Source organism: Gorilla gorilla, chromosome 12 (assembly GCF_029281585.2).
Source record: "Gorilla gorilla gorilla isolate KB3781 chromosome 12, NHGRI_mGorGor1-v2.1_pri, whole genome shotgun sequence".
In the NCBI taxonomy this organism is placed as follows: Eukaryota; Metazoa; Chordata; class Mammalia; order Primates; family Hominidae; genus Gorilla; species Gorilla gorilla.
The window spans coordinates 66,461,677-66,579,775 of record NC_073236.2 but is presented as its reverse complement, the minus strand read 5'-3'; the positions used below and the strand labels follow the sequence as shown (position 1 = coordinate 66,579,775).

The 118,099-nt window shown below is 49.4% G+C and overlaps 6 protein-coding genes, 1 long non-coding RNA gene and 1 other non-coding gene across 16 annotated transcripts; 5 read left to right on the top strand and 3 right to left on the bottom strand.

Annotated features, from left to right (window-relative positions):
* Nucleotides 1-17,310: 17,310 nt before the first annotated feature.
* Nucleotides 17,311-26,897, top strand: NOTO (notochord homeobox). Its single transcript, XM_004029420.5, has 3 exons — nucleotides 17,311-17,785; nucleotides 22,778-22,992; nucleotides 25,135-26,897. Exons 1-3 carry the CDS (start codon nucleotides 17,404-17,406, stop codon nucleotides 25,291-25,293), a joined length of 756 nt encoding a protein of 251 aa, XP_004029469.3. The 5' UTR covers nucleotides 17,311-17,403; the 3' UTR covers nucleotides 25,294-26,897.
* A 2,013-nt stretch (nucleotides 26,898-28,910) lies between these two features.
* Nucleotides 28,911-41,920, top strand: SMYD5 (SMYD family member 5). Of its 3 annotated transcripts, none has more exons than XM_004029427.5 (13): nucleotides 28,911-29,065; nucleotides 33,566-33,674; nucleotides 34,756-34,895; nucleotides 35,343-35,464; nucleotides 35,848-35,917; nucleotides 36,507-36,611; nucleotides 37,451-37,513; nucleotides 37,732-37,802; nucleotides 38,121-38,227; nucleotides 38,642-38,698; nucleotides 39,560-39,654; nucleotides 40,327-40,397; nucleotides 40,493-41,920. In XM_004029427.5, exons 1-13 carry the CDS (start codon nucleotides 28,970-28,972, stop codon nucleotides 40,644-40,646), a joined length of 1,260 nt encoding a protein of 419 aa, XP_004029476.3. In that variant the 5' UTR covers nucleotides 28,911-28,969; the 3' UTR covers nucleotides 40,647-41,920. The 3 variants fall into 3 exon arrangements, with proteins under 3 accessions (XP_004029476.3, XP_055234062.1, XP_018876462.1); XM_055378087.2 differs by lacking the exon at nucleotides 28,911-29,065 and adding an exon at nucleotides 29,090-29,408; XM_019020917.4 differs by lacking the exon at nucleotides 28,911-29,065 and having other exon boundaries at nucleotides 34,657-34,895.
* Nucleotides 41,921-42,708: 788 nt separating this feature from the next.
* On the bottom strand, nucleotides 42,709-48,859 carry PRADC1 (protease associated domain containing 1). 2 transcript variants are annotated; one of them, XM_063695807.1, is made up of 5 exons: nucleotides 48,407-48,859; nucleotides 44,810-44,910; nucleotides 44,158-44,267; nucleotides 43,493-43,660; nucleotides 42,709-43,273 (listed from the first exon to the last, which is right to left on the bottom strand). In XM_063695807.1, exons 1-5 carry the CDS (start codon nucleotides 48,486-48,488, stop codon nucleotides 43,153-43,155), a joined length of 582 nt encoding a protein of 193 aa, XP_063551877.1. In that variant the 5' UTR covers nucleotides 48,489-48,859; the 3' UTR covers nucleotides 42,709-43,152. The 2 variants fall into 2 exon arrangements, with proteins under 2 accessions (XP_063551877.1, XP_004029478.4); XM_004029429.5 differs by lacking the exon at nucleotides 48,407-48,859 and adding an exon at nucleotides 47,783-47,984.
* Nucleotides 48,860-48,890: 31 nt separating this feature from the next.
* CCT7 (chaperonin containing TCP1 subunit 7) lies at nucleotides 48,891-67,665 on the top strand. 3 transcript variants are annotated; one of them, XM_004029421.4, is made up of 12 exons: nucleotides 48,891-49,048; nucleotides 54,312-54,465; nucleotides 55,106-55,212; nucleotides 57,666-57,791; nucleotides 58,661-58,713; nucleotides 59,211-59,382; nucleotides 62,427-62,591; nucleotides 63,659-63,847; nucleotides 64,493-64,590; nucleotides 64,980-65,112; nucleotides 65,895-66,101; nucleotides 67,300-67,665. In XM_004029421.4, exons 1-12 carry the CDS (start codon nucleotides 49,043-49,045, stop codon nucleotides 67,519-67,521), a joined length of 1,632 nt encoding a protein of 543 aa, XP_004029470.1. In that variant the 5' UTR covers nucleotides 48,891-49,042; the 3' UTR covers nucleotides 67,522-67,665. The 3 variants fall into 3 exon arrangements, with proteins under 3 accessions (XP_004029470.1, XP_055234061.1, XP_018876460.1); XM_055378086.2 differs by lacking the exon at nucleotides 48,891-49,048 and adding an exon at nucleotides 50,214-50,309; XM_019020915.3 differs by lacking the exons at nucleotides 48,891-49,048; nucleotides 54,312-54,465; nucleotides 55,106-55,212; nucleotides 58,661-58,713 and having other exon boundaries at nucleotides 57,730-57,791.
* Nucleotides 67,666-69,350: 1,685 nt separating this feature from the next.
* FBXO41 (F-box protein 41) lies at nucleotides 69,351-99,174 on the bottom strand. 3 transcript variants are annotated; one of them, XM_031007849.3, is made up of 15 exons: nucleotides 98,784-99,174; nucleotides 87,683-87,797; nucleotides 86,855-86,970; nucleotides 83,394-84,436; nucleotides 81,123-81,348; nucleotides 80,563-80,636; nucleotides 79,952-80,310; nucleotides 78,947-79,188; nucleotides 78,607-78,722; nucleotides 78,339-78,491; nucleotides 77,872-77,967; nucleotides 75,392-75,510; nucleotides 75,041-75,199; nucleotides 73,833-73,948; nucleotides 69,351-73,696 (listed from the first exon to the last, which is right to left on the bottom strand). In XM_031007849.3, exons 4-15 carry the CDS (start codon nucleotides 84,296-84,298, stop codon nucleotides 73,634-73,636), a joined length of 2,628 nt encoding a protein of 875 aa, XP_030863709.2. In that variant the 5' UTR covers nucleotides 84,299-84,436; nucleotides 86,855-86,970; nucleotides 87,683-87,797; nucleotides 98,784-99,174; the 3' UTR covers nucleotides 69,351-73,633. The 3 variants fall into 3 exon arrangements, with proteins under 3 accessions (XP_030863709.2, XP_030863708.2, XP_063551875.1); XM_031007848.3 differs by lacking the exons at nucleotides 86,855-86,970; nucleotides 87,683-87,797; XM_063695805.1 differs by lacking the exons at nucleotides 87,683-87,797; nucleotides 98,784-99,174 and having other exon boundaries at nucleotides 86,855-87,657.
* Nucleotides 83,575-105,740, top strand: LOC134756783 (uncharacterized). Its single transcript, XR_010129946.1, has 2 exons — nucleotides 83,575-83,721; nucleotides 100,544-105,740. It is a non-coding gene; the product is annotated as an uncharacterized lncRNA (long non-coding RNA).
* EGR4 (early growth response 4) lies at nucleotides 105,598-108,717 on the bottom strand. Of its 2 annotated transcripts, XM_004029430.4 has the most exons (3): nucleotides 108,652-108,717; nucleotides 107,850-108,543; nucleotides 105,598-107,449 (listed from the first exon to the last, which is right to left on the bottom strand). In XM_004029430.4, exons 2-3 carry the CDS (start codon nucleotides 108,292-108,294, stop codon nucleotides 106,125-106,127), a joined length of 1,770 nt encoding a protein of 589 aa, XP_004029479.1. In that variant the 5' UTR covers nucleotides 108,295-108,543; nucleotides 108,652-108,717; the 3' UTR covers nucleotides 105,598-106,124. The 2 variants fall into 2 exon arrangements, with proteins under 2 accessions (XP_004029479.1, XP_018876459.2); XM_019020914.4 differs by lacking the exon at nucleotides 108,652-108,717 and having other exon boundaries at nucleotides 105,598-107,446; nucleotides 107,850-108,421.
* A 4,605-nt stretch (nucleotides 108,718-113,322) lies between these two features.
* Nucleotides 113,323-113,427, top strand: LOC115933609 (U6 spliceosomal RNA). The gene has a single exon (XR_004069477.1). It is a non-coding gene; the product is annotated as a U6 spliceosomal RNA (small nuclear RNA).
* Nucleotides 113,428-118,099: the final 4,672 nt, after the last annotated feature.

Genomic DNA, 118,099 nt, shown 5'->3' with positions numbered 1-118,099 from the left:
GAGCCAAGAGGATGGTGCTGCTGAACTGGTTGTGAGAATGAGAGCAAGAGTACATCCATGGATGATTCTGAGTTTTCTGCCCTGAGCAGCTGGCAGGATAAAGATGCCATTTTCTGGGGTGGGAAAGGCTGCCGGAGGAGCAGGATGGGGACAGATGAGGAGGATGTCACTCTCACAGGGTGAATGCACACAAGCCTGATGTAATCCTATGTCTGCCTGACTCAAGACCTTCCTTCCTTGGCTTCTTCAAGTTGCCTGCTCCAAGGAAAAGGCAGAGCAAGAGTGGTAGTCCTATCCCTGCATTTCTCTGTCTTCAATGAGGTCAGCATATTTTGGGAAATTTACACATTCAAACACTGAATTATAGTTAGTTCTTTTTTTTTTTTTTTTTTTTTTTTTTGAGACAGAGACAGAGTTTTGCTCTGTTGCCCAGGCTGGAATGCAGGGGTGCAATCTCTGCTCACTGCAGCCTCTGCCTCCCAGGTTCAATTGATTCTCCTGCCTCAGCTTCCCAAGTAGCTGGGATTACAGGCATATGCCACCACACCTGGCTAATATTTGCATTTTTAGTAGAGATGGGGTTTCACCATGTTGGCCAGGCTGGTCTCGAACTCCTGACCTCAGGTGATCTGCCTGCCTTGGCCTCCCAAAGTGCTGGGATTATAGGCATGAGCCACCGTGCCCAGCCAAATTATAGTTAGTTCTTGACTCTATTGCACTTTGTGGACTGTCTTCGTCTTCACAGATCCGAAGATTTAGTGAACAAGTATTATCATTTACTAATAGACTGGAATTTGGCCTATAGTTTGAGATTCCCAAGCCATTGACCTGCCAGGGCCTCTTCTCGGGGTTCTCCCATTCTATAAAAGTCATACCACGCAATTTGTTTTAGTTATCTACTGTTCTGTAAAAACCACTCCAAAGCTTTGTGGTTGAAAACAACAACTATTTTATTCACAATTCTGGGGGTCAGGAATTTGGGCAGGGCTCAGCTGGGATGTTCTTCTGCTTCATGTGGTATCAGCTGGGATATCTTATAAGGCTACAATCAGGGCCAGCTTCACAGGCAAGCAACCTGTGTAGTTGTAGAGGGCCCCACACTCAGAGGGACCCTGCAGTTAGTTTAATGCTCTGCTGTTGCCATCTTAAATTTCTAAATAATTTTTGAACATTGGATCTTGCATTTCCATTGTGCATTGGGCTCTGCAAATTATGTAGCTGGTATTGGTTAGAATCAGATGGTGGCTGGGGCTGGAATATCCAGGATAGCTTCATTCACTAATCTAGGGTCTTGGTAGAGTTGGGTGGGAGGCTGGGACCTCTCTGTCTCTCTCTGCATGACTAGCTTAGGCTTCTTCACATGGCAGCTGGATCTCAAGAGTGAAAATCCCAAGCAGTGAGGGAAAGCTTCAGGTCATAAGGGCCAGCCTCAGAAGTTACACTGCATCACTCTCTCCACATTCTATTAACCAAAACAAGCCACAGGGCTGGCCCAGATTCAAGAAAAAGGGTTGGGGAAATGGCAAGGCCATTTTGTAACAGAGCATGTGGAAATGAAGATTTTATTGCAGCCATCTTTGGAAACACACCCTACCACACAATGTTTATGTCCTACCTGCCCTGCAGGCCTAAGTTCCCAAAAGGACTAGGGAAAGATGTGTCTGCTACTTTTTATTATTATTATTTTATTTTTTAGAGTCAGGTTCTCAATATGTTGCCCAGGCTGGAGTGCAGTTGCTATTCGCAGGTACGATTATAGCATACTGTGGCCTTGAACTCCTAGGCTCAAGAGATCTTCCCACCTCAGCCTCTCAAGTAGCTGGGACTATAGGCAGGTGCCACCATGCCTTGCCAAGCGCCTACTACTTTTGCTCCCCCCTCTTTGCCCCATTCTGCCACACTCCCCAACTGGAGTTAGTTGAATTGGTTTGTTTCAAGGCAGGGTCAGGGATCTGTTTTGTCCACTTAGACCTGAAGAAGGCCTAGAAGACCAGCCTTGGCCCAGGAGGCTATGAGGTCTGTTGATCACTTCATCAAATAGGGTGGAGGGAAAGGGTGGGCTAGGTGAACAGGTGCAGGAAACTTGGAGAGATAGCTCTGTCCCTTTCCCTCTGTGCAGTGAGGACAAATGGAATGAGGAGTCCAAAGCAGGACAGAGTCTTGCTACCTGACAAGTGGTCCCTGGACCAGGAGCACAAACATCCCCTGGGAGTGTTAGAATCCAGAACCTAAAGCCCTACCCCAGACCTCCCAGGTCAGCAGCTACAACTGAACTAGACCCTCTGGGGATCCGTGCTTACATTAAGGTTTGAGGAGCTGGCAGCCTCTAGAGCAGTGGTTCTCAGCCTTGGCTGCACAGTGGAATCACCTAGGAAGCTTTTCCAGCTTCCAACACCCAGCCACACCCCAGACCAACAAGTCAGAATCTCAGAGGTGGACGCCAGCATTAGGATAATTTGTTCCTCACTAAGGAGTTCCCTTGGTGAGTGGGAAAGCCAAACACAAACCCTTCCTGACTCAGGACTCCTCATGGGACTAGCCCCCACGTGGTTCCTCTCCAGAAAAGTGGAAGTCAGGTCTGAGCCCCTTGCCATCTTATGCAGCTTCCAGTGGGGTCCATCCCTTTACTCTCCTCTTCAGGAGCTTGTATTCACAGGTTCTAAAGATGGGGTGGAGAGGAAAAAAAGGAGCTTATAGATATTGACTTTCCCTGGATTATGGGGACTCTGAGTTCAGCCCATAATCCCCCTTCCCACACTAATGCCTATGTTTGAAGCCAGGACTCCAAGGGGCAGCTCTCCCTGCAAGTGTGAACAGCAAACAAATCCGTCTGGACACAAACTTCCTAACAGGAACCTCAGTTTGGTGCTGAACAAACAGCCAGCCACAGCCCCCATCCCACTCTTAGACCCCCAGTGGTGGCAGGGTCCAGCCTCTGTTCTTGGCCGGAATAATGAGGTTTCCCAGGACTTCCAGTGCCCTCCCCCACCTATTTTCTCCCAACCTGCCCTCCTCCTGGACTCAACCTCTCTAGCCTTAGTAGTGAGTGGCAAAGGCTCAGTGACAACTTTAGAAACCCACTTGTGGAAGAGCTCTAAAAAGCTCACCAGGGGAGGAGGGAAGGTCTGAGCTGAGCTTATGGCAAGATTGTCCTCTTCCCCTGCCCAACACTATCTACCTGCAAGACACAGACACACACACACACACACACACACACCCACCACCACCACCACCACCACCACGACCACCACCACCTGTTTTTCCTGAGCACAGAAACTTATTCCTAGGTGGTTCTTGCATCCTCTCCCCTCTCTGACTCCATCTATTTATGGCACTTGGAGAGGTCACACACATAACACAACCCAATTTTCTTTGTGTCTGTCCATTTCAACAACGCCCCTCAGATCAGGTTCAAATGGTGAAAATGCTGAAAAAGAAGCTAAGGTCTAAGATAGGTGGTGATTTTTAAAGAAGAACTCATACCTTTGTTCGCCTCTCCTACGGGTATTGGAAGTTCGGTCAGTTATAAGTAGTTAAAATTAATTGGCCCCCACTGGGTGCAGTGCTGTAATCCCAGCACTTTGGTAGGCTGAGGAGAGCAGATCATTTGAGGTCCCAGGTTCAAGACCAGCCTGGCCAACATGGCGAAACTCCACCTCTACTAAAAATACAAAAATTAGCTGGGCTTGGTGGCGGGCACCTGTAATCCCAGCTACTCAGGAGGCTGAGGCAGGAGAATCGCTTGAACCTGTGAGGTGGAGGTTACAGTGAGCCAGGATGGCGCCATTGTACTCCAGCCTGGGCGACAAAGCAAGACTGTTTCAAAAAAAAAAAAAAAGAAAGAAAAAAAAGGGCCCTTAAAAGGATTCTGTCTCTCTCTCTCGCTCACTCACTCTCCTTCTATAACTCCATCTCCTGCTTACCCACAAAAGAAAAAAAATCCTCCCTCCTCTCTAAGGGCTATGAGCACAGAAGAAAAATCAATTCCATTCCATTTCAACCATTAAATAAACACTCTCATAGTATGATTTGAGTCAACAGAACTATTAGGTTGGTGCAAAAGTAACTGTGGTTAGACTGGACGTGGTGGCTCATGTCTGTAATCCCAGGACTTTGGGAGGCCAAAGCAGGCGGGTCACCTGAGGTCAGGAGTTTGAGACCAGCCTGGAAAACATGGTGAAACCCTGTCTCTACTAGAAATACAAAAAAGCCAGGTGTGGTGGCACGCGTCTATAATCCCAGCTGCTCAGGAGGCTGAGGTAGGAAAATTGCTTGAACTCAAGAGGCGGAGGTTGCAGTGAGCTGAGACTGGGCCACTGCACTCAAGCCTGAGTGACAGAGACTCAGTCTCAAAAAAAAAAAAAAAAAAAAAAAGTAATTGTGGTTTTTACCATTAGTTTCAATAGAAAAAACTGCAATCACTTGTGCACCAACCTAATGGGTTTGAATTCTGGCAGGTCACTAGTTGTAAAACAAATCACATTACTGTCCAAGATCCAGTTTCCTCATCTGTAAAATAGGGATAACAGTATGATTGTGGGAATCAAAAAGAATTCACAGGTGTGCCCCTTGCAATGTGCTTGTGCTATAATAGGGGTTCACTGGAGGACCATCCCTCTTTCTTGTCCCTTTTTTCAGAAACTAGAATGATAGGGGAGAGAGAGAATTCAACTCAACCAATATGTGCTAAGCACCGTGGAAGGTGTGACTGGCGGATAAAAAGATGAATACGGCACTGAAGTGGGTCTTGGGTTGTCGCAGGGGTGTGCAGAGTGAGCTGGAAGTTCACAGTCCTGAACTGAGTTTTCTCTTGGGCAAGTCACTCCACACTTAGTGGGTGTTCAATGTCTTCCCTTTTCAGTACAAGAAAGGGCTGTCAGGGCAGGCACACAGTGGCTCATACCAAAAATCCCAACACTTTGGGAGGCTAGGTAAGAAGATTGCTTGAGGCCAGGAATTCGTGACCAGCCTGAGCAACATAGCAAAAGCCCATCTCTGCAAAAAAACAAAAAAACATAAAAAATGAGCCAGGGCTAGGGGCGGTGGCTCACACCTGTAATCCCAGCACTTTGGGAGGCTGAGGTGAGTGGATTACCTGAGGTTAGTAGTTTGAGGCCAGCTTGGCCAACATGGTGAAATCCTGTCTCTACTAAAAATGCAAAAATTAGCCAGGCCTGATGGTGGGTGCCTGTAGTCCCAGCTACTTGGGAGGCCAAGGCAGGAGAGTTGCTTGAACCTGGGAGGCAGAGGTTGCAGTGAGCCAAGATCGCGCCACTGCACTCCAGCCTGGGTGATGGAGTGAGACTCCGTCTCAAAAAAAAAAAAAAAAAAAAAAATTGCCGGGCATGGTGGCTCACGCCCGTAATCCCAGCACTTTGGGAGGCCAAGGCGGGCGGATCATGAGGTCTGGAGTTCGAGACCATGCTGGCCAACGTGGTGAAACCCTGTCTCTACTAAAAATACAGAGCCAGGTGTGGTGGCACGCGCCTGTAGTCCCAGCTACTCGGGAGGCTGAGGCAGGAGTATCGCTTGAACCTGGGAGGCAGAGGTTGCAGTGAGCCCAGATTGCACCACTGCACTCCAGCCTGGCAACAGAGCGAGACTCTGAGAAAGAAAGAGAGAAAGAGAGAAGGAGAGCAGGAGGGAAGGAAGAAAGGAAGGAAGGAAAAAAAAGAAAGAACGAAAGAAAGAAGGAAGGAAGGAAGGAAAGAAAGAAAGGGCTTTGACTAGTTTGCTGCTAACGTCCCAACCAGCTGTATAAAGTGCTCCAAGTGAATAGAAAACATACTTATCTCACTGCACAAGGGTTATTTGCCCTGGCTGTCAACCTTCCTCTCTGACTAATCCTTCTTCTTCTGTCCTTGCTGTCCCTAAACATAGCAGTCCCCAAGGGATCCATACAAGCCCCTTTCTCTTTTACTACAGCATTTTCTCTCTGTGTGATCTCACCCACTCTCATCCCTTGATAGACCTCCCTCTCTTCAGATGCCTCTGCAGAGGAAAGTGTCCTCCACAGAGCCCTCCTGGACCTATGAAGTTATTACTTTATCTATTTATTTATTTATTTATTTTTGAGACGGAGTCTCACCTGTCGCCCAGGCTGGAGTGCAATGGCACGATCTCGGCTCACTGCAACCTCCGCCTCCTGGGTTCAAGCAATTCTCCTGCCTCAGCCTCCTGAGTGGCTGGGATTACAGGCATGCGCCACCATGCCTGGCTAATTTTGTATTTTTAGTAGAGACAGGGTTTCACTATGTTGGTCAGGCTGGTCTTGAACTCCAGACCTCAGGTGATCTGCCTGGCTCGGCCTCCCAAAGTGTGGGGATTACAGGCATAAATCACTGCACCTGGCCTATGAAGTTATTACTAATCTCTCCATCCTTTGTACTCTCATAGAATCCATCCCTTTGGTTTGGCAGTTGCATTAGCTAGTTGTGGATGAGTCTCTCTGTCCCCTCCCTCCACCCTCACCGTAAGACTCTGAGCTCCCATTGGGCAGGAATTGTATATTTCATTGCACTTTGTACCCCTCATAAAACCCAACACAGAATAGGCCTCAAACAAGTAAATGTTTGTCGACTTCAGTCTAATTGAAGGGCATAGGATTTCAGAGAAAATCTTAAAGGCAGCATACATAAGAAAAAGTTAGGAAACACTAGGTAACTGCAAAGTGCAATGTGTTAGCTGTGCATTCCAGGGAGGGAGGAACAAACAACCAACCTTGTTTGCTCTTGGCCTGTCAGGTGCAGGGGAAGCAGGAGGGGCAGGGGAGGGGAGAGCAGGTGTGGGCTGGAGCTGAGACAGCCCAGGCAGGGGGTAGGGGGAGGTGGTATGGGGCTTCCCCAAGGCAGCTCTGGGGCCCTCTGACCCTGCAAGCTGGGCTTGACTTAGGGCACGTTGCATGGCAGCCCTCCATCCAGGTCCAACAAACTCCATCATCACCATTTAGCACCTTTCTTTTGCATGAAAAAGCTTCCCTTTGGAAAGACAAGAAAGAAGAAAAGAGAGAGAAAGAGAAAGGAAGGGATAGAGGGAGGGACAAAGAGAGGGGAGGGAAAAGAGACAGAGAGAAAGAAAGAGAGATGAAGACCCTGCAAAAGGAGAGTGAAAAAGGAGAAAAGGGACAAGGATTCACAGGGTGTTGGGAAAGGGCAGCAAAGGGGCTTCCTAACACATCTTCCCCAGTGGCTCTGAGATCTCAAACAGTGCTCAAAACGTTCTTCTTCCCTCAATCCAGAGAAGGAAACTCATTCTCTACTTAAGTGAGATAACCCAAGTGCAAAGCTTAAGTGATCTGTAAATATTACCCATTATTATTATTACCATTTTTCCCTCCTTCTTCTTGCTACCCAGCTCACTTGCATGTTAATGGGTTTAGACAAAAAAAAGGAAGGAAAATCCTTTAGTGGGGAAAGAGGGTTGGGAAGTGGGGAAGAATTTGGTTGGAGGACAGCTCGAGAGCTCCTGGACAAATTTATTTGTTCTTTTTAAATATTTTTATTTTAGTTTGGCCAACTGAGTCCCTGGCATGGACTAGGCCCTGAGGATACAGCAGGTCACAAGGGCCATGTGAATTTTTACAGTGTCTTAGAAATCAATATGGTAATATCAATTACAATTTAAAAATATAAACTCTTACAGGTTTCTGTCCATTAATACTATTCAGGGATCTTTTTGTATAGAAATAAAAGAGCCAGTACACAATATATATTTAAAATAATGTTTCTTACCAGTTCTGTTTGTAGGGCAGAAGCGGAAAACAACCTGAATGCCTTTCAACAGAAGAAAAGTTGAATAAATTGTGGCACACCCATACTGTGGAACATTAAGCAGACACTAAAAAGAATGAGTTAGGTCTAAACTGGGTAGCTTGGAGGGATTTCCACAATTAAGTGAGAAAAAGAAAACTGATTGTTCAAGGTTGAGCGCCAAAATTAATTTCATCAGAAAATCCTGGATTGCTTCTAGGCACTGGAGATCTAGGGAATGCTTAAGTTGCCTCCAGGCTTTTGCTACTATAAAAGGTGCTACAATGTACATCCTTATACAGGAATCTTTCAAAAGGAATCTTTTGACATTTTAGTAGCTATTGCAAATTATTCTCCTGGCTGGGCTCAGCGGCTCACTCCTGTGATCCCAGCACTTTGGGAGGCTGAGGCAGGCGAATCGCTGGAGCCCAGGAGTTCAAGACTACCCTGGGTAACATAGTGAGGCCCCATCTCTATTTAAAAAAAAAAAAAAAAAAAAAAAATCCCAGCACTTTGGGAGGCCAAGGCAGGCGAACCACTTGAGCTCAGGAGTTTGAGAACAGCCTGGGCAACGTGGCAAGACCCCATCTCTACTAAAACTATAAAAAAATAGCTGGGCACAGTGGCACGTGCCTGTGGTCCCAGCTACTCAGGAGGCAGAGGTAGGAGGATGGCTTGAGCCCAGGGGGTGGAGGTTGCAGTGAGCTGAGATCACCCCACTGCACTCCAGCCTGGGTGTCAGGGCAAGACCCTGTCTCCAACAAAAAAAAAAAAAGAAAGAAAGAAAAGAAAAGAAAAAGGTTTTATATTTTAAAAAATTCTCCCCAAAAATTGAACTAATTTACATGCTTCCCTGTAATATATGAGAGGGCCTATTTCCCTTCATTTTCACCAACACTGGATATTATTAATCTTTTTAATCTTGGGACTCAAATAGTCAAAAATATCATTTATTATATTTATATAAATTTAAGCATCTTAATGTGCTTATAATCTTTTAAACACATTGAGCACCTTTTAATGTGGTTATAATCTACTTGTATGTCTTCTGTGACTTATGTTGCTCATTTTTCTTTGGGGCTATCTGCCTTTTCTTTATTGACTTGTAAGAACTTTTTTTTTTTTGAGATAGAGTCTCACTCTTGTTCCCCGGGCTGGAGTGCAGTGGCGCAATCTCAGCTCACTGCAACCTCCACCTCCTGGGTTCAAGCAATTCTCCTATATCAGCCTTCCGAGTAACTGGGATTACAGGCACCCACCACAATGCCTGCCTAATTTTTATATTTTTAGTAGAGATGGAGTTTCGCCATGTTGGTCTGGCTGGTCTTGAACTGACCTCAAGTGATCTGCCCACCTCGGCCTCCCAAAGTGCTGGTACTATAGGCATGAGCCACTGTGCCCAGCTGTTAAGAATTTTTTTATGCTAGGGAAATTTGTCTATCAACTGGCTCTTCTTTTGTAGCATTTTCTCAAATTGTATTTTGTCTTTTAAAAAACACAGTAGGAAGGGGGCAAGGGGGCAAGGGGCAGGGGGCAGCCGGGCTAGGTGGCTCAAGCCTATAATCCCAGCCCTTTGAGGCTGAGGCAAGAGGATTGCCTGAGGCCAGGAGTTTGAGATCAGCCTGGGCAACATGGCAATGTCCCATCACTACAAAAAAACTTTTTTTAAATATTTATTTATTTATTTAGAAATGGAGTCTCACTATCACCCAGGCTGGAGTGCAGTGGTGCAATCTTGGCTCATTGCAACCTCCATCTCCTGAGTTCAAGCAATTCTCCTGCCTCAGCCTCCTGAGTAGCTGAGATTTTAGGCACCCACCACCACACCTAGCTAATTTTTGTATTTTTAGTAGAGACGGGGTTTCACCATGTTGGCCAGGCTAGTCTGGAACTCCTGACTTCAAGTGATCTGCCTACCTCGGCCTCCCAAAGTGCTGGGATTATAGACGTGAGCCACTGGGCCTGGCCAAAAATTTTTTTTTAAATACAGAGGGGTAGGAAAAAAATATGAAACATTTCAAGCCTATAGACAAGTATAGAGAATAATAAAAAGAATATCCATATACCCACCACTACTCAGTTTCATCAAACATTTTTACTATGGTTGTTTTGTGTTAAGAAATAAAACAATATAGAAAGTTGACAGCCCAAGTGACCCTCCCTAATCCTACTCCCTTCTCCCTCCCCGGAGCTCATCTTTATTTTGATTGTCATGTTTATCATGCCTAAGAATGCCTTTAGACTTTTACCAAGGTATTTATGTTTTATGTTATACATGGTTAAACTTTTTTTTTTTTTTGAGACAGAGTCTCACTCTGTTGCCCAGGCTGGAGTGCAGTGGCCCGATCTCAGCTCACTGCAACCTCCACCTCCTGGGTTCAAGCGATTCTTCTGCCTCAGCCTCCCAAATAGCTGGGACTATGCCACCATGCCCGGCTAATTTTTGTATTTTTAGTAGAGATGGGGTTTCACCATATTGGCCAGACTGGTCTTGAACTCCTGACCTCATGATCTGCCCACCTTGGCCTCCCAAAGTGCTGGGATAACCACACCTGGCCAGTTAAACCTTATTATAAATTTGTTGTGTCAACTTAGGTAAGCTGGAACTACATTTCCCGGAATTTCCTTCCCTGAATGGTTTTGGGCATGATGCTTAGGACACAGAAGTGAAGCAGCAGCCATGTTTAGCAGTGCAGAGCAGGTGCTATGGCAGCTCACACGCATTATGGCAGATCTACTGGCTCGTTTTGCAGATGGAGGCCACAGCTGGGCGTGTAGGTCCTTCAGCTCCCACCAGACCCTCTTCAGTTTTCCCAGCTCCTGAGCCAAGTATGTGCTTAGTTTCAGAATGAAGGACACCAGACTTCCTTGCAAGTCACCTGCATTAACAAAATGAGAGGCTTGGAGGTGGTGTGAGACTGAGGCAGGTTTTAGCTCATTCTTGCCCTTCTTCCTGGGTTCCAGTTTGTCCTAATTTTCCCACTTCACATCCATCTTTCCCTCCCCAATGTCTGCCTGTGGACTTTAGTCCCAGACCCAGACAAAGAAGTAACATCCTCACAGAGACCTATTACCAGTTCCCACAGTTGTGTAAGGTCAAATTCCCATAATAAAATCCTTTATTCTTTGGGGTTGAGTATGATGAAAAAAATAAAAATAAATCCTTTATTCTGTTAGGCACAGTGGTGTGCACCTGTAATCTCAGCTACACAGGAGGCTGAGGCAAGAGAATCATTGAGTCCAGGAGTTCAAGATGTGCCTGGGCAACAGAGCAAGATCCTCATCTCAAAAAAAAAAAATCCTTTATTCTTTGTCACTCCTAGGGGTCCTGCTTCTCTGATTGGATCATGACTAATAGAGAATCTGCTACTGGACATGGTTCCAAGAATAACAGAACCTTAGTGGGTGATGGGTTCAGTCTGGGTCATCTAGAATTGATTCTGTGACCTAAATAGATTTAAAGGCATAAATAACCCTTACCAGAGGTTGTCAGGGGTAAAAAGATCACTGGTTCTTCGTGGTATGCCATAGGAAAAAAAGTTATTTATTTATTTTTAATTTTAATTTTTATTTATTTATTTTTGAGACAGAGTCTGACACTCTTGTTTCCTAGGCTGGAGTGCAATGGCAAGATCTCGGCTCAGTGCAACCTTTGCCTCCTGGGTTCAAGCGATTCTCCTGCCTTAGCCTCTCAAGTAGCTGAGAATACCGGCACCCAGCCCCACGACCGGCTAATTTTTGTATTTTTAGTAGAGATGGGGTTTCACCATGTTGGCCAGGCTGGTCTCGAACTGACCTCAGGTGATCTGCCCGCCTCGGCCTCGCAAAGTGCTGCGATTACAGGTGTGAGCCACTGCACCCAGCCAAAAAAGTTATTTAAATGATCACTTGCAGACACCGTAATCAGGTGTCTATAGAAGTCAAATCTTTGATTGACCAAATATTTGCTTGAATATAACAATTATGATGACATTGGTGAGTTGTTTCTAAGTGCCCTGAAGAATTTAGGGAAAGAATATGAGGAGTCGGGATTTTGAATTCCCATCTCAAGGTCCATGGAAAGGACCTGAAAGTTTTGTGGCTGTCCTATGATGTAAATTATGTTCCCAACCTCTCAGGTCTCTTCTGCTAAAAATTGTGTCATTGATTGGGAAGAAGAGAGACTGTAAAAATTGCGATGAAGATATATATGGCCAGGTTCCAACAAATCTGAGCCCCTAAATTCTGCTGAATCTCTTTTCACAGTAGAAGTAACTTTCCACTCTTATCTGAAAAAGTGAATCTCAGCTAAGCGCAGTGGCTTATGCCTGTAATCCCAGCATTTTGGGAGGCTGAGGCAGGAGGATTGCTTAAGCCCACGAGCTCAAGACCTGCCTGTGCAACTCTGTCTCTACAAAAACTTTTAAAAATTAGCCGATGGTTTCTTTGGTTTCAAAAAGAACTAAAAATAACAAAACCAAAAAAAAAAAAAAAAAAGGAAAGAAAAAGAAAAATTAGCTGGCCATGAGGCAGGAGGATCCATTTAGCCCAGGAGTTCAAGGTTACAATGAGATATGATCACGTCACTTCACTCCAGCCTGGGTGACAGAGCGAGACCCTGTCTCAAAAAAGAGAAGTGAATCTCCCCTTGCCTGAAGGTCTTGTAATGGCCTTCTCTGAAGTGGTGGCCCTCTGGATTTACCTCCACTGCCTCTCATTGCTGGTAGACTCAAGTTCAAACAGGCTACAGAGAATGAAGTACAAAGCCTTTCCCATGAGACAGTGGTATGATACACACCAAAACAATTTCATGATGTTGCCAATTTACATATACAGAAACCTGGGGAAATGTATGGACATGGATCCCAAAGGTGTGAGATGAGGATAGAAGAAATATAAAGTCATATTAGGCTGAATCTATTTATAAGGGCCAACTAAGCAGAGATTCCTGATTCAATGTGCTAGCTTGAGTGAGTCTAACAGTTTGTTCAGTTGGTTGATATCAACTTCTAGATGAAGTTGGCACACTGTAGAAGAGGTATCAAATGGCTAAGGAAGGCTGGAATGCTAGGGTAGACTTGCCATGGAAGACCTATTTACCTGCCCCTGTAATATGTGCCCAGGTTAGTTCTAGAAGACACTTCCTTCATCAAGCCTATGAGAAATGCATTCAGGAGGAAAGCCCTGATATCCTTGAAGAACTCGATGGTGGTTATTCTCTGTAGGCCCGAAATGATGGAGGGAACTTATGCTATCAAGCTGGGCTCCCAAAATTCAATGGGGATGATGTGACAGGTAGGTGTGGTTACCATAATGGCTCATGAAAAATGTGAACATGGCGAGAGGGATGGAGGTTGGACAGGGGCTTAGTAACATGGATTTCCATTCCCTAAAACCAATCTAACTACAGCCATTGCTGAGTGCCCAACCTGCCAACAGCAGAGACCAACACTGAGCCCCCAATATGAAAACCAACCAGCCACCTAGTGCCAGGGTAATCACATAGGGGCATTACTTTGTTCTTACTGGAATATCCATTTACTGTGACATAGATTTGCTTTCTCTGCCCACAATGCTTCTGCCAAAATCAACATCTCTGAACTTATAGAATGCTTTGGCATTCCATATAGCATTGCTTCTGACAAAAGAATTATTTCACAGCAAGTGAAGAACAGCAATGGGCTCAGGCTCATGGTATTCACTGGTCTTACCATTACCCTGAAGCAGCTGGCTTGAAAGAACAGTAGGATGACCTTTTGAAGACTTAATTATGGCACTAGCTGGATAGTAACATGTTGCAGGGCATGGGTAATGTCCTTCAGATGCAAGATGTGCTCTAAACCGGCAACCAACATATGGTGCTGGGAGAAATCCCAAAGCAGGATTTGTGGGTCAGAGGGTAGAAATGAGAACAGATCTCCTCAATATAACACATAGTGTTTCTCTAGCAAAATTTTTGCTTCCTATCTCGGTAACTTTGTGCTCTGCTGATCTAGAGATACTAGAGTTCCCAAGAGTGAGCTATTTCCACAGGAGACACAGCAGTGGTTTCACTGAACTGGCAGTTAAGACTGTCGCTGGCTACTTGGGCTTCTCTCACCAGTGAATCAATAGGCACTGAAGAGTATTATCAGACTCTCTGGGTGACTGATCCTGACTGTCAAGGGGATAATGGGAACAACATGGTATTTCCATATCCTGTGATTAAAATCAATAGCAAAACTACAACTAAATAAAGGAAGGACTGATAATGGTCCAGACCAGGAACAAGTGGGCACTGAATTTTCACAAAGTATAAAGATCTGTGTAACCAGCAACCAGATGAAGAAATAGAACACTGGCCGGGCACGGTGGCTCACATGTGTAATCCCAGCACTTTGGGAGGCTGAGGCGGGTGGATCACCCGAGGTCAGGAGTTTGAGACCAGCCAGCCTGACCAACATGGTGAAACCCTGTCTCTATTAAAAATACAAAATTAGCTGGGCATGGTGGCACACGCCTGTAATCCCAGCTACTTGGGAGGCTGAGGCAGGAGAATCGTTTGAACTGGGAGGCAGAGGTTGCAATGAGCCGAGATCATGCTACTGCACTCCAGTCTGGGCAACAATAGTGAAATTCAATCTCAAAAAAAAAGAAAATAAATAGAACACTGCTACCACCACAGAAGTTCCCGTCATGCCCTTTGCCACTCAGTAACCACCCCCAAGCATTCTCCTGACTTCTAGTAGCATAGATAAGTTTGCCTTGTTTTTTTATTTTTTTATTTTTTTGAGACAGAGTCTCACTCTGTCACCCAGGCTGGAGTGCAGTGGCGCAACTTTATTCTACTGTTGGTAGACATTCTGGTAGTTTCTGATTTGGGGCTATTGCAAATAATGCTGCTGTGAACATTCTGAAACATGTCTCTTGTTAAACACATTTGTGTTGGGTATACACTATACTTAGGATAGGAACTGCTGGGTCAGAGGGTTAAGCTTAAGTAAATACTGCTCATCCATTTTTCGAAAGCATTTGTACCAATTTATATGCCCACACTCAGTGGATAAGAGTTCCAGATGCTTCATATTATCATCAACTCTTGGTATTTTCTTTTTCTTTTCTTTTCTTTTTCTTTTTCTTTTTTTTTTTTTTTTTTTTTTTGAGACAGAGTTTTGCTCTTGTTGCCCAGGCTGGAGTGCAATGGCTCACTACAACCTCTGCCTCCCAGGCTCAAGCGATTCTCCTGACTCAGCCTCCCAAGTAGCTGGGATTATAGGTGTGCACCACCACACCTGGCTAATTTTGTATTTTTAGTAGAGATGGGGTTTCACAATGTTGGTCAGGCTGGTCTCGAACTCCGGACCTCAAGTGATCCACCCGCCTCAGCCTCACACCTGCCTTGACCTCCTAAAGTGCTGGGATTTACAGGTGTGAGCCACTGTGCCCAGCCAACCCTTGGTATTTTCCATCTTCTGGTGCGTGTATAGTGGATCACGATGTGATTTGAATTTGCATTTCCCTGATGACTCACAGAGTTCAGTATGTTTCATACTTTTTTTTTTTTCTGAGACAGAGTCTCGCTCTTTCGCCCAGGCTGGAGTGCAGTGGTGCAGTCTTGGCTCACTGCAACCTCCGCCTCCCAGGTTCAAGCAATTCTCCTGCCTCAGCCTCCGAGTAGCTGAGATTACAGGCACCCACCACAACACCCAGCTAGTTTTTGTATTTTTAGTAGAGATGGGGTTTCACCATGTTGGCCAGGCTGGTCTCAAACTCCTGACCTCAAGTGATCTGCCCGCCTTGGCCTCCCAAAGTGCTGGGATTACAGGCATGGGCCACCGCGCCCAGCCACATACGGTTTTAAGCTATTCAGATATTTCCTTTTATAAAGTGCCTAGTTCATGTACTAACCCATCTCAGTGGTCTTTTTAAAGTCTGTTGTAGGGCTGGGTGCAGTGGCTTACGCCTGTAATCCCAGCACTTTGGGAGGCCAAGGCGGGTGGATCACCTGAGGTCAGGAGTTCAAGACCAGCCTGGACAACATGGTGAAACCCCATCTCTACTAAAAATACACAAAATTAGCTGGGCATGGTGGCGGGTGCCTGTAATCCCAGCTACTCAGGAGGCTGGGGCAGGAGAATTGCTTGAACCCAGGAGGCAGAGGTTGCAGTGAGCCGAGTGCCATTGCACTCCAGCCTGGGCAACAAGAGTGAAACTCCATCTCTAAATAAATAAATAAATAAATAAAAATAAAGTCTGTTATTCGTTTGGCTTTATTTTTGGTATACTTAACAAAAATTAGCTGGGTGTGGTGGCACATGCCTGTAATCCCAGCTACTGAAGCAGGAAAATCGCTGGAACCTGGGAGGCAAAGGTTGCAGTGAGCCAAGATTGTGCCACTGCACTCTAGCCTGGGCAACTCCATCTCAGAAAAAAAAAAAAAAAAAAGGACTACTAAAAGAATGAAAAGGCAGGCCACAGAGTGACAGAGGTTATCTGCTTCCATATATATTACAACGAAGGACTTGATTCCAAATTATCTATACATAAAACTCTTACAATAAGAAAAAGATGGTGACCCAATACAAAAATAAGCAAACCAGTTGAACAGGCACTTCACACAAAAGAGGATATCCAAGTGGCTGATAAGCATGTAAAAAGATGCTCACAATGAACGGTCTTCAGGGAAATAAATGCAAATTAAAACCACATACCTAGGGGATTTGAAACAAGGTAGTTCTGTTAACCTCTCTTGCTGTATTTACTAATATTTAAATTGGAGATATTAATGCTTATGCTCAGGAATTTACAGTCTGAAGAAGGAATAAATGACACAACAGAAAACTGATAATTATGTATGGAAACACAGAATTATATACTAAAAGTCCAAGGTTAGAGACATAGTGGCCATATCTTTTACCCCTAAATCAAATCAAATCAAATCAAATCAAATCAAATCAAATCCTGAGCTCAAGCGATCCTCCCGCCTCGGCCTCCCACACAAGTACTGGGATGCCAGGCATGAGCCACTGCACCTGGCCAAAAAAAAAATTAAAGAAATAACGAAATTGGTAATCACAGGGCATCTCAAGGCAGGGAAACTAAAGGGCTGAGGCCAGATGGAAAATGTACTTATCACTGTGCTTATAAATAAAATATTTACATTTAAAAACAAACAAACAAAAAGTCCGCGCGGTCCTAGGTGAATCTGGCCGAGGCTTCTGCGTCGAGGACGGCGCGGGTCAGCTGAGGCCAAGACCGCAGGCACTGCCCTACCGCTCTCCAGATCACAGCTCCGCCTCTGCAAGGCCCCGGGGAAACGGGCATCCCTTCTTCAGTGAGCAAAGGAGAAAGACGGAGCCCGGTGGCTGGGTGTTTCGCCCAGGATCACCAGCGAGCTCAGAGTCCTCCCCACGACCGCCCCAGGGTGGGCATTTTTAAAAGCGGAGGAAGGGAGGGAACACACTCTTTGGTGCTGTGCCCACCTTGCCTCGCACAGGGCGGGCGCTCACAGGCTTTGGGGGCCCCGCCCGGACCGCAGTGGGGAGAGGCCATCCCATGCCCCGCCCCGCCAAATTTAAGAGCCTTCGCCGAGCGCCAGGAGGTTCCCAGACAACCGGTCTTGCTCACTGCCTTTTGCAGAATCTTCTCACTCCTCCCGAGCTCCCTTCCTTGCGTCCGTCCGGGCAACGGCCGCGTCATGCCTAGCCCCAGGCCGCCAGGCAGCCCGCCGCCCGCTCCCTCGGGCTCTCGGGTCCGACCTCCGCGCTCTGGCCGCTCTCCGGCGCCCAGGTCCCCTACTGGCCCGAACACGCCCCGCGCTCCCGGACGCTTCGAGTCCCCTTTCTCGGTCGAGGCCATCCTGGCGAGGCCCGACCCCTGCGCGCCGGCGGCCTCCCAGCCGTCGGGCTCCGCCTGCGTCCACCCGGCCTTCTGGACCGCTGCTTCCCTGTGCGCCACCGGGGATCTGCCCTGGGCGTGCCCGACATCGTGGCTGCCCGCCTACCTGAGCGTAGGTTTTTACCCTGTGCCAGGGCCGCGCGTGGCTCCCGTCTGCGGCCTGCTGGGCTTCGGCGTCACAGGTACTGCGCTCCCGACGCCCGCACGCGGGGGACTGGGCGGGGGCTGGAGAGCCTAGGCCGCCACCGCCGGCGCCCCAGTGCAGGAGAGGGCACTGAGTGTGAGAATCACACACGGCTGGAGTGGGAAGGGGCTCTGCCACCGTTTACCTTGCAGTTGAAGCCGAGGACCGCGACAGCCTTGCTGAAAAAGACCCCGGCGCGAGGCTTCCCCCGCACGCTGCTGAGGTGGGAGAGGGTGGGTGTGAGGGCGGCGCAGCGCCTGAATGCGGTGGGCAGGAGGCCAGCGCTGGGGCTGCAAGGGGACCCAGCCCTGTTCCCGGTCTCCGCGTCCCTTGACTCCCTCGCACACCCCGGGGTAGCGCTTGGTGACAGAGACGCTTCCCAAAGCGGCTCTCGACCCGAACCAATGGCCCTGTTTTTTTTTACGAGGTGGGGGGAAGTGGACGCTCCGGGCGGTGCTGTTGAGCGAGGAGCTGTTAGGAGCTGGTCAAGGCTCACACCCCACTACCGCCTCCACTGCTCACGTCTGGGAACTTGAGCTCCACACTTCGCTCTGAGCCTGCATGCATGCAATGCTCTTAAGTAGTGCTTAAGGGCCAGGCACTTAAATCTCATGAGAAAGTAACTGTAAGGTTGGGCGCAGTGGCTCACGCCTGTAATTTCAGCACTTTGGGAGACCAAGGCGGGTGGATCACCTGAAGTCAGGAGTTCAAGGCCAGCCTGGCCAACATGGTGAAACCACATCTTTACTAAAAATACAAAAAATTAGGAGGGCGTGGTGGCGCGCGCTTGTAATCCCAGCTACTCAGGAGGCTAAAGCAGGAGAATCACTTGAACCCGGGAGGTAGAGGTTGCATTAAGCCGAGATTGCGCCACTGCACTCTAGCCTGGGCAACAGAGTGAGACTCCGTCTCAAACAAACAAACCAACAAAAAAAAGTAACTATAGAGGGAACTTTGCCCTCTAGCATTAAACATCCACCTACACGTGCTTTTGCCATTTTTGGTTGCCAGGTTCATGTTTCCCCATGTCCCCACGAAGAAAACAGGAGCAAAGTTAGTCCAAGCCTTATCAACCCATACAAGGATAGTTGTAACACAATCTTGCCGGGTTCCTACTTCGTAGCACCCACCCCAATCCTGTGTTTCCTCACCCCATTTCAGCAGTGCATTAATCCTTGGACTCGCAGCCCCATCTAAATTCAATACCACTGGATCTGGGAGCTGTGCCCATCACTCCCAGTCACCTTTCTCTGAGCTCTTCACACACCTGAGGTCTGAATTACTGTTTACTACTTCATGTTACAGTTGCCTCATTTTCAAGTTAGTTGTTTTGTTTTGTTTTGTTTTGAGACGGAGTCTCGCTCTGTCTCCCAGGCTGGAGTGCAGTGGCGCTATCTCTGCTCACTACAACCTCCTCCTTCCGGTCTCAAGTGATTCTCCTGCCTTAGCCTCTGGAGTGGCTGGAATTACAAGCCCCAGCACCATGCCCGGCTAATTTTTTTTTTTTTTTTTTTTTGAGGCTGAGTCTTGCTTCTTGCGCTGTCGCTTAGGCTGGAGTGCAGTGGTGCAATCTCGGCTCACTGCAAGCTCCGCCTCCCGGGTTCACGCCATTCTCCTGCCTCAGCCTCCTGAGTAGCTGGGACTGCAGGCACATGCCATCACACCTGGCTAATTTTTTGTATTTTTAGTAGAGACGGGGTTTCACCATGTTAGCCAGGATGGTCTTGATCTTCTGACCTCGTGACGTATTTCTTTTTCTGTGAACTACTGTTCTTGTATTTTGCCCATATGTATAGTTGGTTATTTAAAACAATCTATTTGTAGATGCTCTTTTCTATTGAGGAAATTAGCCCTGGCTGGGTGCAGTGGCTCACCCCTGTAACCCCAGAACTTTGGGAGGCCAAGGCGGGTGGACCGCTTCAGCTCAGGAGTTGAGACCAGCCTGGGCAACATGGCAAAACCCCGTCTCTACTAAAAACACAAAAATTAGCTGGGCATGGTGGTGCGCACCTTGGCGGGGGCTGAAGTGGGAGGATTGCTTGTGCCTGGGAGGCAGAGGTTGCAGTGAGCCGAGGTCAAGCCACTGAACTCCAGCCTGGGCAACAGAACAAGACACTGTCTCAAAAAATTAAAAAAGAAATTAGCCCTTTAACTGCAATGAACTACAAATGTTTTTCTGTTTATTGACCTTTGACTTTGATTATGGTGGTATTCTTTTGTTACATAGAAAAAATTTTAATTTTTATATGTTTGATGTATTTTTACAAATCCTTTTTTTTTTCTTTTTTGAGACAGGTTCTCTGTCACTCATGCTGGAGTGCAGTGGTGCGATCACGGCTCACTGCAGCCTCAATGTTCCAGGCTTAAGCACTCCTTAGCTTCCTGAGTAGCAGGGACCACAGGCATGCGCTACCATACTCAACTAATTTAAAACATTTTTTTTTGTAGAGATGGAATCTCACAATGCCTGTCTCAGCCTCCCGAGTAGCAGGGACCACAGGCATGCGCTACCATACTTGACTAATTTAAAACATTTATTTTGTAGAGATGGAATCTCACAATGTTACCCAGGCTGATCTTGAACTCCTGGGCTCAAGTGATCCTCCTGCCTCAGCCTCCCAAACTGCTGGGACTGCAGGCATGAGCCACTGTGGCCCCACATCTTATATGATACTTGGAAAGAACTTCCTCACTGTGAAGTCATAAAATAACTTCCCCATTTTTTTCTAAATTTTTGTGGGTTTACCTTTTTACATTTAAATATTTCCTCCATTTCGATTTTTTTTTTAGTGCAAGATATTGGGTATGGACCCAACTTAATTTTTCCCAGATCTGGAAATAATCCCGCTTCCCCATTGGATTATCACTTCTGTTTTAATTTTTATAATAACCATTGACTTTCTTCTTGCTCTGTGCCTGGCACAGTGCTAAGCACCCTGTAAGCATCATATGTTTTTGTTTTTGTTGTTGTGGTAGTTGTTGTTGTTGAGACAGGGTCTTACTCTATTGGCAAGGAGTGATCTCGGCTTGGCTCACTACAACCTCTGCCTCCCGAGCTCAAGTGATCCTCCTGCTTCAGCCTCCCAAGCAGCTGGGTCTACAGTTGTGCACCACCACACCTGACTAATTTTTGTATTTTTTGTAGAGATAGGGTTTTACCATGTTGCCCAGGGTGGTCTCGAACTCCTGGGCTCAAGCGATGGGCCCATCTCAGTCTCTCAAAGTGCTGGGATTATAGGCATAAGCCACTGCGCCTAGACAGCACCATGTTAAAATCCTGACATCTCTGGAAGTAGGGATTATTATCACCATTTTACATGTGAGGAAATCAAGGCTCACAGAAGTACATTGTCTTGCCCAAGGTCCTCTGGCTGGTAATTGGTGGCAGAGCTAGGATTCCAACTAGAGCTTTTTTTTTTTTTTTTTAAGACAGAGTCTCAGTCTATCGCCCAGGCTGGAATACAGTGGCACAACCTTGGCTCACTGCAACTTCCGCCTTCCAGGTTCAAGCGATTCTCCTGTCTCAGCCTCCTGAGTAGCTGGGATTACAGGTGCCCACCACCACATCTGGCTAATTTTTGTATTTTTAGTAGAGACGGGGTTTCGCCAAGTTGGCCAGGCTGGTCTTAAACTCCTGACCTCAGGCTATCCGCCTGCCTCAGCCTCCCAAAGTGCTGGGATTACAGGTATAAGCCACCATGCCCGGCCTCAACTAGAGCTCTTAAGGAACACACAGTACAGCCTACTTTCTTCTCCAAAGGTCAATTTCTGATTCTGAAACAAGGCTGACTAGATACACCAGGCTGTATGTCTGATGGGCTTTTCCTGATCTTTTGGTCTACCTTGGCAGGCACAGTGTAAGCCTAGTGGGCCCAGTGGTTGGAGTCCTAGGCAGCCGGGACCCCAGACACACTCCCTTTGTTGGGGCAGTCTGTCTGCCAGCCCTGAGGACTCCCCAAGGCTAGTGGGGGCTGAGTGGCCTTAGCATTATGCTTGCCATTCTTCTGCCTAGAATACTATACTCCCAGATAGCCCAATGGCTCACTCCCTCATCCCCATCAAGATTTGACTTAGGAACTGCTCTTGGTTGATGCATCTCCACTGGCCCACAGCTTGGTCTCATTTATTCCCGTGGCTTAAAATACCATCTATATAAGCTGATGACTCCCAATTTTTTTTTTTTTTAATTGAGACAGAGTCTTGCACTGTCACCCAGGCTGGAGTAGAGTGGGCTCTATCTTGGCTCACTGCAACCTCTGCTTCCCGGACACAAGCAGTTCTCCTGCCTCAGCCTCCTGAGTAGCTGGGATTACAGGCATGTGCCACCATGCCTGGCTAATTTTTGTATTTTTAGTAGAGATGGGGTTTCACCATGTTGGCCAGGCTGGTCTTGAACTCCTGATCTCAAGCGATCCGCCCCCTTCAGCCTCCCAAAGTGCTGGAATTACAGGCATGAGCCACCGTGCTCAGTGATGACTCCCAAATTTGTATCCTCAGCTCAACCCTCTCTTCTGACTTCTATCTCTTCTGACCTCATTTCTAAGATGTAAGCTCCATAACGACAGAGATTTTCTGTTTTGTCCTGAAACCATGCATGACACACAGTAGACATTCAAAAAGTATAATATTTGTTCAGTGAATTAAAAGGGTGAACCCCTGGGGGTCTCTTCTCTGCCCATTCCATGGCGTTGCCAGAAGCAGTCAAGGAAAGGAGAGGAAGGCAAAGAGAAGGGAGGTTTGGCAACTCCTATTAGGGGCCAGAAGTGAAGCCACTTGGCTAGAGAGTAGTGGTGGCAGACAGTCTCATTGCCTTGTCCCTTCTTTCCCATTTGTTTGTTTCCTGTTATTTCTGCACAGTCTCTTTCTACTGTCTTCTTGCACTGTTACCTGGCCAAGGGGAAGGCAAGGTAGCGGAGCTGTGTGTGCAGGGGGCTTCTGGCTAACCTCCCCTGCTGCTGGATAACCTCCCCTGCTGCTGGTTGCTCTTTAGGGTTGGAGCTGGCTCACTGCTCAGGACTCTGGGCCTTCCCAGACTGGGCCCCAACGGAGGACCTACAGGACACTGAGAGACAGCAAAAGAGAGTCCGAACTATTTTTAACTTGGAGCAGCTGGAAGAGTTGGAGAAAGTGTTTGCAAAACAGCACAATCTGGTGGGGAAGAAGAGAGCCCAGCTGGCAGCTCGGCTCAAACTTACAGAGAACCAGGTGGGAATAGGGACTCCTATTGGGCCTGGGCTGCACCTGGGGACAAACACTACCTCAGCAAGGCCCTAAAAGGAGGGTGGGAGGAAGATATGGGCCCTCTTCCCTGTGCCAGGCTGTTGAGGGGACAGGCCCTGACTTTTTGCACACTCTATATAATGAAAATAAAAGTCCCATTTGAAGTCACATAATGTGAACAACTTGGAATGTTAACTTAGATTATTAGTCTAAAAATTGATAATAAAGGATTTCCATGCTAAATAAGGACCTGCCAGTAAAATTAAGTAGATGTGGCCAGGTGCGGTGGCTCACGCCTCTAATCCCAGCACTTTGGGAGGCTGAGGTGGGCAGATCACAAGGTCAGGAGTTCAAGACCAGCCCAGCCAACATAGTGAAACCCTGTCTCTACTAAAAATACAAAAAAATCAGCTGGGTGCCTATAATCCAAGGTACTTAGGAGGCCGATGCAGGAGAATCACTTGAGCCTGGGAGGCAGAGGTTGCAGTGAGCGGAGACCACGCCACTGCACTCCAGCTTGGGCAACATTTGGAGAGCCCGTCTCAAAAAAAAAAAAAAGAAAAAAATTAAGTAGATATTAAAGAGTCAATATAATCAATATTTCTTTGACCTCTATATTCCTCTCTAGCTATTACATAATTTCTCTGCTCCTTTTACAGGCAAACTTCTCAACAACTTGCCATGTTCACTTTGTCCGTGTCCTCGCCTCCCACTCACTGCTTCACACATTCCAACATGACTTTTCCCTACCATTCCATCAAAACTTCTCAGCAAGGTCTCTAATAACCTCCATGTTGCCAGAGCCAACAATATGACACTTTCCTTTCTTCAGCTCAGTCCACCACTCAGCAGCTCTTAGTACTGGACAGTCAGCCACCCCATCCCTTATTGAAACATGTTCCTCATAGCCTCCAGACACCATGCTGTCTGGTTTTCCTCCCAGCTCTGTCTCCTTGGCAGGCTACTCTTCCCTTGGGGACCTCGAAATCTCTTCCCAGCTGGTCTCATCTATTCCCGTGGCTTAAAATACCATCTATAAGCCAATGACTCCCAAATTTGTATCCTCAGCACAACCATCTCATCTGACTTATATCTCTAACTACCTTCTTGGTGATTCCACTTAGATGTCTCATGGGCACGTATCTCAAACCCAAGTCTAAACCTCAATTCCTGACTTTTTTCCTGCCCAAATCTGTTCCTTTCCCATACATGACCCCACCGTCCACCTGGTTACTCAAAAACCCAATCATCCTAGATTCCTCCTTCTCCTCCGCTTCCAACCATCATTGAGCCTTGTCATCTCTACCTCCAAAATACAGCTGGAGTGGCTTCACTTCTCTCCGTCACCCCTAATGTACGCCCCAGCTCTTCCGGGGCCGCTGTAGTAGCCTCCCTCCTGTCTTCCTGCTTCTGCTGCCATCCATGCTTCACACAGCAGCTAGGTGCACAGTGCACTTCAGATGTAAATAGGATTATGTGGGCCCACGTAAAAGCCTCATGGGTGACATTCCTTATCTATGGCCTTCCAGGTCCTGGGTGATCTGGCACCCGCTGACCTCTCCCATTTCCCTCCCTTGACTTTCTCCTCTCACTCTCATCCGTGCTCTCCTCCTTCCTGGTCCTCAAACACTCCAAGCTTGGTTCCATTTCAGAGCCTTCCTACAGGTTGTTCCCTGCCCTGCAGACCTGCTCTTCTCTGTCCCCATCAGGTGGGCCTCTCTGTCTTTGAGCCTCAGCTTTAATGCTGGCTCCTCAGGGAGGCCTCCTCTGCCCAAATCCCTGTTTGTACCCCCTTTTGTGTTTACATAGCTCTTTGTTTGTTTACATGTTTCTTGCCAGTGTTTCTTCACTAGCTCGTGAGCTCCATGAGGGCAGGCAGCTTGCCTCTGTTGCTCACCACTGTATCAGCATCACCTAGGATGGTGCTTAGCACATACTGGAAACTCAGTAAATACTCGGATGAATGAATGGTGTCCGGAATTATAGAAAGGGGTGTTTTGGAGGAGGTACCTCCCTGAGAAGGAAGAGCAAATATTGGCCAGGCAGAGAGGGGTGTTCACTCCAGGAATTAGGAAGCAGTGGGACCTGATGGTCACATTCTGATCTCTGCCCACTCTCCAATTATAGGTGAGAGTCTGGTTCCAGAACCGCAGGGTCAAGTATCAGAAGCAGCAAAAGCTGAGGGCAGTGGTTACATCTGCCGAGGCTGCCTCCCTGGATGAGCCTTCCAGCAGCTCCAACGCCAGTATCCAGAGTGATGATGCCGATTCAGGAGTGGACGGCTGAGGACTGGGACAGAGGCCCTAGCCAGGCTGCCTGGACTAGTTCCTCCTGGGGGTACCCACTGGAGCTCCCTGCCTCACACCTCAACGAAAAACCTCCTCAAGCAGAAGAATCTGAGCTGTCAAGCAGGGACCCCCTTTTCTATACTGATTCCTGGAAACTGGAATAACGTAATGATTGGAGGCACAGACTCTGGCCTTCAGCTATGTCCTTGGCCAACCTATGGAACTTCCGAGCCTTTTTTCTTTATCTGTATAATGGGTGCATTCATAACTTAGATCACCCAGGGGTGAGAAGATGTCTGTAAAGCAATAATGTGCCATGCACAGTGCAAAGTGTGTGGTTACTGTTAAGGCTTGTAGGCCCCTGAGTAGAGAAGACCAACTGGAAAAAAAAAAAACACTTTTTTTCTTCTGCTGTCACCCCACAACAATCAACACAGAACACTTCTGTGACCAAATGTATAGGGGTGTACCCCACATTCCAACCTCCAGTTCAGCAAATTCTGACATGATCTACCTGCAGGTAGTGTCTGACCCCACAGATTGAGGGCTCATTCCGCATGGCAGCCCCTCCTTTCTTTCTTTCTTTTTTTTTTTTTTTTTTGAGACAGAGTGCAGTGGCGCGATCTTGGCTCACCGCCACCTCCACCTCCCAGGTTCAAGCGATTCTCCTGCCTCAGCCTCCCGAGCAGCTGGGACTATAGGCGCACGCCACCATGCCTGGCTAATTTTTATATTTTTAGTAGAGACGGGGTTTCATCATATGGTCAGGCTGGTCTTGAACTGCTGACCTTGTGATCCACCCACCTCGGCCTCCCAAAGTGCTGGGATTACATGTGTGAGCCACCACCCGTCCCAACCCTGCCCTTTTTGTTTTTTATGGAGTCTTAAGGTCTATCAGTCATCAGTCAACTCATTAGCATATGAAAAGACATCACTTCAGAGATTCTAGGGATTTTAGGAGTTCTATGCCAGGAAATCAAGATGAAGACCAAATATATATTTCATAATATCACAGCTCCCCTCACCTGGGGGAGTAATACCTGTATCAGCAATTAATATTTTCCTGGCCTGGTTGTGGAGAAGGAACCTCTTTGAATAAGCATCTGGGCATAGAAGACTCTTCACCATCAGAAGGAGTTGAGAGCAAAGAAGAGAAGGTAGACTGTTTAGCCCACTTCACAAAGTTTCCCAACGTTTTCTTGTTTTGTCTGAACTGTTACCATTCTCAGAAGCAGCTCAGGCCCAGCAGCAAAGACAAGGTCTCGCTCTGTCACCCAGACTGGAGTGCAGTGGTGCAATCATAGCTCACGGCAGCCTCAACCTCCTGGGCTCTAGTGATCTTTCCACCTTAGCCTCCTGAGCAGCTGGGACTACAGGCGCGTGACACCATGCCTGGCTAATTTTTAACATTTTTTGTAGAGACAACGTCCATTTGTTGCCCAGGCTGGTCTTGAACTCCAGGCTTCAAGTGGTTCTCCTGCCTTGGCCTCGCAAAGCCCCATCTTTTTATAGAATAATTTGTGTATGCCAAGGCTGGCATTTTGTCGTAAACTCTGCTGTGTTTTCACAGGACAGTTATAATTTCCCCCTTTCATGACTCTGACTCCTGGTTCCTTTTTCTTCTCAAGAATGTGCTCGATTTCTCTGAAAGAAGCCTGCTGCCAGGATTTTCAGAGCTGATTTCTGTAGCACAGACCATTCAGATTCTAGAATGGCTCTTGGGGACTGAGCTGAGGGATGGAAGGAAGCCTGCCCTGCCACCTGGTGGTGAGTGAGGGCACGGCCCCCAGCTGCTCTCGGGTAGGTTCGCCCCCAAGTACGTGGACTATTCGCTCCCTGACACCGGGCTGCAGGCTTGAGGGGACCCAGGGTCGCTTTCAAGAGCCTCTTCTCTGGCCCTGCCAACTATCTATCTCCCCCAAGTCCGTGAACTATTCGCTCCTTGACACCAGGTTGCAAGCTTGAGGAGAGGCAGGGTCAGTTTCAAGAACCTTTCTCTGTCCCTGCCAACTATCTATCTCCCCCAAGTCCGTGGACTATTCGCTCCTTGACACCAGATTGCAAGCTTGAGGAGAGGCAGGGTCAGTTTCAAGAACCTTTCTCTGTCCCTGCCAACTATCTATCTCCCCCAAGTCCGTGAACTATTCGCTCCTTGACACCAGGTTGCAAGCTTGAGGAGAGGCAGGGTCAGTTTCAAGAACCTTTCTCTGTCCCTGCCAACTATCTATCTCCCCCAAGTCCGTGGACTATTCGCTCCTTGACACCAGGTTGCAAGCTTGAGGAGAGGCAGGGTCAGTTTCAAGAAACTTTCTCTGTCCCTGCCAACTATCTATCTATCTATAATTATTTGATAGATAATTGTGGCTTGATCACGGCTCATTGCAGTCTCGACCTCCCCAGGTTCAGGTGATCCTCCCACGCACCACCACGCCCGGCAAATTTTTCTATTTTTTGGAGAGACAAGGTCTCACTACGTTGCCCAGTCTGTTCTTGAGCCCGGGAGCTGGAGGCTGCCGTGAGCCGAGATCGCCCCATGCCAGTATGGGCGACAAAGTGAGACCCTGTCTCAAACAAAACTCACAAAATCAGGGGACAAGGAAACAAAACAAGGCTTGATAGTCAGGCCTAGCTGTGGGGACAAATGCCATAGGTCTGTGGTTTGCAGCTTCTTGGGGTCCTGAATGAGAGAACAGGCCCCTCCCCCTTTTCACGACAGTGTGTGCATATGCACATTCACTTCTGTATCCAGTTTCAGAGGTTCTCAGACCTGAGGTCCACTATGGACTCCTCCGCTACCCCCGGGTTGCAAGGTCCCTTAAGCCATTGAAGAATCTGACAGAGGCACAAGTCCACCCTGACCTTTGGCAGGACTGTTCTGCTGCCAGAGGGATTACCGAGAAAGGAAATCTTGTCCTGGACTCTTCAAGTGGGGTGAGTGAGCTCCGGGGTATAAGCTAGTCCTTCCCTTCAGGCTGAGAGCTAGACAGGATGGGAGTAAGTTGGCCTTCTGCTGTCCTACTCTAGGGCTGGGTCCAAAGAGCGCTTTACTCAGTGAAGACAGGCCACTGTGTGGACAGAGACAACATACATGGAAACATGTATCGGAGGCCGGGCGAGGTGGCTCACGCCTGTAATCCCAACACTTTAGGAGGTCGAGGCGGGCGGATCACTTGAGGTCAGGAGTTCGAGACCAGCCTGGCCAACATGGTGAAACCGGCTAAAAATACAAAATTAGCTGGGCTTAGTGGCGCACGCCTGTACGCCCAGCTACTCGGGAGGCTGAGGCAGGAGAATGAATCACTTGAACCTGGGAGGCAGAGGTTGCACTGAGCCGAGATCGCGCCACTGCACACCAGCCTGGGCGACAGAGTGAGACTATCTCAAAAAAAAAACCACAACAAAACATGCGACGGACTCAAAGATACACACATCAAAACTGTACGGGCACACAGACTCTGATACAGAGGTACAGACACAAAAAGGCACCGATGTGAAAGCACAAAGGCAGGCCCAGTTACACTCCCGTCAACAAACCACGGAACCTAAATTCAGACTTGGTGGAGCGCAAAACCTCGCAGCCTCAGGGGCACTCTCGCCGGGGGCGGGACCAGAAGGGGGTGTGGCCTCTCAGGTCGAGGCGGGGTTAAGGGTCATAAGGCGGAGGCGCGCCCAAGATGGCGGCCTCCATGTGCGACGTGTTCTCCTTCTGCGTGGGCGTGGCGGACCGCGCGCGGGTCTCCGTGGAAGTCCGTTTCGTGAGCAGCGCCAAGGTGAGGTCAGGGCGGGTCCTGCCGGGAGCCTCTCCCCAGTCCGGCCATGGAGACAGCCCGGCAGGACTCCATGCCCGGAGCCCAGAGGCTTCTGTGCCGCTCGGACGCTACGGCCCTGCCCCTGCTCGCGGCCCGGGGGCTCCCAGTCTGTCCCCGCGCGCAGGCTCGTGGCGCGGTCACGCGATAGACCCGGGCCTCCGAAGTCTCCGTGCGCATTTCCTCCCAGCGGAATTCGGCCAGCCCGCGGGAGGCCCTTCTGTGGCTGCTCGGGGCGGGGCTAGGGGGCTTTGCTGCTGTGTCCCTGGAACGGTGGGCGGGGATGTGCCGGGCAGAGAGAACTGAGGTGTAAAAGAGTGAGTCCTCACGAACTTCATGTGTGAGATTTGGGTGAGGGGATGAGGAGAGAGGCCAAGACCCTTCACGAAGGTCCTTGGAGTGCTGAGGAATTTGGACCAGAGTCCAAAGGCCGTGGGGGCATTGGGAGAGTTTTTAGCAGGAAAGTGACGTGATTTTGTCGTTTTTATTGTGTTCCAAAAGTTCATTGTAGAAAAAAATAGAAAATGCATGTAAGGAAAGAAAATACAAAAATCACCCATACTTCTATACTTGTGCAAAGATGAGTACGTTAAAATTACATTTTTAGAAACTGCTTTTTGATGCAGCAGTGAATCTTTCAATATCAAGCCTATTTCTACATATTAAGTTTTAAGAGCTGAGTAGTAGCTTCTTCCGTGAGAGGGTCACAGTTCACTCAACCAACCCCTTATTGATGGACCCTTTATTGTTGTATGGTATTTTTCATCCCCAGAGTCAAAAGTCTTAGAGCTCATTTTCTGTGCAAACATCCTTTTGTTTTGTCCAGCAGTATTTTTTTCCTAGTTATCTTTGCCTATTGATATGTGCAAAATTATATTTGTTCTCATTTACGTTTCTTTGGTTACTAGTGAGGTTGAATAATTTATCCTGTGTAGTGGCTGTGTGTATGGTTGGTTCTTGCCCAAGACGTAAGACCTCTAGTTGTCTGTCATCTGCTCTCAGCGTCATCATATTGATCTAGTTTTCCAGCTCAACCTTCCGTGCCCCCTTTCTGCTCTAGAGGTATCTGGAGCAGTTTGCTCCTTCCCTGGTAAATCAGCTTCCCTACATCCTTGGTCTCCTTACCTGTTCCTATCTCCATCTCCATAGTCTCTAGTGCTCCTGGGTGGCCACAGTTTGAAGGCCTCTCAGTTCCATCATTCTTGGTTTGCAGTGATATTCTTCACCTTTTTCTTCATTAGCCCCCAGTCTCTCAGCCCCTTCCTTTCTTCATTTCTTCCCTCTCACTTCATCACTTCAGCCACTCTCCTTGCACAGTTTTCCTGTCCCAGGCTTCTATCAAGGCCCTAGCTGATTGCCCTCTCCTTGCCTACATCTGATCTGCTGCTGGAGAAAATAACATACCTGCCTGGACTTGGTAACAGCATGGATTATCCTGGGCTTTTTGCTTCTCTATTCAAATGAGATTGGTTTGTGATTTTTTTCTCTGTGTTATTTTCCTCAAGTTGCCACATGAGGGTTATACTTGTTTTTTTTTGGTAAAACAGAAATGCTTTCTGTCATTACATTGTTTAAATAGCATGAGCATTATTTATTCTTTAAAGGTTTGAGAGAATTGGGTCATGAAACTATATAGACCAGGGGCCTCAAGTGGGAGTAGTTTTTGACTACTGTTTATTGCTTCTGTGGATAGGAATGACTTTTCAAAAATTTATCAACTATTATGCCAGAGACATGACCAGTCAGAACAGAAACCTCACCAGGTCCAGTGGAAGCCAGCTGGATTACCATACTGGTGCACTAGCCGGATAGCAGCATGGCGTATTGTGGGCTTTCTTCTTTTCATCAAGATTTTAAAATCTACTACATAGTCTGCCCGGGCATGGTGGCTCATTCCTTTAATTCCAGCGCTTTCGGAGGCCGAGGTGGGCTGATCACTTGAGATCAGGAGTTCAAGACCAGTCTGGCCAACATGGTGAAACCCTGTCTCTACTAAAAATACAAAAATTAGGCCTGGCGTGGTGGCTCACACCTGTAATCCCAGCACTTTGGGAGGCTGAGAGGGGCGGATCACTTGAACTTGATGTCAGGAGTTCGAGACCAGCCTGACCAACATGGTGAAACCCCATCTGTACTAAAAATACAAAAATTAGTCAGGCATGGTGGTGCACACCTGTAATCCCAGCTACCTGAGGGCCAGGCACGAGAATTGCTTGAACCCGGGAGGCAGAGGTTGCAGTGAGCTGAGGTCGTGCTACTGCACTCCAGCCTGGGCGACAGAGGGAGACTCCATCTCAACAACAACAACAAAAATCTATTACATAGTCTTAGAGTTTTGCACCATTTTTTTTTTATAGAGATGGGGTCTTGCTGTGTTGCCCAGGCTGGTCTCAAACTCCTGGGCTCAAGCGATCCTTCATCCTTGCTTCCCAAAGTGCTAGATTTACAGGCGTGAGCCACCATACCCGGCCTGCACGATTTTTTCTTAAAAGTTTTTTTTCAAATTGGAAGTATGTATGGTTTGTCCCCTTTCCATTCAGGTTCAGTGCTCTCCAACCTTCTTTTTTTTTTGAGATGGAGTCTTACTCTGTTGCCCAGGCTATAGTGCAGTAGTACAATCTTGGCTCACTGCAACCTCCGCCTCCCAGGTTCCAGCGATTCTCCTGCCTCAGCCTTCTGAGTAGCTGGGACTACAGGTGAACACCACCATGTCCAGCTAATTTTTGTATTTTTAGTAGAGACAGGGTTTCACCATATTGGTCAGGCTGGTCTTGAACTCCTGACCTCGTGATCTGTCTGCCTTAGCCTCCCAAAGTGCTGGGATTACAAGCGTGAGCCACTGCGCCCGGCCCAACCTTAATATTATGAGTTAGAGCTCTGTTTTCCTTGAAATATGGTCATCAGTTTTGGGAATGACTTTATAAAGGAACAACTCTGATTCTTTTCTCTTTGTTTTGATTACGAAATATTTTCTGCATTTAGTCCTTCACAAAGAGAGGGAGATCTATATTTGTCCAATATTGAAATTTGAGATTGTCAGAAATAATGTGAGTCCCTGTTCATATTGTCGTGTCCCATAGAGGAAGGCCAAGTTTTCAATTTGCTGGATTGGGACGGGATACAAGGCATGGGGAGAAGGGCTTCCAGGAAACCAGGCAAGGGTATGCCCAGGGCTTTGCCTCCTGGTTTTGTTTCACCTGTCCCACTCTACTGTGAGATAGAGCTTCCAGAGTTGTTCACAGGGTTGAGATTTTTCGCTCTGAGTTTGAGAGGCAATCGTATCTGGCCTTCTAAGGAGGCAGGGAGCTACCTGGGAGGCAACACTGACAGGTCATTTTGCTTCGGTGTCAAGCATTTTTTTCCTCTCCTTTTGTTGTGGCAGCTCAGTGTTCACAGGGCTCCACACGTCTTCTTTGAGTAGTGGGAGTATGTGCCCAATAAGGCCAGTAACTGCCTGGGTTCTGAAGCCATCTGCTGAGTCCTTTTGCACATTTGAGAGATGGCAGTTCAGAGGTTTTTTTCTCATTCTTCATCCTTTACATGATGTATATAGTGTTTTAGACCAGTGCTTCTCAAACTAACATGCATATGAATCACCTGGGCATCTTGTTACGATGCAGATTCTGATTCAGCAGGCCTGGGGTGGGGCCCAAGAGTCTGCATTTCTGACAGAGTCCTAGGTGATGCCCGTGTTGCCAGTCCCTGTACCTCTCATTGAGTAGGAAGAAGCTAGAGCGCATAAGGTCCATTCATCTGTGCTATATCATTACACCCTGGAAACTACCTTGTAGGTATTATTATAATGCTCACTTTTCAAACGGGAAACAGATGTAAAGTGAAGCAGTTGGCTCAAAGGTTCACAGCAAGTTAATGTTAGGACTGGTACTAGTATTAGCTCCTTTCTTTCAGTGCAACCCCCAAGGACTTGTTGGATGCCAGGCACTGTGCTAGGTGCTGTGGGTATTCAGCTGACCAAGGAAGAGGGCACATTCTCCCCCAAACAAGGCTTCCCTGTCCCATGGTGTAGGATTTCTCTGCAACCCTGTGTAGCAACATCACTGCCAGGATCCTGGAGTGGCATGTGGCTGACTCAGAGATGAGTGCCCTGCCGTTATCAGCTCCTGGTACTGGAGGCCCCAGCCTGCTATAAGCCTTGGCCCTGCTCTGGCCATACTGAGAAAAATTCTCTGAGTAATCTGAGATGGCTGCCATGGTGGCTGCCTCCCTGTTCCAGGCCTTCTGCTCTGAATGGGCTGAAAGGGATGCAACTGAAAATAGGTCAGAGCTGTATTTCCAGAGGAGAAAGTTATGGAGGGTGCTGACCACTCTCCATGAACTCACAGAGGCAGAGGCCTCTCCTAAGAGTGAGGCATGTGGGAGTGAGGCTGGACAGCCTCCTGGAAGCTTTTGGAGCTATGTCTTCTGTTCCTTTTTTACGGCCATCCTATCCCTCTGCCCTCTCAGGGAAAGGGGCTGTTTGCCACACAGCTCATCCGGAAGGGGGAGACCATCTTCGTAGAACGGCCCCTGGTGGCTGCACAGTTTCTCTGGAATGCACTTTATCGCTACCGAGGTGAGTACATCTCTCCTACTCCTCATGGCCCAGTCGCCTTTGTGCATGGAAGTGAGCTGCATACATCCCTACTGGCTGACGTCTCTGGAACTCTGGGTATTGGGAGGAAATGCTGTCTTCCATTGAAGGACTGTGCCTGAGAACCACGCTTCTGTCCAGTCTCAGGTGTTTGAGGCTTATTCCTGTGGTGGGAGGCTCTTCAGATGTGCTTCCTGAGGGAGCACAGCAGGACTTAGGCGAGTTTGATTCCATGGTATGAGGGACATCATGCTGAAGGCCCAGTGCCAAAGTGGAGTCCTCCACCAAGAGGAGGCTACATGGCCCTTGTTCAAAGAAGGCTGAGTTAGGGGTGAGCACAAGTGCAATGCCCTTAGCTTTGCTGGCCACGTGCTTTTTTCACACTTTTCTTTTTTTGGGGTCTGGGGGAGGGGGACGGAGTTTCGCTCTTGTCGCCCAGGCTAAAGTGCAGTGGTGCAATCTCGGCTCTCTGCAACCTCTGCCTCCCAGGTTCAAGCAATCCTCCTGCCTCAGCCTCCCGAGTAGCTGGGATTACAGGCACGCACAACCATGTCCGGCTAATTTTTGCATTTTTAGTAGAAACGGGGTTTCAACATGTTGGCTAGGCTGGTCTTGAACTCCTAACCTCAGGTGCTCCACTTGCCTTGGCCTCCCAAAGTGCTGGGATTACAGGCGTGAGCCACCGTGCCCGACCCACACATTTCTTAAGCTAGAGACACACAATGAAAGGAGGGTCAGTTGGCCCCAGAGTATGGTAAAAGCCCAGTTTGGGGGTGGTAGGGGAGCCCCACAGAGTGAGTCTGATTAAGAAGCAAGGAGAGTTAGACAATAAGGGCCAGGAGGTCCTTGAGAGGGAGGAGGGGATCATCTGCCTTGGGATGCACATGAAATAAATTCATTCATCCATTCATGCATGCATGTAATTATTCATTTACTCACTTCCCAAACCTTTATGAAACACTAGAATGGTGCCTGGCACGTAGCAGCTGCTCTGTAGGGCTGTGAAAGGGATAGATGTGGCCTCTGCTCTCAAGACATTGTTGTGTCTGGCTCTCACCGTCAGCCTGTGACCACTGCCTTAGGGCACTAGAGAAGGCAGAGGAGAATGCCCAGAGGCTGACCGGGAAACCAGGCCAGGTTCTGCCTCACCCAGAGCTGTGCACTGTGCGCAAAGACCTCCACCAGAACTGTCCCCATTGCCAAGTGAGTATTCTTGGGGAGTGTACCTGGAAGGGGGTGGGTGAGGGAGGCCTTAGCTGGAGTCCTCAGTGGGGAGACAGGAGCAGCGACAGACCTGGTCATGGCCCTTGAAAACTACAATGTAGGATAAGATGTTGAAAAGGCTTGGTTATTGTTCCAGTTTCATCCTCCCTGGCACAGTTACATTGTCTGGAAAATGGGCTTGATGGGAGCTTGCTTTCTTCCTGGGGACCTGGCAGGGGCTCTCCCCTCTACCTGAAAAGTTGTCTTCCCTTTCTGTGGTTTTGCAAGCCTAGGTGTGCCTTTCACATGTCCCCAGAGCACCCTATGTTTTCTCTTCTCATGATACATCTGAGCTACAGCTCAGGGGCTATTTGTGGAAGGAATGCAGTTAGAGGAGGTGATCCTAGGGCCAGATCCTAGGGTACTGACCTCTATCCCACCTAACAGGTGATGTACTGCAGTGCAGAATGTCGGCTGGCAGCCACTGAGCAATACCACCAGGTCCTGTGCCCAGGCCCCTCCCAGGATGACCCCTTGCATCCTCTCAATAAGCTTCAGGAGGCATGGAGGTAGGTTTCTTTTCCTCTCTTCTTTCCTTTATCCTTTCCTCCCTGGTTGCCTGCCTGGGCTCATCAGGTGTTGCCGTCTTTCTTAAGTTACAATTCCCCGGATTTTTCTTCCTTTCTTAGGGTTAAACAGAAGTCACATAACCCTATCCCCTGCTTTTAATCTGGGCTGTCAGTCTTTCTGTCCTTAGCATTTAACGCTTTCCCAGAAAGAGCCCCATTAAGCCAATAGGGATGCAAAGTTTTGCCTAAGTCCTTGTCTATGACTTTCTTGGTAATTGATGGAATTGGTAGGAAGTTTTCTCTGTACCAGTCAGACTCGGCTTCCCTGAGCTCAGCTACTAGGGAGAGAATTTCTAGGCCAATCTTTTTTTCTCTTTCCCCAGGAGTATTCACTACCCACCTGAGACTGCAAGCATCATGTTGATGGCCAGGATGGTGGCCACAGTGAAGCAGGTGAGCCCACCCAACCCTCTCGGGGAAGCTGACTTTGGCCCCATTCAACCCTTGGTCTCAGTCTTTTCCTCACCTCAAAGCCCTAGCTTGGATGCAGAGTTCTTCCTGGCCCTCCCAAAGGAGAGCTCCTTGCTATGTAAAACCTTCAGAATGCGCTCTGAAGGCATAGGGAGTGGAGAGCTCGTTTTGCCTGTAGTCATTTTTTTTTTTTTTTGTAACTTAAAGACCAGTGTGATAGTATGCCTGTAGTTTCTGATATAGAAGATGACTTGTGCAGTAGCAATTCATGCATTTGATTTATAAGCACCGCTTTTTCAGGATTCTGTCTTACATGAAGCGAGAGAAGCCACTCTAACCACCCTTCTATTAATATTGTTCCTCAGCCTCTTTCTCCTGTTTTCCAAGTGTTGTTGAATTGGCTATCTCGGCTCCAACTGGGGAGATGGTTGTGGGTGGGCAGCATTGGGAGGAAGCCTCAGGCAGAGGAAGGGCCCCTGTAAGTTCCTGTGTAGTGGTATTTCCCAAGTGGGCGGGAGTGCCAGTGAGAAGGTGGGTGTCTGTGACCCTTAAGTATGTTTGTTCACTGCAGGCGAAGGACAAGGACCGTTGGATCAGACTCTTCTCCCAGTTTTGTAACAAAACAGCCAATGAAGAGGAGGAAATTGTCCATAAACTTCTGGGAGACAAATTCAAGGTTATTATTCTCCCGTGGCCTGTCTCCTTCCCTCCCCAAATATCCTAGGATGTCTCTGGCCAGCTGTGGGGAGCACCACATTTGATCACTTCTGAGCTACAGGAAGGAGTTAGAACTTGGGTCCAGAAATCAATTCAGAGGACTTACATTCCTGCCACTGTTTACTTCATGACCTCATGTGGACCTACAGTTGGGAAGTGGGGTGACAACAGAGGAAGGGCGTGTCAGATGCCCTGCCCTGAAAGTACTCCCTAACTGGTGTTAGAAGGCAGGACTCGTCATAGGATAGCAGTGGGCAAATCAGGTAGAATGGAGACTGGGGTTGTGGGGCCACAGAATCAGAGAGCAGTGTGAAACTGCCCATGTCCTGAGAACGCATTCCCGATCAAAGAGTATGGGTCCTCACTGAGGACAGCAGACTTCCCTGCAGGAGCTGCCTGAGGGTGGAGGCAGATGTGTACAAGGTTTGCATCTGGGGTGGGCCCTCTTGCATTGAACTTTTATAGGAAGGGAGTGGGAGAGCCCAGCTGGTCTGGAGGCCAGGTCAAGGGAGATTTGACGGTGGTGGTGTGGATAGACATTTCAGGCTGCCTCAGCCTTGCTGGTACAAGTGCTGGAAAATGTAGAGAAATTTGGGTTTGCCACCCCGGGTTGGAACAGGCCGGCAGACTGCCAAAGCTCTTTGGAGGTAGACTCTGTGGCCTTCCTTTGCCCCTACGGAAAGCTCAGTCTACAGAGCTGGCCCTTTTTCCTTCCCTCCCCTAGTCGCCTGGGCCCTGCCTGGGTGCTAATGGGAAATCCCCAGGGCTACAAGTCTCTCCCTGCTTCCCCTAAACCAGGGCCAACTGGAACTTCTGCGGAGACTCTTCACAGAGGCCCTCTATGAGGAAGCAGTCAGCCAGGTGAGTGAGGAGAGGGTGGGACCAGTGGCCTCCTTGTTACTCCAGCTCTCCAGGAGCAATCAGGTCATCATCTCCTACTGGGACAGCTGAGCCAAAGCCTACTTGGTCTTCTGGAGTTCGGATGAGCCTGACTCACAGAAGGCTTCCCAAACAGAGAGTCCAATTGGAAGAAAAGTCAGTGGCTGTAATGAGCACTCATCTCTTTTTTCCCCCCACAGTGGTTCACTCCAGATGGATTCCGGTCTCTCTTTGCTCTTGTTGGGACCAATGGCCAAGGAATCGGGACCAGGTTAGAATGTTCCAGAGCTATTGAAGTTACTCTCAGGGGTGGGAAACTGAGGAAGGTAGCCACAGTTCCTTTCAAGACTGGGATGGGGTAGGGTGGGACTCTGGACAGATCACTGAACTGGACACAGTGGTGGGAATCAGAATGAGGCATTGGAATCTGTTTTGGGGAGCCTCTGTTGGGGAAGATGGGCCCCCACCTGGAGAATGAAGTGGGGTGGGGATGGGAGACCCTTCTTCCTGGGCTTAACTTACCTGGAGGTGGAGAGCCCTGTGACCTGGGCTTCCGCCTCCCCAACCATGGGCTGCCTGGGACCCCCAGCTCCCTAAGCCAGTGGGTCCATGCCTGTGACACTCTGGAGTTGAAGCCTCAGGACCGTGAGCAGCTTGACACCTTCATTGACCAGCTATACAAGGACATCGAGGCAGGTTGGTGAGATAGGGCCTTGGCCTCACCCAGCCATGGCGACCCCCCCAGTCAGATGGTGGACACAAAGTCTTTCCCCAGGGTGCTCTGAATTAATGGTGGGGGAAGGTAATCCCTTTGTGCCTGTGGGGAGCTTCAGATCTGTCCACAGGGCACACAGGTGAGAAACAGCCCCAAGATGTATCCAGAGGCTTGATGCTGGGAGGAGGGGGGTGCTGGATAAATAGAATGTCTTGCAGACAGAAAAGCAAGGCTTCTGTCTCGGAGAGGCAAGTTTAGGTAAGATGGTAGGGACTGATGCCTTAGTGTGGTGGGGTTGCAGGACAGTAGAGACAGTGCCTGTCCGTGTAAGCCTCGTTTCCTTTTCCTGCCTTTAAAAATGGGTAGAATAATGTCTGTGTATTACTGTCTTACAGCAACTGGAGAGTTTCTTAACTGTGAAGGATCTGGCCTCTTTGTGCTTCAGAGCTGCTGTGAGTCATGGCGTTGAGGAGGGATGGTCCCAGGCGCTTCTGCCTTTGCCAGGTGGCCTTGCAGCCACAGTTTATCTTTCTCAGTTGGCCCTGTCTAGGCTGGTAGGGTTGAGTCTGGGAGCCCCATTAGGTCTGAGCTCCCACAGGAATTCCCCTGGGCCTTTTTGTTCTATCATTTTTTTATTTGTTCATCCAACTGTTTGTGCTATAATACCTGCTTATATATAAAACCTTACAATAGGCCAGGCCCTGTACTAAGGCAGGCATAGAGCTCTGATTCTTGCAAAGGGATGCATGGGCTTTGCACCGTCACTGCCTTGTGAGATTTGGGAGTACTGGGAGCCCAGGCTAGAGGGCGAGTCTCATCAGCACCTGATGAGGAGGGGCAGATTCAGCTCAGACAACTGCCTTTTCCAGACCTCAGCTTCCCACCCCCTGGCTTCCTCACTGCAAACTCCTCCTCCCAGGCTCCAGGGCCACTCTACCCTCCCAAACTGGATTCTCAGAGGGCCTGTGTCAGCTGTTACTAGATGTCCAATAGCAGGCAGAAGTGAGTTAAGTGGTCTGGGGTGGGCATTCCTTCAGAGCCCTGTCCCTCCCTTTGTGAGACAGTGGGAACACGACTGAGAATGAAGTTGGCCAGTCACAGTGAGTTGGAGTGGGAGTGCTGTGGAGTTCATTTGTGCTGTGCTGTATGGTCTTCAGGAAAGAACACTGGATGCAGAGTCCAGAAACTTGGGTTCCAAAACGTGCTCAGCCTTGGCAGGGATGAACGAGCAAGAAAGGACCCAGTGCTCTGCAGAATTGAGGCTATTATTTTTTTTAGTCAATAATCCTCATTACCTGCCTCTTATGATCCAGGCAACCACAGTTGTGTGCCCAATGCAGAGACCTCCTTTCCAGAAAACAACTTCCTTTTGCATGTCACTGCTCTGGAGGATATTAAGCCAGGAGAGGTGAGGGGGACCAGGAACCGTCGGGATGGGTGGGCAGTGGGCCTTGGAAGTTCTCTGCAGGGATCGGGAGCAGCAGTGGCTAGAGCACCTTGAAGTTCAGGCTGTTGGGTGGAATCCCCACATACCTTAGGGTCTGAGTCTTTCAGCTCATGGTTAGGTTCTAACCCTACCTCGCTTTTTCAAAATATGACTCCAGAAAGCCTCAGGACAGTGTTTGAGGGACACCTATGTGCTCAGATTCTTGTCCCCAGCTATCTTTTGGTCAAATGCAGATATGTAGTTTCTAAGAAAGCAGGAGATAGCTCTTTGTGGGTTTAGGGTCTTGTCTGTTAGTGCAGGCACAGTGCCTGGTTGAATCTTCTTGAGGGCAAGTAGCATCATACCAAGACCTCTGATCCCAGCTGCAGACCTTGGCCATTGACCGGCTTTCACCACGGCCCGAGGCCAACCACAGTCTCCTCTGTCTCAGGCACAGGCTGTTGGAGCCTTATAGTGGCCTGCCTACTGAAGGCACTGGGAACTGGATGAGGGCAGCCAGCCCCTTCACTGAAGGGCAACGCAAGCTTGGCTTCTAGAGATGGGGCAGTGGTTGGAGATAGGGTAGCTGTTGGGGAGGCCCTTATGCCATTTAAAAGAACACAGACCATCAGACTGCACTTCTCTGCCCTACAGGAAATTTGTATCAGCTACTTGGACTGCTGTCAGCGGGAGCGCAGCCGCCACAGCCGCCACAAGATCCTCAGGTGCCAGCTGGGGACATGGTTGTGCAGCTGGGCTCTGGGGTCCTCTATCCCATAGCTCCCTGACTTTTCCCCCTCACCATCCCCCACCGCTGCAGGGAGAACTATCTATTTGTCTGTTCCTGTCCCAAATGCCTGGCAGAGGCTGATGAACCCAATGTGACCTCAGAAGAGGAAGAGGAAGAGGAGGAGGAGGAGGAGGAAGGAGAGCCAGAAGATGCAGAGCTGGGGGATGAGATGACTGATGTGTGATGTTGCCCTGCCCAGAAAGGGCCCTGCCCTAGACCCTGCCAGAAAAGGGGGCTCTTCCCCCAGAGAAGTGGCTTGGAGGGAACTTCCCACTCCCATTGCCTGCTTTCCCCATTCCAGCCCTCTCTGCTAGAGGGTAGGAGAGAGCCTGGATCTCTGGTCCCAACCCCCACCAGGCCTCATGCCCTGGACACTGCTGCTGAGTTGGCTCAGACTCTGCACTGGCACTGAGCCTTTCACAACTGGCCTCCCCTTGAGGTTCCTCCACTCTAGGGTTTGAGGGGCTGGAATCAGGGCCAGGGCCTAACAGTGTTTCTTCCCCTTGGCCCCACGGCCCATACTCACCCCTTCACCTGAGGCTTCTCCCCTCTCAACTTGCTGTTGATTTCTTTTGAGGGGTAAAAGAAAGACCGAGTTCATTGAAGCAGAGACAGGAGGTGGTGAGGCGTCCTCACCTCCCCCCACCACAGCTGTGGCTGGTAAGGCAACTGCTTGGCCACTGGCCCAGCAAGCAGAGGCGGGCAGGAGGATCTGGGCCTCCTGAGCCCCTTCCCTGAGGCTGTCTCCTGGGAATGCTGGACCAGGGGGATTACTCCCCCCACCCACACCCCCATTTGGACATCTGGGGAAGTGGAGATTAACCCCTCCCCCAGACTCGTGCCTTGCCTCTCAGGACCTGGCACAGTGGCTGGCCTTATGGAGTATGGAAAAGGCCTCTGCCTTCCTCAGGAGGGACACATAGGGGGTCATCACCCTTTCTCACACCTGCTTCCCAATGAGCACTCAGCAGCATGGCTGAGACCTGGGGCTTGACAGCCTGTGCTCCTTAGATTAGGATGCTCTGGTATTCCTGGGGCCAGTTAAAATGGGTCAGTGAGGGGCTCTCCTGGCCTCAATCTCCATCTTTAGGGTCTCCACAGACTAACATTGAAGTCTTCCAGAAACCTCGAGGAGCTGGGCTAGATACTTCGAGAGTAGCCCTGTCTTGTCCCCTCCTACCCCCAGATTAGCACCACCCCTCTCACTCTTGGGTTGGATGCTATGGGAATTACAACCCATCACTCCCAGTGCCTCCCTTTCCTGGAGGAGCCTGCTGCATTCTCCTGCTGAGGGATCCCAGAGAGGGCAGGTGCCCACCCCACAGGCCCTTTCCTGGACCATGGAGCCAGGTGAAACCTGTCTGGCCCCTTACCCATTGGGTTCTTACTCCTTCACAACGGTCAGCACTCCTCTCCCAACCCCCCTGCCCACTGTTCTCAATAAAATGTGAGTGGTGAGAGGCCTCTGCAGGAATGCTTTGTGGCAAGTGGCTGGGCAGGCTGCCCCGGGCGTGCAGCAGGCACAGGTGGGTGCAAAGGAATACTGATTAGACCAGGTAATGGTAGGAGATGGGAGCTCCAGGCTCACCAGCTTGGGCTCACCTCTGCTCTTATTTACACTCTGCTATGCAAATGTTCTAATGCCCAAGAGCAAGGGTCCTCTGAGGTCCAGTTTGGGTGGTTTTTAAATTTTGAGACAGGGTCTCACCTTGTCACCCAGGCTGGCATGGAGCAATGCAATCATAGCTCACTACAGCCTTGAACTTCTGGGCCCAAGTGATCCTCCCACCTCCGCCTCCTGAGTAGCTGGGACTATAGGCTCATGCCACCACACCCAGCTAATTTTTAATTTTTCTGTAGAGATGGGATCTTGCTATGTTGTTGCCGAGGCTGGTCTTGAATTCTTGGCCTCAAGTGATCCTCCCACCTCGGCCTCCCAAAGTGCTGGGATTACAGGCATGGGCCACCATGCCTAGCCCTGAGGTCCAGTTTGGACCCCCAGTTCCAGGCTCTAAGATAAGTCTTCTCCTGAGGGGCTGAACTCTGGCTTCCCAGGGCTTTCTTGGCTCCTAGCAGGAAGCTGTGCTGGGATCTAAGACTAGCAGTCTGAGCACTGGTCCCAAATAACCTGGGCCAGTCACTGTCCTCTGTGGGTGTTTCCTTTCCTCAGAACGACAGTATGGGACGATATGAGTGAGTTTGAAGGTCCTGCCTACCCGTGTGCTCTTATTCTAGGACACAGTTGCAACCCTGATGAGAAGCTTTATTGCTAAAAAGTCAGTGAGGGTTTACTGAGTCCCCAAACACCAGCTCTTTAAACCACTCCAACAACTGCTGTGAAGGTCACTGTGCAGAGACCCTGGGTAGGGGAGGCTGGAGCCAGGTGAGTGTGACAGGTCACAGATGGCTCTCAGGCCACCTGCCTTCAGCTACTTTTGTTTCGGGTTCTAGCCAGAAGCCCTGGGGCCTGTCTCTTGCCTCTTCTTGTAGCATGAGACACCCTTGGGGGCCCTGGAGAAGGGAAGGCCAGTGGTGTGGCTTCCCTTTCAGCCTAGCAACGCCCAAACCCTTTTCCTTTACCTGGCTCCACTTGTCCCCAGATGCTATCCCCAAATTCCAAGTAGCAAAATTCCTGGGTTTCCCCTTCCCAGCTCAGAGTCACTTATGGCTGGAATGTGGGACAAACTCTTCTACCAGAAGGTCCAGGGTGGTTGCAGCAGCTCAAAGGTGGGGATACTGGTGACATTGACTGGGATGGAAATGATGGCCCATGGCAGCCCATGCTGTTCCAGAGAGCGGCGGATCATGTAGCTGGGAGGGCATGAAGAGAGGTGGTGATGGTCACTTTCTTGGTACCCCATCATGCCCCACTGTCCCCATCAATCTGGGAGTTCCAAAGCCCAAGATCTTTTTTTGCCCTCTAACTGAAGCACCCAAGTTGAGGCCTGCAAGAAGGGACTGGTGATTACCCCTGACCCAGTCATGGCGTCCAGCCTGGTGCTGATAAAGCCAGAGGCAAGGAGCCCTCACCCGTCTCGGCCGAGCAGGAAGAGGGCAGGGATGTCAGCTGTGCGCTGGGTACTGTCCTGGATCATCTCCACGTAGAAGCTGTCATTGTCAACCGCGTTGTCAGAGATGATCACCGCCCGCCCGCCGTGCTCCTGGACCACCCGAGTCTTGGAGAGGAAGGAGCAGCCCCTGGAAGAGGTGGTGATAAGACCAAAGGAAAGACAGGTCCTAGCTCCCCCTTCCCCAGACCATCACCCTGGGAGTATAGAAGGCAGACTGAAGAATCTGTTATAAAGGCTCATAAGTAAATAGCTAAAAGCATGGATAATTTAAATACATTTCTTTTTCCTTTTTCTTTTTTTTTTGGAGACAGGGTTTTGCTCTGTTGCCCAGGCTGGAGTGCAGTGATGTGATCTCGGCTCACTGCAGCCTTAACATGCGGTCAAGCAATCCTCTCACCTCAGCCTCGAGTAGCTGGGACCATAGGTGTGCACCACCATGCCCAGCTAATTTTTGTATTTTTTGTACAGACAGGGTTTCTCCATGTTGCCCAGGCTAGACATTTCTTAAAGACGCTTAAAAAGATGAAATTTTCAAAAACAGCTCTTTCAAAGCACTACTACCAATAATCTCAGAATCTGCCGTATGCCTGCCCACTCCTCGTGTCCTGCCTGCCCACTCCTTACCCCCTCTCCACCAGAGCAATCTGGTCCTGGATGAAGAAACCGTTGCTGAGTTCCCCGCAGGCCTCTGGAGGTTCAGCGGGGACAAGGTGAATCTGCTCATACCTTGTGTGCTGAAAAACATTTAACATTTGGACAGGTGAGAGTGTAATGAGACACACCTGCTTTAGGACTGGGCTGACAATCCCATCTTATTGGCACCTTATAAAGTGTGAAGGAAACATGGAGTGGTTTCTGTATCGCCAGACACTTAAACATTTTTACTTAATTCTCGCAAAGGCCTATCTGGTTGTCCTACACCACCCTACCCCTCTATGAGATAGGCAGGGGAGTTGGTTGTAGATCCAGAGAGAGGAAGTGATGTGCCTTAAGTCACATAGTTCACAGGTAGAGCTGGCAGAGGAAGCTGGTGCTCTTGGCTTTTCACTTCATGTCCCCTAAAAAGACAACTTGTCCCTCCATGGTGCCTAGGTTTATATTATACTCAGGGGAGTAGCTGGAAGAGCTTCCTTTCTGTGCTGCAGCTCATGGAAGGCAGAGCTGATTCTGCTCCCTTCCCTGTCCCAGCACTCAGGTGGGATGAGAGGGTCACTGCAGCTCAGTGAGGGGAAGGGAGAGGTTGAGGATCAGAGATCAGGGGCCTCCCTTAACTTACAAAGATACCACCAAAGTCCTTGGCAGGTGTGGCTGTGAAGATGTATCGAATGTCCCCAGGACTCAGCACTTGAAAGTACAAATAATCATGGATACGGAAGCCTGAAGGATAAAGAGTACAGGTAAGAAGGCTCCCAGGAACAAGCTGGTTCAGGTTCAGATCCCAGACCCTGTGTCTTCAGCTGGGCTGGCTATAGTCTGGGCTCAGGGTCCTGGCTTCAGCCAACGGGGTCCACTAGTGGCAGGGTTGGGGGCTAGATGGCCTCTGTCCTGGGGAGGATAGAGTTGATGCAGAGTCTTTAACCCCAGAGGTTTATATCAGCTGCTGCTGCTTACGCAGTAAGCCAGGAAAACTGAGAGCTCCAGGGTTAGTATTTTTGCTCTGAAGACCTGGGAGTTTCAGGGTAGAGATGTAGTGGCCTGCGTACAAAGCAATTCTCACTAAAATTTAAAAGTTGACTTTCTGGTCCCACTGCCATCCCCTTAAGTCTAGTCACTATCATCTCTTGTCCTGACAGCTCAGCTTCTTACCTGGCTTCCCTGCCTCCATTCTTGCTCCCCAAGCAACAACCAGAAATCGAAAACATCTTAGCCATTATGAGCACATCACCATACCTAGGGTTTCAATAACTGCCCTTTGCATTTAAAATTTAAACTCTTTTTAAACTGTGGCCTACAAGACCCTGTTTGCTGTGGCCCCTGGCCACTCTTCCAACCTCATCTCCATCCTGTGTTCAAGCTACACTGGCCTTTCAGTTTCTTCACTTCTCTGGGTCTTTCTGCAGGCTGTTCCCTGAGCCTGGAAGGCCCCCTACTCCCACCCCACCCTACTTCCACCCCTTTACCTGACTCTTTCCTAGTCATCCTTCAGGTCATACCTTAAATGTCACTTCCTCAGAGAAAGCTTCTGCCTCATGATTGCCCTCCCATACCCATTCAAATGTACTTTTTAATAAATGGGGACTTTCAACATAATTTGTAATTATACAGCTTTCATAACTTTTCTTTTTTTTTCTTTTTTTGAGACGGAGTCTCGCTCTGTCACCCAGGCTGGAGTGCAGTGTTGCGATCTAGGCTTGCTGCAAGCTCCACCTCCCGGGTTCGTGCCATTCTCCTGCCTCAGCCTCCCAAGTAGCTGGGACTACAGGCACCCGCCACCACGCCCGGAGAATTTTTTGTATTTTTAGTAGAGACGGGGTTTCACCGTGTTAGCCAGGATGGTCTCTATCTCCTGACCTCATGATCCACCCGCCTGGGCCTTCCAAAGTGCTGGGATTACAGGCGTGAGCCACCGCGCCCGGCCTCTTTTTCTTTTTTTGAGACAGGGTCTCACTTTATCACCCAGGCTGGAGTGCAGTGGTGCCATCTCGCCTCACAGCAACCTCCACCTCCCAGGCTCAAGCGATTCTCATGCCTCAGCCTCCCAAATAGCTGGGACTACAGGCGTGCGCCACCATGCCTGGCTAATTTTTTTTGTATTTTTTAGTAGAGAGGGTTTCGCCATGTTGACCAGGCTGATTTTTTTTTTTCATTTTTTAAATAGGAATGGGGTCTCGCCTTGTTGCCAGGGCTTGTGATCCTCCCACCTTGGCTTACCAAAGTCCTGGGATTACAGGCGTGAGCCACCGCACCTGCCCTGGATTCATAATTTTAAAATATCTGCCTCTTCCACTTTGTAACTTCATTCAATGAAGAATCCCCAGTGTCTTGCATAGTGGCTACAATATAGGGATAGCCCTATAAACTTTCCTGAATGGGTGAACAACTATATCTAGCTCCATAGCACCGAGGAAGAGAATTTCCAGACAACTAGATTTTTCTGGGGCATGGGATCTTCTCCTCAGCACCAAAGTTTAATGTTGTACCTGGACTTGAGTCCCTGGTTTCCTTAACCCAGAGAGACTGCGGAATGTTGAAAGATAAAAACTGCTGTCATGGGCAGGCGCGGTGGCTCACGCCTGTAATCCCAGCACTTTGGGAGGCCGAGGCGGGCAGATCACGAGGTCAGGAGATCGAGACCATCCTGGCTAACACGGTGAAACCCCCGTCTCTATTAAAAATACAAAAAAATTAGCCGGGCGTGGTGGTGGGCGCCTGTAGTCCCAGCTACTTGGGAGGCTGAGGCAGGAGAATGGCGTGAACCCGGGAGGCAGAGCTTGCAGTGAGCCGAGATTGGGCCACTGCACTCCAGCCTGGGCGACAGAGCGAGACTCTGTCTCAAAAAAAAAAAAGAAAAAAAGAAAACTGCTGTCACAAGTCTGTTAGTCTATCAACAAACTACCAAGTCACTGCTGTGTACCAAGGATGGCATTAAGGCTTTAGCTGTCTTTGTTTACTGCCCAAATCACAGCCATCAGTTAGAGCTCCCATGGCTTGGCACTGGGCTATACAGTCCTGGGAGTGGGGACTCCCTCTCGGATACAAATACACCCCCAGAAAGCCTTCCTGGACTAGCGTCAAACTCACTCCCTCCTCCCCAACCCTTGCTTGCCTTTGCGTGTGCTTATTTGTGTAAGTTGTGGGTATACGTATGTGCTCACTTATGTGCATAGATGTATACATTTATGTGCTTGTGTAGGTGTAAACGGTTTGTGCGTGTGTGCCCACGTGTAGGAATGTATGCTCCTGTGTACATGTGAATGCTCACATACATATCTCCAGCCTGTAGTATCCCTCCTTAGCTGTCCCTTCTGGTCGCACCCTAAGTCACCTGGGTCGGCGCTAGTGGGCGGGGAGGGGCGAGTGGGGAGATCTGCTTTGTCGTGGGAAGGTGAGGAGTCAGAGCTTCAGCCTCAGGCTGCGCCCACTTTATGTCCTTGGACCACCACCCACTTATTCCGGCCGCCCGCTCCCAGACCTGTCCTGCTCTGAACTCGCAGGGTCCCCAAGGTGACCCTTGGCCCCCAACCCGAGACGCGCGCAAGCTGGACGGCCAGCCCCGCCCTGCAACGCAGTCCCACCCGTTGCCGCTCACCGTGGGCCGCGACGCACGCGGGGAGCCAGAGCACGAGACAACACCAGCCCGCGGCGCCGGGGACCATCTCCAGGGCCCGGCCCGGCGCCGCGTTTCCTCCCGCCGCCCGGCCGCGCGTCGCTCGCCGGACTTCAGCCTGACAGCTGCTCCGGCCTCCCGCCCACATACCCGCTCTCGCCGCGGGCTGGACGACGGGAACGAGGCTCAAGGCTGATTGGCTCTGACGCCTGCTCATGTAGCCACACTTTCCGCCTCTACGCCTTAGCCTACTTCCTATTGGTCGAGAGAAGTGGAGCCGGGGGCTGATTGGCTTAAACTCTTAACAGCTACAACCGGCCCTCGCCTCAGCCCCGCCCCAGCATACTCTCCGGGTCCTCGCTGGCGGTGGGCGGGCCAGGGAGGACAAGCACTGGAGGTGTGCCCGTAGCCGGATTTGCTTCAGCTGTCGATAGGCGAGGCCGTTAACCCTTGCGGCCTCGGTCCTGTCCACTCCAAGGCCGCCTCGATTGACGACGATTAGCCTTCTCCCAGCTGCGCTTCCCTCCTCCCCACGCCTTCACGGGAAGGCACTCGTCTTGCGCCAGGGGGTCTTCCGCCCAGTGCCACCAACGCTTGCGTGCTCACCGTGGATAGGCGCTGGGGCCGCGGCCTGGCGCAGGCCATCCACGAGGAGCCTCTGGCCAGTGCAAAGCCAGAAAACGGGCATTGGGGCCAGCTTCCCACGCTCGCCCCGTTGACACTGACTGTGTAACTGTGACACTGGACACCTTGACCTCTGAGCCTCCTTTCTCTCATCAGTAAAATGTCCTTAATAGGACCAACGCAATAGGGTTGTGAGGATTAAATGAGATCGCTCACGTAAAGTGCTTTGGCACCAGCCTATCCCACACTTTGCGTCCCACACTTTTGCCTTTATTGCATTCCTTGGTCTGGCGTCCGGGGATGGAGGAGGGTGGAATTAGGTTAGTAGGTGATGCGGGCCGAGCAAAGACCCTCCGTGCTCTAAGAAGCACGACCGAAATGCGGCGACCCCTCTTTAATAAACGCCCCTCACTAGAGAGTCCCCGAAGCCCAGCCTCAGGTCCTTCTAGCCGCACCGAGTCGGTGGTAACGAACCATAGAGTAGCGGAAGTGGTCCGTTCTCTTCCTCTCCCGGCCCAAGCTTCTGGGTATTTCTATTGCGCGAGGCATTGTGGGTTGCTGGGCGGCCCTGTCTCGGAGAAGAGGTGAGAGTGGCGGGCCGCTGAATAAGCTTCCAAAATGATGGTGAGTGGCGTCTCGCGCATCCGTCGCCATCAGCTGCCATCTGGCCGGTGGCCGGCGCCGCTCGGCCTGGGCTTGCTCTGTAGGACCCTCTTTTGCTTGCCGCCTCTGTCCTCGCCCAGATCCCCAGCTTAGGGGCGACCCCAGCCAGCCGCGGCCTGGCTCGGCCCGAGCACTGCGCTGGAGCTGTTGGCGAGGGCTGCGTGGGGCTTTAGGGGAGTCTCTGGGCTGGCCGGTTGGGGACTACAAGTCCCAGGGTGCTTCGGGCCCGCCAGCCCACGTCGGGGACCTCTTTTTTAGCCCCGCATGACCGGGACTTGCGTGAAACGAGTGCAGGTCGGCCGTGGTTACGCGGTCGGCAGCTAGACTTGGAAGCTGGGGCTGCCCTGAGATTTGCGGGCTGTAAAGACGTGTGCTTCTTGGAACCGGCACAGGCACATTGGGGATCTCATATTGTGCCCGCCTAGGGACTCACTATGGTCACTCGCTGACCCTCACCGCAGCGTGCAGAGAAGCAGACGCCTTCCCTAGTACTTTTAATTCATTCACTCACTCGCTCAGTCATTAAATAAACGCGTCTTTAGTGCCTACTGAATGTACCAGGCCCTGGTGGTTGCTGGGGGTTGCAGCCTCTCAGCCAGGAGAACGGGAAAGGTAGATGGAGACACTGTATCGGAGGTGGGAAGACCCAGGCTCGGACTCTGGTGACATAAGAAAGGCTTTTCTAGTTGGCTACCTAACTCTGGGTCTCGTTTTCTTGAAATTTGGGGCGAGGGAGTTGCTGTGAGTCCTGGAGCCACCTAAAGTGCTCCTTGTAGCCCTACTTCCCACACTTCTTTTCTCTCTCTCTCGGAGCTTTAGATACTTTCCGTGGGTCCCAAGCCTCGATGGTATCTCCTGGGTTGTTATTGAGTAGGGCCAGCTTCCGAGGTGGTGTTTGACCCTGACTGAGATACTGCTTTCTGTGCACTTGGCAGTTCACTTATTCATTTTGGCCTGTCCGACTCAATCTTCTGCTCTTTTCCTGCTTCCTGCAGCTTTTCCCTGTCCTGTTATGGACGCAGACACCTTTTAGGTGTTCTACCAAATGCCCTGTGAATCCCGCTTGTACCCAAGGTAGAAGGAAATTCGCATTTAACAGTACTTCCTCTCCCCTTTATGTCTCTAGCATTGCTCATTCTTGAAGTCGTCTTCATCTTCTGTGCAGAGGCAGCATAGTACAGCAGTTGAGAGTAAGGCCTCTGGAGCTACACTGAATGCCTAGGTTTGTAACTTAGCTCTGCCACTTACTGGCTGTGTGACTTTGAGCATGTTATTTAATTTCTGGTTCTCAGTTTGTCAGTGTGCCTAGCAGATAGTAAGCACTCAGCAATGTTAGCTCTTACTCGGCGAGGTGGTTGTTTGCTTCCTTTCATCTCTGGAATCAGTCCATCCCGCTGCCAGGGCTTCCGTAAGAGCTTTGGTTCACATTCACACAGCTAGGGATCAGAACCGCCATTCTCTGCCGTGATAAAACTTCACCAATGGGCTCTAGATCATCACACTTGGGTTTTCCCTGAACTGACCCCTCCTCTGTCGGATTGACGTTTCCCTGCTGTATTGGCTCTTGATACCTCCTCCCCATTTTTGGAATGTGAAACTTCTATCTCCAAGAGTCTTCCTGTCTTCAAATTGGCCCCTGATATTCTAGAATACTTCTGTAATCGAAAGAGAGGTGAAAAGGTCCCCTGAAACCTCAGTCCTGTGATGTTGGTACAGCTTGCATAAAATGTATGTCCTTGCCTTTGTGGTGTTGAGCGCTATGTGCCTTGGCATAGACACACTTGTTTTGTAAGCCATTAAGCTTAATGATGCTTAGTGAAAGTTTTAAAGTAGGATGAAGAGGAAGATCAGTAAGCTGAAATTCCAAAACCTTCCATTATACCTGTGGCCAATTACTGGAGTCTGCTCTTGTTTCTTTTTCTTTTTTTTTTTTTCCCGAGATGGAGTCTTGCTCTGTCACCCAGGCTGGAGTGCAGTGGCACCATCTTGGCTCACTGCAACCTCCACTCCCAGGTTCAAGCAATTCTCCTGCCTCAGCCTCCCAAGTAGCTGGGATTACAGGCATACGCCACCACGCCTGGCTAATTTTTATATTTTTAGTAGAGACGGGATTTCACCGTGTTGGCCAGGCTGGTCTCGAACACCTGACCTTGTGATTCACCCACCTTGGACTCCCAAAGTGCTGGGATTACAGGCGTGAGCCACCACACCCGACCTTGTTTCTTATTTATTAGAGGAATAAAAAAAAGGAGCGAGGTTGAAAGTAACTAAGGGATGGAAACTGGACTTTCCATACAGTGCCTGCTGCTGGGGAACTGTTAGAAGAGGACCTATCTTGCTTGTCTTGGCTTGACTCAATCTAGCTCTGCCACCTTTTCCACCCCATAGATGCTCTCTACCCAGCCTGCTGTTTCTTCAGGGCCTACAAAGCGTAGGGAACCTGGGGAATCTGTGGATAGCTGCTTCCAAGCTCTTCTTGCATTGTGCTTAAGAACTCTCAGTAAATGTAGTGTTACTGTAGTGCCAGTGCTTTTCTCCCCAAAAGTCAAGAAGCCAGTGCTGTCAAGCACTTACAAGTAGCAGTTGGATTTTCAGCCCCAAAAGCTGCTGAATATTGCTTCATGTGTGGCCAAATCTTGGCACTCTTCAAATTAAGGTTATTCTGGTCCTTGTCTTTGGAAAGCTTGTACTTAAGCTGAATGGTGATAAAAAGTTGCGAGCAAGGGCAAGTGAAGAGAAAGTTATGGGATTCCCCTATTCAGATGCCCTTGTTTATTACTGTAGAGAAAACTTCTTGGAAGAATTGGAGCTCTGAGGAATTGGTGGCCTGGTGGTGAGAAAGTGGTTTTGGTAGAAGATGGCAGAGTGACTATTTTAGATGGGGGTACACTTTGCAGGTTGAGGTGAGAAAAAGTATACACAAGCATTGGGTAAGTTAACCTGTTAAGGAGGTGAAAGAACCTGTTGAAGGTGATAGGAAGTGATTGAGACTCATGTTAGTTTTTGATTTAAAGTGTAAGACTCCATCCGTGGCAGGGGTGGACCAGAGAAGACTTGGGGCTGCCATAAGGAATGATTTAGCAAGACTGGGAGATGGTGGGGCCTTTCAGGACACACATCTTTCCCTTACAGAAGGTGCCAGGGACTGGGCCAGCTGAAGGGCCAGAAAGAATGCTGGGAGTATAGAGAAGCCATTTCTTGCCACCGGACCTGGGACACTCCAGCAAAAGGAAGGAATTTTCCCTTCAGTTGACGCCTGACCCCAAATGTAGGGGTTTACATGACAAGCATTCTTTTTAAAATAAAAAATAAAATGAGTAATGTATGATTATTTGACAAGCATTTAAAAAAATTTAATGAGGGGCTGGCATGGTGCCTCATGCCTGTAATCCTAGCACTTTAGAAGGCTGAGGCGGGAGGGTTGTTAGAGGCCAGGAGTTGGAGACCAGCCTGGGCAACATTTTTTAAATACAAATTTAAAAAATTAGCCAGGTGTGGTACCTCATGCGTTGCGGTCCAGCTACTCAGGAGGCTTGAGCTTATAGTAAGCTATGATCTCACCACTGCACTCCAGCATGGGTGGTGGAGCAAGACCCTGTCTCTTAGAAATATATATTAAAAAATGAATAATATATTAAATTACACCCACTCTCTTATTCCGTAGAGTTTATTGGGTATCTTTCGTTTTCTTTTTGTAGAGACAGGGTCTTGCCATGTTCCCCAGGCTGGTCTTGAACTCCATGAGCTCAAGTGATCCTCTTTTTTCTACAGTGGTATTTGTTTTTTATGTAAATCACAGTATGCCATTCCTCTGCTGAAAGCTTCCCAGGTCTTTCCTTTTTAGGAATGCAATCTGAACTCCTCACCATAGTGTGTCTACAAGTGTGTATGTGATCTGGTTCCTGCCTGCCTCTTCAGCTTTATTCAGTCTTCCTCTTGCTTACTACCCTCCAGCTGCGCTGGCCAAAAGAGTTGAACTTTTTAAGGAATTGACCAGTTACTAAGGAATCAGCCTCATGAGTGGCAAGACTCTGTCTTTGGCAGGAATTCCTCACTCCTCATTGTTAGGTTGGGAAAGCTCTGTGCTTTCCTGTGCCTTCCTTGCTCAGACATCCACGTACCTCTAAGGACTAGGTGATGGCTTTCAAACTTTTTATTGCATTCCACAGTAAGAAATACATTTTTAATCATAGCCTAGTAACAAATTTAACACAATGAAAGTTTTGAAATAGTATTTATCCTTACTACATTCTGTGTCACACACAAAATTAGCCAGAAACACTTGAGAAGACTGGATCTAGTTCGTGGGCTTATCTCTGAAGGCTCAGATTTGAATGTGGAGAGAAAGTAGTCTGGTTTGCTAAGCTGAGAAATTGCTCTCTGTGCTAATAATGATGGTCACTAGAGCAAAGATATCTGAGCGGGCCCTTTAAAACAAGCAAGTATCCCTGTTTCTCAGAGTTTCTAAAGCAGGTCTGCAAATGAAGCCCTTACAGGGATAGGGAATGTTCTGGAGACCAATGCAATATAGAAAGAGGAAAACTTCTTTGGGGTATCTGATTGGAAATTAGTCACACAGAAGCTTTATTCAGCCAGCATGAGAGATGGAAACATTGCTGTATGAATTAGATTTGCCATCATTTTTCAAAACAGGGCAAAGGTGCTATTTGTTTCTCTGCCTGTTTTCCTACACTGCAGCTGAACATCACTGTTACATAAAGCTGACTGCCTAGGCATCTCTAGGACAACATCTCAAGCTCTTGGCATCTTGCATTTTGCATCAGTGTCCCATCTGCTTCTCTAAGATTGAGCTGTAACACAGACAAGTGGATGTTTTGCTGCGGAATGAACACTTAGCAGGGTCTGCCTCTTCCTCCTGTGTTGTGACCCAATTCCTCAGCACAGGGAGTAAGGTCAGAAGTTGAAAAGGCCATGGTCATTCAGCTGGGTACTGGAGAATTCATGATTTTTTCTTTTAGATTAGGTCAGTGCTTCTCAAACCATTTTCCTGTCTAGCATACCTGCAGGGTAGGCTAAATTTGATAGTGTCTCTGGAGGTAGAGGCTGGTTGGGGAATGGATGTGGTAGACAGTTGGGGGAATGTGGTTTAAGAAGACCTCTAGATAATTCTGTTAAGGGAGAGATGGGAGCATTTTCCCCTTTCCCCTGCCAGTCTCATTATAATAGATGATTATTAAAAGCAGTTAATTTCTTTCTTTTCTAGCCCACACCAGTGATCCTATTGAAAGAAGGGACTGATAGCTCCCAAGGCATCCCCCAGCTTGTGAGTAACATCAGTGCCTGCCAGGTGATTGCTGAGGCTGTAAGAACTACCCTGGGTCCCCGTGGCATGGACAAGCTTATTGTAGATGGCAGAGGTAAGTCTACAGAGTTCCTCAGGCCTGTGTGCAGGAAAGGAGGCTCCTGAGGGGGTGTTTGGGACTAGCATAGGTTGGTATCAGAAATCCCACTGCTTTTAAGATCGTTGAAAGATGACTCACTCTGAAGCGGTTCCAATTCTTATATTGTCCTGACTGCTGGGCCCGTGTGGGAATATATGAGAGAACCTAGGCTCAGGAGCCTGTTGCCTCATAGGGAGACGTGGCCTAGAAACATGAAATAGAACCATCTGGAGTTTCCTGTGTTCACTTCCATTGTTATCAAGACGAGAAAATTCCTGTTTATATCTTGGTATATTAATTGATGTGTGAGGGTATCAACTGTGGTAAGAATATCTAAGTGGTTACTTTTATTTAAAAAATCTTTTCTGTATCCAGTTGACCTGTATTAATTGCTCTTCAAGGAAAATTGGGAGTCTGTGGTCTGCAAAAGCTTGTGATTTTAGACCCTTTGTGTACAGAGCTAATTCTGTATAGAAAGATCAGATAGGTATCCTTTCCCTTCAGCCCTGCCGTGATCCCCTCTGCCCCATCCCAGTAAAGTGTAGATGGGCTCTAGGTCCCACTTGAAGACAGCATTTAAGAAAGGGGCTTTAGATTTTTGTTTGTTTCTTTTAAGGCAAAGCAACAATTTCTAATGATGGGGCCACAATTCTGAAACTTCTTGATGTTGTCCATCCTGCAGCAAAGACTTTGGTAGACATTGCCAAATCCCAAGATGCTGAGGTAGGAAAATCGTTGTGTGTTTAAACGGAGGTTGAAACACATGCTTGCTTGCTCCTTAGTTCTCCTCTATTAAATTTTTTTAAGATTTTATATAATTATAATTGTACAAGTAATACATGCTTATAAAAGTATTTAGAATTAACAGCCTTTTAAAATTCATACTATTTCGTTACATGTAGCTTTTCATATCCATTAATACATTGGTGAATGACAACAGTCTTTAGATATAAGTCTGCTGCCTGAGATCTTAACAGGTTGTGTGCTGTCATTTGTGTGAGTTGCTAGGTTAAATAATTTGACTTCTCATCTCTTATAAAATGGGGCTGTAAACTAAGACTTCCAATCTGCCTTTCTTTTTTTTTTTTTTTTTTAAAGAGATAGGGTCTTACTATGTTTCCCAGGTTGGCCTTGAACTCCTGGGCTCAAGCCTTCTCTCACCTCAGCTTCCTTAGTCGTTGGAACTACTGGCATTCCCCACTACACCAGGCTTTTTTTTTTTTTTAAACTGATGATAAAACAGACATAACATTTATTCTTAATACCATTTTTAAGTGTATAATTCATGGCATTAGCCAGTCTGTCTTTTAAAAATAAATTCTAACACTGGAGTATTAATAAATGTGTTGACAGATAGGTTTTGTATTTTAGAGTACTGCAAAATATGTATACTACAGGTATGTCCTGAAGTTACATTAAAAGGTTTATTAGGAGCCAAGCCTATAAAACAGGTATAGCATATATAAAATTAAAGAGAGAAGAGTCTGGATTTGATTTGTTTTTGTCTTCAACGAGGGAATAATGCCTTTTGGTCCAGAAATCTGCCCACTTAAACCTTCTCTATAGTAACCTTTTTTTTTTTGCCCCTTGAGAATTTCTTACCTTACACAGTGAACATACATGAAGTTAAAAATAAATTTCTGGGCTGAGCATGGTGGCTCATGCTTGTGTCTCATTACTTTAGGAGGCCAAGGTGGGAGGATCCCTTCAGTCCAGGAGTTTGAGATCAGCCTGGGCAATACAGCACGACCCCATCTCTACCAAAATAAATTTCTTCCAGTTTAGAGTTTATCCAATTTTCTTAGAAAGCTCTTTTTCTTTTTCACCCTCATTAAATAGGATTTAGATCCCATCACAGAAAAGCACCATCTAAAAAAGATTAGCAGACTAGTAATCTGCTTATTCGCAGTAGTTTTTTTTTTTTTTTCTTTTGAGAGGGGGTTTCATTCTTGTTGCCCAGGCTGGAGTGCAATGGTGTGATCTTGGCTCACTGCAACCTCCGCCTCCTGGGTTCAAGCAATTCTCTTGTCTCAGCCTCCCGAGTAGCTGAGATTGCAGGCGCCCGCCACCACGCCCGGGTAATTTTTGTATTTTTGGTAGAGACGGGGTTTCACCATGTTGGCCAGGCTGGTCTCGAACTCCTGACCTCAGGTGATCAGCCCACCTCAGCCTCCCCAAGTGCTGGGATTACAGGCGTGAGCCACCGTGCCTGGCCTCCTCATAGTTTTTGAAATATAAAGAACTTTGGCTGGTCCTAGGACGTTTGTTTTAGTGGGATTTGACTGAAAGTTACCTTTTTTTTTTTAACTCCTGGCCAGATGCAGTGGCTCATGCCTGTAATTCTAGCATTTTGGGAGGCCGAGGTGGGAGGATTGCTTGAGGCCAGGAGTTCAAAACCAGTCTAGACAACATAGGGAGACCCTTTCTCCATTAAAAAAGAAAGGAACTCCTGCAGTACCTTTTGCTTCTTGAGACGGAGTCTCACTCTGTCGCCCAGGCTGGAGTGCTGTGGTGCGATCTTGGCTCACTGCAACCTCTGCCTCCCAGGTTCAAGCAATTCTCCTGCCTCAGCCTCCTGAGTAGCTGGGATTACAGGCGCCCACCATCACGCCCAGCTAATTTTTGTATTTTTAGTAGAGACAGGGTTTCACCATGTTGTCCAGGCTGGTCTTGAACTCCTGACCTCAGGTGATCCGCCTGCCTCAGCCTCCCAAAGTGCTGAGATTACAGGTGTGAGCCACCGTGCCCAGCCACCTTTTGCTTCTTAAACAATGTTTGTCTCTTGCTTCTTGGTACCATGATTATTTTAATTATTGTATTACAATAAGCATGACAAGGACTGTTTTATTCATCACAATGCCTTGTACGTAACATAAGTTCTCAGTTCATGTGTGTAATTTTTTACCCTGAGAATATTTGATTGTCCACATCAGCCCTCTTTAGAGAATGGGGCTGTCTGGGGAATTAATTTTGTAGCCCAGGACTGTTTGACATGATGGATATGTAACTACCATTACCTTCTTTCTACTTATTGCAAAAACCTGTGCTTCCAGAAAAAAGCTTGACATCCATTTAAATAATATTCAGTTTAAGTGGGTAGCGTGCCTAAAAATGGGGTTTCAGGGCTTTATTCCCTGAACATCAGAAAACGTGTATTTCCTGTCATCATCTTCCAGGTGGGTGATGGCACCACCTCAGTGACCTTGCTGGCTGCAGAGTTTCTGAAGCAGGTGAAACCCTATGTGGAGGAAGGTTTACACCCCCAGATCATCATTCGAGCTTTCCGCACAGCCACCCAGCTGGTATGGCAGTACTGATTAACCTTCTCTTGGGCCTGGACACCTTCACATTTCTCTTAGGAAGGGGAATTTCTTTTCAGGAGTGTTGAGGGACTGGGGAACAGGGTACTTTGGGCATTTTCTGACATCTCCCTAGTAATCTCAGTTCTACTAATCTGTAGCCATTTGATGAGGTGTATTACTTAATCTCTTTAAGCCTCAGGTTAGAGTCAGCCTGGTAGACTATGATGTAGACATTCTCTCTTAGTAAGGACTAAGAGACTCATGGCATACTACTACTACATGCTACACTCAAGCACCTCATGGTGTGTATTGAGACCTTGCTATTATTTGCCCTCTAACCTTCATTTGTGATCTGGGGCAAGTCATTTAATCTTTCTAGGCCTTACTTTCTTTGCTATCTCTAATTTGAGTGGTGACATTAAAATGAAATAATATATGAGGAGTACTTTGGAAAAAAATAAAAAGTTTATATATTTGTATGCATATTTTATATATAACTAATATATAAAGTGCTAGAAGTTGTCGTAGGTGTTTTTAGTAAACCAGGAGGTTTGGCTTAATCTCGTGTCACAGCTGTTTCCACTCATTCATTGTAGCGTGTTACCTGCAGACCCAGAGCAAAATCTTGGAAGCACCCTGATTCTTCAGAACTGTATACCCACTCTGCATTTCTGACTTTTGGAATTTTCTGAACTATAGAGTTTTACATTTTTCTGAGCAGTTACAAGACCTAGAAGTGTTGTTTCAGCTGTAGAGTAGAAATGCTTAGGATTTGGGAGTAAACAGACTCAGGACTAGTGAGAGATTGAGGTCCACTTCAGCAGTTTGTCTTTAGCATGAGAGACTCATTCAACTTCTGTTCTTGGCAGGCAGTTAACAAGATCAAAGAGATTGCTGTGACCGTGAAGAAGGCAGATAAAGTGTAAGTCTGTAGTGGGTTTTTTTTTTTTTTAAAGAGACGGAGCCTTGCTGTATTGCCCAGGCTAGTCTTGAACTACTACTACTGGCTCAAGTGATCTCCCACCTGCAACTCCCAAAGTGCTGGGATTACAGGTGCGAGTCACCGTGTCAGGCCTTTGTCAGAACCTTGACTGACTTCCTGTGGCCAAATTGGATGCAGAAGCATGCTGCAATCCCTCTATGTGCCTGGGGCTGTTTGGTTCGTGCCAGACCCTTGGCTGTGTCCCAGCCCACAGAGCACAAAAGAAGCTGTCGACTGTAGTTTAAAAGCTGCCACATATGAGATCTTTGACTGCAGTCACCATCTGTCACTGATAATCTGCCCTAAAGATACAAAAGGTGAAGTTGGAGAGGGCTGAGTTTAGAGACTGGAAGGGAACTACCTCCACACTGTAGTAGAATCAGATAAGAGGGATTTGGTTTTCAAGACCTGATGCAGATTCTGCCCTTGTGTCCCAGGGAGCAGAGGAAGCTGCTGGAAAAGTGTGCCATGACCGCTCTGAGCTCCAAGCTGATCTCCCAGCAGAAAGCTTTCTTTGCTAAGATGGTGGTGGATGCAGTGATGATGCTCGATGATTTGCTGCAGCTTAAAATGATTGGAATCAAGAAGGTACAGGGTGGAGCCCTCGAGGTAAGCCTGCTGTGGCCTTCCTAGACAGCTCTTGCTTTCATATTGACCCTTCAGACAGCTTCATATGGCAGAGGGGTACTCATTACAGGAGTAAAGAGAATGCATGTTAGGCAGGAAGTCAGACTTATATTGTACTTTCCATACTGCCATTAGAGGCTGTGACTAGATAAACTTGGTAACCTCTGTGGATATTATTTGTCATCAGAATAGAAAATTGGACTGTATGATTTTCAGAATCTCAGGTTCTCTGTGTCAGTGGGTGGTGGAGGGGTAGTAGGACTAGCTCAAATCGTCAATGACCTCCCAATTAATACATCTGAGAGGGATTTTTCAGTTCACTGCTTACTCCTAAGTGATACTGTTAAGCTCGCCCTTCTTTCATTCATTTATCTTGAATAGATGATACATATTTCAAACTGTGAAGGGGCCTAAAGTTAAAAGTGTTTCATGCACTACCCCTGCCCCATATACAGCCACTGTTAGTTTGTGTGTATCCTTGCAGAATTGCTTTGTGCATATATGAACATGTATGTAAATACTGTTTTTTAAAGACAAAAGATTGCTTATATAGTGTTCTGTAGCTTGCTTTTGTCCATTTAACAACATGTTTTAGAAATTGATCCACATTAGCATGTGTAGCTCTTAACTCAGCACCCTCCAGTAGAGCTTTCTGTAGGGTGGTGGGACTGTTACATATCTGCACTGTCCAATATGATAGCCCCATCCACACTTGGCTACTGAGCACCTGAAATGCAACTAATATAACTGAAGAACTGAATCTTAATTTTTTTTCCATTTAAATGGCAACATGTAGCTAGTGGCTACTATCTTGGACAGCACAACTCCTTCTTTTTAACACAGTAGTATCTGTCTGGAAACGTCCTTGGTATCTCCATGCTTTTGGCCTTTTCAGTCTCTGGCCTGCTGTACTTATTACCCTTCGTCAGTGACCTCAACGGAAGTGATTTGGATAGAGGAGGACCAGCTTGAAAGATAGCCTGGCCCTTCTCTTTAAATTTTACCCTCCCAAATTGCATTCCCACTTTGCCGTTTCCCCTCCTATTGTGGCATATTTCAGACCAGTGGGCTGAGATTCTCTGTATGTAATAAAGCTGTGAGGAACCTGGAGGTCATCTGAGCCATTTCCCTATCTTCATCATGGCTTGCTGACTTTGTCTTTACTCACTGCTTTAGTAGCGCTTTTTCATCTTCTCTTGGGCCTTCCTACTTCCATAAATGGTTGAGATTAGATTGGCATCCACTTCTAATCTAGAAATGGCATCCATTTCTAATCTAGATAGATTAGAAATCAGGACTAATAATCTTACCTGGCAAGAGAGCCAGGGACTCTAAGCCACACTTGCGTTTTTCCGAGACTGTCCTACATTTGTTAAATACATACAAACCTGACCCAGAATTCAATAAATAGTGGTAGTGATTATTTACTTGTTACCAGGGTTAACTGGGAATTTCCTGATCCATATCTTTAGTCCTCACCTCTCCTCTGAGCCTCATGCTCTTTCTTGTGTCTAACTGCTGTTAAACGCTTTATCTTGTCCTCCACTCCTGTGATAGCATTTTCTGTATTTCTTGTCATAGTTGGTGTCACCACCGTTTATTCAGTCGCTCAAACCAGAAATCTGGGATCATCCTTGAAAACCCTTCTGACTCCAGCCTGTCAATTACCATTGTTCCATTTTACCTCGTGATTTCCTAATTATTTATTGAGTCTGTCTCTTTTACTCTTTCCTGGTACTATTGCCACCCCTCTTCCAGTCTTGGATCCCCTAAATCCATTGTACTTATTTACTATTTGCAGGGTGAAGTTTCCTACTTTATTCTTCTGTGTAAAGCCTTCTGATATCTACATTCCCTATACAAAGCCAGGCATTAACAGAGCCTGTAAGATCCTTCTAAACTGGCCCCTGCCTACTTCCCCTCTCTTCTTCACTGGCTGGTTCTTACCCTCTAAATTCTAGCAACTTCAAATGGCTTTTCATTCTCTGATTCCACAACACTGCCTCCCACCTCTTAGGAGAACCCCTTTTTTCCTTTTTTCTCTTTGACTAATTTCTGCTCATCCGTCATTCAGCTCAGGCATCACTCCCTTTAGGAAGCTGTGGATTTGAATGATGCAGGAACTGGGGACAGATACTCTTCACCCATGGGTTACAGTATTATAGATTAGAATTGTGGATGAGCACTGGCAGAGAAACTAAAGGTTATTGAACTGAATACCCTTTTTTATGGTGTGGGAAATGGCTCGGTCATTTAGTAAGGAAAAGATCTGAGATTGGAACCTAAGTCTCATGGTAATGCTGAGTCAGCCCTGGGTGCAGTGTGCTTTCTATTATGCCCTGCTGTTAAAGCCAACCCACAGAGAAGCTCTGTTGCAGAACAAGTGGTAGAAGATCCCTACCTTGAGGGATTGAGGTCTGAGGAGCTGCAGTGATAGCTTAGAAATTATGCAGGGGATTTCTGATTCTTAAGACCTTTTGGCATCATCTTCTGGAGGGAGGAAGCGTCAAGGCTATAGTATCCATGCTGTTGGGGGTGTGGGGGTGGAGGGTGCAGTGCAAATTACGGGTACATGGAGGTGTACAGGAGGATACTTGAGATTTGGGAGTTGGGACATAGAAGAGGGTAGCATTGCACAGCTTTTGTTTTGCCTTCTTTGTAAACACCTGGCTCCTCTTCTGGCATACTTTATGGAAGTTTGTACAGCATTATCCATTGGCCAGTGCTGCAGAGGCCAGTCTTAGAGGACAGCCCAGTAGGCCTTTACCATGCTTTGCCTCTGCTAACCAGATGATTTTTTCCTTATGCTTAAGGGGTAACTGAAATAATATGTTGTGTTATTTAAAAAAAAAAAAAAGGATTTGTCTTTGATTTTATGATAACAGAAAGGCTGTGTTACAACAGTGAAATAAAGACATGATTAGCTCAGGTTCACAGGAATGGATAAGCACTAGCCAGCAAACAACTAGCTTGATTTTATTTCATGTTAGTACCAAACCATTAAAGTGTTTGTTTTTTTAAAACAGGATTCTCAGCTGGTAGCTGGTGTTGCATTCAAGAAGACTTTCTCTTACGCTGGGTTTGAAATGCAACCCAAAAAGTACCACAATCCCAAGATTGCCCTTTTGAATGTCGAGCTCGAGTTGAAAGCTGAGAAAGACAACGCTGAGATAAGAGTCCACACAGTTGAGGTAGGTGGGTTCACCAGTTGGTGGGGGCATGGAAATGGGCAGCTTTCTGAGCCAGAGCCCTGGGTCTTCATGGCTGTTGTGGGCCCCTTTCTCTTCCTGCCCCCCTGAATATTGATGTCTAAGTACTAGGCCCCCTTCTTTCCATACTCTGTGTTCTCCCTGAGTGACCTTGACCTGAGGAAATTTGGATAGGGAACACCTGTTGAAATACGCTGTGGTCCTGGGGAAGGGGATGGCAGGGACTCTCTAGCTACATAGCCTGCCCGGTATTTTGGTTCCTCTTGTTGGTGCAGGTGTGAGTTCCTCCACTTCTAGACTAGACCTAGTGCTGCAGAGACAGGTGTGCTCTCATTGTTGGTGTTACCCAGGCTACCTCTGGAGGTAGCCGTGTCACCCACCTTTGAGCAGTTCTTGGGGAAGGGGTCTTTTTTGTTTTTTTCCTTTAAGACGGAGTCTCGCTCTGTTGCCCAGGCTGGAGTGCAGTGGTGCAATCTCGGCTCACTGTAACCTCTGCCTCCTGGGTTCAAGCGATTCCCCTGCCTTAGCCTTCTGAGTAGCTGGGATTACAGGTATGTGCCACCATGCCCAGCTAATTTTTTTTTTGTATTTTTAGTAGAGACAGGGTTTCACCATTTTGGCCAGGCTGGTCTTGAACTTCTGACCTCAGGTGATCTACCTGCCTTGGCCTCCCAAAGTTCTGTGATTACAGGCATGAGCCACTGTGCCCGGCCAAAGGGGTCTTATTGGGAACCCCATGAATCCAGCACCTCAGAAGAGGCTAGACCTCAGCCAGGTTAAACTATTTCTCACATCTTGACAGCACCAGCTCTGGTTCTCAGCCTTGGGGTTACTTTCGGCTTTTGTGTTGGGGAGTTTCAGGTGATTCCTAAGTCATCTCATGGGGTCCTTATTTGCTTGGACTGAGGAGTAGCTATTCTGTTTATCTCTGCTAATTCCCAGATGAATCAGCATGTTTTATTTGGTGGGGGCAGATGGGTATATTTTACCCTACCATATATGTCAACCTTCACCCCAAAGCATTCTCATCCTTTTCTGGGTCTCTCCAGGATTATCAGGCAATTGTTGATGCTGAGTGGAACATTCTCTATGACAAGTTAGAGAAGATCCATCATTCTGGAGCCAAAGTTGTCTTGTCCAAACTCCCCATTGGGGATGTGGCCACCCAGTACTTTGCTGACAGGGACATGTTCTGTGCTGGCCGAGTACCTGAGGAGGATCTGAAGAGGACAATGATGGTAACCAGATTTTCACAGGCTGCTTCTTGGCCTTTGTGGCCCTGAAGGGTTTTCACTCACCCCTGGTATAACAGAGTGTACTGTCAGGTTGGCGTGTGAATTGAGCCCTGTTTTTTTTTTTTTTTTTTTTGACTCTTTTTTTTCCAGGACGCACTCCATTTCCATGTGTGTGTGCCCAGTAGCACAAACTACTTTAGTCTAACCAAAACAAGTCCAGAAATCTGGTTTGTGAGAGAACCTAGCAGTAATGCTATGATTAGCTGGACAAACTCAAATATTGATTCTTCCAGCCAGATTTTTTCCCTTTCATGAGCATCCCACAAAAGATACTTTTAGGTTTAAAGTACTCCTGAGTTCAGTTGCTGGACCCAGTGCCACCCTAGTTTAGGGGAGGGAGTATAAGCTGAATCGAATGGGTCCCTATCTCCTTTTAACTTCTTCTGTTTGCCTTTGATGTGTTTTAGTTCTATTTTGTTTTTTTTGCTCTTTCAGAGGGGGGGAAGGGTCGCCTGGAAGTCAAGGGAAAGGGCGGGTAATGTAGAGGCTCTGGGGGCATGCGTGGGAATTGGCTTTGAGACGAGGTGGCAGGAAGCTGCCTGGCCTCGGGAACCTTCACTGCTAGATCTTGCCTTCCTTGCTCCCTAGGCCTGTGGAGGCTCAATCCAGACCAGTGTGAATGCTCTGTCAGCAGATGTGCTGGGTCGATGCCAGGTGTTTGAAGAGACCCAGATTGGAGGCGAGAGGTGAGCCGTGGGCCCAGGCCGAGCTCACAAACCTGCCTGGGTCTGGTCTTCTGCCATCTTTTGGCTGTAGTATACAGCTTTTACAAAGTCTCACCTTTGTGTATAAAGTGGTATACAGCTTTTACAAAGTCTCACCTTTGAGCCATAAAGAGCTCAGATAATATACAGCATTACAGGAAGATCTAAAAGCCTTGACTCCACAATCTTTTATGCCCTAGTGGTACAGCTGCAGACCTTTCCAAGAAAATGTCTATAAGGTTGGGATTGGGTAACCTGAGTGAAGAATGTAAGAGCAGCTGCTGAGTGTTGGGGGGGCTGGCAGTGAGGACAATACAGTAGGATGGTGGCAGACAAGAGTTCATGTGTGTACTGTTTAATCCTGGGCATAGGTACAATTTTTTTACTGGCTGCCCCAAGGCCAAGACATGCACCTTCATCCTCCGTGGCGGTGCCGAGCAGTTTATGGAGGAGACAGAGCGGTCCCTGCATGATGCCATCATGATCGTCAGGAGGGCCATCAAGGTACTGGGCTGATATCCTCCTGCTTGCACAGCCTACTCTCTCCTATCTCCCTAGCTGATCAGACCTTGGATTTGTGTGGTGATTCCTTCTCTATATAACCTGCCCTTTCCTGGGTGGTGTGGTGAGCCCTGATTTGCCCCACAAATGGTAGAGAAACTGAGCCTCAGTTTCTCAAAAATAGGTCATCCTGCCTTGAAAGCTAAGACTTGTTCTTTTAGCCGGGCGTGGTAGCTCACACCTGTAATCCCAGCACTTTGGAAGGCCGAGATGGGAGGGTTGCATAAGACCAAGAGTTTGACACCAGCCTGGGCAACATAGCGAGATCCTGTCTCTACAAAAATAAAAAAATTAGCCAGGAATGGTGGCATGTGCCTGTAGTCAGTCCCAGCTACTCGGGAGGCTGAGGTGGAAAGATGCCTTGAGCCCAGGAGTTGGAGGTTACAGTGAGCTATGATCACACCACTGCACTCCAGCCTGGGCAACAGAGCAAGCAGAAGAAAAAGACTTTGTTAGCAAACTGGAGCTAATGTAGTCAGATATTCCAGTAATTGTGCCAGTGTCCTTGAGCTGCAGGTGACCTTGAAAATAGTCAGAAACCATAAGGTTCACCAGGTTGAAGTTGGGATGTTCTAGATAGGGGCTGTGTCTGGGCGTTTGGGGCTTAGGATGGAGGAAGGAATGAAGAACCACTGTTTCTGGGCTGAAGGGACCTACTGAGTGGCCCAGCATGGAAGCTTGGACCAGGGGCCCTCTTACATTGAGAGGTGGTCTGATCTCTGCAGAATGATTCAGTGGTGGCTGGTGGCGGGGCCATTGAGATGGAGCTCTCCAAGTACCTGCGGGATTACTCAAGGACTATTCCAGGAAAACAGCAGCTGTTGATTGGGGCATATGCCAAGGCCTTGGAGATTATCCCACGCCAGCTGTGTGACAATGCTGGCTTTGATGCCACAAACATTCTCAACAAGCTGCGGGCTCGGCATGCCCAGGTGGGTCCTTTCTCTGCCCAGGGTTCAGGGTTTGGGCGGGTGGGGCTAGATTCTGAACGTGAGCTGTGCTTACTCAAGCTGTGCACTCTTGGCCCAGGAGATAGGCTGCAACTTCCCCCAGCCTGTCTGCCTGACCAACTCCCTCCTCTGAGGGCAGAAGGAAAGCCATGGTGCTAGCACAGGAGATCCAGGGTTTCTTCATTGCTTCTACCAAGAGTATGATCGTGGCCGGGTGCGGTGGCTCACGCCTGTAATCCCAACACTTCGGGAGGCCGAGGTGGGCGGATCATGAGGTCAGGAGTTCGAGACCAGCCTGGCCAACATAGTGAAACCCTGTGTCTACTAAAAATACAAAAAATTAGCCAGGCGTGGTGGTGGGCACCTGTAATCCCAGCTACTCAGGAGGCTGAGGCAGGAGAATTGCTTGAACCCAGGAGGCAGAGCTTGCAGTGAGCAGAGATCGTGCCACTGCACTCCAGCCCGGGTGGTAGTGTGAGACTCTGTCTCAAAAAAAAAAAGAGTATGATTGCTCCTTATGGTACCACAGGAGGAACCTTGCATCCACCTTCCTGGAAGCACACACTGACCACATGGAGTGGGCTTACCAGTGTGGTGGTGAAGCTCTCCAGAGCCCTCCAAGTGTGACCCTGGGCTAGTTACTTCAACCTCTCTGAGAGTTTAATTTCTCCATTTGTTAAATAGATAGAGGTTTGTTAAGTGCTCAGCACCCAGTGAATGACCCTGCTTCTGGCTTGTATTAGGACTTTTGCTTAAAGTCACTTTACCTCTGTGTCTCACTTGCCTCATCTGTAAAATCGGGCTATTTGAAGCAATGAGATGAAAGATTGGATAGTATTTTTGTTATTCCTGTTTATCTTGAGAACTCATTGTTTGATACATATATATAGTCCTCAGGTGACCTGAGGATGGGGCCTCCCCAAAACACAACAGCTTGCCTGGGAGAAGATCCCAGGGGTCTTCTTGTGTGGTATGTCCAGGGCTAAGGGGAGGAGTTGGCGGGAGTAGGGGTGTTTCCAGGTTCCTGGCATGCTCATAGGAAGATGCAGTATTCTTCAGCGAAATGCCACCAAGTTCAGAGAGTCTGCGGGTTCCTAGCAGTGTCTTTTGGAGTACCAGTTTACAAGAGGAAAGTTGAAAGTAGTTCCATATTACCTCCTTTCTTTTCCTACTCTTTTAGGGGGGTACATGGTACGGAGTAGACATCAACAACGAGGACATTGCTGACAACTTTGAAGCCTTCGTGTGGGAGCCAGCTATGGTGCGGATCAATGCGCTGACAGCAGCCTCTGAGGCTGCGTGCCTGATCGTGTCTGTAGATGAAACCATCAAGAACCCCCGCTCGACTGTGGATGCTCCCGCAGCAGCAGGCCGGGGCCGTGGTCGTGGCCGCCCCCACTGAGAGGCACCCCACCCATCACATGGCTGGCTGGCTGCTGGGTGCACTTACTCTCCTTGGCTTGGTTACTTCATTTTACAAGGAAGAGGTAGTAATTGGCCCACTCTCTTCTTACTGGAGGCTATTTAAATAAAATGTAAGACTTCAGATAACTTTGTAAATTATTTTGGCATGGTACTCATAAATGTCTGGCTGTAGCTCAGAATTTTAGCTTTACATGCACTTGTCCAACAGGGAGACAAGAGCATCCTGGGGTGAGCTCCACTAGAGTGGCCCGTCTGGAAGTTTCACTGTGGTTGCATTCTTTGTTCCAGAAGTGGCTGGACAACACGCAGTTGCTTTCTTCTGGCATCATCTTATTTAGCCCCGGCCTAGCCAGACACTGCTCTCAGGGTTTCTCTGGTTTGAGTAAATGGGTTACATTACCTTGTCTGCCCCTTCTATCTCCATATTCTTTTGGTTTAGTCTTTTGTTCCCTCTTACTCAAGACTGTGAGAAGGGTGTTTTAGGGAGGCCTTATGCTCTCTAAACTCTAGTGATCCCTTGGAAGTCTACTAAGGAGACGACTGAAAGCACCCACCTAGTCTTTTCAGTTCAGCCCCCAGTGATCTTGGTCCTTCTGCTTTCTAGTGACCAGTGGGAGTTTGGAATGGCTGGCACAGATGAGCTGGAAATCCAGCAGTGTCTAACATCCTCCTGATTTACACTGGTCCTGATAGCTGGCCTGCACCCTGCTGTAGTTGGTCGTTGTTAAAAGCTGGAGGTAAATGATGATGTCATTGTCAGCCATTGAGACTTGCTAGCTAAAACTGGGAAGTGATTTTTTTAAAAAAATTCTCTGAACCCAGCCACTCCTGGTTAGATGGACTCTAAAGCACAGAGGGTGGCAGGCAGGTCCAGGCTTTGGAGTCTGGCATTCCTCCTAACTTGATGGTCTTTAGGTAGACTAATTTTTCTGAGCCTCTGCTATTCTACCCGTATGACAGGGTAAGAGTAGCTGGCTCAAAGAGTAGTGAGACTTAAATGTTTATTTTACTATATGTTAGAGACACCGTTTAAGCCTAAAAACACTTATTCTTTTTTCTGATTTTAAATATTTCAGGACCTCAGGAATCAAGTCAGGGGCACAAGGACATTTTGTAAAATGAGGAAGTCAAGGCCAGACCATGATGGCAACCTGATCTCCCGCAGTCAAAGCCTGATTGGCTGGCCAGAGCCTCTTGAGGAGGCAGCCAAGCCAGGGAGGGGCTAGGCAGTGCCTGCTGCCCTGTTGTACTGGTTTTGTCCTTGAAGGTAGTGTCTCCTAGCAGAGAGTCAGAAATGATGTATCTCAAGGCGTTTCCTCTGGATACACACACTGAAAGCAGGGTTGAGCGGTGGCAGGACAGTCACCCTAGGTGGCTTTTCTGCAGTCCTGAGGCAAGTTTTTGTTCTGAGACAGGGCCTTACTCAGTTACCTAAGCTGGAGTGTGCAGTGGTGTGATCTCAGCTCGCTGTAACCTCCACTTCCCTGGCTCGATATCCTCCCACCTCAGCCTCCCAAGGAGCTGGCAATACAGGCACATGCCGAGCTAATTTTTCAGTTTTTCTTGCAGAGACAGGGTTTCACTATGTTGCCCAGACTAGTCTCGAATTCCTGGGCTCAAGCGATTCTCCCGCCCCAGCCTCCCAAAGTGCTAGGATTACAGATGTGAGCAACTGTGCCCGCTGGCAAGTCTTGTTGTACTTCATTCCACTGGGTTACCTGCCTCTCTGCACTTGAGCTGCAGAAAGACCATGATAACACAGATGATAAGTGTGGCCACATACCATTTACTTCTCTGGGGCAGATAGACCAGTTTCACCATCTTTTTTATTGGATACAGAGCCATAAATTCTCTGATGCCCATATGAGTCCTTTTAAATACATACACTCAGGTACATTCAGCAAAGGGCATCTTACGGGTGACATGGAGCAAAGTGCTGGGATGGCGATGCCTGGGTGGGGCAGAGAAGTGTGGCCAGGGAAGGCCCCCTGGGGGCTGGAGGTACAGGCACCACTTCAGAAACAAAAATAAAACCAAAAATTGCTCTCCACCCCTCTGCCTGTGCTTGGGGCTGGGGAAGCTACCCTCTCACACTCAGGTCCATTATAGCCTAGCTGTGTAGGAAGGTAGGGCCTAAGGGCCAGTTATGGAGGTTGCCCACCAGTGGTGCCCACTAGAACCAAGCCTGCTGGCATCAGCCACAAAGCAAGCCTGGGTCACCTCAGGCCTCTGCCCTGGATACAAGACCCTTGTCAGGGCAGAGCTGAGGCTGGCAAGCCCAAGGCCAAGCCTCCCTTGGGCCATGCTGGCAGTGGCAGAGGAGGCTTGGCCTCACGGTGGGGAGCCTGCCTGATTGTCAGGGCAGCCTTGGGACTGGCTGAGGTCCCAAGGGGTTGGGGAGGGAGTCGTTGCCTTAGCTGGCCCTGGTATTCTGGTCTTTACCCAATCCTAAACCTTATCCTCAGGCAAGGGCTGCAGATGAACACACTTGTCCAGGAATACATACATACACACAATACACAGCAATATATACAGAAATGCAGGCCGGGCACAAGGCTGGGTGAGAAAGCATGGCCACTGGGTTGGAGAGAAGGGCCAGGCCCCCAGGGGAAGGAAGTTACACTCATCAGGGACTGACAGGCTGGGACAGGTCCCATGGGTTCGAGTTAACTTCTCTGGGCACTTGGGCCATACACCCACTCACCATCTCCTGTTTTTACCCCAAGTCCAACAGGAACTGGGACTTTGGCACCAATAGTCACTCTGGGAAGGCCTCCTTCAACTTAGCGCCTTAGAGGGATTGGGGCCCAGGTGACTCCCCACTGGTGGCCCCAAAGATAAGAGACCAGGAGTGGGGAAATAGGCAGGACCCAAAGGCAAGGGATGGAGCCAAACCTTGGAGTAGCAGGCCTTGGGAAGGAGGCCTTTTTTTTGTTTTTCTCTTTTGAGGCAATTCCTGAGGGGCTGGCTCAGACTCGAGTGTCACAGAACCAAGAAAACAGGAGCTGCCTTGATCCTTAGGTGGTCTCTCCTGGCTGGGGAAAGGCCGTGGTGTTGGGCAGGCCACCCACTCTTTATTCCTGCAGGGATGCATATAAGTGCACCTTCATTTCCTGCCGGTGCTGTGGGGAAGCAGCCTGAATAAAGCATGAAGTACTTAAGCCAAGTACACCAACCTCCCAGGTAGGTACTGGGGCCAGACTGGATGGCAGGGGGTGGTAGGAACACCAAGTGGCCACCCCCACTGGGCCTCTACACATACCTGGGGCCCCTGGAGCAGGGCTGCTTGCTCTCAGATACTCCTTTCTTGCATCTTACTGGGTATGAGATGTGGAGGGATCCCCTTTGGGTGGGTAAAGATGGATGAAGTGCTTCTAGGGATAGCCAGGCCCTCTGTCCCTGTTCCCGTCCTCAGCCCTAGCTGTATGGTCACCAAAAAAATCCATGCATAGAGCCTCCCAGCAAGCAAAAGCTCCCTACTCAGCAGCAAGGCTCATCCCCGAGGAGAGAACAAAAGAAGAGCGTCAAGGGGCTGGTGGGGCAGGGGCTGCAAAGCTGCCAGTGCTTGGGCATGCATGAAGGCTAGGGGGCACAAGTCTTTCAGCCCCGGGGTGCGTGTGCAATGGGATACTCTGACCTCTCATTCTTGCTGCAAAGGATTGGGCCTGCTCACACACATCCTTCACACACAGCCAGAACAGGGTGGAGGACTGAGGGGCTTTCCTGGAAATAGCCAAACCCATGGGAAGTGGACGTCCCCCCAGGCAGAAGGGTATCTTGTTCACCCCTCTGCCTCTAGTGCAGGTGGTGCTCAGTACTGTTGCACTAATGAATGAATGAGTGAAACTACAACTAGCATCTGTCCTTTCAGCACCACCTTTCTCCCACCCTAGCTCACTACCCATACACCCCAACCTCCTTTCTAGGGCTAATGCCAGGCATTCTAGTGTGTACCACCCAGAGAGAAGTTGCCTAGAGCCTTGTATTCAGGGATGGAAGGTCCCTGGGCCAGAGAAAATCCTTCAGTTGGGCAGGCTCAAGCCAAGCAGGGCATCCCTTTGTGCTTTGTCCAGGAGACAGGGAAGGCAGCACCTCTGGTTCTGGGGTCACAGGGAGCAGGAGCTACAGGGTGCAGTTGGCAAGGCAGGACTAAGAAATCCAAGGCAGCCAGGCCCTTAATGGACCCTCACCTCCCTTCCAGGCCTCTGGAGGAGAGGAAAGAAAGCTGTGCTGCTTTTTCCTGACCCCTGAGGACAGGGCTGGTGCAGGGAGAAGCCAATGGAGCCAGCTGCTCTGGGGTAGGAGGCAAGGGGTGCCACACACAGCCAAGGCTTTGTGCAGGCCTGGGCAGGGAGTTGCCAGCATGACAACACCCTTGGTATTTTAGGTTTTCAAAGGGCAGGGACAGAACAAGCCACAGGAGGAAAAGTCAGCAATGATAGCAAAAGCTGGGACAGAGCTAGGGAGTGACGCCATGGGAGCCGGGTGTGCTGCTGCGCCCATGGGATCCCAGCTCTGGAGGACTCTTTACAAGGTAACCTGGGGCTGGGTCTTCATGTCCAAGCCAGGCTGTGTTAGGAAGTTGGGTCCGTGGGAAGGACTGGGTAACGAGGGGACCCCATCCCCCGCCAGGACCAGCAGCCTAATGGCTAGGGCTGGGAGCTGATCCTATCTAGGAGAGAAAGAAACCCTAAGATAGATCTAGTTTAGATGTTCGAAAGAACTTTCCAAATGAAAGTTGGCAGGACCCCCGGCCTCTGAGCCACTATTGGAGTTCTGAGAGACTGGGGAGACCTCAGCCTTTGGAGCCTTGGTTCTGAGACCTGATCCTTTGGGGATTGCAAAGGCCAGTGAAAAGTGAATCCTGTGGCTTCTAAGCCAAGTGGCTCCAGCCCAGGTCCAGCACTTCCCCTAGGCAGAAGACCCCAGTGCAGCCCTCAGTCCACGGGGCCCGTGGAGACCGAGGAAGGGGGAGTGAGTCTATTGAGGATGCTCTTCCTCTTCCTTGGCCCCATGGGTCTGGCTCACTGCCAAGGCCACATCTTCAAGCAAGCTAATTAGACAAGGAAGCAAAGCAAGCCACCCTCCTCCTGGCTTCCTCCACGGCCTCAGCACAGAGGGCGGCCCTGTGCCTCCCTCCCAGACAGCCTTGGTGACCCGAAGGCCATCGGGTTCCTGCCCAAGCACCTGGATTAGAAGGAAATTCCTTAAGGACAGGAACTACTTCTCACTGTGACAGGGCTGCCTGGGGCTGGGACCTTGACCCTCTGGAGGGTCCCTCAGGAATGAATGTAGGTATAGAAACATGCGCCTTTCAGCTTTGAATTTAGCTCTGGTGTGCGGTGGGGTATGGGGTTGGGAGGAGGGGTCCTGTCTTACAGCAATAAATAAGTTTTCTCCCCCTGGCAATCCCCCACCTTGGAAGGGTGGTCTCATCCTGGGGAGAAGTTCTGGGTGACTGTTTCCTTTCCAAACCCACCCCCACTACCCCACTGTACTGCTGCCCCCAGCTTTTGGCTGACCATGTTCCCAGGCCCCTAGGTCTGGCTGTGGTACCCCCAGGAAATGTGGATCCAGAGCCTGGGCAGGCTGTCTGAAGGGGTGCCCCCAGAAGGCTGCAGCAAGGTTGAGGAGAAGAGCCCTCCTTGCCAAGTCTGAGCTGCCTTGTGGAGCCCCCATTGGCTTGGGGCCCCAGATGCTCCTGACCAGGAGGCTGGGCCTCAGGAAGGAGAGGCCAGCCAGAACAGCTGAGGAGCCACTGGGTGGTTATTGCAGATCCTCCAGGTGATGACACCAGGCGCTGGTGGTGACAGCTCCTCACTGGCTGTGCCAGAGGCTACTCCAGCCGGGGTAGGGTGGGGGTCGGAGGGCAGCTTCTGTCCAAGCCCCTGTACTGGGGAGGCAGTGCCCTGGGTCAGGCCTGTTGCTCTGCTGCTCCAGGAGGAGGACAGGAGACTTGACAGTCCCCCTCCAGAAACCAGGGATAACACTCGGCCTCCAAAGGTCTAGTCCAAACCAGGGTCCCTCTGAGGTCCAAAGAGAGTGCCCTGGTGTGGGGCTGGCAGGGGCCCTGCCGCCCCCTACCCGGGTTAGCAGCCGCCTTCCACCTTGATGTGCAGAATCTTAGAGAAGCCGGGCCTCCGTCGCAGAGCCTGTGGACCGAACCCTGGGTTAGTTCTCCCTCCGTGCCAGGCAGGTGGGGCCCTCCTGCCACACTCACCCAGGTCACCAGCCCCAGTCTAGGGATGCCACTTGGGGTCTTGGACAGCCTCAGAGCTGACCCCTCACCTGGAGTTTTGTCACCATGTCCTCAAACAGCTTCTGGGCCTCAGGGCTGCTGGGCTCTTTGAAATAATCTGCAATCCCAATCTGGACCACAATGGACTTGAGGTTCCGGCAGATGCCTGAGAAAAGGTGAGCAAAGTAGGGGCGTGTTTGGCCTGGGCTGTGGAGCTGCCTCCTCTCCTCTCACTAATTAATGAAATCAGACAATCAGGTGCCAGCTACTGGGAACACGACAGAGGAGAGCAGACTCATGCCACCTGGGGGCTGGCGACCGGATGCGGGGAGAGGTAGACGGGGCTGAGGCACAGGAGGGGCTGCATTGGCCTCTGGGAGGGTGAGTGGGCAGCCACCAGCTGTCCAAAGCCTCTAGGAACTTCCCTGACACAGGGGGCAGCTATACCATGGTCTGGGCATTTGGGGATGAATGGCAAGGAACGGAGTGGCTGAGGTGAGGCTCGTGGATCCAGGCTGAAGCACAAAGGAGGGGGAGGTGGGGCAAATACTTGGGAACAGAGGGCTTCAGGGACTGGATATGGCGTGAAGTCGGGGGAGGTAGAGGAAGATCAGGCGACTGAGAAGGGCCTGGAGGTCATGATTCTGGAGGCTGAGCAGTTAGTTCTGGTGGTAAAGTCCAGGGTATCCCATGTGGCTGAAGGGGGAAGAAGGTCTTGGAAAGAGGGTCAAGGCACCTTGGCGCAGTTGGCATGGGGTCCTCTCAGGAGCCAAAGGGTCCTGGCTGGTGGTCTCCTTGGGCAGGAGCAGCCCACACTGGGTGCCAGGTCCTCAGTGCAGGTGGAGTAGTGACTGAGAGTGGAGTGGGTGGTTTGAGAAAGGTGTGGAAGCCAAGGAGGTATGATCTGGAGTCCAGGGAGAGAGGAGTCTTCACCCTGAGAACTGTCCTTGGTGGGGCTTCCACATATCATCTCATTTAATCCTCTCACCCATCCTAGAAAGTCAGCTTAGAAGATGGGAATACAGGACTCAGAGAGGTATAGTAACTTGCCCAACATCACTCAGCTAATAAGTAGCAGAGCCAGACCTGGGACCTAGGTCAGTCAAGCTCTAGAACCAGTGCTCTTAACCTGTCCCCCTGCCTCTGCCCTTGGATGGAGACCCTGATCCATCTGCTCCAGTGATAGTTAGGCTACCTGCTGACAGGGCCCCATGGCAGGTGATAGTCGTACCCTGCCCCTCATTCCCCCAGTGCTCACTGTTGAAGTGCAGTAGGGCCTTAGGGGTGACGGGAGTCGCTGTGAGCACCAGCATCTCCAGTCCCTTCAGGCCTTCCCGGCAGACCTCTGCTGCCACCTCCTGGGTGATCTCTGACACGTGGTCAAGCTCCAGGACCTGCAGCCGCATGCAGTTTCTCGCTAGGAAGAGGAAGAAGGGGGATCCTGCTGACACACTCCCCAGGTCACCCTTGCAGCCAGCACCCTGGCTACCACCCTGCCACCTGCCACCACCCAGGCTGCAGCCCCAAGCCCCTGTGGGATTTCACAAGGCAGCACTGCACCCATGCCTGCTTCCCACTACCCACCACCCCAGTCCAAGTAAAGACTCACCGAGTGATGCCAGGCCCTGCACCCCACAGCCGGCACCCCCGACCCCCAGGGCCCGCAGGTGGGGCCAACAGCGACCAATCATCTGCAGGCAGCGGTTACTGAAGCGTGTGGGCTGCTGGCTGGAGAATGGGAAGGGGGAGCCGTCAGGGAAGTCTCTGGATGCTTGATAACCCAGCATGCTCCTCCTGTGGGACCCCTCCCTGACTCAGGCAAGCATTCCTCCAACAACCCAGCAGGTCAAGTCAGAGAACCAGGATCATCCCTGACTCCTCTGCCCTCATCTCATCCACCAAGTCCTGCAGATTCTGATTCCCAAGCACTCTTTTTTTTTTTTTTTTTTTTTTTTTTTGAGACAGGGTCTCAATCTGTCACCCAGGCTGGAGTGCAGTGGTGCAATTTTGGCTCACTGCAACCTCTGCCTCCTGGGTTCAAGCAATTCTCCTGCCTCAGCCTCCCGAGTAGACAGGACTACAGGCATGCACTACCATGCCCGGCTCATTTTTTTGTACTTTTAGTAGAGACAGGGTTTCACCATGTTGGCCAGGCTGGTCTCAAACTCCTGGCCTCAAGTGATCTGCTGCCTCAGCTTCCCAAAGTGCTGGGATTACAGGTGTGAGCCACTGTGCCCGGCCTTAAGTACTCTTGAACCCACAGTTCAGACCACCATTGCCATTCTCTGGGTTAGCACTAGTCTCCCTGCATCTCATCCTCCACACTGCAGATAGGGAGCCCCTCATTCCTACATCCACTCACTCCGCCATTCAGCAAGTGGTTATCAAGTCAACAACAACTGAGCTAGGCCCTGGGGGTACAGCGGTGACAACATAGACACGGTCTCTACCCTCAAAGAGTGGACAGTCTCTTTGGTGGCAGAAGTTGTGGGGGCATAGAACATTAACAGTCTGATCTTAATCCCTTTCTTAAAATCTAAAATCCCGCCAAATAGCTTCCAATACTTTCTAGATAAAATGCAAAAAAACCTAAATTCCTTAGCAAGGCCCTTCCTGATTGCCCCAACTTTCCTTTCCATTCACACCAAATGCCATTTCCCTTAACACTTCAACCCTCAACATTTGCCCAGGCAACAAACATCTCTCTGGCATCTATTATGCATTTGGTACTAGGGATACAGAAATGGACATTCCTAGATTCTGCCTTGAGAACAACCCATCTGGTGGAGGAGATAGACATATAAAGAAATTATTGCAAAGTAGGGCCGGGCGCGGTGGCTTATGCCTATAATCCCAGCACTTTGGGAGGCCGAGGCGGGCAGATCACCTGAGGTCAGGAGTTCGAGATCAGGCTGGCCAGCATGGTGAAAGCCCGTCTCTACTACAAATACAAAAATTAGCTGGGCATGGTGGCCCATGCCTGTAGTCCCAGCTACTTGGGAGGCTGAGGTAGGAGGATCGCCTGAACCTGGGAGGTGGAGGTTGCAGTAAGCTGAGATTGCACCACTGCACTCCAGCCTGGGCAACAGAGCAAGACTCTGTCTCAAAAACTAAATAAAAAAAAAAAGAAATTATTGCAAAGTAGATGACAGAGGGGTCAGGGCAAAATGCAGTGGGGATTGAGGCAGGGGAGCAGTGACACACTCTACCCAGGGTGTTACAGAAGGCACACTGGATGACTGGGAGGAGCTGTCGCGTGGAGAGAGGCAAAATGTAGGGAGCAAAAGAGCCTGGTGTGTTAGAGGAACTCCAAACAGAGTGAGAAATGATTTCATAACCTGGATTCTCCAATGACCAGCTCTTTCATACACTGACCTCCCTGAACCACCTTTCATATGTCAAACAAAGCTGGTGGTTTTTAGCTGGTGTTTACTGAACGATTACTGTGGACCCTGCAGGCTTTGTGTACCTGATCTCATTTGGGCGAGCAACAGCCCTAAGGTCCATAGTTCCTAATACCACCTTTACTTTGCAGTTTGAGAAACTAAGACATGATTGAGATTGCCAAGGTGGCACTGCCAGTAAGCCAGGACATGACCCCAGGTCTGATTTTATTTATCTATTTATTTATTTATTTATTAGATGGAGTTTCCATCTTGTTGCCCAGGCTGGAGTGCAATGGCACGATCTCGGCTCACTGCAACCTCTGCCTCCCAGGTTCAAGCGATTCTCCTGCCTTAGCCATCCGAGTAGCTGGGATTACAGGCATGCACCACCACGCTCGGCTAATTTTGTATTTTTAGTAGAGACAGGGTGTCTCCATGTTGGTCAGGATGGTCTCGAACTCCAGACCTCAGGTGATCCGCCCGACTCAGCCTCTCAAAGTGCTGGGATTACAGGCGTGAGATACCGTGCTCGACCAACCAGGTCTGATTTTAAAGCCCTGCTCCTAATGCCTCAATGGACAGATTAATGTGTGTGGATCTGTCCTAATAGCTTGTGGAATGGGCTCAGATCTGCTAAGTCCTCAGCCCCAGACCAGGCCCAACCATGTCCCCCCTCCTATCCCCCAAACCTGCCAGGGCTCACCAGGGGTGAAGTGGTGCCACTTGGAGGGAGACGATCTCTCTGCAGCCTGCGCCCAGGGCCCAAATGACCTCGTGGCCCACGGGGTCTGTGGCACTCCTGTGAAAAGACAAAGCTGCTAGTCAGGCAGCAGGGTGGCTTATACTGGTAATCCCAACACTTTGGGAGGTCAAGGCCGAGGTTGGGGATCGCCTGAGCCCAGGAGTTCCAGACTAGCTTGGGCAATACGGCGAGACCCCGTCTCCATTTAAAAAAGAAAAAAAGAAAGAAAGAAAAAGAAAATATACAAGACAAAGCTGGAGTCGCCCACACTGGTGGCCTCTGCTCTTGCCAAGGCTTCCTTCCCTTCAGCCATAGAGCTCTTGGATCCCTTTGCTTGAGAACCCTGGGGGAGGCTATGCAGCGCCTAGGGATCCGGTAGGACCCTGGGCCTAGAGGGAATAGGCCATGCTTCTAGTCGGTTGACCCACCTGTACGTGACAGCCTGCAGGGCACGGCAGTAGCAGCTGGCCAGCCAGAGTGAGCGGTCGGTGAGGATGTTTGGACAGTGGGAGATGCGCAGGATCAGCAGGTTCCCCCCAGCTGCCTTCAGCAGGGACTCCAGCCCAGCTTCCAGGCAGCCCCTGGGGATGACCAAGAGGTCAGAGAGCTGGCAACCTCCTCCTCTGGGAAACATCCTTACTTAATTCCAGGTCTGTGGCCCAACAGCACCCACCACCCACCCATCGCAGGCCTCACCGGGTGCTCCGGGCATACTCCTCCTTGCTCTCCTTCTTTCCCCGCTGCCGGGGCTTCAAGTTCTGCAGCGTCAGAGAGTGGGCCTGGGTGCACCACTGAGCCAGCATTGCCAGGAACTGCGGGGGAGGGGAAGGGCATTTGGAGATGAAGGGGTCTGAACTTGGTTGGCTGGAGGTGGGCCAGCCCCAGGATAGAAGGCCCCATGAGAGCATTTCAGGGAAGCCAGGTTGGCACTACAGTGTTGTAAGGGTTGCAAGGACCAGACCTCGAGGGGCCAGATTCTAGCCAGGGGGAAAGGTGGGTTCACAGCAGGGCACAGAAGGCAGGCAGGGGCAGGTACCTTGGAGCAGACACGGGCATTCTCAAGCAGCACCCTTGTCCAGACTGCGGGGTGGCGGGCCACGAAGCGCCAGTCTCGGCAGACCTCGGCAGCATGCAGCAGTGTGCGCGTGTCCAGGTAGGTGAAGATGCAGAAGAGGGCAGCTCGCATCTTCAGGATCTCCGGGCTGATGACCTCATTGGAGCGTGAGGGGCTGACCCTCTCTGCTCGCCGACCCCGCCCACTGCCTCCCTCGGGGCGGGCTGCAGAATACCAGGGGTTCAAAAGTGAGTGTGGAGGGTCAAGGCTGGTGTGGGGATGTGTGTGGGGAGCTGGGGCAGGGCAGGATCTGCAGAGGAATGGACATGCTGTGGTACGAAGGCCTAGGGAGGAAGGAAAAGGGGCCTCTGCCTCCCTGTCCTTTGTGGTACCCCATCTCCAGTTTTACAAATTACAAAGAGGCATCCCTTGTGTAAACTTCCTTTTTAAGGTTATATATCATTCAAACTCACCCCCTACAAGAGGCAACACATCAGATTTGGAGAGTGAAAGGGGTTGGGGGGGCAGTGGTGCTGGAGTATAAACCAGGCCTCTGGAAACAGAAGGCAGGCATGGGGCTGCCCAGAAGATGGGGTGTGGCTACACCCCTGACCCTAGCCCTCTCACCTCCCAAACCACCCACATATATGTGGTGCCTTCTGTGAATATGGTGGGGGGCCTCTCCCCCACCGCACCACGGGCTTCAGAGTTTGGAGGCAACACTCAACTGTTCTCCTGTAAATGTTGATGAGCCTACCACGTGAATGGACCCCCCTGCCCCCCAGATGTGGCATCCTTGTGCAACAGACAATCTGAGCATACTTGTGCCACTGCAGCCCTGCCCTGTCACAAGAGTTCCTGCCCCAGGCTTGAAGGGCGCTATGTAGGAGGGGTGAGCAAGTCTGGGGAAAGGGGAGGGGGGTGCAGGGGCCCAGGAGATTCACTGCCTCAGACCTGTGTCCCCCTGCCCAGCCTTCCGGGACCTACCTGAAAGCCGGCAGCTGCTCAATGGCCCAGCCATAGCAGGCCCGGGGCGGGGCGCATCCAACGGGCCCTCAGCCTCTGACTCAGTGGTTCGGGAGCCAACGTCGGAGACATCACCCTCTTCCCCCTCAGTGCTGTGTCGGCGGGGTCTGCGCTGCCAGTTCTGGATGGCCTGGCGCCGCAGGCCTGAGCTGCGAGGGGGCTGGGACCGCTCTGAGCCCCCGTTGGCAGCCTGGGCCCGTGTGCCCAAGCCCCCAGGACCACTGTCCTCAGGGGCCCCCTCCTCTGGCCTGGGCAGCTCCAGACTGTCACTGTCATAGCAGCCTGAGCTCTGGGATGCGGCTGGCACACGGCTGGAGGCCCTGGGGCAGGGTGGACCACACAGTAAGGGGTGAGAGGCACCAGGCCTACCCAAACTCCCCATCCTGCCCCTACCATCAGCTGAGGGCAACCCACCCGCCCTGCTTTCCAAAAGCCCCCTCTGGGTGTGGAAAGGCAGACATACGTGACCCAGGGAGGGTAGGGGCAGGAGGGTGACACAAGCCCCAGACAGGCCAGCGGATCTTTCCAGGGTGAGGGTGGGCTGCATGGGGTGGGCTGGGCCCAAGGCTTACCCTGTGCTGGGAGAGGAGCCATGCCGTGACACTGCATATGTGTTAGGCACGGCCGGGCCCACGTGGTGTTCTCGCTGTGGGCCCCCAGAGCAGGAGGTAAAGGAGAGGGGCGGAGGAGGCAAGAGGATGAGCAGGAATAGCAGGGGAAACAGGGCAAAAGATGGAGAGGAGATGGGGGAGAGGAGAGAGAAGGGAAAATAGTTGGGAAAGATGGACAAATGGACAGACAGACAGCCCAGAGAGGCAGGCTCACCAGCCCCTCCCCACACCCACACAACACCCCAGACCCCAGCTTGTGGCTCCTGGACTCTCATTTGCAGGGATGGGCAGAGATAGCCCCCGAGGGCTGGGGCCACTGAATCACATCTCACTACAGCCTCGGGGGCTGGCACTGGCACTCCTGCCCAATCAGAGGGGCTCCCCTGTTCCTGGCATCTGCTGGTGGGGTAAAAGCCAAAGAAGGGGCGAATGCATCATGGGGGGATGTCCAGCCACGTGAAAGGTGAGGTTGTGGGGGGCCAGGTGTGCAGGTAGAGGAGGGAAGGCAGGTGGGCACTCACCATTCTGCCTGGGCCCCGGGCATTGGGGCCAGCACCACCGCCCCCACCTCCACGGCCCAGGCTGGCGCTGGGCGTGCTGCCACAGCTGCTGCTGATGACCTGCAGCTGCCGCTCGGCACGGTCAGCCCGCTCAAGGAGCTCCTCAATGAACTGCTGCAGCCGCAGCTTGGCGCTGGCCTCCCGCGCCGCAGTCTCCTTCAGGAACTGGTCGATCTGCACCACCTCCCTGGGCCCAGAGCAGTCTCTTACCCCAGAGCCTCAGCCTGCCTGCCCACCCACCCTCTGGAGGAGAGCCTGGCCAGTGCGGGGAGACACTGGCACAGCTGCCTGCGGTGTCTGCTTATGGTCACATGGGTTCCTGCAGAACAGGCCTAGCACACGGCCCCGCACGATGACACATACAGAAATGCATGCATGCACTCCGAGCCACACACTCACACCCCACCCACCTGGCCCCAGACCCTGCTCTCCACAGAAATACTGCACACCCTGCTCTCCACAGAAATAATCAGGCATACTCAGTCCCACACAACCCCAGGCATACATACATCCCCACACACGTACCCCATGTACATCCATATGCCATAACCAGACACATCTCTCTCATACAGAAACACAGACATGTTCAGTCACATGTGCATGTCCTTCAATACCCGGCATCCCAACACAGAACACTCCTAGGCACACACTTAGAGCCACCAGCCATGTCACATATCCCCACACAGAGGCCCATTACACAGCCCCAGGCACAGCCTCACACATTCATGTTTGTGTAGTCACATCATGTTCCAGCTTGGGTATGTGCTTACGTGTGAGACACGCAAAGAACCATTGAGGCACAGTACCACCGACACAGTCAAACATACTTGCAGGAACCTTCAAAAATACACACTAAGTCACATCAACCCACAGAGGAATACACTCAAATGTGGAAGCATACTGATAGTTTGCACCAACTTGTAGGAGCTGCGTGAACACATGGCACACTTAGAATCACATGCATACTTACTCCCAAATGCATTCCCGGTTGTTTGTGCATCCATTCAACATTTATTGAACACCCTCTAGGTGCCAGGCACTGTTCTAGGTATTGGGGAAATAGCAGTGAACAACTCCTGTCTTTATGGAGTTTATATGACAATGGGGACACATAAATAACATCTATATACAAATGCTCCTTGGCTTACAATGGGGATACATCCCCCTCAGCCCATTGTAAGTTGAAAATATCATCAGTCAAAAATGCATTTAATGCACTTAACCTACTGAACATCAGTGCTTAGCCTGGCTTGCCTTAAATGTGCTCAGAGCACTTATATTAGCCTACAGTTGGACAAAGTCACTCAACACAAAGTCTATTTTATAAAAAAAAGTGTTGATCTCATGTAATTTGTTGAATACTGTACTGAAAAAAACAGTATGGTTGTACATACTGTTTTTCATTTTCATACAGTACAGTTTCTACTGACTGCATGATGCTTTTGTAGCATCGGAAAATCAAAAAATTGTGTCAAACCATTGTAAGTCAGGGGCCATCTGTAGTTCATAATCCTACATTTAAAGACCAGAGAAATGAAGAAGATTGAGACAGATAGAAGGAAATCCCAAGAGTGTCCCGGAAGCCAAGTGAAGAAGCCATGTCAGGGATCAGCTATGTCAAATGCCACCAATGGGCCAAGTAAGACGATGGCTAGGCCTTAGCAACAGGAAGGTCGCTGGTGACATGGGGACCCTGGTAGAGGTGGAAACCCGATCAGCCTGGGTTCAAGAGAGAAAGTGAGGAAAGAAATTGGAGACAAGAAGTATAAACAAATACAAGGAGTTTTCTGTAAGGAGGAGAGAAAAGGGACAGTAGCTTAAGGGGAAGGGGGTTATGGCAGATGGGAGAAATGACATGTCTGTATGCTTTTAGAAATATGCAGAAACAAAAAATCGGATGATGGAAAAGGAGAGGGGAGAGTTGAGCTATATCTTTGGGTAGGCAAAAGAGAAGAGGATCTGGTGCCAAAATGCAGGGGTTGGCTTGTCTAGGACAGAGAATGAGAAAGGCAGACTTCACAAAGAGGCACAGGGTCACACTGCCATGTCCTCACAGTACCAAACACATATCATCATGACACTCTTGGCCCCACATGCATGCTCCTGGCCACGGATCCTCTATTACAAAGCCATGGCCACATACAGACACACTCAGGCACGCCCACGGTGGTGGTGGTGGCACAGTGACACGCACAGGCACAACCACTCACAGGGCCCCGAGGGTCTACTCACTGCTGCTTGCGGCTCAGCTCCTGTTCCTTGTGCACCAGGTCCTGTTTGAGTGAGGCCAGCAGCTCTACGCTCACGTCCACCTGGCGGGAGAGCTCAGACGCGCGCTCCTCCAGCTCCTCCTTCTCGCGCCCGAGCCTCGCACTCTCCTGCCGCGCAGTCTCCAGTTCGGCCGCCTTGCGCTCCAGCTCGGCCTGCAGCCGGCCCACCTGGCCCGCGATCTTCTGCTCCACCTCCTCGCTCAGCCGCTCCAGCCGCCGGTCCACCTCCAGCTTCTCCAGCGCGCGGATCTTGAGGCGCGCCAGGCCCTCTTCGTAGGCCACATCAGCAGGTGAGGGGGACGCGGGCGAAGCGGAGGCAGGCCCGGGGCAAGGGCCGGGGCCGGGGCCAGGCGGCGGCGTCGAGCACGCCGAGGACGCCACGGACTTGCGGGCGAACAGCTCCCCCAGCGGGATCTCGATCTCGCGCAGCGCATAGCGCGCTGCGGCGGCGGGCACAAGGCCCGGCTCGGCCAACTCCTCACAGGGCAGGCTAGCGGGCACCAGGTCGCCGGGGAAGTGGGCGAGGGGAGCGTGGTGATGGTGGTGGTGCAGCAGGTGCGGCGCCGCGGGCGACGGCCCGGCCGCCTGCTCCTTGCCCTGGAAGGAAGTGCTCTCGAAGACCTCTCGCCGGGCGCCGGGCACGGCCAGCAGGGCGGCTGGCTCAGGAGCCAGCGGGAAGCCCGAGGCGGCGGCGGCGGCGGCCGCGGCGGCGGCGGCGCCGTCGCAGATGCTGTTGGTCTTGGAGAGGATGTAGAGCGTCTCGTAGGTGTGGCTGTACTCCAGGTGCGCGCGCAGCGACGACAGGCTCCGGAAGCGCTTGTGCTCCCCGCAGCGGGGGCAGCGGTACGGCAGGTCCAGCGAGGCCATGGCCCCGCCGCCCCCGCGGCACGCGGGCTCCACCGCGGCCGCCCCGCCGGTCAGCCGGGCGCGCTCATGGGGGACCGCGGGCGAGGCCCCCTGCGGGGTCAGGAAGGCTCAGGGCGCCCGCGGCCTGGGGCGAGGAGGCTGGAAGAGACGCGATGAGTCTTAGGAAGAGGGTATCGCTGCTCCCACCCTGGCTCCCAGCCCGGAGCCCTCATCCCCCAGCCATGAGGAAATCAGCACTGAGGGGCAAGGGGAGACCTCCCAGAGGAGGCTGGCCTGCTCTGGCACCTGTGCGAGGGCCTGTATGTGTGCAAGAGAGAGCGAGAGAATGAGATAATCTGTTTTTAAAGGGGCAGGCGCGTAATCACTTTTATTTATAATGGTTCCAACCTGGAAACGACCCAAGTGCCCATCAATGGTAGAACGGTTAAACTGTAGCATATTCATGATGGAATCTACCCAGCAATAAGAAAAGAAACTATTGGTACACAGTGACATGGATGAGTCCATCCAATATTATGTTGCATGAAAGAAGCCAGACCAAAGAGTGCATGCTGTAGAATTCCAGAAAGATGGAGTTCAAGAACAGACATAATTGATGATGAAGTCGGCATAGAGGTCCCCAGCTGGGGGCTACGTGGACTGGGAAGGGGCAGGAGGCAGCTTTATGTGATGCAGAGAATGTTCTCTATCTGCTTTGAGTGGTGGTTATACAGTTGTGTACATATTTAAACAATCATCAAGCTGTATACTTAAAATGAGTGTAAAAATCCTTGGACAGAACATGCATCCTTATTTTCATTTTTTGCAGACTGCACCCCCACACAGGCTGCAACTATTGGTACCACGTTGCAGTGACCAAGACATCACTCTACCTAATGACATCGCATGTGTCACTGTTTGTTCTGTCCCGACTTCTGCACCACATCCTCCTATCCCTACTATTCCAGGCCCTTAGGTCTTTTTCTCAGACCTAGAAAAGGTGAGGTAGGCTTCCAGTAAGTGTCCCTGCCCTGCCTTTACCCCAAGGGCTTTATTATCCATCCTCCCCACACCCCTTTTGGCACAAGGTCCCTCCATCCCCCCACCAATTCTGGCATCCCAACCCTCCTCACTGTCAACTCCTGCTGCCCCTCCATCTCTGGCTTCTTGTCACTCTTCTCCTACCTTGTGGGGTCTCCATCCCATTCCTCACTGCCATCCTCTTCCTAACTGCCTGCAATAGGCCTTCCACTGCCCTGTGATCAAGGTCACAGACCACCTGCTGATCAGACAAGCCAGTTGTCATCAAGGGTCTTCACCTACTTGGTCCCATGGCCGATACTGTTGACCCCTCCATCTTCACAGCTGCCATGAGCTTTCCTGTCTGGATTTTCCCCTGGGTTCTGCAACATCCTGTTCTTGCTGCCTTCCTAAACGTCCTCATTCCCTGAGGTCTGCCTCTGGAGCCCTCCATCTCTATTCTCCCCCCAGGAAGGCAGTCGGCTTCCCTCACACAGGTTTACTCGCACCTGTAAGCTCTACTTCTCCATCCTGACCTGCCGCATAGTTGTGTTGCCTTCTGGCATTTCCACAGGATGTATGGGTGGATGTCTGTTCCTTTTACCAGCCCAGCATCCAGTCCTCCTCCTGGTAACAGCACCCTGCTTTGACCATAGGGAACCATCCTTCCCCACTTTCTCAGTCCACATGGTCTTGGGGATATGACATAGACCTGGCAAATCAGTCGTGGGGTAAACACAGAGCACCAAAGTTGAGCCAGTGAGCTCCAGGACTGTTCTGGAATGACTGAGGGAAAGCATTGTCTTTGGGATCAGGTTTCTAAGCTGATGGAGAAGGCCAGAGCTGCTGGTGCCATCCTTTCTCCTTTTGGGAGGAGACACCTGGGAATGAAGCCAACCCAAAGAAGCAAAACTTAGGTGGAGAAACACATTCCTCACAGACACTGTTTGAGAGCCTGGCCTGTTCAGTTACACAAGCCAATCAATTCTGCACTCCCCCCCTCAACTTCTTTTTTTTGAGATGGAGTCTCACTCTTTCATCCGGGCTGGAGTGCAGTGGTGCAGTCTCGGCTCACTACAACCTCCCCCTCTGAAGTTCAAGCGATTTTCCTGCCTCAGCCTCCCGAGTAGCTGGGACTACAGGCATGTGCCACCACGCCCAGCTAATTGTTGTATTTTTAGTAGAGACAGGATTTCACCATGGTGGCCAGGCTACTCTCGAACTCCTGACCTCAAGTGATCCACCTGCCTCAGCCTTCGAAAGTGTTGGGATTACAGGTGTGAGCCACTGCACCTAGCCCCTATTTCCCTTTTTTGCTTAAGCTAGTTACAGTTGGGTCTGTGTTACTTGCACCCAGAAAATATCCTAACCAAGAAATTGGAATCAGAGATGGAAATTTTTAATAGATCCACAAAAGAAATTAGCTGAACTAAGGTGGGGGGCATAAGCTGGCACTACTTCCCCCATTCCCCACTCACAGGTTGGTGAACAGAGCAGCAGCAAAGCAGATGATTAAACTGTCTCCCACCATCCCTGGAGCTCAGGCCATGTACCTACCATGGCTGGAACATTAGGGGATTTGTAGAAAAATGTCAGGATGTTGGGAGTGTCTTTCCAATGGCCTCAGTAAGGTCCAACAAGCAAGAGACACACTCTGGTTGAAAGGAGCCCATCTGAAAGCAGAGAGGAAGAAAATATGGGCTTGCCCAGAGAGGCCCTTTCTGCCTGCAGCCAGTAATTCAATATGGCTGAGAGTCAGATAATTAAGAGCCAGTTCTTTGCTTCAAGCTAAAGTCAGCTCAAGCGAAGACAAAGAGGCTGGGAACTAAGAGGGAGATAAGCCTGGGGCCTGACAGGTACTCAACTCCTTGGGCCCTGCTGAACCCTTCCTGCTGTGCCCTCCCAGCTGGACAGAAGCTTCCATTATAAGCAGCCTTCCATTGGGATGCAGCTTCAGTGAGAAGGGGCAGATGACCTTCTGCCTCCCTCCCCGAACTTGGAGTTTGCTTTGCCCTGTGGCAGAGGCCCAGCTAGAGGCTGCAGAACCAAGGGCTCCTGGGATGGGCAGAACACTGGGGCCTGTTGCTAAGAGTAACCCCTCCCCTCGTTCTACACCACCACCAGGGACTTCATTCAAGAATCATAACTTTCATAGAGGTCTCTAGCTTTGGTTAATAGCTCTGGGGATAACCAAATGCAAACTGACTGAAAAGCCTCCCAGGGATTAAGGGGATTGTATTGCCAGAAAGCCCCCACAAACCAAAGGATTGCTCAGCCCCTATGGTTGCCCTGAACCTCCCCAAACATGCACCCTTCGATGCCCCTCTCACAGAGACAGCAAAATCAGAGCAGTGAGATTGGTGTACCAGGGAACCTCTTCCTCACCATTCAGTCAAGCATGTGGACCACGGTCCAGGTTTTTTTCCTCACCCCCCTCTTCAACTAGGAGGGTTTTTCTTCTTTCAGCTATACAGTTTTCTCTCCATCATTGTAGTTGGGCCTTAAATGGAAAGACCATGAGCTTAGTACCTAACCAAACAAACAGCCCCTTGCCATTGCCAAGATGTTGAATTGGGGATAGATGTGGTAACTGGGTGAAAACTTGGAATGTCTCCTCCCAGAAGTGGGATAACTGTGCTTTAAGTTTGGTGAGGGATAGTTGCATTATGATAAACAGGAAAATATTTTTTAAAATTACACAGTAAAGGGGGTCTGTGTCGATCTTTGACATCTAAGAAGTGAAATACAGTGGACTTTTATTGTTTTTGCTGCCCGGCTCTAGTCCCTCTTTATTGTGAATTGATCCCCAATTTTCCCTTTGAGAACCATTGCCTGCACTTTGAATAGATTTGGGTAGGGCTGACAGCTTCCATTGGCTCCCAGGGAACACACATGACCTCATTCTGTTCCATTAGAATCACAGTGGTCAGGTCAGTAATGGACTCATTTCTCAATCTGGGCCGATACAGTCACTTCGGGAGCTGTGCTCAGTTGGTAGGCTGTGAGCCTGGAGCCTCTCGTGGCCATTTTTGCCCTTTCTTTGAGACAAAAGTAAAGGACCCCTGATGATATTTGAGCATCCACATCCAGATGTGCCTGAAGCTTTAACCCAGGACTTGACCATTGAGAAGGGCTGCAAATGTTTTTGTAGCTTTTATCATTTGGGTCGGTTGCCAGTCTCTAGTAATGAGACTCCAGACTAACACAATGGCCCACAGTGTCAAAAACAAATCCCAGACTTCTCCTCACCTACTACCCAGCACCCCTGTTTCCTTTGGTGTCACTGTCCTCCCAGCCACAGCACTGGCCATCTTGATTTTTCTCTCTGCTAACCATCAAGACCTACTGGTTTTTCCTTCCAAGTGCTTTCAACCCAACTGTTCTTTTCTCATGCTTTGTACTCTTCCAGGCCACAACCTCATCACATCTAGACTGCTGGCCCAGCCTTCAGTCCCGCAGCTCCATTCCATCTTGTAAAGGCATCGCGATTTCTCTGCTCAGACTCCTTCAAGGGCACCCCCATCCACTACCAACTGCAGCCAAACTCCTCAGCTTCACGATCTGGCCCCTGTGCTCTTGCCAATTTGAAACTGGAAAGTGGCCTGGCTGTTTCACTTGCATGTCCTTGATTGTGATGGCTGGACAGTTTTTCACACATACACTGGCCATTTCTATCTCTTTGGTAACTTGCCTGTGCACTACTTTGCTCATTTTCATACTGAACATTCATATTTTCTTATCGATTTACAAAAGCTTTTAATATTATTGATCCTGTGTCATTTATATACCTCAAATATTTTTCTCAAGTGTGTTGATTGGCTTTTACTTTTCTTTATGGTCTTTATTGATATACTAGAGTTTTAAATTATGCTGCCGTAAAATCGGATTTTGTTATTGTGCTTAGGAAATCTCTCCCTACCCAGAGATTATAAACAGTTACATATGTTTTCTTTCAATACTTGTGATTTCCTTTTTTTAAAATTCCAGAATATTTTTTAGAATTAAGGGCTTTAAACAAATAGCCCTAATACCATAGACTGACAATGACTTGGTAGTATTAAATACTTTAGGCTGTATGATTTCCTTTTTCCTTTTGGAATTTTTTTTTTTTTTTTTTAGAAACAGGGTCTCACTATGTTGCCCAGGCCGGTCAGAAAGTGCTAGGCTCAAATGATCCACCCACCTCAACCTCCCGAAGTGCTGGGATTATAGGCCTGAACCATTGCATCTGGCCTACATTTGGATTTTTTTTCTTTTCTTTTTTTTTTATTGGAGACGGAGTCTCGCTCTGTCGCCCAGGCTGGAGTGCAATGGTGTGATCTCAGCTCACTGCAGTCACTGCAACCTCTGCCTCCCAGGTTCACGCCATTCTCCTGCCTCAGCCTCCCGAGTAGCTGGAACTACAGGCGCCTGCCACCATGCTCGGCTAATTTTTTGTATTTTTAGTAGAGACAGGGTTTCACTGTGTTAGCCAGGATGGTCTCGATCTCCTGACCTCGTGATCTGCCTGCCTCAGCCTCCCAAAGTGCTGGGATTACAGGCATGAGCCACCGCGCCCGGCCCTTTTTTTTAAGACAGAGTTTCACTTTGTCGCCCAGGTTGGAGTACAGTGGTGTGGCGATCTTGGCTCACTGCAACCTCCGCCTCCTGGGTTCAAGTGATTCTCCTGCCTCAGCCTCCCAAGTAGCTGGGATTGCAAGCACCCACCACCACACGTGGCTAATTTTTGTATTTTTAGTAGAGACAGCGTTTCACCATGTTGGCCAGGCTGGTCTTGAACTCTTGACCTCAGGTGATCTGCCCACCTTGGCCTGCCAAAGTGCTGGGATTACAAGTGTGAGCCACCACGCCTGGCCCATTTGCATTTTATAACCCAGCTAGAAATTTTTGGTGTGCATGGTGTGATAGGAATTTTTAAAAACCAACTTTCCATTATAGACATTTTCACACATGTTCAAAAATAGAGAGTATTATGATGAACTCCTAGGTACCCATCATCCAGCTTCAAGAATTCTCAACTCCTGGCCAATTATTTTTCATCTGCACACTACTTCCCTGCTTCACACTTGCCCTGCCCCCACTATTGGATAATTTTGAGCAAATCCTAAATATCATATTATTTCATCCATAAATACCTTAGTATATGTGAGACAAGCCTTAACTTTCTTTTTCCTTTTGGACAGAGTTTCGCTCTGTCTCTCAGACTGGAGTGAAGTGGCGCAATCTTGGCTCACTGCAACCTCCACACCCTGGGTTCAAGTGATTCTCCCGCCTCAGCCTCCTGAGTAGCTGGGATTACAGGCGTATGCCACCAGGCCCAGCTAATTTTTGTATTTTTAGTAGAGGGGGGTTTCACCATGTTGGCCAGGCTGGTCTTGAACTCTTGACCTCAGGTGATCCACTTGCCTCTGCCTCCCAAAGTGCTAGGATTACAGGCATGAGCCACCACACCTGGCCAAGACTTAACTTTCTTTTTTTTTTTTTAAAAAATGATATGTAGTAGGCTAGGTGTGGTGGCTCACGTCTGTAATCCCAGCCCTTTGGGAGGCCGAGGTGGGTGGATCACCTGAGGTCAGGAGTTCGAGACCATCCTGGCCAACAGGGTGAAACCCCCTCTCTACTAAAAAATACAAAAATTAGACGGGTATGGTGGCAGGTGGCTGTAATCCCAGCTACTCAGGAGGCTGAGGCAGCATAATCACTTAAACCCGGGAGGTGGAGGTTGCAATGAGCCATTCCGCCATTGCACTCCAGCCTGGGCAACAAGAGCAAAACTCCATCTCAAAAAAAGACAAAAAAATGGTGTGTAGTAATTGTTTCGACATCACCATCCTTTAGGTATATTAAAACTCAAAATGTAGCCTTGAGAAGTAAATCCAAAACATGGTTCTTTGAAAAGACCAGCAAAATAAACAGCTCTCTGGCAAATCTATTCAGAGAGAGAGAGAGAGAGAGAGAGAGAATGCATTTATATATAACACATGGGGGAAAAAAAGATAACTGCTGGCACAGAGAAGATTTTCTTAAATTACTACCAGGTACAACTCTTGGCCAAAATTTTTGAAAATCTGGGTAAACTGAATCCTTTTCTAGGAAAATATAAATTATCAAAATTGACTCAAGAAGAAATAGAAAACTTGAATAGACTAATAACTATAGACAAAACTGAAGAAGTTGGCAAAGTGACCAGAGATATTCTAGAGTTCACACACATACAGAACTGTTCAAGAACAAGGATATTCTATAATGTATGGTGAGCCTGGTGTCAGGGTATCTGTGTGTATTTGTTCATCCTAAGTGCTGGTCCTTCCTGTGGGGGGCATCTTTCAGGGCTCCAGAAGTAGCCAGCCTTCTCCCCACCCTGCCCTCTCTCACCATACCCTTTTGAAGTGCCCCTTTTTGCCTCACAGCATCCTGCTAGCCAGGCTGCCAGACAGCAGGGGAAGGGGAAAGTCTGGGGGTATCAGCCTGTGGATGGACGTGTAAGGTGGAGGAGGAGAGGGACTTCTGGGGTCCAGGTGCCTCTTCACCCCAGGCCAGCCCTCCTCCACAGTTGCCCTCCATCTGCTGGAGCTGAGGAGAGACTACAAATCTTAGGAAAATTTTTGTCTAGATTTATGCACCTCCTAAGCGTGAGCCTGAAGCTTTGCTTGAATGCAGGCAAGAGGGCAATAAAGGCAGGGGGAGGTAGGACAGCAGGAAAAAGGAAAACAGAAATGTTGTTCAAATTTCATCACAGGTCTGTACTATGAGCACCATGACAGAACGGTTGAAGATTTTCCTTTGCATTCTTGTGTCCCCAAATCAGCAACCTCTGCAGCCCTAAGACTTGCCTCCTTTTTTGGCCTGGCCCTGCCTCCAGACCTGTGATGCTCCTCGTATCTGAAATGCCTATCTCAAGCCTACTTTCTTTCAAGTCCTCATCAAGGTTTTCTTTGGATAGAAGGATTCTACAGGCTGAACTAATCAGAGGTATTTTTTTTTTTTAAGGCTTACAGGTATGTGAGTCTTACCTCTTCAAACAAGACCAACCATCTTAAGATGTGTGTCTTCTGTAGCTCCTGTTTCCTGTCACATTCTCACACACTGGCTTTGCCAGCAACACAGATCATCTTGCATTTCTATGGCTTCCACCATCATGTGGTCACTGATAGTCCCTGAAGTGGGCATTACGATTTTCATCTGCTCAGCAAGTCTTCTTCACCTTCTGGTAATAGCAACATCTCATCCTTTTTTTAGTGAGCTGCCCCTCTGTACTTTATGTGGTTGTGGCCGGGTTGTCAATCGTAGTAGGTGGGCACATGACCCAGGCCTGGCTAATCACAGTATTTCTATCTTCTTGGCCACAGTGATTGACCCAGGGTTGAGCACATTCCTCAAGCTGAGCCAACAGAGTCCTCTATTGGGAGTTTATATGAAAGATAAAGTAGTCCTCTTGTCCCTCTGGGATCCCATGCTAGGATAGTGAAGCTGTCTATGGCCTTGTGCAACCTCCACCCATCACATGGAGAAAGCCCATGCACGGTGGGGAACAAGGTGGCAATACTCAGAGGAAAGCTGAGCCAAGAGCTGTAAAGTCCTCACCACATCTGTGAGGACCTAGGTGTCTAAGACTCATTCATTTCCCTTCTTTCCAGTTATATGAATTGGTAAATTTACTTAAAGTAGTTCAGGTTGAATTTCTGTCCCTTGCAATCAAGTGTCCTAACTAATAATCTCCCAAATCTGCATTTCTAGCCTAGACTTCTCTCCTAAGCTCTATTCAAACACGAATTTATTCTATATCTATTTACTGAGTACCTACCCTGTGCCATGAGCTATACCAGGTGCTGTGCTAGGTTTGTTGAGGACAAAGACAAACAAGATCCAGTCCTGGCCTGCAAACAGTTTGTTGTCTCCCAGGGCTGACTGAGGTGTTAGAGTATACAATTATGAAATAACCGTTATGCAAGAGGCAGGCACGGGATTCTACACTTAACTTGAGGAATTGGGGGACTGGGGAACCCCCAGAGGCGGTAGCATCTAAGCTGACTCTTGAAGAGCAAAATATAATTGCCAGGTGAGGAAGAGCAATTATGAGGTTGGGGTAGGAGAAGAAAGACATTCGGAGCACATGAAACAGCATGTATAAGGGCAAGGAAGTGAGAAAGAGTATTCCTCCTTCAGGGAACTAAAATGTAAGCTCCTTGAGGATAGAGACATTGTATATCTCAATCACTGCTATTTCTCCAACACTTCTAACAGTGCCTGGCATGGGGCAGGTGCTCATGGGGTAGTGTTTGTAGAATGAATGAATGGCAAGGGCTTGATCAGATTTACAGTTTAGAGAACAAAATACAGAAAGCCAAGGTCAGGAAGAAGGTTGTTGGAACACCGGAAGTGGAAACTATTAACCAAGGTAGCAGGAGTGCAAATGGGGAGAAGGATGGATATGGGAGCAATTAAGGAAGGAGAGTCAAGAAGGCCTGGTGACAGAATGACTGTGGCAGGTAAGAAAGGGAGGACTCAAGGATGAGGCTCGGCTTTGTGTCTTAAGCAACTGGGGAGATGAGGATGTGACTCAGTAAGGAGGAAAAATGGAGGAAGGCAAGTTTTGAAGGGAGATGATTTTGGCTGTGGATTCCATGAGGTTGAGGTTCCAGTGGGCCGTGGAAGCAGAGATATTCAGTACATGAATTGCAACACGGAGCCAAAAATACAGTTTTGGCAACTTAAGGGTAAAAAGGAAAGTATTTAATCAATGAGCAAGTCCAAGGGAGAGGGCTCAGAGAGAGGGGAACTGGGGGAAAAGATGGACCCTCAGAGAGGCAGAAGAACCAAGAGGTTCCTAAGAACCAGCAGCAGAAATGGGAGTTCTGGCAAGGAATGTTAGGGAAGAGAGGATGTCCAGGAGAGGAGTGAGCAACAGTAGAAATAATGTTGAAAACTCAAGTAAGAGCAGAAGAGGGAAGGGCCCACTGGGGACTTTCAAGACTGCTGCTTTGATGGGCCTGGCTGATGTGGGCTGAGGAGTGAGTGAGGTAAGGACGTGAGGAGACAATGAGTGAATACAAGAAGCTCAACTGTGAAGAGGAGGAGGCAGCATGGGAGAATCCAGAAGCAGTTTCTAAGATGGGAGTGACCTGAACATATTTAAATGCTTCTTAAGGCTAACCTAATTTTACTCTATATCTTCACTTCCGCAGGCCCGAGGCACGAATAATTCAATGCCTTAGACCTGAAATGTATAACAATTCTTTTTTAAAAAATGCTTCTTAGAAGCAGCCAGTAGACAGGGAGAGGATGAAAAGGGTGCTATTTCAATGTTGGCGGCTCAAAGCTTAATGTGGCTAATACTGAACTCACAATGCCCCAACACCCACCTTCAAACATTCTTTCTCATGGCTCCCATCTCAACCAATACCCATGTTATATATTCAGCACCCTGGATAGCGACCCCCCCTGCCCCCGCCCCCCAACCCCAAAACGCCGCCCCAGCAAGCCATCTCAGAATTCTCAGTCCCCCTCAGATCTCATCAATCACTGATTTTTGTCCACACTAACTTCTAAATATTTGATTTTGTCTACTTTTCCTAAAGCCACTTCCCCAGTTCAGACCTATATCTCCTTCTATCTGGACCACTGATATTGTCTAACTGGAGTCTATAAATCTCCCAGCTTTGAATTCTCACAGCTTCCAAAGTTTTCTGCATATATTGATCCAGTCATGTCACTTTTATTCTAAAAACATTTCGGAAGGCTGGCCATCTTCTGAGAGGTGACATCCACCCAGGCTTGCCCACCCTCAAGACTGGCTGGAATCTAACCATCCCTGAGCTCCGCCCGCTCTAGCTTTTGTCTCTGCTTCTCTCCCATGTGTGTTCTTGGGGTGCCCTACAAGATTTTGCTCCATGGGGAAATGCCAAGTCTAGGCTCATGCTGGTCCCTCTTCCTGGGACTCCTGGGCCTGAATTCTGCAGGCCCAGCTCAAATGCTACCTTTTCCATCAAGCCTTCCTTGACCTCTCCCTCTACAGCTCAAATCACATCACTGCATGAATCACTCCTTACTGCACCTCTTCAAGGATGTGGTAGCAGGCATCACATACTGATAATCATGGACATGTTTGCACATCAAATACCTCCTAACACATACACTGGAAGCAGAGACAATACAACTGATTCATCCTAACACACAGTAGATATCAGTATGTTGTTAGAGGAATCACACTGAATAATGGAGAAATTGATTGACTTCATGTAACCAAAGCAATTTCCACCACTTGTCATCATGGAACTGGATGAACTGGTTACAATTAAGTAAATCCAAGAATCACCTTGAATAACAGGTGGCTTCCTGGTTCTGCTGGTCACCTACTGGGAGATAAGAGCTTGCTGTGTCTTCTCAATGCTGCAGCTTTGCTCTAGCTGAGCTCTTAGGCTTAGGGCTTGTCTGCTTCATTCCATTTTATCCACCCAGCAAACGATGTCCAGCACAAGGCCCATGTTAGGCACTGGGTACACATAAATGAATGAGAGTTGTGCCATTAGGGTGCCTGTAGTTTACCAATCAAAACAGTGAATACTTATCTACTAATGATTCTGGTCAGACATCATGCTATTCACTTGGTCCTCACAACAATGCTGCCAAGTAGGTGGTACTGCTTCCATACTAGGATGAGGAAACTGAGGCTCAGTGTCCAAATCACTTGCCCAAGGAAAGCCTGTAATGGACTGTTGCTTTGGTGGTTCCCAATGAGACATGCCTCCCAGTATTCCTGTCCTTATGTGCTCTCCTCCCACACTGACTCAGGGATTGGCCATGTGACTTGCTTTGGCCAACTGGACATTTGCAAGCCTGATGCAGGCAGAGGCTCGATCAGCAGTAACTTAGGACTTGTCCTCTTGGAGTACTCCCTCTTGGGATCCAGCTGCCACATAAGAAACTTGGGCTAGACTAGCAAATGATTAGATGCCATGTGTATTAAGACCCTGAAGAATGAGAGGCTATTTTGATGTCCCTCTCCTGTTAGGCTCTCAACATAATGCAGCTGTGTGAGAGTCTGCGTGAGACCAGCAGGGCCCACAGCCACAGACACAGTCACAGCTGACCCACAGACCATGAAGGAATAATAAATCGCTGTTGTTTTAAATCCAGAAATTCTGGGGTGGTCTGTTACAACCTAATGAATAACTAAAACCATGATAAACTAGGATTTGAACCCAGTACTACCTGACTACCAAAGCTCATGCCCTTGGTCTCCACATTGTGTTCCTTCTGACTGAGAGTGGAACATCATACTAACAGTGTAATATACACAGGTTGGCCCATGGTAGCATGCAATAAATTTCTTTTTTTTGAGATGGAGTTTTGCTCTTGTTGTCCAGGCTGGAGTGCAGTGGCATGATCTTGGCTCACCCCAACCTCTGCCTCACAAGTTCAAGCAATTCTCCTGCCTCAGACTCCTAAGTAGCTGGGATTACAGGCATGCACCACCACACCGGCTAGTTTTTGTATTTTTAGTAGAGATGGGGTTTCTCCGTGTTGGTCAGGCTGGTCTCGAACTCCTGACCTCAGGTGATCCACCCGCCTCAGCATCCCAAAGTGCTGGGATTACAGGCGTGAGCCACCGTGCCTGGCCTAATATTTGTTAAATGAATGGATAAAGGGTATGATAGGCCACTAGAGAGGTAAAGAGATCTAGGGAATTCAAAGGCAGGATGGTAATTACTTTTCAACAACCATCACCCCCTTCCCATTACAAATATTCCAAAACAAGGCTGGGCACAGTGGCTATAATCCCAGCACTTCAGGAGGCTGAGGCAGGAGGACTTGAGCCCAGGAGTTTGAGACCAGACTGGGCAACATAGGGAGACCCTGTCTCTACCAAAAGAAAAAAAATTAGGCAGGTGTGGTGGCATATGCCTGTGGTCCCAGCTACTTGGGAGACTGAGGTGGGAGTATCGCTTGGGCCCGGGAGGTCAAGGCTGCAGTGAGCCATGATCACTCCACTGCACTCCAGCCTTCGTGACAGAGCAAGAGCCTGTCTAAAACAAACAAATATTCCAAAACAAAAACAAAAATGAAGCCATTTAGGCATTCCTAGATCTAGAAACAACTGTGTGGATATCACCAAACTCCCTCTCTGTGTCTGTCTCTTTCTCTGTTAAATTCAGATCAGGCAAAATTGAGAAGGTAATAGAGTTTGTTTTCTGGTGGCCCTGCCTCCCGGTCCCCACGTCCCCATCACATTCATGGCATCTTCTCTCTTCATCCCACTTGGCCTTCAGGGCCCAACAGTTCTTTCCCTCTCTTTCCATATAAAATCCACATGCAGAAAAGGGGCTGAGAAGGTGGAAATTACAGAAATGGGGAAGGAAGGTTTGGATGTTAACAGATGGATTTACAAGCCAAAGAAATGAAGCTCTAAGCTCGGTACTTTTAGGAGGCATCTGCCAGCAGGTGGAGGTATCCTAAGGATGGGGGAGGCAGCCGGAGTTGTCCGCATTATACCCCTATTAGGCCCCTGTGAGTGGGGAGTAAAGGAATGTCCACTGCCTCTATAAATCCCTCTGAATCCCCCAAGAAGGCTGGGGCTCTGGCTCTCCACACCTGTGGCTGTGGCCCCAACATGTATACCTCCCAGAGTAGTCACTCCAGCCTGGCGAAGACCGTCAGGGGTCAATGCATCCAGTCCTCTGCCTTTTAGCAGCCCTGGCACTGCTTTTTCTGTTCTAAGCCCTCCCTTACTCTCCTGCTCCTGCAAACAGGCATACACCTCCCAAGGTCACACACAGGCTCCAGAACCTGGATCCCACACACACAAAACCATCTGGGCCCCTCGCTGCAGAGAGACCTAAGGAGAGAGCAGGCCCACACAGTACTCGCTGGCCGACTGTGGGCAGTGCACACAGGCCCCGTGTCACACACACTCACATGCAAGGCAATGCGGAGGGGCGCACACATTCAGAGACACTGTGAGCACTGTCACCAGTACAGGCACTGGATGTGAAGAGACAGACACATGCGTGCACACACATGCACACCTCCAGACTATCACACGTGCACACCGGCACGCACAGACACCCGCACAGGTGCCCAGCCAGGCCTCAACACCAGGCCCCTCCCCCAGCCCCTCAGAAGCCGGTAGGGAGGGTTGGGGTTTCAGGGCGCTTCCCCTCCCCCCTCCCTCTGGCCCCTGTTCTCCAAGGTCCAGAGTCCCAGTGGGGTTCTGGAGCCCGCCCCCGCCCCAAAACCTGGCTCAGGGAGCGACAGGCGAGAGGGGGGAGGGGAAGCCTGGTCTCGAAACGTTCTGATTTTAATTTCTTAAATTAACCCCTTCCCTGCCTCTGGTCTGGCCTGCCCAGAATCCCTCCCGGTTGGGCGGCCTCGCGGGCCTCCGGAGGGCTGTGAAGGAGAAGGAAGGGGAAGAAGGGACAGTGGCTGGGGTCCTCCCTCCTTCCCTCTCCGGGAGCAGTCCCGCAGCGTGCCCGCGACTCGACCTTACCTCCTCCACCCCGCGGCGAGGCCAGGCCCAGCGGCCCAGGGCTGGGGACGCAGAAGAGCCCCCGCGTGCCCGGTCCAGACGCAGGGCCGCTTTGGGGCCTCGGATCTCGTTCCCCTCCGCAGCCTTGGGTGGCCGCCGCGGCTAGCGCCCCCGCCTCCCTCTCGGGGCGGGGGCGGCCGAGCCTCCCAGCCAGTCGCAGCGGGAGGGGCGCACGAACCCGGCGGGAAGAAGGATGGAGGAGGAGGAGGAGGAGGAGGAGGGGGAGGAGGGGGAGGAGGGGGCGCGCGGCCCGAGGAAAGCAAGGGAAGGGGGAGGGAGGCAGCACGGAGGTGGGGCGGAGCCGGCCCCTCCTCCGGGGCGGGCTCTCCAGTGAGCTGGGGAGCGGCAGATGCGCCCAGAAGCGGCTGCGCCGGGACCCCACGTTTTCCGCTCAAGGTGGTTTCGATGGGGGAGGGGTCTTCGGCGCCGCCCTGGGGGTGCAGGGATGGCTCGCGCCGCGCTCCTCCCGGGTCCCAGTCTTCCCGGCTCCCGGCACCGCCCAGTGCATTCCCCGCCCTGGGCACCTCCAGCTGTGGCTTCTGTTGCCCACCTTGAATCAGGGCCTCTCCGCCCTAACCCTAGCACTCTGGCTTGGGCCTGCTTCCACGCGGGGGCAAATCCGGGGGTGGGCGGTTCTGTGAATCCGGAAGGGGGCGGGCGCAGGCGCTACTCCTGAGACATGAGCCACGGTCCCTAAGCGGCCTCATGGGCAGCGCGCCTGGGTCGTGCACTCGGCGACCTCGGGTCAGACGCTTGGTCTCCGCGGAGACCGCCTGGGATGATCCCCTCTGGGCATTCCTAGGGAACCCGCGGAGCTGCTGCTGGACCCCATCCGGAGACCCAATTCTGCTCTTAAAGAGCCGCCTAGGAACACGTGTACCCATCACAAATCCCATCCCGGACCTAGAGGAGGAGGAAAAGGCCTCCAGGTCCCTGGTTCCCTCCTACCCACTCCCACCACTTGGCTAAGATAGCAGCCAGGCTTCTTGGGACTGGAGCACCTAGACGGCCCCACCTTTGGCCTAAGGCCTACCAAGCTGGTGAGGCAGAAACAATCTGGCTGTCGTGCGCTTGGAGGAAGTCCACAGGGCTGCAGTGGGGCTGAGAAACCACACAGGGTTTGGAGGCAACCAAGGCCAGAGCAGAGCTGAGGCTTGGATGAGAAAAGGGGGAAGTGTTATTTCAGCCTGAGGGTGGTGCTTGGGTAGGGCTGTGCACATGTGCCTTGAGGGGGAAGTGTTATTTCAGCCTGAGGGTGGTGCTTGGGTAGGGCTGTGCACATGTGCCTTGAAGGGCAATCTGGTTGCAGGAGAGCAGAAACCCAACTTAGTCCCAGGATTCCAGTAAGTCGGGCTCATGGGAATTCTCTTTGATCCCCATCCCATTCCTGTGAAGGCAGAGGCATTGGGACATTCAGTATCAGGAAGGATAATTTGTAAACTTGTCAGCGGCTTTGGGGGAATGGCAAATTTAATAAGGACAGAGGCTGTACAGTGGCCAATCAGGTTGAATTCCCCCCCTCTCGATCTTCTCTTCCTCTCTATAGCTCCTGAATTTCTTTCCTCCTCGAGGAGGTCTTCTGAGATTGGACAAATGAGAAATCACTTTTCCTAATACCCAAACGATAACAGCTCCTATTAACCAGGCACCAAGCATCATGCTAATAATTTTTATGCATATCATTTACTCTTCCTAATATTATTATTATCCCTACTTTGCAGATGAAGACGCTAAAGTTCAGAGTTCAACACATGGCATAGTCAAGACTTGAACTCAAGTCATCAAACTCCAAAGTCTATGCTCAACCACAGTGCCCTCCTGCCTTCTCTGCTATAATACAGTCCACTGGACCTTCACGTGTCAAAATGCAGATTCCCCAAATCCATCTGCTCTTGCAGATGGCCAAAAATGTCCGTATGTTGTCTTGGTTTCACCTTTGTTGTGATGTTTCTCCTCACTCTGTGCATCCTGTGAATGTGTCAGAACAATTTGGGACATGCATGGCTATGTATGTGGGTGCTTTTGTGCATGTGTGCATGAGTATGTGTGGATGTGTGTGTGTATGCAGGTGTACACTTGTGCATATGCAAGTGTACATAGGTGCATGTGTGTATCTGTGAGCACATGCATGTGTGCATGTGTATATGTGTGGGTAAGAGTTCATGCATGTGTATTTGCACCTGTGTGCATGTGTGTGCACATATGTCTGTGAATGTATGCATGTGTATTTGTGCGCCTGTGTGCCCATGCTACATTTCACAGACAACCGTTCCTGCTTGGTTGTTATGGGAACCACAGTTCTAAAAATGTTAAACTGAATCCCACTCCATGTGAACCAGAGAAACCAAAAGAGAAAGAGAGCTCAGTGACGGAGACACCTCTGGGGTCCCAGAGCTGAGGCAAAGAATTGTGGGCTCAGCAAGAGCTGGAAAGACCCAGACTAGCCAGAGGTGTAGACCCACTCATGAGGCCTATGGTGCCTATCAGGGCCCCTTGCTGCAGACTCGGTCCTCAGTCCTGCTTTTTCCCATCTTTCCCTCCTGATCCTTTCTCCTCCCTCTCTCTTTGCCAGCTTCATGCTCTCCAACCACCTTCATTCCCTCCTCCTTCCCCTTTCTGTTTCCCTTCTTCTCCTTTTGGGTTTTTTGTTGTTGTTGTTCAACTAATTGACACAATAATTAAGCACTTTCACATTAGACTTGGTGATATGGGGACCACACATGTGGATCAAATGAGGTTTCTGCCCTTGAAGGTGCTCAAGGGTGGGAGCATTTGGATAACTGGTGGGGGAAGGGAGGTGGCAGAGCAAAGCACAAAGGGAGAGATGACAGAGGAGGTTGGAAGGTGAATTTGGATCAGATATAGAGGGCTTTGACAGCAAGGGTGAAAAATAGGTATTGTTTTTATAGGAGGGTGGAAACCTTGGTCAGTTTGCAATGAAGCTCTTGTTTGTTGTGAATGGTGTATTAGGAAATTTTCATCATTAATGCTGGGCAATGTGGAATGAAAGAGGCATAATGGAGGCAGAGGGACCACAGGACGCAGTTTGGCATAGTGTAGCCTTGTCTCAAATAGGGTACAGGAGTTGGGGTGAAGAGGGAGAAAATAGCAAACATTCTGGGTTGCTTTCTCAAACTTCCCCCCCATATCCCACCTCATCAAGATTTATATTACTTTTTCCCACCTTTCTGGTGTGAGAATCAGGACTTGAGTGAGCCTCTGTTACTGATGTGTGTGTCAAATTTCTCAGGTGCCCCAGGAAGTAAAATAGTTGGGAATCACTGGCCCAGCATGTAGTAGCACTCAGTATCTGTGGAGTGAGTGGATATTTAGATATGCACTGGTGTTGGAACTGGAAGAACCAGGTTCAAGGCCCATTTCATTCTCTTATTATCTGTGTGCCCTTCATAAAATCCCCAATATCTTGGGCTTCAGTATTCTCTTCTATAGAGTGTGGGTTTGGACAGGATGTTCTTTTTAAAAAAAATACTTTAAAAAATAGAGACAGAGTTTTGCCATGTTGCCCAGGCTGGTCTTGAACTCCTGGACTCAAGCCACCTACCCGCCTTGGCCTTCCAAAGTACTGGGATTACAGGCGTAAGCCACCATTCCTGGCCTGGACAGGATGTTCTTACAAACTCCTTCCAACTGCAACACTATTATGTGATTCTATGAAATTGACATAGCCAAGGTATGTGTGTATATGGAGGGAGTGGCATGGACTAAGGTGCTGGCAATAGGCACAGAGAGGATAAATGTGGGAAATATTTTAATAGAAGAATTAATATCATCTGGCTTCAGTTTTCAACAACATTGTTGACTAGATAGCCCAAAGACTCTCTTGCTACAAAATATGTGGATTGCTTCATAAAATGTAACAGACATCTCCTGAAATGCTTGGCTGAGCTTGCAAGAAAGGGAAAAAAATCTACATGGACCAAAATAGGGGGACTGAGACCAAGAAATATAAGCATGAGATGTGCTGTGACTAACCCCAGAAGGTATGGGAAGGGAGGCATATTGCTTGTTTGTCCTGACCTGGATCCTGGTTAGAGAAGTGGGAACTGTCTCTGAGAATTTATAACTACTTGAGTTGGACTTTGAACTCAAAACATCTGCATGTTACAAGAACCTCAAACCAAGAAATTAACAAAAGATTGGTCTCCATCAGGTGATACTCTTGGAGTGTCTGGTAGAAGCAAACAGGAAACTGCTCAGGAGAAACATACCATCACCCAAGGCCACAGAGTATTGCTGCCCAAGTAAATCCTCACTGAAGTTGAGCTCACAAGCTAAAGATTATAATACATAACCCGGAACAATGTACCGTGAATGAGAGTAGAGAAGACCCTGAAGAATTACAATAAGATTCAACAAGTCTAAGTGACAGCCTGGATGTGTGGGGTGGGAAGAAGCAAAAGTGAATCCCACAGAGCTGTAGTTACTTACATGAATCCAGGGAATCAAATAATGTTGCTATTACCAGAAATATGGAAGGGTGATTTGATTTTAGACGGACTGTATTTGGAATGGTGGTGGGACATCCATATGGGGGTATTCATTAGAACCATGGGGCTGTCTGACTTAGAAGCCATCTACATAGGAATAATAGCTGAAGGCCTGGCAATGAATGCACTCTGTAAGGAAAGTGTTGAAATAGGAAAGAAGAGAGCTAAGAACTGGTCCAGGAAAACACTCCAGGAAAACACTCATGTTTTGAGGACCAGTTGAAAAAGAGGAGCAAATAAGGAAAATGAGCTCTTTGGTCTCCAATTCTGGTTGGGTCCTGGGTTTGGATTGATTTTCACATTGTTTGGTTTTAATTCTTTCCATCTCTAGTCTAATATTCTCATCCCTCACAATCCCTAGGGGAAGCTCCAATGAATGGGAGCAGTGTCCCTTGGGACATAGCAGGAACTTCTCAGCTAAGAGTTATAGAGCCAGACTGGGCTCTGGTACCAGGACTACTACTAAGTCACTTCTTTGGGGTTCAATTTTCTCATCAGTGATGTTAGGCCTAGGTGGGTGTGAGGATAAGAATAATAGAGCTGATAGCACTTGCTGGAATGCTGCTGGAGAGGGCAAGATAGGGGTGATCAGAGGCCAGCAACCCACTGTCTGCGTTTCCTCCTTTGTTCAGCTTGTGTGGTTTGGGACCAGTTGCTTGAAATATGGGCCATTATGCTTTTCTTGCCCTACTCTTCATGAAAAGTGAAGTCAGGTGGCCCATGCCTAATAAGTGAAAGGTGTGGTGACTTAAATAGTAAGACAATGAGGGTCATCATTATCTTGTGTCTCCATGAATCTACCACTTATCACAGTGCCTGACAGTCCACAATTTGAGCCTCTTCATAGGGTTAAACATTGCCCTCTGCCGGCTACTGTTCTAAAATGTTAATTCTCCTAGAAGAGGTAATATTAAATGCTTTACCACAAATTAGTTTCTTAGATACAAGATACTTGGCCACATGAAAGCACTTAACACCTGGGGAGAGAAAAGGATGGAATTCTCTGAGTTGATCATTTTGTCTCTGGTCAGCTGGACTGTGGGGTGGAGGGTGAGCATATCTTAGAGTGAAGGGGTGAAGAAAGAAGCAAGAGTATCAGAAGCTGGTTTGATCTGGCATCATAGGGCTGTAAGCTCTCTTAATTCAAGAACAGCTCAGCTCAGAAGAGAAAAGAATGAAGTCCTCAGACACAGGCCTTCTTTCTTCCTTATCAGAGAGGGGTCATTGGAGCAGAGAGATGGAGACCACAGCGGCCTTTTTATGCTCCAAGGTCTGCCCAAGGTGGCCAGAAAGAGTGGAAAAGCTTTGGGTGGGGAGTTCAAAGAGTAAAAAGGAGCCACCTTCACCATTACAAGGTCATGCTTTCCTCATCACCCTCCTAGCCTTCCTCTGATCCCAAAGCCATGAAGAGTTCACTTGGAAGGACAGCTGGAGAAAAGTGGCTGTGGCAGGCGCATGGCTGAATGGTAAGTAGGCTGATGCCACCTGGAGAAGATCCTTTTTGTGGGAAGAGCAACTAAGGTGACCATCAGTCTCTGGCAAGTGCCTGCTCCTAGCTATATTCAGGTGTGCTCTAGCTAAATGCTGAGACCCTTTGGGTCCTGACATCATGTGACTCTTGAACAGATGCATAGATACTGTCTGGAGCCTCTGTGACACTGAACACTCTGGGTTTTCACAAACAGCACCAAAATACTGCAGCCTTTTGCTGCTGTCGCTACTGCCTGGAGCTCCCTCTAGCTGCCAAACCTGTTTCTCACCTTCTAGTAGGAAGCCTTTCCAATCAGTGCTATTAAGTTTAGGTGCCTCCATTCTGGGGTTGGAAAATGAGGGTTGGCTTTGAAGTTGGACAGATTTGTTTGACCTGTCTGTTCCTAGCCTGGGTTAACTACATTGTTCCAGCAAGCTATCTACATTGCTTCCACATCTTTGACATGAGGTATATGCCTGCTTTATTTGGGAATGCGAGGATTAAGGAGAATAATATATACATAATGTTGAACACCTACGCCTTTTAACCGCTTTGAAGTTCCAGAAACACCTCCAGCCCTTAGGTGAGCTGTGATTAAATTCGTTCATTAACCCAACACACATTTATTGAATGCCTACTCTGTGCCGCAGTTCCTGGCAGGTGTGCCTGACAGTGGGTGTGTAATATGTTCAGGGCCTGTACCCCATGAGCATGGGGATCTCCTTTATCTTCTGGCACATATGGTCCTGGGGGAGAAGCTGAGGGGAAGGGTCAGGAGCTTACATGGCAGATTCAGTAAGCTTTTAGCACAATAATTTTAATTGCAAAAATAAACAGTTTTGTCAACTGCTTGAGAGTAGCGTCTGCTTTACAAAATTAACAACAACAAAAGGAAAAAAACCCCAAAGCAAAACGTTACATCCAATGGCTGCTGGATAAGACACTGCTGTACAAAGTCCCGCGCGAGACCGCCTTGGCGCTGCCCCAGCCTGTCTCTGGGGGTTATAGAGGAAGGCGTGGGGCGTGTGCCAGTTACAAAAGACTGTCTTGAATCCCAGGGTAGTGCCTATTCACTGGGTGGTCTCAGAAGACTTCCCCCAAAGCGCGGCTGACAAGGGAGACAGCGCCTGGACCGCGGGAACTGTCCGCGGAGCTGGTGCTGAATAGGGCGTGTGCGGCGGGCGCTTCAAGGAAACTGGAAGCGGGACCGGAGGCCGGCCCTCGGGCGTGCGAGGAGGAGTTGGAAGAAGAGCGGGGAGGGGAACGGCCCGGAACTCGTGCGCGCCGAACGGCGGCGCCCCAACCCATAAACCCATCTCTTGCTCAGAGAGAAGCGAAGGAGAGGCCCAGCGAGTAAAAGCCGAGGCCCTTGAGCCGCTCCTCGGCGCGCGCCTTCTGCTTGAGGTGCACCTTGCTGTGCCGTTTCTTCTCATCGCTGCGCGCGAAGCGGCGGCCGCACACGTCGCAAGCAAAGGGCTTCTCGCCGGTGTGGGTGCGCACGTGCGTGGTGAGGTGGTCGCTGCGGCTGAAGTTGCGGAGGCAGATGCGGCACTGGAAGGGTTTGTGGCCCGTGTGGATGCGCAGGTGGCGATTGAGCTCGTCGGAGCGCGCAAAGCTCCGCACACAACTCTCCACCGGGCAAGCGAAGGCCTTGGCGTGCGGCCGCGGGCAGAAGCAGCGCGTGCTGCATTTGCCGCCGCGGCGCCCCTTGCGTCGCGCCTTGGCCTGGGGGAAAGGGGTGGGCGGCGGTGGCGGCACGGGTGGTGCAGCCACGCCACTGCTTCCAGGGATGTCCGCCACCAGAGGTTTAGGGAAGTCCGCCGCGGCGGCGCTGCGAAGGCCCAGCGGGGAAAGCTGAGGCTGCGTACTGGCCAGAAACTCTCCGCCGTCGCCGCTACTCCCTCCCTCCCCACTAGGAGGGGTCAGGAGCCCAGGGAGGCCCTCAGCCCCCTCCCCTAAGTCACCCGGGGCCAGCGGGAAAGCGTCGTAGGCCCCGCTGGGGTAGAGTCTGTTGGCTGGGACGGCCGGCAGTTCCGCAGGGCAGCTGATGGACAGCAAGTCCTCAATCTTGGTCCCTATTGCGGGAAAACGAGCCTCCGGGGCGGCCTGGTAGCCTCCCTGTGACCCACAGTTCCCTGGGGCCCCCACAGAAAGCAGCTCCCAGGGCGCGTAGGGACCCTTGAAGGCAGAGACAGCGTCCAGCGCTGGCGAGGCGGGAGGCGCCCGGAGGCCGGGCTTGACGTCGGGCGGGGAGAGCTGAGGCTCATACAGGCACTGCGAGGGGGCACCCGCGCAAGGCGAGGCCTCCCAGAACGCCTCTGGGAAAGGGGCAGCGCCCAGATCCGGGGAGTAAAGGTCCGGCGGACCCGGCAGCAAGGCATCAGACCCCGCAGGAAAAGGGGCATCCAGCGGGGATCTGGACGCTGCTGCCTCTGGACTGGGGAAGGGTGCCAGGCCTAAGATGCCCGACATGAGGTTGAAGAGTGCCTCCGGGTCGTGCGGGTGTTCAGGCACTGCCTGAATGAAGAAGCTACCGCTGTAGCTGAGGCCGGGAGGGGGTGTGGGCGCAGGCCCCTCCAGGAAGCAGGAGTCGGCTAAGTCCCCACTTGCGCCGCAGCTGTTCAAAGCCCAGCTCAAGAAGTCGCCTGCTGAGGAGGGAGCAGGAATCAGCTCTGGGCACATCAAAGGGTGCACCTGAGTCCACAACCCCTACCTACGAAACTCTTGGTGCCCAAGGATATACACAAAGTGCCTTTTGCACATTCTGATTCAGCAGGGGCCCGCATACGTCCCAAGGAGCACATAGAAACATGCACACGCAAAACACACGTGCACAGGCAAAAGGGCGCTCCGATAACCGCACAGGTTCCTGCGGAGGCGCTGGCGGCCCAGTGTGGGCGGGAATGGGGGTGCGCACCCCAGGACTCCTAAGCTTCCCATCGCCCCTATTCTCATAGCGCCAGTGTCCCAGTCCCTCCTGGTTCTCAGGTATGGTGCGCCCCCGCGCTGCGCCGTCGTCGTCTGAGCACCCCTGCTCGCCCTCCTTACCTCCAGGGTAGCCGGTGGCCGCGGGAGCGTCCCTGGCAGGCAGCCGAGGCAATTCAGCGCTGGGTTCGGCGCAACAGCCTTCAGTGGACTTGACGAGGAGCGCGTCGGGTTCGGAAAACTCGCTAAGGTGGAGCATGGCGCGGCGCCGGCTGTGGGGCGCCCGGGGCCTCGCCCGCTGGGCTTGGGGGCGCGCGGGTGGCGGGGAGGCTGGCGGTAGGGGTTCCCCGCAGCGCGCAGACCTAGGCGCCCGGGCTCCTGGCTTCGGGCACTCACCTCTGGGAAAGGAGTCGGGGAGCCGCGGCGCCCTCGCTCGCCCGCACCGGCTTCGGGCGGCGGCTCCTCGCCTCTCCAAAGCGCAGCCGGGCTCCCCCAGCCCACAGCCCCCCCACTTATATAGCTGCGGCGGCGCTGGCTCCGGGCTTCCGACTCCCCGGGCCACTGCCATTTTGGGAGGCCCCGGCCCTGCCGCCGTGACGTAAATGCCCAAACATGGACACAGGATGTGTGCCGGGGACTCCCGAAAAGGAAAGCTCGAGCTGTGACGTTGTTGTTGTCGCCGCCGCCGCCAGGCTCGCGCTGCTGCGTGCGCGCGCGCTCCCCAAGCGTGGAGCCCTGTGTGCGCCGGGGCCGCGGATGCGCCAGTCTGGGGCGCTGCGCCTCACCGGGCCGACCGTCCGGTAGATGCGCTTCTCACCTGGAGGCAGAGGCCGAGGGGCAGCAGGGGAGGACCGTGTTGGGTTTGAATCTGCCCTCTGCCACTAACTAGCTTGACACTCAATCCCCCTTAACGTCAGTTTCTCACCTGTGCATTTCCTGTGGAGAGAAACTGAGAGCACATAAATGTCCAGGCACACTCAGTAAACCATAGAGATTATTGCCATTCATTTCTTTTGCTCACGCCTGTGTGTTTTTATATTTTAAGTTTTTTTTTTTAAATTTGTGCTAGGAAAAATAATTTAAATTAAAAAGGACTGTAATACTTGTTAACAGTAGGAGGAAAGTCAACTAGCACAACAGGGTATATTCTAAATTGAAAAGTAAAAGTCCCTCCTCTCCACCTACCTTCATTCCTAGCTCCTGAGGTAGCCACATTTAAGTTTCTTGGGTATTCTTTCAGAAGAATTTTATGTATATCCAACCATACACATTGTTCTGCAATATTATTATTATTTTTTCACTTGAAATAACTTAGAGATTGTGTCATGTCCTGACATAAAGATCTTGTCATTCTTTTTCAAGGCTGTATAGTACTCCATTGTAAGGGAGGACCTTGAGTTAGTCGATTTGTCCCCTATCCATGAGCATGTAGGCAGTTTCCAACTTTTTACTTATACCAATGTTGTTGGAGTCAACATCCTTGACTATATAAATGTGAATGTGTCTGTGAGATAAATTCCAATGAGTGTAATTGTGTGCCAAAGTATATGTAAAATTTTGATAGACAGCTGGCAAATTGTCTTCCATAAAAGTAGGGCCAATTCCTGCTCACTCCTCCCTCACCCACAGGGTATGAGATGCTTCTGCAGAACCTTTTTTCTGCCTTCATACGAATGGCTTTTGCTCTAAGGATGTTGTTCCCAGCAACACACAGGGAATCCGTGGGAAATATCTCCCTGGAATCAGTACTTGAAATAATTGGGCTTCTTTTGAGAAAAAAACATCCTAGCCTTAAGGAGGCTGTAAATCTTGGCTGCAGAAGCATCAGAGCCAACTCCAGCAAAGAAGCTTGCCTACTCTCCTAGTCTCATCTCTCTTCTGCTGTGGTTTTCCCTCTGTCTCATTCTCTCATTCTTTTTAAAATGTTTATTTTATTTTGTATTATAGCTCACTTAACTCCTTTCTGGAACCAAATTAAATAAATACATGGGGCGGAAGGATTAAATAAATACATGGAATAGCATATTCTTCTTTATGAAGAGCATCAATTCCTGAGACTCTGTGTGCTGGAGGGTAAGGTGGGCAGGTTTAGGGCTCCTCCTTCCTTCTCTCCTTTTTTGAAATAGAAACAAAGCCCTTTGGGGGTGGTGGACTCAGCATCATGGGCAGTATAGCTCCCAGCCTCTCTTCCACCCCTGTACCCTCTTTTTCAAGAGAGAGAGAGAGAGCCCAAGAATGCCCAAACCCCACCACATTCTCAGTCCTTTCACCCTATGTCCATTATCCAAACATCCATTCAGTTTCTCAATGTTCATTCATTCAGTATTCATTTCTTAAGTGCCTATTACAGGCCAGAAGGTAGACTTTGGTTTTATGTCTGCTGGGACCCTGAGCCCCATCTCCAGCACTAGGTGCCCACTCGTCATCCCACAGTGACCTTATTAAGTGTTTTCACAGAATATGTCCCTTCACACAATCACCTGCAAAACATATGCTGACACACTTGTATGCATCTTCTCCTGAAGTCCACAAATCATATAAAGGTTCTCACAGGGTCATGCACTTGCAGTGTGTCTTACTAAATGGCTACACCTATGGTTCTGTGTTAGTAGCACATATATGAGCATGTAGGAAATGCAGAAACCCAGCAGATGTCTGTAAAGATTGGACACACCAAACACGATTTTCCTTATACTCTATTTCAGATCCAGGGTTTGATTCTAATCCAAATGCATTGCCAAGGCCAGGTGAGCCCACACCAGACACGCAGGGCACACATGTCTCAAATCCACTCTGGCATCCTACTGCCTGAGAGGGAGGAGGAGGGGAGGAGTTTGACTGGGCTGGTGTCCAGGTCTCCCCAGGTCGCCCCGTCGGGCCAGATTGGTCAGCCCCAGGTTGCCCATCCCTTCTGCTGTTCTTCCCTCTGCCACAGCATTCCTCCTCCTTCTTAGTCACAGATAATTCCCCTACTCTCTTGGTGAGTTGCCAAGCCATTGCTTCTCTCTGCCAAGGGCTGTTGGACTAGGTCTGTGTTAGGACAAGGGTCCAAGTCACCAAAGTTTCTTGTGTTAGAGGCCAGACCTGGGGGCAGGGCTCAGGGGTGGGTAGGAGTGATTAGGAAAGGAGATAGGGAAGAGACAGCCTGTGCTCTGGGTGTGGGATGGCTCACACCCCCATGTCTATGCTACTTACCTCCAATGGACACACACACACACTCACAGGCACAGAGGATGGCTACCTCTGGAGGGCAATTTGCATCTGCCTTTGGCTCTCTGAGGACTGGGAGGGAATATAAAGGGGGCTGAGCATTTTGTAGTTCTTCCCAGCTCATCCCTTCTTCTCTCTACATTTTAACAGCTTACAAAGAGATTCTGGGCCCAGATAAAATAAAGGTCTTTGGGAAGGGAAGGAAGAGAGAGGAGCTTAGATCTATGAGCTCCATTTAAATCACACTTCAAATATAAAAACACAAATGTACACAAGGGAAAAAAGGGAAATCACATACATTGAGCATTTTACAAATATTTTATCATTCAATCTCCACAAAAGTTCTATGGAGTAAGGAATTGGAGACCAATTTCACAGATGAGGAAACAGATTCAAAAAGGTCAAATGACGTGATCGACACCACACTTCTAGTCAGTGGTAGGGCTGAGAGTCAAGTCCAGGCTAGCCTACTCTATAAGACAATTTAGGAAAAGATAATTAATTTTACAAAAGGATTCACTGTTGGATGGCTTTAGATGGAGGATCTCCCTGTAGCTTTCAAATAGGATGTGATGTGTAAACTTGAGCTGGCTGGTGCCCATCCCTGCAAGAATTCCGTGGAGTGATGGCCATGGATAGGAAAACAGTGGGTCACAACTAGTGCTGAGAAGTAGCACATATAAGGTTCTTTGGAGCTGTTGTGTAAGTTGTGTGTGTGTGTGTGTATGTGTGATCTTGGGGAAGGTGAGAGCGAATTTTCTATTTCCATGGGAAAAGGTGCAAAGGAGAATCACTTTCTAGACAAGCACTGAACAAACATTTGCTGAATGAATTAATGAATGAAGAAATTCATTCATCAAATATTCATTGAGCACAGCCCAGTGCCAGGTGCTGGGTTGGCCCTTCAGATGCTGATGCTGCAGTGCATGAGACTGGAAGCTTTGAATCCAGGGAAAGAGGTGGGGAGGGGCAGAGGGAGGGTAGAGGCAGCCTCCCTGCTCTCTCTTCTGGGGAGGGCTCAGCCCCTGTCATAGTTCTGGTTTTGCTACTGCTCCCTCCTCCACACCCTACCTTGATCTTTCTGCTCTAAATATCATTGTGTTCAAATAATAGTGTGTATATTTTAAAAGACTCCAAGAAGACAGCTGCCTGGGAGTATTAATCATGAAGAGGCCAGCACTCTGTCTCCATGGCGACTCCTGACAGCGAGAGCTGAGGAACAGTTCCATGTCCCACTTCCTGGGGCCATGGAGATGCAGGGGCACTGCATTTCTCACTCCTCTTTCCTCTCTGCTTCTCCTTTCTTCTCCTTCCTTTCCTCTCCTCTCTTCTCTCCTACCCCTTCCCTCCACTCCCTCTTTTTTTTTCTTCCTAAAGGATTTATTTAAAAGCAGGGACAGAGGCAGGGCCAGCCATCAGAGTAACAAAAAACATGGCTAATGAAGCCGCAGCAGAGATGAAGTCTGCATCCAGTTGCAGCATCTGCAGTGCCCAACTCCACTCCCAAGACCTCTGCAGTGCCCCCGGGCTTCCACAGCCAGTAGGGCAGAAGTAGTGTGATCATCGGCCCCTGAGGCAAGAGGCCAACTGTCAGGGTCCTTCTCCGTCTCTTTTCTCTTCCCTGCTCATGGCCCATCGTTAGTTTGTGGTTTGGGTCATTATTATGATTATGAGTATGGCTATTATTTTTAATGCCCACAAAAGTAACATGCTTGTTGAAAAAAACAAATGTTAAAAATTATAATGCAAAGAACGAGAATACCTTTCACTATCCTGTACACACACACACGAACACGTTTTAGGTTGATTCCTATAGATTTTTTTCATGCATATTCATGCAACATCCATTTAGTCAACAATCACATTATTATCATAATTCTTATTTACATCATTTTCATACTATACGTACTCTTGTAACTAACTTAACACTGTATCTTGTTTTTTTTTAATTTTTTCCGTAATGATACCCATCTACAGTGTTGATCTATAGTGTTGGTAACAATTTCACCAGCATATTTCATTGTGTAGATGAATATAATTTTTTAACTTTATAGTTTCCTGTCTTTCACTATTATAAAGGATCTGGCTATATATAGTCTTTTATGTATATGTGGTGCATTGATGGGGTAATAATACTACAGTATTCTAGCTAACATTTGCACGTTAGTTACTGTGGGCACTATCTGACAGGTAGTGAGAGCTTTACCTATACTCATCATTTAATCCTCACCACAACCTGATTAGTATTATTATTATCTCTATTTTACAGATGGAGAAATTGAGCATGGAACACTAAGAAATTTGCCCAAGCTTACCAGGTTAGTGATGATGCCGGGATCTGAACTCATACTATAGCCATAGGCTAGATTACAAAAAGTGAAATTTCATGCTCACTTCAGCAGCACATATACTAAAATTGGAATGATACAGGGAAGATTAGTATGGTCCTTAAAAAAAGTGAAATTTTTTAGGACAAATAGAACTGGTTTTAGGACAAAGGTAAAATTATATATATTGTTAAATATTCTCTAAAAAGATTGTTCCAATCTCTGGGCCAACTAGCAGTATATGAGGAGCAACTGGTAAGCAGAAAGAGGCATCCCAGTGATATTTTAATTTTTATTGTAAAAATTATCAGTAAGGATGAGAATCTTTTCACAGGGCCTGAGTATTTCCTTTTCCATGATATAGAGGCTTAATACCTCACCCAAATACTTTTTTTTTTTTTTTGAAATGCAGTTTCACTTTTGTTGCCCAGGCTGGAGTGCAATGGTGTGATCTTGGCTCACCGCAACCTCTGCCTCCCGGGTTCAAGTGATTCTCCTGCCTCAGCCTCCCAAGTAGCTGGGGTTACAGGCATGCACCACCATGCCCTGCTAATTTTGTATTTTTAGTAGAGATGGGGTTTCTCCATGTTGGTCAGGCTGGTCTTGAACTCCTGACCTGAGTGACCCACCCACCTTTGGCCTCCTCACCCAAAGACTTTTTTTTGAGTGGAAGCCTTCCTTATGCTCCTCACATCCCTGTAGTGGGCACTGAAAGTGAGGCTGCTCTGCTGTGGCATAGACTGGGAGGACTAGGTGGGGACATGTACATAGGGGGCTTATGTACCCTCTTTACTTTTGTTCTTTCTATTTTGAATTCTTTCTATTTTTATTTACTCATTTTTTGTAGAGATGGGGTCTCTCTGTTGCCCAGGCTGGTTTCTAACTCCTGGGCTCAAGTGATTCTCCCACCATGAACTCCCAAAGCGCTAGGATTACAGGTGTGAGCCAGCACACCGGGCCTGTTCTTTCTCTTTTGGATCATGGGGAGAGGTGGCGAGGAGAACAAGGTGGCTGCATGCCGTTAGGAAAAGTGGATTCTTCCAAGGTGGCTTGGCTTCTGAGCTGTTCTCCTACAGGAGAGAGGGAGGTTATTCTTTCTCTCATCTTCCATTCTACAGCCTTCCTTTGGCAACACTGGACAGAGCTGAGAGGTAGATGATCACAGAAGAGGCATGACTAGGGTGGGTTTTAGGAGGGTCAGAGGTAGGTGGACGGTTACAATGACTTCACACTGCTACTGCCCTGTGATTTGGAATCGGCCTCCCATCAGCCCTTTGGATCTAAGCCTGGTTATCCCTTTGTGGGTAATAACGGACTTGGATCTTGTTAAATGTTTTTATTTGATTAAATAATGGTGTTCAGAGCACTAATTTCCAATTCATGTGTTAAGAAGGCAAAAAGGAGGATTAGTGAGCAGACGGAGAGACCTATAGCTCTAGAACAGAACTGGAATTAGAAACAAGCCTTCTTAACCTATCTATCTGGCATGTTTCTCTCTCTCTGGCCTCCTTCTGTTTTCACTTATCTGAGCTCATCTCACTGTCTTTTCACCATCTCTCCTCCCCTATCTTGCCATAGTTTTCTTTAAACCTCTTTGATGTAGATTGGTCATTGTACTGAGATTGGGCAATATAACTCTGAAATGCCCAGGCAATTTATCCACAGCTAGGTCTGTTGAGCCATAGCCTGGGTCCTCTGTGTGTCCTTGAATCCTGTCCATCATCATCAGGCTGGGCTTCTGGTTGCAAATGACAGAAATGCAACCTCAATTAGCTTAGAGAAGAACGAATGAAAGAAAGGAAGAAAAAGAAAGAAAGAGAGAAAGAAAGAAAGAAAAAGAAAGAAAGAAAAAAGAAAGAGAAAGAAAGAAAGAGGGGAGGAAAGAAGAAACTTATCAGCATATCCAAGGGAATGGGGAATCCAAAAAAGTGTCAAACAACCAACCTGTGAGGGCATCAGGGACACACTGGGTGTCAGAAGCTGGGTGTCAGAGGCTAAGAGTTTTCAGAATGCTCTCAGCTCCTTTTTTTTTTTTTTTCTCACTGATAACTGAAAACCTGGCCTTTAGCAGACTGTGTGTTCTACACTTCAGCTTCTGTGATAAATGGATTCTCATTCCCAGTTGCAGGTAGGGAATCCTAGAAAAGACCTCTGCTCTTCTCCTTAGGACAATTATATGGCTAGCAGGCAGGGTAATATCCGGTTGACACCACCACTAGGGTCTTGTGCTTGTGCTTTGAGGGCCAGTCCCAGAGAAGAGGAAATAACTGTGAGCCAGGAAGCCTCCCTTGTCCTTGAGAGCAAGAGCTGGGCAGCAATGAGCTCTGGCACGTTCTCATAACCAGGGGCAGAAACAGTTCCCTCTGCTTAACAATGCCCCTGGAGCAAGTCGCCTACTCCATCTGTCTGCCAGCTCCAAGGAACACTGCTCAAAATAAAAATCCCTAATTAGCAATTCCTTCAATCCAGAGCAAAACAATTTATTTGTTTCCTAGAATAATCTGGAGCCACATTTGGCTTGGCAACCAGTGGGTCCCACATGTTCGTGCGGTGTGCCATGTGAAGACTTCAGCAGGGAGTTTTATTCAGTTAAGCATGAGGGGGAATGCCCTGGGGGTCACCTCCCCAGGCAGCAGCAAGTCGGGGCCTAGAATAGAACTGGTTTTATCAATGTTGTGCAGCGGGTTTCTGGTACAGGGTAGGTAGCGAAGGAAGAAAGTTCAACAGGATTTCTAAGCACCTGCTCTCACAAAGGCCAAACCGGTGATCCCTACATTTGGTAGGGACACATGGCCTGCAGGAGACATAGAGAATCTGACAATAGAGTAAAACCTCAAGCCAGGGAGTCAGAGGAACTGAGTCTGACCCAGTTCTGCCACTGGTTTGTTCTGTGACCTTGAACAAATTAGAAATACTTTCTGTGCTTGTGCATTCTCACCTGTGAAATGGGAGTATGTTATCTTCTCTACCTACAGTCTCAGGATTAAGAGTCAGAATTAACAAATTAAGTGGTGGTTGAAGCACAGGCACTTGCTACAAAAAAAAAAAAAAAAAAAAGGCGAGGTTAGAAACAATATATCCAGTTAAGAAATGGTGAGTAATTCTTCCTACCCCAAATGTGTGCCCTGTGTTTTCTGGGCATCTATGTGTATGTGGGTGGAATTGGTCACTATGACATGAATTTCATGACTAGTTGTTTTCTTCCAATCCTTGCTCTCATTCATTGATTATTCATTCATCTAAATATTTGTTGAGGACTTAATACATCAGCCAGTTCAACAACTTATTACAGAAAGGCGTGATGCATGTGCCAGTGGGAGAAGGACCGGATGGTTTGAGATCATAGAAGGAAGCAGGAGGTCGTTAGCTCAACAAGATATTCAGGGAAGGCTTCCCCAAGGAAGTGACATTTGAATGGAGACTGGAAGGTTAAGTAAAAGTTAGCCAGAAAAAGGGAAAGGTTGAGTGGGGAGAATGTTCTGGGCAAAGGGGACAGCATATACAAAAGCCAGAAGGTGAGAGAAAAAAGACAAGGGAGGAGAAAAGGATTCAGGGAACTGGCGGAAGCCCATGATGGCTGCAGTGTGAGGAGGGAAAGAGGCTAGGAAGGGCAAGTGGGGTCAGGCTGGAGAAACTGGTGAGCTCAGGATCCTAGAAGACCTTTTAAACAGGTTTAGGCATTTGGACTTGTTTTTTTTTTTCCCCCACCTATCTGATCACAAGCTTCTATGCATAGGCATTTGGACTTTATCCCTAGAGTAATACGATGCTATTGAAGAGATTTAAGCTGTATAGGCGATGCGATTTTTATCTTAGAATGACCAGCGTTCTAAGACCACCTTCCATGCTCTGATACAGCGTGGAAGGTAACCTGGAACGGGGATCAGTTAGGAGGCCACTGTGGCAAATCAACTGACAGTGGGCCCTCAGACGTGAACAGTGGGTGGCAACAGGAAAGGAGAAGCTTTCAGAGTCAGCAGCCATTTAGGAGCTCTTTTATAACACACACACAAGGGTGAATAGCTACCCTTGGGGCAAAAGAGAGAGGAAGGAGTCAAGGTTGACTCTTGGGTTCAGTTTTGACCATGGGTTAGTCGTTTTTTGGTTGTTTTTTTTTCTTTTTCAAGACAGGCTCTCATGCTCTGTTGCCCAGACTGGAGTGCAGTGGCACGATCATGGCTCACTGCAGCCTCAACTTTCCCCAGCTCAGGCAATTCTCCCACCTCAGCCTCCCAAGTAGCTGGAACCACAGGCACGCACCACCACACCCCGCTAATTAAAAAATTTTTTTTTGTAGAGATGGGGCTCTCACTATGTTGCCCCGGCTGGTCTTGAATTCCTGGGCTCAAGCAATTCTCCTGTCTCAGCCTCCCAAAGTGCTGAAATCGCAGGCATGAGCCACTGTGCCTGGCCACTGGTCATTTATTTAGGTGGAGAATCAGTAGGAGAAACAGAGTCTTCCTCTGACCCACTATGTTTTATTTATGGAGCTTTAATGTACATACAGTAAAAGGAGCAAATCTTAAGTGAATCTACCATTTGATGACTTTTTAACACAAATCAATATATAGAACATTTACATCCTCCAAAAAGTTCCCTTGTACCTTTTTCCAGTCAGTATATACCCCCTCTTTCGGGTAACCATATTTCTCAGTATATCACTATAGATTAGTTTTGCCTACTCTTGAACTTCATATACATGGAATAATTCAGTACGTACTGTTTTGTGTCTGGCTTCTTTTGCTCAACATAATCTCTGTAAGATTTACCCACTCCATGTTTTTCATGCATCAGTATCAATTAATAAATGTTTTGTATGTATCAATCCTTTTTTCT

Bases quoted from the DNA above. Each gene is read 5' to 3' on its own strand.
- NOTO (XM_004029420.5), top strand. From the start codon at position 17,404: ATGCCTAGCCCCAGGCCGCCAGGCAGCCCGCCGCCCGCTCCCTCGGGC. The intron at 17,786-22,777 runs GTACTGCGCTCC...GTTGCTCTTTAG, and splicing joins GCTGGGCTTCGGCGTCACAG to GGTTGGAGCTGGCTCACTGC. The intron at 22,993-25,134 runs GTGGGAATAGGG...CTCCAATTATAG, and splicing joins TCAAACTTACAGAGAACCAG to GTGAGAGTCTGGTTCCAGAA.
- SMYD5 (XM_004029427.5), top strand. From the start codon at position 28,970: ATGGCGGCCTCCATGTGCGACGTGTTCTCCTTCTGCGTGGGCGTGGCG. The intron at 35,465-35,847 runs GTAGGTTTCTTT...CTCTTTCCCCAG, and splicing joins AAGCTTCAGGAGGCATGGAG to GAGTATTCACTACCCACCTG. The intron at 38,699-39,559 runs GTGAGTCATGGC...CTTATGATCCAG, and splicing joins CTTTGTGCTTCAGAGCTGCT to GCAACCACAGTTGTGTGCCC.
- PRADC1 (XM_004029429.5), bottom strand. From the start codon at position 47,948: ATGTGGGCGGGAGGCCGGAGCAGCTGTCAGGCTGAAGTCCGGCGAGCG. The intron at 44,911-47,782 runs GTGAGCGGCAAC...TTTATCCTTCAG, and splicing joins CGCGTGCGTCGCGGCCCACG to GCTTCCGTATCCATGATTAT. The intron at 43,661-44,157 runs GTAAGGAGTGGG...CACCTCTTCCAG, and splicing joins ATTGCTCTGGTGGAGAGGGG to GGGCTGCTCCTTCCTCTCCA.
- CCT7 (XM_004029421.4), top strand. The intron at 54,466-55,105 runs GTAAGTCTACAG...GTTTCTTTTAAG, and splicing joins GCTTATTGTAGATGGCAGAG to GCAAAGCAACAATTTCTAAT. The intron at 59,383-62,426 runs GTAAGCCTGCTG...TTTTTAAAACAG, and splicing joins TACAGGGTGGAGCCCTCGAG to GATTCTCAGCTGGTAGCTGG.
- FBXO41 (XM_031007849.3), bottom strand. From the start codon at position 84,298: ATGGCCTCGCTGGACCTGCCGTACCGCTGCCCCCGCTGCGGGGAGCAC. The intron at 81,349-83,393 runs GTGAGTAGACCC...CTCTGGGCCCAG, and splicing joins GAGCTGAGCCGCAAGCAGCA to GGAGGTGGTGCAGATCGACC. The intron at 79,189-79,951 runs GTAGGTCCCGGA...GGTATTCTGCAG, and splicing joins GAGCAGCTGCCGGCTTTCAG to CCCGCCCCGAGGGAGGCAGT.
- EGR4 (XM_004029430.4), bottom strand. From the start codon at position 108,294: ATGGCAGTGGCCCGGGGAGTCGGAAGCCCGGAGCCAGCGCCGCCGCAG. The intron at 107,450-107,849 runs GTAAGGAGGGCG...CTCCCTCCTCAG, and splicing joins GGCCACCGGCTACCCTGGAG to CAGGCGACTTCTTGAGCTGG.